The sequence below is a fragment of the Zingiber officinale genome, chromosome 5B (assembly GCF_018446385.1).
Source record: "Zingiber officinale cultivar Zhangliang chromosome 5B, Zo_v1.1, whole genome shotgun sequence".
NCBI lineage: Eukaryota > Viridiplantae > Streptophyta > Magnoliopsida > Zingiberales > Zingiberaceae > Zingiber > Zingiber officinale.
The window spans coordinates 27344501-27479536 of NC_055995.1; the positions used below are offsets into that span (position 1 = coordinate 27344501).

A 135036-nucleotide genomic window follows, 5' to 3' on the forward strand; every position below is an offset into this window, starting at 1 on the left:
TTTCCACAGGCTTATCAGATGGCTCGCCGGCAGGATTTCCTGAGTCTGCGACAGAACAACCGGTCGGTGACAGAGTATAATGCAGAGTTTGACAAATTAGCCCGATTTTGTCCAGAGCTAGTTGCTGAGGACACTTCATACAGGGATTGGATGGTTATCTGTATGTACAGCTTGCGGATTAGGGATTACATCTTACTCGATGCATTGAATCGAGCTTTGATGATAGAGTTAGCTCTCAGACAAAGATATCCGACAGAAAAAAAGCATCTGGTCGAACGATGTGACACAAAGCATAAGACAAAGATCGTAGTAGTCGCAGCGATCGTCGAGTTTTTCCGGGTTTCGTAGGCCTCGAAGTCGGGACGATCTTCCTCGTGACGTTTCCGGTCTCCTCGGCAGATCGAAACAGTCCACCAGCGATATCTGATGTTTGATGTGGTTCCAGAGACCACATCACCACTGACTGACTGCTTGTTTTATTGCAACCGCCCGCACCAGAGCCGAGTGTCGGTGAAGGCTCGGACACGACTTCCGGAGGGTCGAGCGGGACGATCTTGTCGATTGTCTCGCGAGGAGGGCGGAGATTCACACCCTCACAGCGTCAGTGCAGAAGCTGCATTTGGCATGCTGGGCAGAGTACTCTAGTGCTTCAGCACCCCAGTTTTCTCCAGACCTTATTATCCGACTCGATGTCGGACTCACCGGTACCAATACGCCACCATCCTCTCGCCTTATTCGCACATAGTCCGAGAATACCATGGCGATGTTACCACCTCCTCCTCCGCCAGACCGGTCGTGTTCATGCGATTACGAGAGGATGCTCGTGGGTCGAGCTGATCCCACGTATTATTTCTATTTATGCATTTATCGATATTTTGATTGATCATCGTAGTTCGCATTCTTTTATATCTCGTACTTTTATGCGGGAGATTGGTAGATTACCCACTTAGGGTGCGGCGATTGACTGTCTCCCTACCGTCTGGTGATACTTTAGTCACCCAGGAGATCGAGGTTGCCGTTAGACTTTGGCAACATGATACTTACGGTAGATCTTCTAGTATTGGAGATGATCGAGTTTGATATCATTCTTGGCATGGATTGGCTATCAATATCATGCTACCGTTGATTGCGACGAGGTGGTCACCTTCCGCCTCCGAATCAACCTCGTGGAGTTTCACGCATCGAGACGGCGACATCTCGATTATTTCGATTCATCATTGCTCACGGTTGTCATGGTTTTCTATCGTTGATCGATCGAGGACATGAGTAGTTCGCAGCCTCTCGATGTTCCCGTAGTCAGGAGTACCCGGATGTATTTCGAGGAGCGGGTTTGCCTCCCGAAGGCCGTGGAGTTCGCTATTGAGGCGATTCCGGAACCGCCGACATCGAAAGCTCCGTATCGTATAGCACCAAAAGAGTTGAACGAGCTGAAGGTTCAACTCCAGGAGCTTTTAGACAGAGGATTCATTCGCCCTAGTGTTTCACCATGGGGTTCTCCAGTTCTATTTGTCAAGAAGAAAGACGGCACCATGAGGTTATGTATTGACTACATAGAAATAAATATCCACTGCCACGGATTGAGGATTTGTTTGATCAGCTCAGAGGTACATCAGTGTATTCTAAGATTGATCTGCGATCCGGATATCATCAGTTGAGAGTCAGAGATTCTGATATTCAGAAGACAGCTTTCCGTACAAGATACGGTCATTATGAGTTTTTGGTAATGCTATTTGGGCTTACCAATGCTCCAACGGTGTTTATGGATTTGATGAACCGCATCTTTCTGGAGTATCTGGATCAGTTTGTTATCGTTTTCATTGATGACAAATTGGTCTACTCTCGTTCCGAGGAAGAGCATGCACAGCATCTTCGCACAGTCTTGGAGATTCTTCGACGACATCAGCTGTACGCGAAGTTCAGCAAGTGTGCATTTTGGTTATCCTCAGTCGGTTTTCTGGGACACGTGGTTTCTAGCAGAGGTATTTCAGTGAATCCTCAGAAGATCGAGGCTGTCACCGGTTGGGAGCACCAAGTCGATTCAGAGATCCGCAGTTCGATTGGCGGATACCGACGCGTTTTGTCGAGGGCTTCGCAGATTGCTATGCCAGCGACACGCCTTACCCGAAAGGCGAAGTTCATATGGTCCGAGGATTGCGAGACCCGACTTGAGGCAAGCGAGATTAGTGTCGGCTCCAGTTTTGGTTTTACCTTCGGAGATGATGGATTTGTACTTTACACCGACGCGTCTCTCTGGGTTTGGGCTGTTCGATGCAGCATGGCAGAGTAGTCTCTTTTCTCGTCGGCTGAAGGAGCATGAGAAGAACTACCCAGTTCATGACTGGAGTTAGCTGCCATCATCTTTGCTCTGAAGCTATGGCGACATCATTTATACGGTATCACATTTGAGATTCTCACCGATCATAAGAGTCTCAAATATATTTTCACCAAGAAGAGCTTAATCTCCGACAGGAGATGGATGGAGTTCTGAAGGACTATGATTGTACCATTAGCTACCACCCGGGAAAGCTAATGTGGTTGCAGATGCACTCTGCAGAAGTCCGGAGGGACTTTGGCTTGCCACCGGTTTGATCACGGACTTGATTGAGTTTCTGAGTTAGATCTTGAGGAGGGACCCGAGCAGGTATTCTTGTTACCATGGTTGCTCAGTCGATCGGGACGAGGATCCGAGAGGCACAGGCCGGTGATCAGCATTTGCGTTTATTAGCAGACCGAGTTTACACGAGACGAGGAGGTGTTATATTCTTCCGAGGCAATTCTCACCCGGTCATCGGAGGAGTTATTCAGGAGGCACACCGTTCTCGATTTGCGATCCATCCAGGCGGAACCCGTATGTATCGAGACTTGAGGCGTTCCTATTGGTGGAACGGCATGAAGAAAGACATCGCGGATTTCGTAGCTAGGTGTCTTGTTTGTCAGCAGGTGAAGGCTGAGCACCAGAGACCTGCAGGGTTACTTCAGCGGATTCCTATTCCTGAGTGGAAGTGGGATCACATTACTATGGACTTTGTGGTAGGGTTGCCGAGGACACGACGAGGCCATGACGCGATTTGGGTAATCGTTGATCGATTAACCAAATCCGCGCACTTTTTAGCGATTCGGAGGACTGATCCCTTGGATCGATTAGCAGATTTGTATTGCCGAGAGATTATCAGACTACATGGTGTTCCATTGAGTATCATTTCGGATAGAGATCCACGGTTCACGTCTAGTTTCTGGCAGAGTCTGCAGCAGGCCTTGGGCACACAACTCCGTTTCAGTACAGCCTTCCATTCACAGACAGATGGACAGTCAGAGCGGACCATTTAGACGTTAGAGGACCTGCTGAGGTCATGTGTTATGGATTTTGGAGGCAGTTGGGAGGACCATCTGCCGTTGGTAGAGTTTGCCTACAACAACAGCTTTCATTCGGCTATCCAGATGGCACCGTTTGAGGCGTTGTATGGTAGACCTTGGCCCATCCTTTGGGATGAGGTTGGAGAGGCTCAGTTGTTGGGACCTCATAGGGTTCAGCAGGATGCAGAGTTGGTCCGTACTATCAGACGGAGGATGTCAGAGGCGCAGGACCGCCAGAAGAGTTATGCTGATCGGAGACGCAGACCACTAGAGTTCTCTGTGGGCGACCATGTATTTCTGCGAGTTTCACCCACGAAAGGGGTGAAGAGATTTGGCCTCAGAGGTAAGCTAGCTCCGCGGTACATTGGTCCTTTCGAGATCTTGGAGAGGATCGGAGCGGTAGCTTACCGATTGGCACTACCACCGTCCCTGTCAGGCGTTCACGATGTATTTCACGTATCGATGTTGAGGAGATACGTGCCTGATCCGACACATGTGCTGGCAGATATTCCAGTTCCAGTTCAGCCTGACATTACATATGAGGAGGTTCCGGTACGGATTCTCGACCGGAAAGAGCGTCAGTTGCGGAACAAGACTATCCGACTGGTTAGAGTCGGATGGCAGCATCATTCGGACGAGGAGGCTACTTGGGAGCTCGAGGACACTATCCGAGCTCGATATCCCCATCTTTTCACTTAAGGTATGTGATTTAGTTTACCGTTCAGCATTTATACTTTATATCTGTTGTTAGTACTTGCTGATGGTAGATAACGAAATTTGGGGACCAAAATTTTATTAGTGGGGGAGAATGTAAAATACCGGAAACAGACGAATATTAATAAGGGAATTTTCCGGAATTTTTGGACATTTTTCGAGAATTTTTCGGAGCTCGTACGGACGAGTTGACGGGGATAAAAACGGGGCCCAGAAAAGCCTGTTTGGGTTACCCCATTTAAGCGAGGAATTGTTTCTTTTATAAATTCCTTATTTCCTTTTCTTTTTCATTTTTTTTTCCCGTGCCTATATTTCCTTCTCTCCCGAGCCTCACTCGGCCCCGACGCCGATTCTTCTCGCGCCGAAGCCCTAACCGCCGGCGTGCACTAACCGCCGGCTACTCGGTGGTTCTTCTCCTTCCTCTTCTCCTCTTCCTTTGACGGCACAAACCACTCGCGGAGCATCTCAACGCTGCCGACTTCTGCCGAGCCCTCTTCTCTCTCGGGTCTTTGCCGAGCCGCCTTCTCTACTCGACAGCGACGTCGCCGCACGGGACAACGCCGGCGACTCTCGAGCCAACGCAGCCGAGGACCCGACTCTAGCCTCTGCCCCGACTCCAGCGACACCCATCTCCGGCCTGTGCCCTAGACTCAGCCCCCGACGCCACTGCCGGCATCGGTTTCTCAGCGTCGGCCGCCGTCGCCGTGCCCTAGCACTATCGCCGGCACAGTGGGTGCATCCCAGCCGCCGCCGCACCTCTGCATTCCGGCCACCAGGTTCTGCCGAGCCCTAGTCCTGGTCTTCTTCTTCATATGTTTGATTTCAGCAGTGAGGGTTTATTCAACAGGATTGTGTGTTGTGGGTTGATACTGTGGTGTTGGAATTTTGATCGTGAGATGAAGTAGGACTTGTTGTGGGATTGCTTTTGGTCTCTAGCAGCGACTAATCCTTTCCGACAACAAACTTCCTTGGTTGTGGACTAATAGGAGCGATTGAAAGGTAAGGTTCTTGTTTAATGTTTATGGATTTAGGTTTTGATGTGGACAAGTTAATTGATAATTAATTAAGGTTAAAGAATTTATTTAGCTATTTATAGGAATTTAGCTAAATAATTCGTATATATTTGGTATTACAGGACTTTGACGCGAGACGAGTATCTCGGAGTCAGATTTGACCTTTCTATTTTTTGGAGGCGGGTACTTTTGACTTATTGTCTTTGATATGCTTAGTAATTAAATTAACAAGATGCATTAATTGTGTTTCTTACTTGTTTCGGTTAATCACTGCCCAATACATGTTACCTGTTTAATTGATTATTTGATTGCATCTCTTATTGATCTTATACCTGATTTATCATGCTTATGGGTAGTGATATAACCATGTTTCACATGTTCAGGACCTAGGTTTGATACCTTTTTGATCAGTATGTCTTGATTTGATCTATCCACTATGGTGCCATTGTTATATGCCTAGAGGTTGGTTTAGTATATTACCATGCTTAGTGACATGCACCATTTGCATGATCGCATGCTGTGCGATAGATTGCTCCATTATTGTCGAGCACTTTGCCAGTTTTCATCACTGTTCGGTGCTCCGTTGTGACGCTCATGGGTAGCGTGACACAGCGTGGTAGCACGTCAGTTTGACTCTTCCGGTGCTCCGTTGATCCGCTCAGGGGTAGTATGACGCAGCGTGTAGCACGTTAGAGATTCCTCCCCGTCATAGTGTACCAGGAGATGAGAGCATTGCGCTCCCCCATTTATGATTTGGGGTAGGAGTACGTATGTACTCCGACAGCATCCCGTCCACTCGATCACTCATCAGGAGTAGTGTTGCTGAGTGCACGGTTGTCACAGCCCTACCCACTCGGTCCCACTGTTGTTGTGAGTCGGCTGACTGGCGTCAGGGGTGACCATGACATATGCATCATATGCATGATGCATTTACTGTTTGTGTTTGTGTTAGTTTTGTTTTGGACTTACATATGGATATTGTATGGAATCTTTCCGTTGGATGAACTTTTAGTATGATTTGGATTTACTCAACTACATGCCTGCCTGGACGGCAGAAGAGGTAAGAAAAATCGGATTTGGGCTTTACGAGTGTAGTTGAGTAGGGTTGATTTCGAGTCAGAGTATTACTATGTTGTTTATTTTTATTAACTGCGTGGTTGTGACAGCCAGAGGCTGAATACATATATAAACTGCGTGGTGATTGATTTTATTTACTGTTATTATTCCAGCCGCTTGTGGCTGAGGTATTTGTGAGATGTAGAAAAGTTTCAGATTGTCCACCGTACAGGGGAGATGCTGCCGAAATTTTCTCGGACAGGGACTCCTATGGGGCGTGACATAAAGTGGATAATTTTTTTATATCTTTTGGACATTAATCGACTGATTAATTTTTTTTGGCCAGCTTTTGGGATTTTAGAGACAAATGCTGCAAGAGGCTTTATAAAGTAATCATAATTAAAGTGCTTACAGCAATGTTCCTTTCGTATAAATAGTTTTATTACACTGTTTATATTTTTTACGTTTGTTTTATTTTTATATTGTTTGTATAACAAGATGGGTTTATCCTCCCAAAGGTAGGAGGTAAGGAAGGAGCTAGTGGTGATTTTGTTAAGATGATAAATCATGGAATAGAAATTGAGAATTATGAACCACGTTAAATCGATTTACGTTGTAATTATTTTTATTGTTGTATTTATTTTGTATTTTCGCTGTGTTAACCTATTTAGAGAAGCACTATGTCAACTGTCTTAAACCATATCTAACCAATGTAATTTTTAATTAAAATGAGAAATTGTATTTTTAAATAAAAACACATGAGAAGGTTGGTAAACGAATTTGCAAATTAACTGGTAGGGTTAAACTTTAAATTTATGTAAAACTAATACGTAAAAGCCTTCAAATTGATTGTATTTTTCATGATAACTAGGTCATTTGGAAACATGACATTCCTTGAATGGTGGTATAAAAGTGATAACACTTATCTCATACAATGGTGGATTCAAGAATTTAAGCATAGAGGGACGATTTTTACTCTAAACAAGAGGTTGTATTCTCTATCTTCATCGATGGAATCCCAAAATACTAGAGGTTCCACCGTCGGTAATGGGCCCCGCCCCGCCCCGCCCCGCCCCGTAAATTCGCTCCTGATCTCATATGACTTTTATAACTCATTTTATGTGGTAAAAGGTAATTCGCTCACCTTCAACGTCCCCGCCAATCTATCCTTAGGTCAACACGGAGGAAGTAAATCATGGATAATTACTAATCATTAATACAAGTGATCAAGACATGGAAAAAAGTATGCTCGGATTTTTTTTATAATCTTATAGCTCATCTCATATTACATGAAAAGAGGTAAATTAGGAAGAGACTAAATAATGACCAGGAGAAGAGTACAAGAACCTGATTATTAGACCCAGACTTCATGAGGATAATACCTCGTACACTAACATGTCCGTCCGAGGAATTCCATTGATAATTTCCTTCAAGTTATTATAGATATATATGCTCGGGCACAACTATTTGATTGTTAGTGGTAAAAAGTTTATCATCATATGCACATAACTTAGAAGCTTCCCCATGCACATCGTGTTTATGCGACAGATAGACAGCCCTTCAATGTGGCAAAAGACGATTCACTCGTCCCCAACGCCCCCGCCAACCCGTCTCTAGGCCAACACGGAGGAGGTAAATCACGGGTGACTACTAGCCATTAGTGCAAATAGCCAAGACATGGGGGATAGACAACCCTTCAATGAACATAAAGGATGAGGAATATAATCAAAATATCATATTAAAAATATATGAAAAAATTATGATTTAAAATATAAAAGATATTTTTAAGTTCATGGAGTTATGTTAAAAATAGATAATATCATATTATTATCGAGATATATGAATTCTTTTGATCCTAATAAATATTATCAGAGCAATGGTCTAAATCAAGCCATGTGGATAAAATAATGCCCTTGAATGAAGAAGGCGAGACTATCAGAGGAGTAAAATCTAAGTGAAAAGTCTATGCAGATCAAGGGTGACCAAATACTTGATAAAAATTCTGGATAAGTAAACCTTAGGTGGTGAAAAGTCTATGGAAGTTAAGGGTAACTGGATGCTTGGTGAAAATCCTATGAAGGTGAACCCTAGGCGGTGAAAAAGTCTTAGAGGTTAAGAGTAGATCAATGATGATTAGATGCTTAATGGGAGGTCTAAAATAGATCAAGAGTGATTAGATACTTGAGAGAAAGCTCAGACTATAAGAATAATGGTGGTCCTTCGTTTCAGGGAAAGATTGTTAGAAATACAATCAAAGTCCCACATTGAAAATATATGAAAAATATCATAGATTTAAAAAATTGAAGATATCTTTATTGGTATGAGATCTTTTGTGTAAAATCCAAAAATAAATTCATAAGGGTTTAGACTCAAAATGGACAATATCATATTATTTATGGAGATATATAAATTTTTTTTTTATCCAAACATAAATAGAAGAGAGAAACTTTATTAGATTTATCATTGATCTCTCATATCAACTAAAAGAACTCTATAAGGCAATGATACAGTGACAAAACACCTTCTTAATTTTTTGAGTATTTAAGGATTGAGTCCTAAATTTAATGTATTAATAGATAAATTTTCTTTAATGATGGTTGACCTAAGAACGCTGACCTAATAGACTGTTCATTATGAGCACTTCTTAATTTATTTTAGTAGCAGATAGAAAACTTCTATGGAAAGATTACCTTAAAATTAATCGGCATAAGCGGAATTTATGCCAATTAAAAAAAAACTGGATAGTCTCTACGTTGCTTCTTTATTTTAGTTGTTATAAATGGTCACATGCCTTCTAGGACTGAAGTGCTTCATTTAAGAGCCTCTTAAGATGGATGAATATATGCATGCCCTTGAAATTAAAGAGCCTCTTAAGATTGTTCAATGAACTAGCTATTAACCTTCTTGGCATCGCAAGCACCCTTGTATATGATTATTACTGACATTGGGATAGAATCGTTCTATATTGGTGGTAGTTGAACACCTAATTTAAGTCTGATATGTGTGTGCACCTATGACCTATCTCTCATCTACGCATGCATGTTTCCATGTCTATCTATAAGCCATGCAACTCTCCCGCTCCACAAACGCTCAAGCCAAGTAAGCTCTTGAGTGACGGCTTGCAAATCCACATGGTAAATATTCTTGCAATCAAGGATGACTTTGTTGGTGGCAATACCTAACTTATCACACACTCTATTATTAGTTAGAGCCCTAGAGTCAATCATTTGATGATTGTATTATGGACTTGTTGTATCATATTCTTATATATAAATAAAGGCATTTATTGTTTTGGTTATTATACTTACTTGTATTGGTGTAAAATAAACTAAGTATAATAGTGTCCTTGAGTAGAAGGTTCTCACCTATATCAATCGGTTAGTTGAACCGATAGTGAGATGATATAGGGAACACTACTTTTAATCATTTCTAGTCGAGTATTAACATTCAGGGACAATGTTAATGCAATAAGACTAGCATGTAGGTCAACTCGATGACTTGATCTCACAAGTCATGGATATAGAGATATCAAGTTGACACATGAGTATGCATTGGAGAATGTATACTGAATGACCCGCCATGAGAAAGTATCATGGATCGTTATATGAATGTCATATACTTTCTCATGTGGCTATTAGTATGACTACTAGTCCTTAGACCTGAAGTCACCATGGTTCCCTACATAAGGAGTTATGTACTTTGGTTTCGTCAAACGTCACCCGTAACTGGGTGGACTATAAAGACGATTACTGGGTATGTAACGAATTATGCAGAGGGATGTGAGTGATGTAGATGGGATATATCCCTCCTATATGACGGGAGAAACATTGATATTCTTCATAGAGTGAGACCACGAAGTGCATGACCATGCTCAAATGAGTCAATATGAGATATTGAGCTCATTTGATTTAATGAGTCTACTTGGAGTTCAAAATTTAGTTTGATCAGATGATGACACGGTCTATGCCTCACATTGATCAATCTAGATGTCTAAGATAAAAGGACATTTGTCATATATTGTGAGGAGTCACAATTAGTAGTCACAAGTGATGTTGGATCTCAACATTCTTGTAACTTGGGTAGTAATGATGTGTTGCTAGATACCGCTCATTACTTATGCTCCTAAATGGGTTTAGGGGCATTGCCAACATTACAAGAACCTATAGGGTCACACACTAAGGACAATTAGATGGAGATTAGGTTCATATGATGAACCAAGAGGATTAGATTCATTTGATGAATCAAATTGGATTAAGAGTAATCCTAATTGGGCTAATTGAGTTGGACTCAAGTTAATTCATGTGTTCAATGAGTCTAATTTAGATTATGACTCATTGAATCAATTTAATTAAATGAATTAGATTCATTATATTAAATTGGCTTGAATTAAATGGTTGGATTAGATCAACCATGAGAGAGATTAAGTCAAGTTTGACTTGACTTGAGAGGAAGATAAAGAGTCAAGTTTGACTTGACTTTATGCCACCTCATTGGTGAGTTGGCAAGATGTGGACCAATGATGATGCTCCATATCATCATGGTTACTTAAGTGTGTGCCACATCATGGAGGTTACAAGCCTCCTTTCCTTTTAATGTGGCCGACCACATTAATTGTAAAGGAGTTACAATTGTGGCCGGCCACACATAGTGAAGGAATTTCATTTTTCCTCATTCAAGGCTATTCACTTCTTCTTCCTCCTTGAGCTCTCTCTTCTTGCTCTCCCTCTCCTATCTTGGCTGAACACCCTAGGTGTTAGCACACATTGTTTGGTCCTTCTCCATCTAGTGTGTTCATGTGGGTACGTATAGAGGATTGTCTACGTTGACAATCTTGAGATCCGGCAAGTCGTTGGACTAGCGGGATAGCGAAGGGCATCGCATCGAGGGTAATACTTTTATCTACTGTAGATCTAGAGTTTGTAAACTCGTACTCGTATTTTATTTTATTTTTCTTTGCACGGATCCGGGGGCTGGGGCTTTCGGGGTTTTCACGGCCCGAAAAATCCAATAGTGGTATCAGAGCCACGTGCAAAGACTTGTACGAGTTTATTTTTGATTTTTATGAAAAATATAGCTTCTGTGATTTTCTGTAAATTTAGGTTTTTTATAGTTTTTATGGGTAATTTTCTCATAGAAGCGAAGCACAAGTGTTTCGGCACTTGTAGGCTTCTGCTACCGGGAAGATTTTTCCAAAACGGCTTGGTTTCACCCCAAATCCTTTTGGGACAGCGGGCTAAGGCGCTGTAGGATCGCTAAGGAACCCTCGCGATGGTTAGATCGTGGGTAGGGGCGCTGCCCCTAGCCCCGCAAGGGGATTCGTTCCGCGATTGCGCCGGAAAACCGCTAAACAGGACCGCCGGGAATTTTTACTCGTAAAAATTGGTATTAAAATTACAGAAAATTATAGAAAATATATAATTTAGAATTATGTATAATTTGTGATAGTCATGACCCAAAATACCCAATTGGATTGGAATAAATGTGTTGTAATTCATAATACAGCCTGCGTGCAGTGATGTGATGTGCGTGCTGTATTTTTATTTGCGACCTGCGCGTCGTGCCTTTATCTATTTTATATTCTTGTTGTAAATTAGTTTAGACTCGAATGTAACTCGAGTTTCAAAATTGTAATGTACAAAATTGAAGCCGTGGAAGGTCCACTCTGTTGGGATCTTAGATGGCTAGAGGGGGGGTGAATAGCCCCTTCAAAAACTTAAACAAAACTTCTACACAGATAATTGTTAGCACAGTGGAATTAGACAACTAAAGGAAAGAAAAACACAAGCACACTAACACTAGGATTTACGATGTTCGGGGATAACTTGCCCCTACTCCTCGGCGTGTCCGTAAGGTGGACGACTCCTTGATCTTCGGTAGATCGCACCCCGGACAACTTCCGGCTACAAATCCTCCTCGGTGGAGTAACCTCCCCACAACGTCTCAAGAAATATCTAAGTTAAAGCACGAGACTTACAGAAGCTCGGTGGCAAAGGAGAATAAAAATGCTTACAACCACGCGAGGATCAGTAGCAGAACAGAGATCGCAGTTCACCCGAGAGCTCAAGAACTTCGCACAACAGCACAGACTTTTCTTTCAAGGTTTCTTGTTCTTGTTCTATTCTCTCCTCTCGCTGTTTTTACTGCTTCTCAAACCTGATCTCTGCTGTCACCGATCTGGTCCAAAACTGCGCAAATCAGCGCTGCAGCCAATCCCTCTTCCTCCTTACCTGGTTCTCTGAACTCACACCAATGATATCACAGTCATCACTGGCGTCTTCTGAGCTCGAACCAATCCCCAGGAGTCAAGCAGATCGCAGCCCAATCGCAATCAGAAACCCAGTGAACGTTGATGCCTCAAATGCATCTGTTGCAGCAAATCATAGTGTAAAGAGCACTTGTCTTCTTCTCTTAATGAAGCTTAATTTGAATTCAACCATGAGAGTGTGACCTGCAACCTGCAAGCTAAAAGACTCACGGCGGATGGTTAAAAGCGGATGGGTGAAAACAAATCGGCAATCGAGAAAAGTGCATGCAAAACAAACAATACGTGGGTCGGTCGCGAGCCGATCAATGCTTCGAATCATCGCTGATCGGTCTCGGCATCGGATGTCGCCAAGATACGATCGGTCTGCGGACGATCGGACTAATCTGATCGGTCCCGAGACCGATCAGATGTCGCTCTTCCCAAACGCTTACGACTACGGTTGGTCTCGGGCCATCGGTAAACTCCTGATGGCTCGATCGATTTGATCGGTGCGGCCCGTCGATGCGCTTCGAGCCATCGATCGATTCCCGATCGGTCGGACCGATCAGTGTCCAAGTTTCGCTGGATCGGTGCCGCCGACCGATCGACTTCTTGATCGGGTCGAGCCCTCTCTGACCTAGTCCGGAGAAACGAGCTCCCTAGCACTCTCCGACTTCATCTGGTCCTAGAGACCGAGCTACCGAGCCCTCTCTGACTTCGCATGCCAAGCTTCATTCTTGGACTTTTCAACACCAGATGTCCGATCACCCTTGATCCATCTGGATTTTCCCTTGCCTGGCTTCACTCACCAGGACTTCCAATCTGCCTGGCTTCACTCACCAGGACTTTCCAACTGCCTAACATCCCAGTTAGGACTTTCTCAATCAGGTCAACCAAGTCAACCTAGATTAGTAATCAATCTGAGTTAAATATTTGATACAAACTTAAATCAGTGTCAACAGCAAAACAACATCCAGGTCAGACTGTATCAACACACTCGAGACGGGGTTACGAGGAGGGCGCGAGCAACACAAGGTGGTCAAAGGCGGAGCTTGAGAAGCTGTTGACCCTAGGTTGACCATCCGATCTTCTCATTGGCTTGAGAAGATCGTAGTAGGGCCATGACTAATCACGAATTAATTTAATTAATTACTTGTGTATATGTGATGCATGATTAAGTAATTAATTAGTGCCTAACGATTAGATTAGATCTAAGTCGTGTACATGATGCACCCTTCGATTAGATTAGATCTATCGAGTATATGATACACATCATCGTTTAGATTAGATCTAAATCACGTCAACTCTAATGCCTACCGTGCCGTGATACCTATCACTACCTCGATCACATGTGTTGTTGAATCTGCCAAAGCAGAGCAACACATATTATCTTGGTAGGGTACGGAGGGACAATCTTGGTCCCGCTTATCAACGCATGGGCGAATACAAACTCAATTAGATTGAGTATTCCTAGTTAACTTGGTTGGATCGAGTACAACTATAGGCATTCTTCCAATGGTTGGAAAGATAGGACATAAATCACATTTATATTAATTCTTGGACGTATTAGCCAAAGCTAGCTCAAGTTTTAATATAATTGCGGATAATGATCCTATAAACAAGAGTTGCATAGAGATGTAATTGGTAAATCGTTACCTACCGATCATACTAAGTCTTGGGCGTATTAGCCAAAGCTAACTCAAGGGTTAGTATGATATGGATCTTGTCACACATGAATTATAGAATTCAGTGGGAGCATCATTTAGTCAAAGGCCTAATTAAATGATTTAAAGAATATGATATTTATTTTCTGTATTTTTCTATTGTAGATAAACCATGACGTCGAATACGAACACCTTCTCTCTGCGTTATGTCCTTGAAAAGGACAAGCTCAACGGAGCAAATTTCCTGGATTGGTACAGGAACTTGAGAATAGTTCTCACCCAGGAACGTAAACTGTACGTTCTGGAGCAGCCCATTCCGGAGGCTCCTCCTGCCAATGCCACGCGAGCAGACAAAGATGCTTACAAGAAGCATCAAGATGACGCATTAGATGTGTCGTGTCTAATGCTCGCGACCATGAACTCTGAGCTTCAGAAGCAACACGAGTTAATGGGCGCTTACTATATGGTTGAACATCTTCGTCAACTGTATCAAGGACAAGCGAGGCATGAGAGATTTGAGATCTCAAGGGCACTGTTTCAGTGCAAGATGTCAGATGGGGCTCCCGTAAGCCCATATGTACTCAAAATGATTGGGTACATAGAAAACCTACAGAGATTGAGATTCCCGCTTGGCCAAGAGCTAGCCACTGACCTGATCTTGCAATCCTTGCTGAATAGCTATAGTCAGTTCGTTCTAAACTATAATATGAACGAAATTGACAAGCCACTGCCCGAGCTGCTTAGCATGTTAAGAACTGCTGAGCTGAACCTTAAGAAGGCAAAGCCTAACTCTGTTCTGATGGTTCAGAAACACAAGGGCAAGGGCAAGCCCAAAGGCAAAGGAAAGTCCCAAGCCAAGGGCAAAGGCAAGGCACTGAAGCCTAAAGGAGGGGTCGCCAAGGATGCTACATGCTTCCACTGCGGTCAGACCGGGCACTGGAAGAGGAGCTGCAAGGTGTACCTGGAAGATCTTAAGAAGAAGCGAAGTGAGACTTCAACTTCAGGTATATATGTTATAGAAGTCAATCTATCTATTTCTTCATCATGGGTATTAGATACCGGATGTGCATCTCACATTTGTACTAATGTGCAGACGCTGAGAAATAGCAGGGCATTGGCGAAAGGTGAGGTGGACCTACGCGTAGGCAATAGAGCACGGGTTGCTGCTGTTGCTGTAGGGACTTATCATCTATTTCTGCCCTCTAGGCTTGTATTAGAATTAGATGAATGTTGTTATGTGCCTGCATTAACTAAGAACATAATTTCAGTTTCTTGTTTGGACAAGAAAGGTTTCTCTTTTATTATAAAGGACAAATGTTGTTCTGTTTATTTAAAAGATATGTTCTATTGTAGTGCACCTCTGATGAACGGACTCTACATTCTAGATCTTGAAAGCCCTATCTATAACATAAATACCAAGAGGTTCAAGTCAAATGACCTGAACCAAACCTATCTCTTGCACTATCGCTTAGGTCATATAAATGACAAGCGCTTATCCTAGCTCCATAAGGATGGTTTGCTGGACTCATTTGATTTTGAATCTTATGAGACGTGCGAATCATGCCTACTAGGCAAGATAACCAAGACTCCCTTTAGTGGGCACAGCGAAAGAGCGGTTGATTTGTTATGACTCATACATAGTGATGTATGTGGCCCTTTCAATGTCGCTGCTAGAGGCGGTTATAGATACTTCATCACATTTACTGATGACTTCAGTAGATATGGTTATGTGTACTTGATGACACATAAGTCAGAATCCTTTGAAAAGTTCAAAGAATTCAAGAATGAAGTACAGAACCAGCTTGACAAGAGTATTAAGATACTTCGATCAGATCGAGGTGGATAATACCTTAGCCATGAGTTTCATGACTACCTAGCTGAGTGTGGGATTCTATCCCAACTCACTCCTCCTGAAACACCACAGTGGAATAGTGTATCCGAAAGGAGGAATCGTACCCTATTAGATATGGTACGATCTATGATGAGTCACACAGATCTTCCAACATACCTTTGGGGCTATGCTCTAGACACGGCAGCTTTTATACTCAACCGAGTTCCATCCAAGGCCGTGATAAAGACACCATATATGATATGGACTGGGAGAGATTCCCAGGTGTCTTTCATGAGGATTTGGGGTTGTGAGGCTTACGTTCGACATCAAGTCTCAAACAAGTTAGGACCCAAATCCGACAAGTGCTACTTTATTGGATATCCCAAGGAAACTAAGGGATATTACTTCTACATTCCCAGTCAGCACAAGGTAGTTGTGGCAAAGACTGGGGTCTTTCTAGAAAGGGACTTTGTTTCTAGAAAGACTAGTGGGAGCACGTTCGATCTTGAAGAAGTTCAAGATGCGAACAATAGCACTGAAGCCTCGATGGAAGTTGAACTGGAACCACAAAGTGTTGTGGATGATGTTGTTCCACAAAGAGTTGAGGAACAACAACCAGTTCAAGTAGACATACCTCTTCGCAGGTCTGATAGGGTACGTCGTCAGCCTGAGAGATACTCATTTCTCTTGTCTGACCATGATGACATTGTGCTCATAGAGGATGAGCCTACCACCTATCAGGAAGTTGCGATGAGACCAGATTCCAAGAAATGGCTAGAGGCCATGAGATCCGAGATGGAATCCATGTACACCAACCAAGTATGAACTTTGGTTGATCCACCTGAAGGGGTAAAACCCATTGGGTGTAAGTGGGTCTTTAAGAGAAAGACTGACATGGATGGACTTATTTATAAGGGTCGCTTGGTAGCTAAAGATTTCAAGCAGATTCATGGTATTGACTATGATGAAACCTTTTCTCCAGTAGCGATGTTTAAGTCCATTCAGATCATGCTTGCTATTGCAGCTTACCATGACTATGAGATATGGCAGATTGATGTCAAAACCACGTTTCTGAATGGAAACCTACTCGAGGATGTGTACATGACACAACCTGAGGGTTTTGTAGATCCACAGCATACTAGCAGAGTATGCAAGCTGCATAGGTCCATTTATGGACTAAAGCAAGCTTCTCGGAGCTGGAATCTTCGATTCGATGATGCAATCAAACAGTTTTGTTTCATCAAGAATGAAGATGAGCCTTGTGTCTACAAGAAGGTTGTAGGGTAAATAGTTGTCTTCCTCATATTGTATGTGGATGACATACTGCTCATTGGGAAGGGCATCCCTATGCTTCAGTCTGTCAAGACCTGGCTAGGGAGTTGCTTCTCAATGAAGGACTTAGGTGAGACATCCCGCATTCTAGGGATACAGATCTATAGAGATAGATCTAAGAGATTGTTTGGCCTAAGTCAGAGTACATATATTGACAAGGTACTCCTTCGGTTTGCCATGCAGAACTCTAAGAAGGGATTTCTGCCGATGTCACATGGCGTGAGTCTTTCGAAGACTCAAGGTCCCTCTTCTAGAGAGGAGAGAGACCGCATGGATAAGATCCCTTATGCCTCAGCTATAGGATCTATCATGTACGCCATGCTATGTACTCGACCTGATGTCTCGTATGCTTTGAGCATGACGAGCAGATACCAGTCAGATCCAGGTGAAAGTCACTGGATAGCGGTCAAGAATATTTTTAAGTACTTAAGAAGGACTAAAGAATATTTTTTGATATATGGAGGCGATGACGAGCTAGCTGTAAAGGGTTACAGTGATGCCAGCTTCCAGACCGATCAGGATAATTATCGATCGTAGTCAGGGTTCGTATTTTGCATTAATGGTGGTGTTGTGAGCTGGAAGAGTTCGAAGTAGGACACAGTAGCTGATTCTACGACAGAGGCCGAGTACATTAAGATCGAGGCAGAAAGGAGGCGGTTTGATCCGCAAGTTCATCATCGAACTTGGGTGGTTCCCGATCGCTGACCCTATTGAGCTCTATTGTGACAACAATGGAGCTATAACACAGGCGAAGGAACCTCGCTCACACCAGCGGACCAAACACATACTACGGCGCTTCCATCTCATTCGAGAGATTATCGAGAGAAGAGATGTGAAGATATGCAGAGTACCTACAGAGGCTAACATCGCAGATCCCTTGACCAAGGCTTTGGCACAGAGGAAGCATGATGGTCACACTAGGTCATTGGGGCTTAGAGCCTACACTGATTAGCACTAGTGCTAGTGGAGATTGTTAGTTAGAGCCCTAGAGCCAATCATTTGATGATTGTATTATGGACTTGTTGTATCATATTCTATATAAATAAAGGTATTTTGATTTTGGTTATTATACTTACTTGTATTGGTGCCAAATAAACTAAGTATAATAGCGTCCTTGAGTAGAAGGTTCTCACCTATATCAATCGGTTAGTTGAACCGATAATGAGATGATATAGGGAACACTACTCTTAATCATTCCTAATCGAGTATTAATATTCAGGGACAATGTTAATGCAATAAGACTAGCATGTAGGTCAACTCGATGACTTGATCTCACAAGTCATGGATATAGAGATATCAAGTTGACACATGGGTATGCATTGGAGAATGTATACTAAATGACCCGCCATGAGAAAATATCATGGATCGTTATATGAGTGTCATATACTTTCTCATGTGGCTATTAGTATGACTACTAGTCCTTAGACCTGAAGTCACCATGGTTCCCTACATAAGGAGTTATGTACTTTGGTTTCGTCAAACGTCACCCGTAACTGGGTGGACTATAAAGACGATTACTGGGTATGTAACAAATTATGCAGAGGGATGTGAGTAATGTAGATGAGATATATCCCTCCTATATGACAGGAGAGACATCGATATTCTTGATAGAGTGAGACTACGAAGTGCATGGCCATGCCCAAATGAGTCAATATGAGATATTGAGCTCATTTGATTTAGTGAGTCTACTTGGAGTTCAAGATTTAGTTTGATCAGAGGATGACACGGTCTATGCCTCACATTGATCAATCTAAATGTCTAGGATAGAAGGACATTTGTCATATATTGTGAGGGGTCACAATTAGTAGTCACAAGTGATGTTGGATCTCAACATTCTTGTAACTTGGGTAGTAATGATGTGTTGCTAGATACCGCTCATTACTTATGCTCCTAAATGAGTTTAGGTGTATTGCCAATGTTACAAGAACCTATACGGTCACACACTAAGGACAATTAGATGGAGATTAGGTTTATATGACGAACCAAGAGGATTAGATTCATTTGATGAATCAAATTGGATTAAGAGTAATCCTAATTGGGCTAATTGAGTTGGACTCAAGTTAATTCATGTGTTCAATGAGTCTAATTTAGATTATGACTCATTGAATCAATTTAATTAAATGAATTAGATTCATTATATTAAATTGGCTTGAATTAAATGGTTGGATTAGATCAACCATGAGAGAGATTAAGTCAAGTTTGACTTAACTTGAGAGAAAGATAAAGAGTCAAGTTTGACTTGACTTTATGTCACCTCATTGGTGAGTTGGCAAGATGTGGACCAATGATGATGTTCCATATCATCATGGTTACTTAAGTGTGTGCCACATTATGGAGGTTACAAGCCTCCTTTCCTTTTAATGTGGCCGGCCACATTAATTGTAAAGGAGTTAGAATTGTGGCCGGCCACACATAGTGAAGGAATTTCATTTTTCCTCATTCAAGGCTATTCACTTCTTCTTCCTCCTTGAGCTCTCTCTTCTTGCTCTCCCTCTCCTATCTTGGCCGAACACCCTAGGTGCTAGCACACCTTATTTGGTCCTTCTCCATCTAGTGTGTTCGTGTGGATACATATAGAGGATTGTCTACGTTGACAATCTTGAGATCCGGCAAGCCGTTGGACTAGCGGGATAGCGAAGGGCATCGCATCGAGGGTAATACTCTTATCTACTGTAGATCAAGAGTTTGTAAACTCGTACTCGTATTTTATTTTATTTTTCTTTGCACGGATCTGATGGCTTGGGCTTTCGGAGTTTCCGCGACGCGAAAACGCGATTTTCGCGGTCCTAAAACCCAACATCTATGTCATCTAGAAGGTTAGTGAATTCTAATAAATGAACTTCACCTTGGAAATGTCTTCCTTTAAGTTATGGGCACTAATCTCCTCTACGATGGATCACACCTTGGAGATAGCTTGTTCTAAGTAGCAACCCGAGCTTAAATAGCATTCACCTTTGTTGCCTTAGCCTTATCATACTTGCCTTATGTGTGCTACTCACCTCTAGTGCACGAGGTTGATTTCGTAAGGCCTCAAACATAATTGCTTTCAAGCACACTACTTATACATCATTTATTTCAATAATGTACATTATGTATCTAGAAAGCTTCTACAAAATATCTAGATATTTTTTTAATAATTTGAAGATTCTAGAACAATATCTAAAATGATCCTAAGAGTTGAGCAAAATGCATTATGAGCCAAGACCATGGGCTAAAACCTCTCTTAGCTTGAAAATTAGGGAGAAGAGATTAGTTTATGATCCTGCCCCGAAGCTGAGTGAATGGCTACCGGGAAGTACTGCTGATGTGGATCTCCGTGTGTGGTGGAAACGCCCCGCTCCTGCAATCACAAGTCGTTAGTGCCAAGCCGGGAAGGGGTTTTCGGCGACGGCCCTCCGACGCTCAAGTCACACAATCGGCCCGAAGAGAAATGAAATGAATGAAGAAGCGAAATAGTGGTGCTCGGAGACGTCTCTGCGCGTACCTCCGTGGATAACCACTCCTCTTCTTATATAGAGCTTCGATGGGTTGACTGCACGCTTCTCGGGCGGACGTGACTTCCTAAGCTTTCCTCAATAGCTAATATCGGGAAAGGATCCCTGACACCTTACCTTAAAGGGGCAGACGCATTTACGCTAGGGCGGCGCAATCTTCGTCCGTACGATTTCCTGTCCATTCGCGCCGTCAGCCGGCAGCATTGACTCCCAAAAGGATGTTAAGACATATTTCCCTTCCCTTCTTAAATGTCAGCCGCTAATCTGATGGTACTTTCTTTGATCTATCCGTCCAGCCCGCTCTTTGATGTTCTACGTACATATATATTCCGATCGGATTGGGCTTCATTCTCTCGACTCGTCCTAGATTCAGATCGACTTCTTTGAACTCTTTAGCCTGGTCAGGTTGTGGGCTCGGCCTTGCCATTGGGAGCTTATTCTGCCGATCGGCCACATGGGCCTGCCGCCTGACCCCAGGATCTGCCGTTCGGCTCGTCTCTTAGCTGACTCTCCTTTGACCTTGATGACCATCCGATCGTTGAACCTTCTCAGCGAAGGGCCCCCCTATGTCATCGCCGGATCAGTTTATATTCATTAAAAGAAAAATTGTAGCAAAAACTAGATTAGAGCTTAACAATAGAGGAATTGAATAGGTTTCAAAAGTCACACTACAATTGCCTTTAGATCTTCAACCTTCACATCATCTTTGATGATGTTGCCTTAAGACTTGCCTCCAAGTGTTCAAGCTTCAAATCATCATTCGTTGATGTTGCTCGAAATGTTTGCCTCCAAGTCTTCAACAACTCCATGTTCTTCGTCATAGAGTCTAGAAATTTTCAATCTCTCAAATTAAACGTCTCATATTCGAACCATTTTAGTTAATTTAGTTGTGCTAAATATTCCAAAATCATATATCTCACCCTATTGAGTCATGAACTAAATGAATTCTAGATACATCCGACTAAGACCCTACAAACTCGATGCATACATTAAGAACACAAATAAATAAAACTTAAATTCTTTATAAAACACATCAAAATAACATGATTAAATCTAACCATGTAAGAGCATCAATGCACCAAAAATTTGCCTAATAAAAAAATTAATACAAAATTTCTTAATATTTTCTTCTAAATGCTCTTCTACCCAATCTCACACTCTATCCTTCATCTAAAAAACTCGCATTCTTTCATTTGTATTTCTTTATCCATCATTCTTTCAATGTATAATCTCTCTATCGTCGAATGTCATACGCATATCACCACTTCGACAATGCAACCCTTCACATTGAAGTATTTTTGAATTTTTTTTCTAATGTAGCAATTTGATTCTCTTGAATTCAAGAGTACAAATCTCAACTTATTTTGTATTTATGCTCTTGAAAAATCCAACAAACTCTATTAACTACATGGGTTGGTGTTCTCACTGAAGTTACTATTCAAGTTAGCATTTGACAAAACTAGAATGATACTATGTTAGAAAAAAAAATTCACATCTTCTTAATTCTTCATAATTATATGGTATTATCTACCTTAATTCTAAGTTCTCATAAATTTATTTTTAAATTCTATCTAAAATACCTCATATCAATAGAGATATCTTCTATTTTTTTAATTCATGATCTTTTCTATGTATTTCGAATGTGAGATTTAAATATTATATTTCCAATAATTTTTTTTTTTAAATAAATGACTACCATTATTCTCACTATTGATCTACTCTAGTCTCCTCTCAATCATCCTATCACTATTGACTTGCTTCGAGCCTCATTATTCTCATAGTCTGAGAGTCTCACCTCAGGTATCTGGTCACTCTTGACCTGCTCTGAGCCTTCTCTTAAGTATCCAATCACTATTGACTTGCTACGAGCCTCTAAGACTTTTTGACTATCTAAGATTCACACCCCCAGGATTTTCATCAAGCATCCGGTCACCCTTGACCTGTATGGACTTTTCACCACCTAGGGTTCACTCCCCCAAGATCTCCGTCAAACATTCAGTCACCTTGACCTGCTTGGATTTTTCACTTAGAGCTCTTTTCTCTGGGAGCCCCACCTCCTTTGTTCAAAATTAGTATTCCACCCGCATGGATTTTTGCTCATTGATTTGCTTGGACTTTTCACTTAGAGTTCACTTCTCTAGGAGCCCTCATATCTTTCGTTCAAGATCACTATTCCACCCATATGGATTTTCGTCCATTGACTTGTTTGAACTTTTTCGCTTAGAGTTCACACATTTGAGAGATACCACTTGTTAGAATCAAAATAATTCATGTATCTCTACAATAATATGATATTGTTCACTTTGGGTTTAAACCCTCATGGATTTATTTTTAGGCTTTATCCAAAATATCTCCTACCAACGAAGATATTTTTAATCTTTTAAACTCATGATTTTTTTTTCATATTTTATAAATGTGAAACTTTAATTTTATTCCTATCTAGATAAATCCAAAAACCATAAGTGTTGTCCTAATGTGACACTCTAACATTATGAGTGGTTCAAACCCCTAAATTTTATAGACATTCAAAAATATCCGATATGAGATTCAAATTCTCGTTACATGTTGAATCATCGTTATCTTTTATCACCACACTATGCCCCGGTGGGCAACCTTAGTACCTTACCTCATTATTGTATCAAAGAAGAGATGGCAAATATTGAACTAATTATATGGATTTGCTTCATGTAAACCTTCCTACCAATTTATAGATCCATTAGCAAATTAATTTTATTTCTTTTACCAAATTAAAGAATGATGATTAATAATTGCAGAAAATTAACAATTTTTGTTCCTTGCAGAAATACCCTCTTTTTATTACATTTTCCGAGGTCGTACCCTTATCCGCGATATTTCGCAGTCGGTTTCGTCTCAGAAAAGCAAGAAGTAGCGGCGGTGGGTCGGTCGAGCGGCCATGGATGGGAAACAGAGCGCGGCGACGATGGCTCCGCTGTCTACTCCAACGAACCCTGTCGCCCAGCTGCAGGTGCAATTCAAGGAACTAGAGACTGGATTCCGCGCCTGGCTAGCGAAGCAGCCGACGGCCGTAGAGGCTGCCGTCGTCACCGCCACCAGCGCCGCCCAGGGCGCCTTCATCGGCGCCCTCATGGGATCTCTCACCTCAGACGCCGCCATCCCCACCCCTCCTCCTAATGCCCCTGGCTTCAACCCCCAAGCCATGGCCTCCCTCAAGCAAGCGCAGGTTCCTCTTTGTTCTATATTTTCCTCCCTGTCTCTCACTTTCCTTTTCCACTCATTTCCGCTTGGATTGGTGTAATCTTTATGAATACGCGCTTTTCTTGATTAAGTGAGAAGATGTATTTCTTGTCTTCCGATTTCTTTGATGTTGATGATGCACAAAATGTATAATTGATGATGTAAATGCGTTCCACACTGCCCACTATACAGTTCGTGCCGCTTCTTTTGATTTGTTATTAGCTCGTCTGTTTCTGGGTTTTAATCAAATGGGTCCTTTTTCCTCTGTTAGACCACCATAATATTGTTTGATATTAAGAGTTTCTTTTGCAATGTCTATATAACAGTTACTTGGATATCCAAGCTTCAAACAACCGAGTTATATACTTTTTTTTTGGCTAAACGGTTATATACTTATTTGCATATGCTGATTCTTAAAATACAATTTCTCTTTGTCTTCTTCTTCTACCAATGCCGCATGTTTTATCCTAAAGTAACATAAACAGAGAGCCTTTATATTCTACACGGAACTTTTAGATATGTATGCACTCAAGAATGCTCTTCTTGCATTTATATTGCAGGCTTTTACAGGTGGTCCCTTGGTTCAAGCTCGCAATTTTGCTGTTATGACAGGTACTAATGCAGGCATATCATGCGTGATGAGAAGAATAAGAGGAGTTGAGGACATGCAAAGTAGGTGAGATTCTTGAGTTCATACTTGTGTTATGTTGTGACTTGTGATTACTGAATCATGTTAAGTTTTGATGGAATCAAATAAGTCTTGTCTAACACTTTGATTTCTGAGCAATTTCTAATTTTAGGTTTCCAGGGCACATAGATAGAAGACTTCTGTGGACCATAGAGATCCATGCTGATTTCCTTACTATAAAGGGCACCATACATGAGAAATTCCCATGCCACTTACATATGAAATGAGCAGTCAACTAAATTGTTTGAATGACAATGTCACTGCATTATTTTTTCCAATTTTTTTCTTAAAAAAATGGTGATTGTTTTTGTTTATATTTTCATCCTTTAGATACATTTTTCTCCAACAAAATATTTATTGAAAGATAGCATCGTTGGTAAAATAAAAATTTCTTGATATTTGAGAGTGTACTACTCTTATCAGTAGCATCACTTGTGAGATAGATATTGTTTTTATGTAGAAGGTTGTTTATCTCCTTAGTCTCACATGGCCCAGTGTGGCATGCTAAGTGTGTTATATTAAGGGCTAGTTTACCTTGAAAGAGGGAAGTTGGTTCTGCGAAAGGGGGCCCATCTGATAGTATCGATGTCCCATTTTGATTGATCACTTCCAAGAACATGAATAGAAAGGAATTCAAAGATGAATCCACAGATCCAATTCTGGAACTTTTTGCTTTGGATGGAATGTGCTTTTTCCTCACTTGAATATGGTGCCAGAAGCTTAATCCAACCCATACCTCTGGTGATTAAGCGAGACCTTCACTGTTCACTTGCAACATAAACATGTACCTTTAAGCCTAATGGCAAAGTTCAGACACCCTGTGTGTGCTTAGAGCCTCAACCTGTACCTTTGTGCTTGATGCCCAAGTGTGGGCATTCTACCAGTGCTTAGAGTCTCAACTTGTATCTTTGTGCATGATGCCTAATGTGCTTAGTGTGTCAACCTGTATGTTTGAGTTGAATGGGACATGAGAGAGCATGTTGAGGATGCAATGGCCATCAACGTAAAGGTTGGTCCATCGCCTCATAATCATACATAGACTAATATGAGCATTTTGAATGTGCATATATTTGGAGGAAGTCTCCTTCCCAAATGATTAATCATTTTTGGATAGAATGCTCGATTGTTTGAAGCAATCCTTGTTGGTTAGTCCTTTGCTTTAATATTTTGGACTCTAATACTTTAATATCAAGCAATCCTTGTTGGTTGAGTGATGCCAGATATACACACTACAAATGATGAAGCATTTGATTTCATTTGTGATGCAAAAAGCTAGTAATAGTCTCCATAGATTTCATTCGACCATTTTTTGACCTTTAAAATAAGTATGAAATACATTTGTAGCATCATTTCAAAATCAGATACCACATTAATTTATCTTCATCCTTATAATTGGATTTGCAGATGAATTCTTAAGCCTAAATTTTGTTCTGGATCTCAGGACTAATGTACAACCTATGCCTAAGTTGGTGTTTTTCCTATTTTAATTAATGGTCATAGCTTCCTTGTCAATAGGTAAAGCTCCCATGTTTATTACCTTTTAAAGTTGTCTATTTGTTTAAGTTTGAGGATAAATTACATGCTTGCCCCTACATATTGTGGTATCCTTGAACCGTCCTTCAATTTCTACTTTCCTTGCTTTGTCCCTTTGTCAACCATGTACCAAATTTAAATAAAAGGCAGTCCGGTTACAAAGCTCCCGTTAATGCTGGTACACAGCCTTACCTGCTTTGCAAGAGGTTGTTTTCAAGACTCGAACCTGTGACTTCCGGGTCACATGGTAGCAACTTTGCCGTTGCACCAAGACTCCCCTTCATGTAGCAAATTTAAATGTGTAATATGATGTTCTTTAAGTTTCATGTATGAAAACAAGGCATTAATCATTTTAACTTTTTTTAAAAATGTGTAATGAAAAAAACCAAGTCAACATGATTAATACCTTGTTTTCATACATGGAATTTAAAAAATATCATATAGCATTTTATGGTTTATTGTTTACTCGATTTTGTCCGACATTGTATTCCTTCTTATGAGAACCATTGCCACATTCCTCAAGTTAGGGACTGAACTTAGGAGTTTACAACTGAGCATATCAAATAACCCAAACTCCAAGGTAATAACCATGACTAAAAGGTTATAAGATGTTATAAATTATGATGTCCCTGTTTGGACTCAATTAAAAGGTTTCTAAGGAATATGGTATTCACTGATTAAAATTGCAATTCTTATGATGGTATTGAAATATCTGATTTTGTTTCAGGCTAACATTGTAGTTTTAGTTTACAAAGAGTGGTTTAATATTGAAAACTTGGAATCATCTCTGATCCATATCAATCTTAAGGAACAACAACCAGTTTGGTCTTTTATTGTGGTGAATACTCCCTTGTTTCATCATTTTAAGTCATTAATTCCAAATGTATGGGTGATATTTACTTTATCAGTTGGGAAGATCATACAAGACTCACCACTCCTTAACTACTTTATTCATGATCAAGAGAACTAGTGCTTGACTTCCATTTTATCATTTAAGTCATTAATTCCAAGCATATGTGTTATATATACTGAATCAGTCCATAAGATCATGCAAAGCCAATCAATATTTGTCTACATTATGAACAAGAGAAGAAGAACGTGACTTCCAGTTTGCTTGATCTTGAAACATGCTTTGCTTTACTTCAATCTTGAGATTTTGAGCTTCTAAGTATTTTTCCTAATTGCTTTTGAAGTTTGAATAAAACCTTTGATTGCAATAGGTGTTTGCTTATATTCTGAAATCTATATCCAAATTATTAAAATGTAAAGGAGTTTATATATATATATATATATTGTGTTTTGTCATTCAGAAACTTTGTTTGGGCTTGATACATTTTTATGTACTGAATGTGACAAAATCAAATGTTTGTTAGAGTTGTACACAGATTAACTGTGAATCATATTGAACATCTTGTACATTTGTGTTTAGTATTAGATATGGAAGAATAAATTTAAGGCATGCTAACCTGACATGATTCAAGAGCATCCATATGCAGAATGCCCTAAATTTTATGTCAACCAAAGTGTTCCATTCATATCACATATCTATTCAGAAGTTGTCAACATGAAGGTTTACTGGAGAAGGTTGAATCTGCAAATATTAGTATCCCAATTAGTTAGCACTTCCAACTTTAATAATCTTCGAACTATTTGAGTGCTTATGAATTGACAATCATTTGTTTTCAGTCAGGAAGGAGATTTTTGACCATGAAGAGAGGTATGTGTTTGTATATCAAAAGCTTAAAAAAAACTTAAGATTTGCCAAGAAAATGAGTGTGCCAATCTTTTGACTAGATGGTAGCTGCCTTTAGTCACAAAGTAGATTTGACTTGTCCTTGCTGGAGGCATAGAGAATTGAATGACAGGAAACATGAAATAAACCTAGGAATGGAATAGTATGAAATTCCTTTTTTTTTGTTTGGTATCAAATATCCAAAAGATGAATGATGCACCGTCTATTACCTAACTCGTAACTACATGCCTTTTAATTGCACTGTGACATAATCATATCTCTCCCATCCATTTTGCTCTCATGAAATAAAACATCAGGATAAAAAATTGTTACCTTTCCAACTCATTGTTCACAGTTCCATATTAATCCCTTAATCCAAACATCCTAAATCATGGGATGCCAATTAATTCCTATATTATTTTATTCATTCACACCTAAACCCTTGGGTATTGTCTTTTAGGTGGATTATCTGTACCTTATAATTTCACACTTTTATGTGATATATAAGACAGACTGAAAATTGTGTGAAGTATCAAAACCATAACGCCTACCGCTATAAAAACTAACATGTAAATTGGTGTTACGAATATCTTGATTCTAAGTGGTACAGCTAGCTTGTTATCCAACTTCATATTTATTCTAATCATTTTAGGTTTTACAAAGCTAGAGTGACCTAAAATAATTTGACTCATTCTGTTGTTCTCATCAATAAGCTAGTATTCTTTCTATCAACATTTTGTCAAAGCTTCTTGCAGTTAAAATCCTTATTCTTCATATTGTTTCCACTAAGATAGAGAATCTTGCTAGAGCTGAGAAAGGTTTACAAATATCAGTTTTCTTTAACTTTCAAAATTGGCTTGCTACTCATCTACTCTGATTGTTCTTGTAGTATGGTTGCGGCATTTGGTTCTGGTGCAATGTTTTCGTTGGTCAGTGGCATGGGAGGTCCAAACCAGGCTCTTAATGCAGTTACCTCAGGACTGTTTTTTTCACTAGTTCAAGGTGGTATTTTCAAGGTACATAAAGAGGATTTAAGATTATGTCAGCCACTTGTGATGTCTTATTTTGGATAGATTATCAGTACCTTCTGTACCAAGCTACATTTCATGTGGAAATTTTGATCTTCTACTTGCTATGATAATTTAGCTTTGTTATTATCTTCACATATGTTTTTCCCCCGAATAAAATATAAATAAGGTGAGTATATTTCTCATAACTAGTGGATTTGTTGTGACAATCTTGAAGTTGAGCTTCTCATATGATGGCCATTGTAATGCAACAAACAACATCAAGCTAAGCCATCATAATTTTCTTCTCGGTTAATACTCAAGAGGTAGCTGAATAGCTTTCACAAATGTTCTATAATTTGGTAAATTGTTAGATTCTTCCAATGCAACAGGTTAAGACATGGAATTTGCACTAATTGAAGTGCTGATGAAAAACAGTTTGGATACTATTTCCTATAACCTTCAAAGGAGCAATATAAAATAACAAATATAAAGCAATGAGTCATGGTTTTCGGTTACAGATCTGTAGAAAATATTTTTGATTACAGTTAATTAGGTATAAATGAGATGAGCAATCATCTGGTGATTGTCTCATCTAATGTCGAAAAGAAAATTCTTCATTGGAATAGGATTATAGGAATTAACATAGATTGAACCTCTTTCAAGCTTTGTAGATGACCAAATTGTTCACTGCCTATGCTGGGATCACATTGGTGTAGCATTCATTTATCCTGGTGCCTTGGCAGGCGTTTTAGTAACGGATATTGCCATATTGGTATATTTAAAGGTTTCAAAATCCAAAATCTGGTCAGGATGTTGTTGGAATGCCAAACTCAAATTCTGTCCAAACTCAAATTGTCCTACAATTTTTGTATTCAAGTAGCAAGCACCTGCTCATACTTGTCTATTGTCAGTCCAATATACTGCTTGATTTTTGTGTTCTCTTACAATTTCAGGTAAGTGAGAAATTCTCACAGCCACCAGCTGAGGACATGTTCTACTCCCGCACAAAAGGAATGTTAACAAGTCTTGGCCTTCAGAACTATGAGAAGAACTTCAAGAAAGGCCTACTCAATGATGCTACTCTTCCCCTTCTCACTGATAGGTAAGGATTTTGTAGCCCCTCTATGCACTAGTCAATTGGGCAAGTCCCTGCTTTGCATGAAACCACCTTTCTCACAAATAGTTTTTATATAGATTTTTTATTAGCGCATGAAAGCAATGATACTTTTTCTAGATCCTTTTTTATTCATTTTTACGTGTTCCAGTGCTCTTCGAGACGTCAAAATTCCTCCTGGGCCTAGACTTCTTATTCTTGATCACATTCAAAGGTAAACGAAAGTGCCTACTCTATCAAATTGCTTCCGAAGCTTTCCTTTCATCATACATATTGACAGCTCCAATTGTATCTAACAGGAACCCTGATTTGGTAAAACGATGAAGACGACTGTGAACAATGTTATATTCCAAGCAATGAGAGCAAATTTGGTTGACGGTGCCAGTTTAGATGAACTTTGTGCTTTTGTGATACTTGCTGCGTTTTCATCTTAGAGACAATTATAATAGGGATGATCTGAGTATCCAAATTTTGCTCCAAAATACTGCTCATTGCGATGACTGCAAAATTTCTTTTGTTTGTCACCAGTTACATTGGATAGTTCTAATGTTTGCATCCTGCAAGTATTTTAAATGTCTTTCGGCAGTAGGTCAAACATCTCGTTCTACAGGTTACTATCGTCCAGATCAAAGAGTTCGACATAAATTTTGGAAGTGATAATTGTTTCATCCATTCCTATCAGAATTTGCACCAAGCCACTCCAATTGAAGCCGCATTGTCCCATAAGAGAAGAAAAGACGAAAAACTTAGGCATGGACTGGCTTTGAAAACTATAATTCGTTCCCCCAACTCTGATGGCTGCTCCGGATTATTATGATGCCTGCCAAATTATCACCTGTAATAAGAGAGATTCAGATGCATAGCATACCTTAGGCGTATGACAATCGCCAAGAAAACCAATACATATGATGAAACGCATTAAACATACAAGAACAAAATGATAGTAGTATCTTAGCTGGAATATAACCATATTTTGTGCAGATGAAGAATCAATTGGACAAGCCAATTTTGCAAGAATCATGGCCTGAGAAGATTAGGTCCAGCAAGAATTACACATGGTTCATGTATTAATATATGAAGATTGCATGAACAAATCCAATAAAGAATGCTACTTGATCATTTTTCCTGTAATAAACTTCCACCAATATTGAATTTTATCAACATTGTGATCTACATACTCCTTGCACTCTATCACCAATGTTATGGTCTTCTTAACATCCACCTTGAGCGCCTTTATTCTTCAAGACGCCTTCTGTGTTTGTTTTTGATTTTCCTCTATAACATTTCTCAGTGAAACATTCCTTTTGATTGTGTCATTAAGATTGCTTGACAATCCAATGTATTATCTAGTATCGGCAAAATCGCCTTCGAGGCAAGGTTGAGTTGGCTAGTGTGAGGCAGAGTTGCCACCATAGGGTAAGCGTTCGAATCTCGACAAAGCTAAGAAAAAAAGTTCTCCCTGTACTGGTCAACTACAACTTTCCGTTTTACCTTCTCACATATGGTCATGGAACTAACCGTGTGAGGCCGCTAAAGTGACGGATTCCACCTTTTTAGCTACCATAGTATCGGTAAAATCACTATTTCTATCCTCTGTCGTTGTGTTAGGGGAAATGCCCCATGATTTATCCTTTTCTAGCAAGTGTGGGATCACCCTAGAGGGGTCGCTAAGGTGACGGTTTCACCTTTTGCTCCAATAGTATCGGCAAAATCATGATCCCTCTCACGACATATAGTCAAGTTAGTACTTGAGTGGTAGATTATCATATGGGAGCAAGGATTGAGTTTGAGTCTCTGGAGGAACAATCCCTTGGAAAATAAAAACCCTCTCACCTAAAGAGATCATTCGATCACCATGATTTACTCTCTTCATCTCACTCTCGGGTCAATGGTGAGGGGTGCTTGGGGTGAGCGAGTCATCTTTTGCCATATAGTATTGGCAAAATCAAGTTTTTCTTTATCCTCAAGATTAGATGTATTCATTAAGAGGTTGTTCAGAATGTTTGTAGAATAAGAAATATTTGATCCACTCGTGCTCCCATTTATATCTAGATACAGAGCAACAGAAATTTCCTAATTTGTTCCATAATTCAGAATTTCAGAAAGGAACATTAAAAAAACATGTAATACTTGAAATATTAGTTTACATGCCCATATGCTAATTTCTCTATCAATATATAGCATACTTAATGCAGTGTTTCATGTTTACATATGTATAAAAATGAAAATGAAAAAAGTTCACCAACAAAAGAGCTCACAACAATCAGCACAATTATAATATGGCTAATTGGCCAACATCCTCAGGAAATAGAAATAAAAACAAAAGTGATTGCACTAGCGTTGTGATCACATAGAAGATATTGAATTTTTAGCAGAAGCCTCCTTGACAATTAAATCATCATGGACATCTGGATGTGAAAGATCCACTGGATCTGGATCCAAGCCAACATACCAGTTTTTTTGAACCTTTCTACAAGGTACTTCTAGTTTATCCATCATCAGATAGCCAGAGACCCTAATATAACCACCAGATTTATATCAACCTGCAGCAATCCACCAAACAATTGTTGAAGCTACTTACCTGAAAAAATTTACAACTCCATTGTTGGTAGCTAGCGCTATTTCTCTTGTACCATTCTTGTCTGTATCATATAACAGAGGGCAAGAATGGACTGTCAATTGATGGAAAGCATGCAATTTTGACATCAATGAGAACTGTACGCTATTATGTGTTGAATAACCAAAAAAAACATGCATAGGAATTACCTACAAGATATTGAAATTTATAATAACAGAAATAACGTTAAAGAGATGCGTTCTCTGACACTAGAAAGATTGAGTTTCTAGAAGATAAATTGGTCATTTAATTATAAACTTAATTGCAATTAACACTAACTAAGGATATTTATATTTGTTTGTGTTGAAGAGTTAGAATGGATTGTCGATTGGTAGAAAGCAGACCATCTTGACGAATTTGCAATTTTGACATCAAAGGAAACTGTATGATATTATGTGCTTAATAACTATAAAAAATTATAGAGATAAGAGCTTTGTTGACGAACATGGTTCACAAGTTTTGTTTGTGGACATTGTTTATTCAGTTAAACATATATATATTTAAGCTTATTCATTTAGTTAAATGAGATGTTAAGCTTGGTCATTTAATTGACCTTGTTCATGAACATCGACAAGCAGTGTTAAGCTGAATTTTTATTAGCTCAGGCAATAAATGTGAAGGATGTGTGATTGGTCCTCCCACTATTCAAAAGCCTTATTTCAGTTTCAATTGGAATTGAAAGATTACAAATAATATGGTTGGTTGGATGGATGGATGAAGCCTTATTTTTGTAACCTAATTCTTATTTATGGATTTTTATATAGAGAAAAGATGAATAATTAGTTTAAACTTTTAATTGGTATGAATTGGCATGGTTGAAATATTCAAAGCTATCTCAGCATAAACATTGACATTTATAAAGATTAAAAAAAGGATTGAATGTTACCTTCCCAGTAACATCGCAGCACAACTTTAGAAGTCCCACCACATTTGGTTCACAACTAAAAGATCCATTTATAGCACCAATAAGCTGTCAAATTCCTTGTGTTGATTCAAAGATGCAAAGTTAATGTTTAACAATTAAGAGTAGCATCTCTTCAGCATAGCTTTTGCACTTTTGCTCTATAAATGCACGCTTGAGAAATGTGCTTTTTCAGATATAAGAAGTGGCTGGTTCTTAGCTTTCTGCCTGAAGCTTGCAGGTTCATAGCTGCTGTACAATCATGCCTATGTTGCCTTCTAAAGAAATGAGTACGCTATAGCTAGGAATTCTCCTTGTGATTGACTGCCATGCTGATTATACCCTGTACGGATCTCAGATGCTCCATTTGTATGTTGTAGCAAGTGTGAAAATTCTATCAAGCAAACGTTAGTTACCATGTGAATCCTCCCTTTTGAGGACCAATCCATGTGGCTTCAGAAGATATGTCATGCGAGTACGCAACTCCTAGCTACATTTTGTTGTGTTCCATAGAACCACCTCACCAGTTTGTTGTGTTCCATAGAACCACCTCACCAGTAGTCTTTGCATGAGCATACACCATTGTCAAAATGATGGAAACGACTAGAATCTCTAACTATTATTGTACGGTTAGTTATCTTTGATGCCAATTTAATCACAGTATGGCAATCTCCACAAGCACGGAGATTTTTTACAATTTGGATGGTCACACCATCTTCTGTGTTTAATATAGCAAAGCATAGAGCTAATCTCTCGCTATGACTAGATAAGAAGGATTCTTTCTCTTCTTCTTCAACATTATGCATAACGTGACTTGTGTCAGGAATATAACCCATCATCTCCAACTTTTTATGCAAATGGTTCCAAACATCACGTATGCCCTCATATTGTGGATGAGATTGATCACCAACACTAAATGCATGAATAGTGTTCCTAATATAAACCCAACTGCATCCAGGAGTTTTGTTCACTCTTACGTTATTAATGGCCACTCTCATTCTTCTTACATCTGTCCATCTTCCAACCTGGGCATATATATTTGAGAGAACAACATAATGAGCAACATTTTCAGGTTCTATTTTGACTAAATTGTCCAGTGCAATTTCCCCCATTGCTACATTAGAGTGCATTCTGGATGCACCCAATAACGCACCCCATACACCAGCATCTGGAGTCATTGGCATGCTTTGAATCAAGGACCAAGCTTGACCTAGCTGACCAGAGCGACCCAGCAAATCTACCATGCAAGCATAATGTTCAATGTTTGGCTCCAGTTGGTATTCACTCATTATAGATTCAAAAAGATGTTTTCCGTCTGCAACTAAACCTGCATGTCTGCAAGCGGACAACACACTGAGAAAAGATACAGAATCTGGTTTGACACAGTTAACTTTCATCTGTGAAAAAAGTGATATGGCCCTTTCACCATGTCCATGTATGGCATATCCTGCAAGCATTACATTCCATGATACTACATCTCTGGAATCCATTTGGTTGAAGAAGTCTCTGGCATAATCAAGCCTTCCACACTTTGTGTACATGTCAATTAGACAGTTTCCAACAAGCATTTGAGAAACAAAGCCAGTCTTGATTACGTATGAATGAAGCACAGAGCCTTCTCTTATAGCTGCTAAGAATGATGCCGCTGGTATTATGCTGATAAGAGATATTAAATTAGGCTTCACATTCTCAGTTCTCATTAAGCGGAAAGCAGATAATGCTTCATTAGCACACCCATTGTGCATGTATCCTGAAAACATGGTATTCCATGATATAACGTCATTACAGGACTTGGTCTCTGAGAACAAAAATTCAGCAGTTGAAAGATCCCCACACTTGGCATACATATCAATCGTGGCATTTTTGACATAAAGATCTGAATTAAAACCATTCTTGATGACCAAGCCATGAAGACAGGCACCAAGCTCAATGGCATTTAAGATAGCGCAGGCTGGAAGAGCACCTACCATGGTGCCAGAATCTGGGTGTTTTCCTGTCAATCGCAGCTGATTAAACAACTCCAAAGCTTTAGCAGCATCACCTACTTGTGTGTAACCATTTATCAATGCATTCCAGGTCACAATATCTTTGACTTCCATTTTGTTAAATAAAGTGTGTGCAGAAGAAAAGGATCCACACTGGGCATACATAGCAATCAAAGCCGTTTCCACAGAAACATTCAGATGAATGTGATACTTCAATACATAAGAATGAATGCTCTTTCCCATCTTCAGTTCCAACAAATCTGCACAAGCTGGAAGTAAGCTCACAAAGGTAACTTGATTAGGCATCACACCTGCCATTTGCATTTTTCGGTAGAGAACCAATGCATCTTCAGGATGACCAGTCTGGACACAGGATGAAATCATGGCAGACCAAGCTATGACATCTTTCTCTTTTATCCCATCAAACACTGACTTTGCCTTCTCTAAGTCTCCACACTTAGCATACATAGTGACAAGCATTGTTTTGATTGAGATATCTGAATCCTCCCCTTTCTCAGTCGCACACTTATGAATACTCACTCCCTTGTCTAAATCTCCAGTCTCAGTTGCAGCAGAAAGTGCACTCACCACAGACACTTGATTCAACTTTAAACCTTCACTTTTCAATTTGTCAAAAAGCAACAAAGCATCTGTATAACAGCCATTATACACATAGCCACTTATCATAGTTCCCCATGTAACATCATCTTTTCCATTCAACATCGTGTCAAAAATTTTACGAGCAATGCCAGGGCTCCGACATTTGCAGTAGGTATCAATCAGCCCATTAGAAATCGAAGGCAAGAGGCTCCACCTAAGGATGAAACCATGAATTTCCCTGCACAGAATAAGAGCAGAGAGATCACACACAGCCGGAAACAAGTTAAGAAATGTGACCGAATTGGGGACTTCACCAGCCATTTGCATCCTCCCAAAAACTTCCAGAGCTTCAAGAGGATGGTCATTAGTGGAGAAACCCGCGATCATGGCATTCCAAGAGACAGCGTCTAGCTCAGCCATTGACTCGAAAAGCTCGCGAGCAGTATTGACCCTACCCAATTTTGAGTACATGTCAACAAGACCCGTGGAAATGAAGACATCACATAAGAGCCCTCTTCTCACAACCTCCCTCCTTATCATATCACCTGTCTCCGAGTCGAGAGCGCCAGCGCAGGCCTTGGAAGCAAAAGTGAAGGTGTATTTATCAGGCTCGAGGCCTCCTCGGAGCATGAGGTGGTAAAACTGGACAGCTTTCTTATATTCCCCCGTCCTGTTGTAGCATCGGATCATGGAGTTCCACAAGGCCACGGTAGGGAGGGGAGAGGAGTTGAAGAGGGCGAGGGCAGCATCGCACCGGCCGAAGGAGGAATAGCAACTGAGAAGCAGGGAGCGACTGGAGTCGTCGGAGAGGGATCCGAGGACCACGAGGCGGGAGTGGATCAGGAGAAGAAAGCGGAAGTCTTTGCAGGAACGGAGGAGGTGAGTGAGGTGTTTGGTCGAACAGGTTGGGCGCACTGCGGGAATCGCCGGAGCGCCAGCTGCCAAGGGACGGAAACACCGGAGACTCCAAGCCAATCCTCCGACGAACGCAGAGTTGGCGCGCTCGGCGACCGGCATGGGCGTCGCCGTCGATAGCCTAAGCATAGAAGAAGTGTCGCAGAGCGGCAGAACAGCGAAAAGTATTCGAACTTCTTCGTTCGGCGGTTGGGAAATTTACTGGCTGCAGTATTTGGTATTTTACCAATGGCACCGCATTTTTTTTTTGTAATTTTTCACTTTCCACCGTTGGCTTCTAACAAATACTTTACGCTCGTCTAAACATTATCTATTTTTTAAATGGTCAAACTGAAAAAAGTAAATATATCAATAGCTTTTATAAGAAAATACTTCTTCTTTTTTATTTTTGAAAATCAAAATAAAAAAAACAAAAGGTATAAATTAATGAAAAGATCAAATCCAAAGGAGCTACCAATATTAGAGTCTCTACAAAAAATATTAAGATTAAAGTGTATGGTAGAGTATTCCGATTGTTAAATGGGGTTATAGTATCTCAAGATTATCATAAATTTGTAAAAAAAAATTTCTAAATGAGATAAGCAACTAAAGGATGTTGAATGTTAGACTTTTCATCACGAGCACTTCATATCATCCCAAGATTAACTGGGTCTCTCAATAATTTTATTTGATATTCAAGATGAGGATCTCTAAATATTATTATATTAAAATATTATTTATTAAATTGGTTAAAATTATTTAAACAATATTGATACATTAAGGGGTATTTTTAAAATAAAATCATTGATGAGATACCCATTTGATAATTCTCTTAACTTGAGATGACATTCTCATTTTTGCCCAAGATCAAGTACCCCTATAAACTATTTTAAAAATTCTTAAAATAACATTTTTTTTCATAATTTAATACTCAGAATAAGTTTAATTAAAGCTATAGTACATTAGAGCAATTTTGATGGAGACAGAATTGCTAAGATAAATTATAAAAGAATATTTTAAATATTAAATTATTTTAATAATTTTTAAAAGAAAAAACGAAGGGATATTTAAAGTTACCCTTTTTATTTTCTGGCTAAATTAATTTCTTAGGGCTGCATATTCATTATCGGAATCGATATAAAAAGTAAAATGAAAATATAATTTTTTTTCGTTGCTATTTGGTTTCTGGTTAAATACAAGCAGGCCTAGGTGTCGCCTTTTATTCAAATTAAAGTAGGTTGAGTAATTAAAAAATCATCCAAAAAGAATATAACTAAAATCATCCAAAAAGAATCCGATCATATTAAATCCATTGTACTCTGCTTTATTTTGCATTACAAAAAGTTATTTCTGATATTCAAACTCGTGAGCATAAACAACATTAACTTGAAGAAAGGCTCGAATATAACTAAAAATTGATTATCATAATTAAGAGCGAGCTTTTCTCAAATACAGAATCTTCATGGCAATTATGTAGAAGAAGGCTCAAATGTAGATGGGCCTAATTTGGTCAGAGCATGGCTCAAACAGGCCGGAGCTCATGCGAGGCAATCGACCTTAAAGTTTGAGTCATGCCTGGCCTAACCCGTGACAAATTGAGTCAAGTTTAATACACACACAAAAAAAAAAAAAAAGGGCCGAATATGCCTCAGTCATGCCCAACATGGTCAACCCATTTTACAACATTAGCTCTCATTTATTGTCCCACCACCATCATCTTGACTAGGGGTGAGAAAAAATTCGGTTAAACCGAATAAACCGATCAAACCGACCGATATTTTAATTTCGGTTCGGTTAATTCGGAATTTCGGTTAATTCAATATAAAAAATCGGTTATTTCGGTTTAATCGGTTCGGGTTCGGTTTTAAAGTTTGTTATTCGGTCAAACCGAAAAAACCGAACCCGAAGGTCTCAAATCATAACATAAGTAAACCGGCGGTAAACCCTAAAATCCCTAATCCCTATTCTCATCTCCCATCTCCCGATCTCTGCGACTCGCTCCATCGCCGCCGCTCACGCTCCCGTTCTCGATGTGCCGCCCATCACCAACTCCAGTCTCCAGCGATCTCTTCGTGATCAGCGACTCATCGTTCTCTCCTCCCATCGCCTTCTCACTTCTCAGTTCTCACTGAATCCAGTACTCCACATCTCCTCTGCCTCTGGTTCGCCCTGCTCAGTCCTCCTTCCTCTTGTTGCCGAGCGACTCCACATCTCCGTCAGTGCTCTAGCCATCCCTCCTCCCTTCTCCGAGCATCTCCTCGGTCCTTCTTGCTCACTGATCAGCCCTTCCTCCTTTCACCGTTCTCTCCACCGGTACTTCCTGCTCACTGCTCAGCAGCTCTCCATCCTCCCATCACTCTCTATTTGTTCCTCCTTGCTCACTACTCAGCCTCCCCTTTCCCGTCACTCTCACCACTTGCTCATTCCTCTAGAGCCCCCTCATCCTCACACCAGTGACACCACAGTAGCCAGTAACTGCCCTACGGTGTGGGTAAGTAATATCTTCTTATAATTTACTCAATATTTTGAAATTAGTAATCATTGATTTTATATGGCATATGAATTCTTTGTTGAACTCAAGTATTTAACAGTAGCTAGATATTCTAAATCCTGATAATAATTATCATCATGTTTAATCATAAGTTGAGTTTCATATTTATCTTTCAATTTTAGTGATCATTTATATTTTAAATAGTGTTATCACACCTTGTAATATTTTTTAAACAGTGTTTGTGAATCATCTGTGAACTGTGATCAGTATTTGTATATCAATGTAAGGAGATTTATCAAATATGGATGTTAATGATAGTTGTTTAATACCACAATCTGAAAGTGATCCTACTGTGGGAACAAAAACTACTGTAGATTTCAAAAGAAAGATAATCAAAAGAAAAGCAATGAAACCGAGAAGTGAAGTATGGGATCATTTCATAAAGTTTACTAATGATGCATCGGAGATAAAAGCCAAATGCAAATATTGTGATAAAAAAAAATTTTGTGATCCATATAGGAATGGAACAACAAGTTTGAGATCTCATATTACCTCATGTAAAAAACACCCTGATGTTGTTGAAACAATTCAAGCACAGTTAAGTTTACAAAGTTCAAGAGAGGGTGAGGTGTCTCTAACTTCTTGGAAATTTGATCAAGATGCATCTAGAAAAGCATTAGCTAGAATGATCATAATGGATGAACTTCCTTTCAAATTTGTAGAAAGAGAAGGATTTAAAACATTTATGGCTATGGTATGTCCAAAGTTTCGAATTCCTTCAAGATGGACGATTGCACATGATTGTGTTGAATTATATTCAGTTGAAAGGGAAAAATTGAAAAAATTGTTGCATGATTCAACACAAAGAATTTGTTTGACCACTGATACATGGACATCGATTCAAAAAATCAACTATATGTGTCTAACAGCTCATTTTATTGATACAAACTGGAATTTACAGAAAAGAATTCTCAATTTTTGTCCAATTACAAGTCATAAAGGAGAGGCTATTAGTTTAGCCATTGAAAATTGCTTGAGAGGTTGGGGAATTGACAGAATTTTCACAATTACAGTTGATAATGCAAGTTCAAATGATGTTGCTATCAATAGTTTCAGAAAAAAGATGACTAATTGGGGTTCCACTATTTTGAAGGGTGAATATGTTCATATAAGATGTGTAGCTCATATAATCAATTTGATTGTTGCTGATGGTTTAAAAGATATAAATCAATCTGTGATGAATGTTAGGAATGCAATTAAATATGTTAAGCAATCCTCCTCTAGATTAAGCAAGTTTAAAGAATGTGTTGAGATTGAAAAAATTGAAAGCAAGAACTCATTATGTTTAGATGTACCAACTAGATGGAACTCAACTTTCTTGATGTTGAATACTGCTCAAAAATTTGAAAGAGCTTTTGATAGGTTTGATGAACAAGATCCATGTTTTAAATTAGATCTTCAATATGTAGAATGGCATACCATTTTGAATGAGAATGGAGAGATGATATTTGACTCAGATGGTAAACCTAAAAGAGAATTGAAGACTTTTGATGGGAAGCCAACAAGTATAGATTGGACTAATGTTAGACATTTTGCATCTCTATTGCAAGTTTTTTATGAGCTAACATTAAAAGTTTCAGGATCTTTATATGTCACATCCAATACTTTTGCACATGAGATTAGTTATATTTTTACCATCTTGAAGGAGTGGCAAGAAAGTGATGATCTTGATGTGTATTCAATGGGAATTAAAATGAAAAATAAATTTGACAAGTATTGGGGAGATCCTGAGAAAATGAATAAGTTGCTTTATATTGCGGTGGTGCTTGATCCAAGACATAAATTGGATTTCGTAGAATTTATGTTGATTGAATTATATGGAGATGAGAAGGGTGAAAGAGTAGGAAAGATTATAAAGGACACTTTATTTGCTTTGTACAAGAATTATAAGGAAAAAATGGAGCCTCAATGTAATACTTCAAGAGTTCCATCTATTTCAGAATCAGTTGACAAGGGCAATACTTCAAATAGCATGAGTGATTTGAAAAGACAAACAATTATAGCCAAGTATAAGAAACAAAAGTCACAAGTTTTTGGTGATGGCAACATGTCAGAATTAGACAAGTATCTTAATGAAATAGTTGAAGAGTATTGTGATAATTTTGATATTTTGGGATGGTGGAGGCAAAATTGTCACAGATTTCCTATACTTGCTCAAATTGCTCGTGATGTATTAGCCATTCCGATATCAACAGTTGCTTCAGAATCTGCTTTTAGTACTAGTGGTCGGATACTTGATTGTTTTAGGAGTTCATTGACTCCAAAGGTGGTAGAAAGTCTTATTTGTACTCAAGATTGGCTTCGGTTAAATTTGAAACCACTCAACATCGAAGAAATTTTAGAGGATGTGGAAAAACTTGAAAGCGGTAAGTTTTTCTTTTTAAGAAAAAGACAATTAGATCTTTATTTATAATTATAAACTTATAAAGAGTATTGTGATAACTTGCATTTTTTTATCAGAATTCTCAAAAATTATAATGGACTCATCTTCTTCGACAACACCGGCGATAAACAATGGTATGTTTAAATATTATATTTTATTTAAATTGACCTTGAAGCTATCTAATGATGTAAGTGATCATTTTCAATTGTTGTTACCTTGTTCAATAAACATGTGGCAGTACATGTTGATTTTATGCAATTTGATTTATATAATGTAGGTTGATTTGGAAAGGATTGCAGACACATGGCTATGTTGGGGCTGACCTTGTTGCTTTATGCATTGAAATTGCTTTCCAAATGATGAATTTTATCTTGATGTAATCAAAAGATTGTATGAAGTTTTTTGTATATCTCAAACAAGTAGATGATCTATTAGCCTAGAACCTTTTGTGCTCATTGTAATTTTGCCTAGATTGTCTTGTGCAATCAAAAACACCCACTTGTTAATAATAATTCTAACTCCTACTCAACCTTTCTCATAGCATTTTTATATTTGATGACTCAAGTTTTTAAAAGTTTACTGCTAAGGCAGCATGCTACACAAAGTTAGGTGCTTTGCTTGAAGGTTTTAAAGATGCGAGAAGTGCACTGAAAGGTTTTAAAGATTCGACAAGGAAAGGTGCAATCCAATTCCTTATGAAAGAGTATGCTATTACAAAGTTCTTACTTCGGCTATGCTATTTTTATTCTTGATACTAGCAAAATTCTTACTTCAATAATGTTTTTTTTTATGTTCTGTTTGAGACTAGCAATAAGTAATATAGCTTTGTATAGCTGCGTTTGGTAGCTATTTGATCTCTAAAAGGATTCTTCAATCGGTGTACTATCTTAATAATGTACAAAATTAGTGTTGTTTATGAAACAAATATCCTCAAGAGACTGATATATAGATAGAAGGCTAGTGTGGGTCAAATGAGGCCTGTTGGAATAGACATTTGACATTGCCAAGGAATATACCATAAAACCTGACTTTGAATATATCATGATACAAGTACAAACAAGCTAATTTTCCATGAACATAGAGCTACTGAAATAAATAGAATATGTGTTGTCCTTATCTTGTGTTTTTTTATTGCATATATTTGTTAATGTTGTTTAATGTGCTTCAGTTGATATGCATTCAAGATATTATTTATCAAAAGATTTTATTTTTTATCACATAAATTAATATAATTTCAGCTCATGATCAAGTGCATTAAATAGATCAATAAGATTAACAGTGGAAAATTAGTCCAGAGGAATTGAAAGAGAGACGGGTTAGTACATCACTAATTGTCGTGAATGTTTCACTTTTGTACATGTTATTTACTCAAATTTGTTTCCAGGCAAAGACTATGCAGGACATGATCCAAACCAGAAATACAAAGCATTTTAACATAAAATGTTATGCAATAAGTACCTTTTAGTTCCCGTATTTAATTTATACCATTTGTATTTTTAGTTCCATGTAAAATTATTAATTTTTGTCTGCCTTTTAGGTTTTGGTTGACTTCCAGTTCCAGGAAAATCGAAAGCTATGTCTTCCAGTCACTAGATGATTAAGCTGTGGCAGTATGCTTATAAGGAGGCTTATTCCTCAACCAGGCCAAGGTAAACCAGGCTTTAATGGCATATTGGTTTTAAATACTGTCTTTGTTTCATATTCCGGGCAATCTTCTAACTTCTAAGGACATTTTCATTGCAAGGTTGTGCCTGACGGAGATCGACATGGAAGCCCAGTAATTGGTGATAGTGGATGAAGAAATGTTTCTGTTAATGGTATTTGCTTTTGAAGTCGATAGTTTGTTGTGGATAATGCTCCTGAGCTTGGCTTAATTAATTTTCGGAAGCACTTGGATTTTAGTCAAATGCTTGTATAGAACTTAGTTAATATTGCCATCTGTTGTATTTGCAGGTCTCGTAGTGTATAATTTGAATATTACTAACAATGCAATGTTGAATAGCTTGATAAAGTTAGATATATTGAATGTATGAGATGAATGAATTGTTTCAATCACTCTGTAATTTACTCATTAGTATTTTGTCAAATTCAAATCTTTTAAAATGGCCCCTTAAACTGTTGCAATGGTTTCGAAATACACCATAAAAATTTAAATATTTGCTAGTCAGGCTATTGTCAGAGATATGTCTCCCCTCACGTCAGAAATGTTACTTGTTGCACACTTGCACTTGGCAAACGCAGCATCACCTCAAGATTTAGGAAGACTCGCCATTTCAGTGTTGTCTTCATTTCCTAATTGGAATCAATTGAACTGCAATTTGCAACCTTTCTATCGATCAAATCTTGCAGCCTATATGCATTTGATCTGGTCCATAAGATTAGGAATAAAAGCTATCAATAACGAATAAAAGCTTATAAAATATAGACAAGGTAAACAAACACAGTTCGGTGGCAAAGCAAACTCTTTTTATCAATTCGGTGGTTGTACACAAACATAATACATAAAATCAATTATTCGGCTTATTCGGTTGAAAACTGAATTAACCGATTTTTAATCGGTTCGGTTTGCTCCGGTTTTAAAGAGGAATTCGGTCGGTTCGGTTTTTTTTATAAAAATCGGTTTATTCGGGTTCAGTTTATTCGGTTCGGTTCGGTTCGGTTTTAACCGAATACTCACCCCTAATCTTGACCACGTTAGCTCGTTATTGTCCCGAGCTTCACTACCTTCTTCACCGTGTTAGCTCCTTATTGTCGCATTGCACCACATCACTACATCTATGAGAATATCGAAGTATACATTATCATCTCCAAAGGTAAAAAATTTGAGAGTAAAGTGTGTTTTTTGAATTGTTCTTTTGGTCCTGATTATAGCTTGATTTACGAAAATATATTTTTTATATTTAAGTTTGTTAATAGTATCAAGATGAATTGCCCAACACATACTTTATCTAAATAGGTTAATACTATCAAGATGAATTGCTAATACTATTTAACTTTGGTAAAAAATGCAGTTTGATTTAATATTTATCATACTTCGTACCTAAAATATGTTAAGGATTTCTTAATTTAAATTGGTTATATCATATCTAAATCGAGCACTATAGAACTCAACAAATTCAAAAAATTTAATATTTTAAAGATTATAGCGTATATAAAACTCTGAGTTCATTTACTTAATTTAAGTTGTCAACAAATTTAATAATTTTTTTAGATTATATGATATTTATGTTTGTATTCATTCTAATTCCATAATTATTAATTATGTTTCATTCATTGTATAGAGTTTAGTGACTAAATTTAGTTTCACTCTGTTGTACTATTGATATTTTATTGAATTTTATAAATCTTAATTATTATTTTGTTATACGGCAGGAAAGTAAAAGAAATGCATCAAGTTCAGGAAGTGCAATTCAATTATCAAGTTTGCAGGACAAGTTATATTGGATGAGAAAATTGAGATATTTTATAGATTTTTGTTCTGAAACTTCTACAAGAAGAAAGACAAGGGGTCATTCAGGAGTTATACTCCACGAAAAACACATAAATGTTATAAGAAGTAGCCCCTTTTCATTATTCTTGAGCATACTATAAATTCGATATCTTAGGGGATTACTGATGAACATATTGTTAGATTTTGAGAGATGTCATAAGACAATCGTCTTATGGTTTTTACTAAATATAGATTTACTAGTGTATATTATATGTTTGATTATCTTAAACTTATTTACTGAATGTTCGTAATACAATTCATAGCATCAGAGAAATTGTAATTGGATCACAACTAGTGATTATCTCTATATGTGCAATTATGAACATATTAGAATTTTTCTAGTCGTCAAATTGATACATTCAGACATTATCAATTCTGTAAGACTAGCATGAGTTATACTCATTGGTTTGCCAAGCAACTACTTTCTCACTAGCTGGAGACATTGGGATATCAAGAGTTAAACGTGGATGCTAGTTATGGTAACTAGTTCATTGGAGTGACTCACTGTAAGACTTCATGTGGTTATCTATATATATAGATATGTCTATGAAGCTCTTACTGTAACTCGAGTGCAAGTTTTCTTCGACTTGAGGTATACAAGTCATCTTGGTCATGTAGACTTGTACTTTAATATCTTAAGCAAGAACCTTATTAAGGTGTGAACCCGGGATGATTGGGTATAAGTCGAAATGCACAAAAATATTTGGATAGCTCACAAAGGATTCATCGCTCCTTGCAAGGAGATGTATACCCTATGACCGCTCGTTAGGATTATTACTCAAAGTCTTTGGCCAAAGCATCACAAGTTAAGAGTACGAGACTCTTGTACACATGTACGAGTAATTTGAATCCGTAGAATGAGAAAGTATTACTTGGACTAGGTGTGACGTAGTCAGTCTAGTGGGGGCAGACACATAGACCATGTACTGAACCAAGTGGGTATAAGACGAGTGAAAGGAACAAGGCACGACTCACTGTAGCTGCTGAAGGGTTTAGAATTAGTTCTAAGATCAACTATGATTTTCTGACTAATTGGGGATCATGATATACTACTAGGTGTCACTCATGATCGTTCTATAATTAAGTATTTAATTATGGATGACCAAGATAAATCAGGAACCTATTGGGTCACACGCACTAACGAGTCTATAAAAGGTGTAAAACAAGTTAAAGAATAGGATTCTTAGATCAACAGATAAATGTTTGATTGGACCATATATAAGATAAATATAGAAATATATGTCATGATGGAAGCGCGGATGCGCTACATCTCTTATGATAGAGTTGAACCATATTTGGTTTAATCATGAATTAGTCATGAATCAGCTTGGTTTAGTTGTGAACTAAACCAAGGGGTTAATGGACTAATTTTTGGTTAAGGGATAATGAGTTGAATTTGGGCTTTCTAATCCAACTCATTAAAGAGGATTATATATAAATGTAATTAAGAGAGAATTAGATACAAATTTCATTATTTGGTCGATTGGCTTTTGGAAACTCAATCCTCTCTCCCTCCCCTCTCTCCCGCTGCCAATAAGAGGGTGCTCCCTCTTGTTGTCGTGACCATCCCAAGAGAGAAAAACTCTCCCTTGTGTGCTTATCTTCTTCTTCCTCTTGATCCCTCTTCTTCGCTCATGGCTAGTAATTTTTGAATGAGAGGCTTGTACTCAAGGAGTTATCTTGAGGAGCTCAATGTGGATATGAATAGAGGTAAAGTTTGACAACGTCGCTACGGTTGATGCTCTTCTCATTACAGGTCATCCGTAAGGTATAATTAGCATAAATTTACTTTCTATAAAATTTTAATTATCCGATCATATTTGGCATGTTGTATCCTAGTATGCATGTTGTGCATGTGATGTAATAATTAGGAATTATTATTATTTTATTTTTCGCTGTGCATGTTTACGAAATATGTTCTAGCACACACCCGCATCGGGCATATCCCAACACATATTTGAGAGTTAGGATTGTGAAAAAGAGACATTCAAATTCGCCAACGTGGTTATGCCCTTCACAACCAATGATGTAGCATTATTACTCGGAATCCCAAATAGAGGCAGACATGTCGAGATTAATTCCAATGTTGCCTCTAGTGCATTATTCAAAACATCTTTTCCAAGTAAAGACTTAAATTGATCTAGATTGGAAAATCTAATGAAGACTTATTATCTCCGAGTCAATTTCGATTTGAATGTTTTGCTATTTTATAAATTTTATATTTTGTATCTTTTTTCTTTTGTTTTATTTGCTTAGTACATATAAGCTATTGGTGCAATTTACACTAATGATTTAACTTAAATTTTGATGAATGACAAGTGGATTAAAGTTAGAGTGTTGTGTGATCTAATTACTTTACCAAGTGTGTAGGAGTTGACGGGTCTGAAGGACTTGACACAAGTTGAGATCCAGCTAGGTCCGCAAGACCCGATAGTTGGTGGAAAATTCAGATAAGTTCGCGGGGCCCGATATCTGGTGGGAAGTCCGGTTAGATCCACGGGACCTGACAATCGATCAAAATCTAGTTGGGTCTGCAAGACCTGATAACTGACGGGAAGATCTGGTGGGTCAAAGGCAAGTCAAGCAACTGTAAGTGGTAAGTGAAGGTAAGCAACTAAAGGAGAGATCCAGTGAGGATGTGTTCCCGGTTGAGAGAACTATAGGCGTCGGTATAACTTATGTCCATTTGGGAAACCTAAGTTGAGACCTTTACTAGATCATGGTCTCGGAGAGACAGGATCTAATTACTACTCCTATTTTTTTGTGCTAACTTTATTTTACAAGATAAATATATTTTTATTTTTCTGCACTAACTCCTTTTTGCAGAATTCAAAGGTTGAAAAAAAGGAATCCGGGTGCCTAGAAGGGATCCGGGCTCTCGGACTAGTGTCGCCTGGGTGGGTACCACAGGCACTCAGGCGGTCGGGCGGCCAGAGTTGATCCAGGCGCCTAGACTAGAAAAGTTATCCCGAAGTCGAGTTGGAGTGTGACGACTAGCCAAACCCATATCAACGGTCTTTGCACCCGAAAGGGGTCCAGGCGCCCATAAGTGGATAAACTTTGTGGATGAAGTTTCGATGAGAGATCGCCACGTCAGCAATGGTCAGGTGCCCGGAGGGGTTCCAGGCACCTGTAATGGGCCTATATAAGGGCCTTCGACCAGCAGCTTCAGAACATCAACTGCTACGACTTATATTCCTGTGCGCTGCTTCAAAAAGGCTCCGACAACACTGCAATGCTCCACCGACAACCGGACATCAACTTTACTTAGTTTTCTTTGTTGTCAATAATTTTTCATATATAGTTCTTATACTTCATTATTGTATCTTTTCGAACTATTAGTGGATTTCTTAATGAAAACACTCGACGAGTGCGTGCCTTGGAGTAGGAATCGTCAAAGGCTCCGAACCAAGTAAAAAATTACTTATTGTAGCGTGTGCTTTTGCTTTCTTTATTTCACTGGTAACTTGTTTCACGATTTTCAACAAACTCTATTCACCCCTCTAGCGACTTTACGATCCAACATAAGCTACCTTTTAGAATTGTAGATATTATCGATGATTTTGACAATCTAGGAAGTTATAATTGGGTTGAGGCTATATATAATTATATGGCTCCTCAACTCCCAATATTTGGGAATGCTTTTGCATTGAAGACTCCTAGGCGTACCCTCTCATTGCCTTATACGAAGGGATTTGTTGATTTACTTGCTGTAAGTTTTTATTGATTACTTAATATATTTCATAAATATTTTAATAGTATCTAATTATTGAACTATGACACAGGTTTGGTTTCTTAAGCATGCCCCTATTCAAGTGGCAGACAACATTGTAACACTAAGGATAAGTAAGTGGAGGTCTACTTATTCTCATAGAAATAAAATAAAGGCTAAGTTAGCAAAAGTCTTACCTAGCCAGGTAAGCATTATATATATTTCAACTCATGCTAAATTCATCTTATATAGTTAATGGTTTTTAATTAATTTATCGTTATTGATTTTGTAGATTATTGTTGATATTCTCCCTACCTCCAAGGAAGTAAATTTACTTGGCACTCCCCTCCTTATTAAATTTGAGTCTACACGGTGAGACATCGACTTCACAATTTCACATAGATTCTAAGGAAGAAATTGGATGTACTCGTTGTATTGAAAAGGAAAAAACTAATCCAAAAGCTTACCCTTGATAATGAAAGCTTAGTGAAAGTTACTCGAGAATTAGTTATCCTTCTAGAAAGGGAAGGTTTTTCTTATCCAACTAGCTATCCGGCTAAAGATCCTCATCTTGACCTTGTTTCAACCAATTTGAAGAGGAGAGGATGTGAAAGAAGTCACTATAACCTCAGGTCGACCCCTAAAGATACACCTAATTGGCTAGTATTGGTCCTAGGTAGAAAGAGGACCAGGAGAAAAATAAAGAAGGGTGAAGGGAGTCGACCCCTAAAGATACACCTAATTGGCTAGCATTACTCCAAGGACATGAGGGAAGTTGATTTTGAAATGAAAGAAGAAGGTAATGTTAGGACCTTCGGATGGCTAGAGAGGGGGGGGGGGTGTGAATAGCCTCCTCTAAAACTTAATCAATTTTCTCACAAAACTTTGTTAGCACAGCGGAAATAAACAAAAAGAAAACTGATGCAAGGAAGGAAAACAACCACCACTAACAAAACGATGTACGAGGTTCGGGGATAACTTGCCCCTACTCCTCGGCGTGCCCGTAAGGTGGACGATCCCTTGATCTTTCGGTAGATCACACCCTGGACAAATTCTGGCTAAGTATTTCTCCTTCTCGGTGGAGTAACCTCTCCACAAAAGTTACAGAATAGATTTGAAAATGAAACACAATGACTTACAGAGTTCAGTGGCTAAAGGATTGAACAAATGAACTTACAGCCACGAAGCAAAATGCAAAGACAGAAGGAAGCCAAGAGCTCAACGATACAGCCTCTTGATTGATCGACAGAGAGTTTTTCCAGACCCTTAGTAAACCTCTCTTCTTCCTTCTTCTTATTCTGCTTTCTTACTGTCCCGAATCACTGTCACCTGTGTCGAATCACTGCAACCAACTCAGGCGTCGCCAATCACTCTTCCTTCTCATCTAGTTCTCTGAACTCACACCAATACCATCCATGGTCTTAACTGGTGTCTCTAAGCTCGAACCAATGAGCAAGAGTCCAACTGATCGCGGCCAGTGAACGTTGAAGCTCGAATTGCACCACTTGCAGTGAAACACAGCATAAAGGGCACTTGTTCTTATTCTTCTGATGGAGCTTAATTTGAAATTAAGCACTGGCACAACACCTGCAACCTGTAACTCAAAAATCTCACAGCAGAAGATTTGATCAGTGAATCAGAAATCGCAGAGAAATAGCAGAAGATAAACGACATCGTTGTGGATCGGTCATCTGACCGATCCATAGCTCTCTGGACCGATCAAGACTCATCCTGATCGGTCTGGGAAGACTCTGATCGGTCTGTGGACCGATCAGCCTGTGCGTGGATCGGTCCATAGACCGATTCCCCTACGGTTGTTCTAGGAATGTGTCGAGTGAGCACCGAATTAGGTGTTGTACCCCATGAGACCGAACAGGCATCCTCCCGATCGGTCCACGACCGATCGAACTATAGCGAGACCCATACATGTCTTTTTGTACTCCATTGAAAGTTATGTCACTAACAACAAAGCATGTCCAGCCTACAAATCATATTTTAGAGTCTCCTAGCCTTCTCGTCCAAAGCGAGCTACCAAGCCCTCTCGACTTAGGTCCGAAGACACCGAGCCCTCTCCGACTTCGTCCGGTCCAGAGAACGAGCTACCGAACCCTCTCTGACCTAGTCCAGAGAATGAGCTGCCGAGCCCTCTCCGACTTCGTCCGGTCCAGAGAACGAGCTACCGAGCCCTCTCTGACCTAGTCTGGAGAACGAGCTGCCGAGCCCTCTCCGACTTCGTCCGGTCCAGAGAACGAGCTACCGAGCCCTCTCTGACCTAGTCCAGAGAACGAGCTGCCGAGCCCTCTCCGACTTCGTCCGGTCCAGAGAACGAGCTACCGAGCCCTCTCTGACCTAGTCCGGAGAACGAGCTACCGAGCCCTCTCTGACTTCGCGTGCCAAGTATCCGTACTTGGACTTTTCTTCTCCACATGATCAACCTTGATCATTAATCAGTCTAAGTTTAGTTAATATCTGATACAAACTTAAATCAGTGTCAACATCAAAACAACAGCCAGGTCAGACTGTATCAACAATCTCCCCTTTTTGTTGTTTGACAACACGATTTAAGTTTAGATCAGAAATGTTCATATTTCCCTAATTGTAGGGGAATCAAGATCCTCCCCCTAAGACCGATACAACACCATGTAAGGATAGGGGAATCAAGATCCTCCCCCTAAGACAAACTTTCATTTATCTCTAAACTTAGTTACCTTCTCCCCCTTTGTCAAACACTGAAAAGGCGCGAATTAGGTAAGAAAACGTTAAAGGACTCCCCCTTAACCCATACTGTCTTTTTCTTAATTCACCTAGAATACCCTCTAAGTGTATTATAAGACAGTGATAAAGAAATAAGAGACATACAAGACATGGCATATGAACAGCATATTAAAAGCCAATAAGAAGTGAATCATAAAGAAAGACAAGAAAATGAACAGCACAAATAGATGAAATCAGCAAGTATCCAGGTCAGACATAAAAATTCAACAAACAACATCCAAAACATAGATAATCAAAATGATAGCATAGAACAATGTGTATCAATCAGCCTCCTCATCACGAGGAGCATCAGCATCATCAACAGGAGGAGTGAGTCCCTGAGGTGGCATGCCGCTGCTCGAGGATGGATAGCCCGTGAAATCCTGCGGAGGTGGGTATCTGGCCATCCATCCCATAATCGGCTGATGTGTCGCCAACTGCTGACTGCGTAGATCATCGTAGCGCTGGTCAATCCGAACGCGCAGCCCGTGGAGCTCAGCAACCAGCAGCTCATCGTGCCGATCAATGCGACTCTCCAGCTCGGCGATCTGCCAGCGCAGATCAGGATCTGCCTCTCCATCGTCAACAGCAACAGCAGGAGGAGCAGCAACAGGCGCAGCAGCAACCTGTCGTGGAGGTCCCCGTGGTAACTCGCCCAGAGCTCTCCCATCCTTCCACCGAACGTCCCCATCCTGTCCTATGATGCCAGACTTGGAAAATGCTCGTTTCCCAAGTCTGTAGTCCTGCCTGACCATCTTGATTATTCTACCCTTGGAGACATCAACTTGAAGGGTCTCGAGCCAATCTGTAATGATATGCCCATAAGGCATATAAACAGTGAAGCTGTTTGGCTCACTATAGGAAATAATCGAAGAGTAGATGCTGGACATGATGTCAAAGTCGAGACACCGACGCAATCCATAAAGCATCAGACAATGATATGGTCGGATTTCAGATAAGGGTTTAGATGTGATTGACAGAAGGCAGTTTGTGACAATCTTAAAGAGGATGTAATCGTGGGCAGATAATCTCAAGGCTGCAAAAGTAGGAAAATCAACATCTAATTCATCTAGCCCACCTGGTCTAGGATGTCTGAAGAAATACTCATAAATAGAGTCAGATGTGACCTCAAAAGGTGAAGGTAAGGGGTCTGGTAAGTCAGGATATATTGAAAAGACATTTCCGGAACACCTCCGGCAACCTAGATAGTCAAAGAAGGCTGAGAAACTGAAATCAAGAGTCCGCTTAGCAACTTTTGTTTTATAACTTACATCATTAGTTTGATGAAGATTGTTATAAAACTCCGATACTAAGTCATAATTGATATCTCGTTCTAAATAGACAAGTGTATCAAGTTTGTAGTAGGCAATGATTTCTGACACAGTTGGACAAAATTTGTCCATGAATTTTCGATCCACAGACCTACAAGGGAGTAATTTAAAGGTTCTTTGTCTAAAAGCTTCCTCAAACTGGTGGTTTGGAAATCTCTCGAAGACCGATGGTTGAGGTCGAGAGGGAGCCTTAGACTTAGACTTCTCAGGTGACTTAGAGGTCCCCTCACCCACTTGTTTCTTCCTAAGGTGTAACAATGTTATCCAATAGGGCAAGTAAGTGAGCACCGGAGCCACCAACACCCGAAACAAAAAGCACAGATATGGTGAGAAATGAAACCGAAATGCCAAGTTCTAGAGAAGTATGGAGTTACCTTGGTGCCATTGAAGTATCTTTTGGCTTGGGCTTTGGCTAGGGTTCCGGCGTGCAAAGAGAAGAGAAGAAGTGAGGTGTAGGGAAGAGTCGGCTAGGGCTTCCGCGTGAAAAGGGAAAAGAAAGGATCGGGAAGTTTTAAGGGAGATGGGTGTACAGATGATGAAATGATCGGACGGCTGTCCGATCAGGAGGTATCAGGAACCTCCTGATCGGTCCCTGGACCGATTCGGGAACATCCTGATCGGTACGCAGACCGAACAGGAGACGATCAGTAGTCGCTGATCGGTCCCTGGACCGATCAGCGAACTTCCTGATCGGTCTGTAGACCGATCAGAAGATGATAAGTAGCGGGCTCTGCGTGCCAGGCTGACCTGATCGGTCCCCGGACCGATCAGGTAACTCTTCCTGGCGTACTAAAATGAACCTGACCGGTCCCTGGACCGATCAGATTACACACAGAAGGGTGGAGAGATCGGTCCGTAGACCGATCAGTGCCTGATACTTAAATCTCTCCAGTAATTTCAGTAACTGAAATTCGTAGAGATGTTCGATAATTCGTGGAAGTTTCTTTAGGAAAACTTCCAAGTTCAGAACCTAGAACCTGGAGGATCTACAAGCATAACTATTACCTAAAAATTATGGTCTGAACTTGTTTATAGCCCTAAAGTTGCAAACATTTAGAAAACAGACAACTTAAGGCCTGAAAACCGAAATTTCGACCTTTGTTATGTTCAGTTTCAAGTTTGTCAAAATATAACCAACTTGCTATCATTATTCTTTCAAGGACTTGTCCTAGTATCAATCAAAATCATGAAAAGCATCGTTCAAATGTATCAAACAGTCCATCAACCAAAGTTACATAATTTCTAGGTAAAGGTCCAACCAAGTTTCCTTGGTTGGAATATATGAGTAAGATCTAGGAACCAAATACACATGAATTATGTAATGGTCTTCCCCATACTCAATTTATGTCTCTTCAACCTAATTATTCAAGGGATGCATGATACATTTTGAATAATTCGGCTGATCCTAGCATCTCACCCCATTTCTAGCAAACAAAAACAATTTGTTAAACCTTATAGTTTGTGTGAGATGTCCCCAAGTTGCCCAAATTAATTTCCCTATTTCTCTTGTTATTTTAATTGTCCTTATTGATCATGATGGGGTCCTAATGGCCTATTGAGCCAAACACATTCCCAATTCTCTTCTCAAATGACTAAATTCATTTTCCGGAAGAGGTTTGGTGAAAATATCGACTAGGTTTGACTTTGACTCAACATATGTGAGTGCAATGTCTCCCCTAGCTACGTGATCTCTAATGAAGTGATGACGCACTTCAATGTGTTTGGTCCTTGAATGATGGACTGGATTTTTCGTTAGGTTTATTGTGCTGATGTTATCACACAACACTTGCACTCCCTTATACGAAAGCCCATAATCTTCTAGGGTGTGTATCATCCACAACAATTGTGATACACTCTCTCCCATGGCAATGTATTCAGCTTCGGTCGTGGAGAGAGCAACGCAATGTTGCTTCCGACTTGACCAACTAACCAATGATGAACCTAAAAATTGGCAACCTGCACTAGTGCTTTTCCGATCCAATTTGCACCCAGCATTATCGGAGTCGGTATAACCTATCAAGTCAAAAGACTCCGTACGAGGGTACCATAGACCTACTCGAATTGTGCCCTTAAGGTATCTCAGAATTCTCTTAACTGTAATTAAATGAGATTCCTTGGCACAGACTTGATATCTAGCGCACATGCCCACAGCAAAAAGTATATCAGGTCGACTAGCCGTGAGATATAGAAGACTACCGATCATGCTTCTATATTGCGTTAGATCAACTGGTTTTCCATTCTCATCATTGTTAAGGCGAGTGTTTGTCGCCATTGGAGTTGATACTTCCTTAGAGTCACTCATTTTGAATTTCTTGAGCATCTCTTGAGTGTATTTCGTTTGATGGACATAAATGTCATCTCGAGTTTGTTTGATTTCAAGTCCAAGGAAGAATGTCAATTCTCCCACCAGACTCATCTCAAACTCACTTTCCATGTGAGTGATAAATTCATTCAAATAGCCCTTGTTATTTGAGCCACAAATTATGTCATCGACATACACCTGGGCTACAAATATGTTTTCACCATCTCTACGCAGAAATAGTGTTGGGTCTATTTAACCTCTTACAAAACCCTTTTCTAGTAAGTAAGTTGACAACCTTTCGTACCAAACTCGAGGTGCTTGTTTAAGCCCATAAAGAGCTTTCTTGAGCTTGTACACGTGGTTTGGAGCTTCGGTATTCACAAACCTCGGTGGTTGTTCAACATAGACCTCTTCTTTAATGAAACCATTTAAGAAGGCTGATTTAACATCCATTTGATAGAGCTTGAAACCTCTATGTGTAGCAAAAGCTAGCATTAAACGAATGGACTCTAATCGGGCCACGGGAGCATAAGTCTCATCATAATCGAGGCCTTCGACTTGACTATAGCCCTTGGCTACAAGTCTTGTCTTATTTCTCACGACTTCTCCCTTTTGGTTTAACTTATTTTTGAAGACCCATTTGGTTCCAATAATGGTGGTCTTCTTAGGTCTAGGAACTAAGTCCCACACTTGGCTCCTTTCAAATTGACCTAACTCATCTTGCATAGCTATGATCTAATCAGGATCATGCAATGCCTTATCAACTAATTTTGGTTCGATTTCTGAGATCAAGGCGACCTCATTAGACTCATTTCTAAAGAATGACCTAGTCCTAATCCCTTGTTGAATGTCTCCCACAATCTGGTCTTGGGGATGACTAGAGACTATCCTAGATTGCCTTTGTGTTGGCGGTGCCTCATGAGTGATCTCACTAGACACAGGCAAGGGCTCAGTATTAGGTAAAGGATCAGACTGAGCCCTCTCTTGCCTTTGCTCATCGTCATCGGAGTCAACTTCGACTCTTTCTATGTTTTGATAATTTAAACTTAGATTTCTAAGTTCAAATTGAATTTCTCCTACATCCCTTGATTGATCATTTGATTTAGGGATTTCTTCAAATGCTACATCCGAGGACTCTTCAATCAATTTAGTCCTATTGTTGTAGACTCGATAGGCTTTTATGGTGAGAGAGTACCCGACTAGTATCCCTTCGTCAGCCTTAGCCGTGAACTTTCCAAGATGATCCTTGGTGTTCAAGATAAACACCTTACAACCAAACACCCTAAGATGTTTAATTGTAGGGGGTTTCCCAAACCAGAGTTCATGGGGAGTCTTTCCTAAAAACCTATGTATCAAGACTCGGTTTTGCACATAGCAAGTGGTATTTACCGCTTCAGCCCATAAGTAGCTCGGTAGTGAGTACTCATTGAGCATGCTTCGTGCAGCCTCTTGCAAGACTCGGTTCTTTCTCTCCACAATCCCATTTTGTTGTGGGGTCCTTGGAGTAGAGAACTCATGCCTATGATTTTGAAATTCTCCACCATGATCACTTCTAATTGTTTTAATTGTTGTTGATTTTTCATTTTAAGTTCTTCTACAAAAAGAAACAAAAACATCTATGGTTTGATCCTTATTTTTCAAAAAGAAAGTCCATGTATATCTAGTAAAATCATCAATGATCACTAAACAGTATCTACTCCCATTCAATGAAATAACATTACTGCAATCAAACAAATCCATATGCAATAAATCTAAAGCAGTAGATGTACTTACAGCGCTTTTACCTTTATGAGCCGCTTTTGTTTGCTTACCCTTTTGACATGCATCACATAATTTTGTCTTTTGATACTTGATGCTTGGTAAGTCTCGCACTAAACCTTTGTTGGCCAGCTTTCGAATATTCTTCATGTTTACGTGAGCCAGCCTCCTATGCCACAGCCATGATTCTTCTTCTTTTGACATGAAACACTTAGCAGAGGCATTAGTAGCACTTTTAAATGATACTTGATAAATGTTATCTACCCTTGTGCCTACTAGTACCGTGTCAAGTGTGTCAATGTGTTTGACCAGACATTGACTTGAATGAAACTCAATTGTGTAACCCGTATCACACAATTGGCTGACACTTAGGAGATTAAAGGTCATCCCTTTGACTAGAAGGACATTTCTGATTTGGAGACATTCGGATATATGAATATCTCCAACTCCTATAACATTAAGGCTACCATTATTACCAAAGGACACATTACCTCTATTTTTGTTTTGAAGGGTAGTAAAGAGTGACTTGTCCCCGGTCATGTGCTTGGAGCATCCACTATCAACAAACCAAGTTGATAGATGCTCCCCCTTGACAAATGTCTACAAGACACGAAAGATAGATGTTTTAGGTACCCAAGTCTTGGGACCTAATGCATCTACAATGAAGGACCTAGGAACCCATGCCTTGGTCACACCCTTCCTAATCTCATGAACCCTAGAAGCATGTGATCTATGAAATTGGATTCTAGACACTAAAGAAATAAAACTAGACTCCTTAGGTTGATATCCTAACCCAGCCTTGTTGTAGACCGCCCTTTGGGCATTTAGAATCATATCTAAGGTCTTAGAGCTAGATGAGAATTTCTCAAGCATATTCTTGAGTTTCTCAACTTCACTCTTTAAGGCCTTGTTTTCATCCTCAAGAAGCTCTTGATGTAGGTCATCAACCTCATCTTCCCTAAGAGTCTTCAAGTGTTCTACTTCATCTTTTAATAATTTGATTTCAGTTTTTGACTTCTTAAGCAAAGTGGATAAATGTGCAATAGTTTTATAGCATTTTTCTAAGTGAGGAGAAGTTACCTCTTCATCATCCGAAGATGATGAAGCCGTGGTTGATGTATCACTTCCGGAGTCCGATTCCTCCCTTGCCATGAGCGCTAATTGACGAGTGCTTTTCTCCTTCTCTTCCTCCGATGAGCTTGAGGAGGATTCATCCGAAGAAGCTTTGAGAGCTTTCTTCTTCTTGGCCCTTTCTTCCTTCTTCTTGAGTTTTGGACACTCGCTCCGATAGTGTCCTTTCTTGCTACACTCATAACACGTAACATTAGTCTTATCAATATTTTGATCAATCGACTTACCTTTCCCTTTGTATCTCCGGCTCCTTCTCATGATTCTTCTTACGAAATTGGCCATCTCGCTTGATGATGATCCTCCTTCATCATCGGACTCGGAGGAGGATGAGGATGTAGGAATTTCTTTCTCCTTCTTCTTTTCTTTCTTCCTTCTTCCATCCTTGCTCTTTTCTCCTGCAACTAAGGCAATACCTTTCTCTTTTTGACCCTTGTTAGCGAGTTCATGAAGTTCCATTTCACAAAAGAATTCATCTAACTTAACAATTGAAAGGTCCTTGGAGACCTTGTAGGCATCTACCATAGATGACCACAAGGCATTCCTCGGAAAGGCTTTGAGAGCGTACCTTACGAGATCGCAATTCTCTACGCGTTCATCTACAGAATGAAGACCATTGATGATCTCTTTGAACCTTCCGTGTAGTTCACTTACCGTTTCGTTCTCCTTCATGGTGAGATTTTGTAGTTCGTTTAGGAACAAGTCTCTCTTGGCGATCCGAGAGTCTCGAGTTCCTTCTTGGAGCTCGATGAGCTTGTTCCACAAGTCCTTTGCACTCACAAATGGACCTACCTTGACAAGTTGATCTTTGGCTATTCCATATTGTAGTGTGACCACCGCCTTGGCATCGGCTTGTCCTTTGCGAGTTTGCTCGGCGGACCACCTCGACGATTCTAGTTCCTTACCTTCTTCATCCTTCGGAGGTGTGAAACCTTCCTTGACCGAGAACCACATGGAGATGTCGGTCTTGAGATAATACTCCATACGGCTCTTCCAATATTGGAAGTCCGCTCCATCGAAGTAGGGTGGACGATTGGTACTAAAACCTTCCTTCATAGCCATCTTCTTGCTCTTTAGGGTGTTAATCCGGATGAAGAGCGCCTTGCTCTGATACCACTTGTTAGGACCTTCGGATGGCTAGAGAGGGGGGTGTGAATAGCCTCCTCTAAAACTCAATCAATTTTCTCACAAAACTTTGTTAGCACAACGGAAATAAACAAAAAGAAAACTGATGCAAGGAAGGAAAACAACCACCACTAACAAAACGATGTACGAGGTTCGGGGATAACTTGCCCCTACTCCTCGGCGTGTCCGTAAGGTGGACGATCCCTTGATCTTTCGGTAGATCACACCCCGGACAAATTTCGGCTAAGTATTTCTCCTTCTCGGTGGAGTAACCTCTCCACTAAAGTCACAGAATAGATTTGAAAATGAAACACAATGACTTACAGAGTTCAGTGGCTAAAGGATTGAACAAATGAACTTACAGCCACGAAGCAAAATGCAAAGACAGAAGGAAGCCAAGAGCTCAACGACACAGCCTCTTGATTGATCGACAGAGAGTTTTTCCAAACCCTTAGCAAACCTCTCTTCTTCCTTCTTCTTATTCTGCTTTCTTACTGTCCCGAATCACTGTCACCTGTGTCGAATCACTGCAACCAACTCAGGCGTCGCCAATCACTCTTCCTTCTCATCTAGTTCTCTAAACTCACACCAATACCATCCATGGTCTTCACTGGTGTCTCTAAGCTCGAACCAATGAGCAAGAGTCCAACTGATCGCGGCCAGTGAACGTTGAAGCTCGAATTGCACCACTTGCAGTGAAACACAGCATAAAGGGCACTTGTTCTTATTCTTCTGATGGAGCTTAATTTGAAATTAAGCACTGGCACAACACCTGCAACCTGTAACTCAAAAATCTCACAGCAGAAGATTTGATCAGTGAATCAGAAATCGCAGAGAAATAGCAGAAGATAAACGACATCGTTGTGGATCGGTCATCTGACCGATCCATAGCTCTCTGGACCGATCAAGACTCATCCCGACGGTCGAAGACTCGATCGATGCGTGGACCGATCAGCCTATCGTGGATCGGTCCACGACCGATCCCCTGATTACGAAGTTTTCGTAAACATTGCTGATCGGTCACCGACCGATCGAGATAGCCACAGAATCTTACGTGGTAACCGATCGGTCCACGCACCGATCGGATAACACGAAAGGTTATGTGGTTTCGATCGGTCCACGCACCGTCGAGATACTAAGTCATCCGATCGTGCCGTCGACCGATCCGCCAAAATCAGATACCGGATCGGTCAGCGACCGATCCAATGTCCCTCATGTTAGTTTTAGAGCCTCCCACCCTAAACCTTACTGCTTGGTCCGAGAACGAGCTACCAAGCCCTCTCGACTTAGAGAACGAGGTGCCGAGCCCTCTCCGACTTCGTCCGGTCCGGAGAACGAACCCTCTCTGACCTAGTCCGGAGAACGAGCTGCCGAGCCCTCTCCGACTTCGTCCGGTCCAGAGAACGAGCTATCGAGCCCTCTCTGACCTAGTCCGGAGAACGAGCTGTCGAGCCCTCTCCGACTTCGTCCGATCCAGAGAACGAGCTACCGAGCCCTCTCTGACCTAGTCCGGAGAACGAGCTGTCGAGCCCTCTCCGACTTCGTCCGGTCCAGAGAACGAGCTACCGAGCCCTCTCTGACCTAGTCCGGAGAACAAGCTGCCGAGCCCTCTCTGACCTAGTCCGGAGAACGAGCTACCGAGCCCTCTCCGACTTCGCGTGCCAAGTATCCGTACTTGGACTTTTCTTCTCCACATGATCAACCTTGATCATTAATCAGTCTGAGTTTAGTTAATATCTGATACAAACTTAAATCAGTGTCAACATCAAAACAACAGCCAGATCAGACTGTATCAACAGGTAAAACTATTTTAGTTGGTGACGAAATTGATGATGAAGAAGAGGCTGATAAAATAAAGGCAAGGGAGAAGGAAATGAAGACTATGAGATTGAGTGCAATTAAAGTAAGTTGACATTTATGTAGATATATTTAAGTTTGTTTGAAGTAATTACATTATCTTTAATTTGTCTTTTGCTTATGTTAAATACATTGAGTTTGATTTATTTACAGTATTTGAAAGGAAAATTCAAAAAATAAAAAAAATGAGAAGAACATGTGACTTACCTGATAGAATTCCTTCAAAATCTGAGATGTCCTACTTCTAATTTCCTATGGGAGGAAGACTACTACTTATTGACTATAAGTGACTTCTTCACATGTGTCTGGGCAATATATTTACAGACGGGGAAGTAATTGATGCATATATTTTATTACTTTTCTGGGAAGCTTCCTCGTTTGAAGCTTCCTTGTCTAATAGGTTGTATAATAAATCCATATCTTGCTCAACTGGATTCATGGTAAATATGTTGCTTCATATTATAATTTTTATTATGTTTGTGATATAATTAAACTAATTTATAATTATTTATTGAATCTTGCATTCATCATATGAACATTTATAGGAAACAATTTTATGTCTAATTATCAAAATAAATTCGATTGGTCGAGAATTTGGTATATTTTTATACCTATAAATATTGATCATGCACTTTATCATTTAATGGTAATGGACACCGAGGTAAAAGCATTCTACCATTATAATTCGTTGTCCTACAACTATAAATATGGTCAACATTTTGCAGAGATGGTTAGTATTAACATATGAAATATATATTCTAACATTATGATACTTGTTATATATTTTTATGAATATTTTTTTATTTGTCCAATGCTCACAGGTCTCTAGAATCAAAATATTTTCGACTAATAAACTGAGGAAGCTATATAATGGATTACAAGAGTATCACCGTTTTGAAGAATGAGCTTCTACTAAAGTAGATTGTCCTCAACAGATATTGTCGTAAGTAAATTATTACATTATTAGTAAATTTCAATGATACATTGTCATTATAATTTTGTTACTAATTTAATTTTGTGATACTGTAGGAATGATTCTAGCTTCTTCATTATACAATATATAAGACATCTATTGTACAATATTGATATGAAATTCACTCAAAAAGACATTCATAAATTTAGAGTGAAGGTTGCATTATCAATCATTAGGGACAAATTTTGTAAATTCAAAGTAGAATGAATTATCAACCTTGTCATTGACGAGTTGTAGTATGTTTGTAAATGACGTGTTGTTGTATGTTTGTAATTAACATGCTGTATAGTATGTTTGTAATTTGTGTATCAAAGTTTGAAGTATGTTTGTTTGTTGCAAATTTATACTTCATCTAATTATTTGTTATGAAATTTTTTTAGTCAAGATTCTTATTTATTCATTGTTATTTTTGTATTGGATTGTTTAAAAATGTTCTGTTGTGTTGTTCTAAATTGATCTTGTACTGGATTGTGTGTAAAATCCATATATTGTTCTTGTATTGGATTGATATTGGATTGATTTTTGATTCTTTAAAAAAGTTGTGTTGTGTATAAAAACTCTAAATTGAGCTTGTACTGGATTGTGTTTAAAAATGATGTGTAGTTCTTGTATTGGGTTGATATTGAATTGTTTAAAATTATTGTGTTGTGTTGTGTTGTTTCTCTAAATTGATATTGTATCAGATTGTGTGGAAATTTTTTGTGTTGTGTATGTGTTGTTGTTCTAAATTGATCTTATATTGGAGTGTGTGGAAAATTGTTATGTTGTTCTTGTATTGGACTGATATTGAATTGTGTAAAATTATAGTGTTGTGTTGTTTTAAATTAGCTTGTATTGGATTGTGTAAAATTGTTGTGTTGTGTTGTGTTATGTTGTGTTTGGTTAAATTGATCATGTAAAATTGTATGTTGTGTAAAATTTTTGTTTTGTGTTTTGTTATTCATTATGATGTATCTAATATATCATAATGTTGTTAGAGGGCATGAATACATTCAATAGACTAGCCCTAACTCATAAGATAATTGTGTCAGTCGAATCTAATGTCACTTATTGGGGTTGAATTGTGTTCAAAATTTCATAACTATCAATACATTATATTGTAATGATGTTTGAGTGCATTTACACATTCTGGATACTAGCCCGAACACATAGGATCCTATGATATGTCGATCCGATGTAATTTGGTCCATCAACCGATTTTGGTCAAAATCGGTTGATGGACTTCGGCTATACGAAAAATGAAAACTTTAACACCAACATATAGAGGGAAGCTCAAGGATCTCAAATATGGTATGAGTCAATGATTATCATCAGCATTTTATTTATATTGAGTCAAAAAACCTCATTTTCCATGCCCAAATCGTGTTTAAAAAATCATTGCACTCAATACAATGTATCATAATGATATTAATGGGCATTTCATGTTCGGGAGACCAGCATGAACACATAAGATCCGACCACATGTCGATCTAATGTAGTTTGGTCAATCAGTCGATTTTAGTCAAAACCGACTGATGAACTTCGTCCATCCAAAAAATGAAAATTTTAACACCATCACAAAGAGGGAAGTCCAAGGATCTCAAATATGGTGTGGGTCAGTGATTATCATATAATTTTCATTTACATTGAGCTTACGACATCGTTTGTTATACCCGAATCATGTTCAAAATTTTGTAACTCCTAATACGGTGTATCGTAATGAGGTTCGAGGGCATTTACACATTCTAGAGACCAACCCGAACACATAGGATCCTACGACATGTCGATCTGATATAGTTTGGTCCATTAGTCGATTTTGGTCAAAACCGGCTGATTAACTTCGGCTATCCAAAAAATGAAAATTTTAACACCATCACATAGAGGGAAGCTCAAGGATCTCAAATATGGTGTGGGTCAGTGATTATTATATAATTTTCATTTACATTGATCTTATGACATCATTTGTTGTGCCCGAATCGTGTTTAAAAATTCATAACTCCTAATACGGTGTATTCTAATGAGGTTCGAGGGCATTTACACATTCTGGAGACCAGCCTGAATATATAGGATCATGCGACATGTCAGTCCAATGTAGATTGGCCCATCAATCGATTTTGGTCAAAATCGACTGATAAACTTTGGCTATCCAAAAAATGAAAACTTTAACACCATCACATAAAGGGAAGCCCAAAGATCTCAAATATGGTTTGGGTCAGTGAATATCATCTGTATTTCATTTATATTGAGTCAAAAACCTTATTTTTATGCCTGAATCGTGTTTAAAAAAATTGATGCACTCAATATGATGTATCATAATGATATTAATGGCCATTTTTCACATTCGGGAGACTATCCCAAGCACATAGGATCTAACCACGTGATGATCCAATGTAGTTTGGTCCATTAGCCAATTTTGATCAAAATCGACTGATGGACTTCGGCTATCCAAAAAATAAAAATTTTAATACCATCACATAGAGAGAAGCTCAAGGATCTCAAATATGGTGTGGTTAAGGGATTATCATATAATTTTCATTTACATTGAGCTTATGACATCATTTATTGTGCCCGAATCGTGTTCAAAAATTAATCAGTCGACTGATACATAATATCAGTCGAATTGATTACTCTATGTTCACTTTAGAAAATGAATCAATCAACTGATAGATAGTATGAGTCAAATCGATTAGTCTCTGTTCACTTTAGAAAATGAATCAATCGACTGATACTATGTATTAGTCGAATTGATTAGTCTCTATGCACTAAAGAAACTGAAACAGTTGAATTAATCCTCGAAATTTGTCGAATTGATTCATCTTTGTGAAAGTCATAAATTGAATCAGTCAAATTGATCCATGATATCAGTCGAATCGAATCATCTCTGTGCATGTCATATAGTCAATCAATTGAATCGATCCCTGAACTTAGTCGAATCAAATCGTCTCTATACACAGCATAAACTCAAACAGTTGAATTGATCCCTAAAATCAATTGAATCGAATCGTCTCTGTACACAGCATAAAATGAATCAGTCGAATCGATCCCTGAACTTAGTCGAATCGAATCGTCTCTGTACACAACATAAACTCAATCAGTCGAATCAAATCGTCTTTGTACACTGCATAAACTAAATCAATTGAATTGATATTTGATATCAGTCGAATCGATTCATCTCTATACACCGCAAAACTGAATCAGTATAATTGATCCTTGAAATCAGTCGAATTAATTTTTCTCTGTTAAAAACATAATCGAAAGCAGTCAACTAACTAGAAATGATAGTCGAATCGATTCATGTCTCACGCATTTTTAAAGCTAACTTGTGTATTTAAACATCCATTTGACTGCTTGACCTAACTCCTAATTTTTTCTCCCTCCACACTCTAAATGCTTCCGACCTTCTTCGACGACTTGTGTCTCTTCCCTTTGACGCCTAGTGCTCCGGTGACCTAAGGTAGGACTATCTATTGGTTTTTCTCCTTATAAACACCAAACCCTACCCCTGCTATTTCTCACTGCTCTCTCTATCACATCCCTTAGGGTTTAAGCATCATCTCAGAAGCTCTTAGACCATGCCCACTTCATCGTCTTAATCCATCAACATATATGGGCCCAAAGTAATTATCTTAGCCATGGTTAAATTATGTTACCTTATGATTTATATCATTGTGACTAATCCTATTATTGTGCATACATGTAGACCCAAACATAGGCGGATTGAGGCTGAGAAGGTCCATCTAGGACTTCTTCTAAGGGAAAGAGTTGTATTGACCGATCTCACTCATTCAAAATCATTCCTGCCCGATATCTACATATAGATTTCTTTCGTGCTAAGAGTCTTGAAATCTTAGAAATTGTTAGCCATTATCAATTAAAAAAAATTATTTTTTGCGACACTCCTATCCATCTATACCTAGTGGCCGAATTTTATGATAACATGCATCTTGTTAGGGATGGTTTGGTGTACCGAACTAGCGTAGGCAAACACAATCTTGACTTTACACCAAACATTTGGAGGTCATTCTTAGGTTGTCGTCGGGCTGAGAATAAATTTGTGTTCTATCCTACCTATAGAGAGCCTCTTCCACAGCCTTTTGCCCACTTGTCCATAAATGTCATGTTCAAACACCATCGGTCTAGACCTTTGAACAAGAGAATTTTTTCTGCTCAGGGCCTATCAGCTCCCAACAATATCCTCTATAAAGTCATTGTCGAGTGCATATTGTCAATAGTTATTCATGCTCTAGTCTCTGTTAGATTGAGTCATCTATTTTTGTTGTATGCATTTCGACATAGGTTAGATGTAGATATGGGTCTGAACATGTTTCATTGCATTGTGCATTACACAAAACCCATCTAGAAAAAGATCCACATGCCTTTCCCACACCTCATTATTGCATGGCTTGCATAGGTATTGATGTTACTAGGGATAATAGCAATATCAAACCTTTGACTGAGTACGATGGGATTAGCCTACATGACTTTGCCTTGGTTGGTATGAAGGAGGTCCACAAAGGGGCAATGGTGTGGGAATCTGACCATGACTATCACGTCGATCAACTTGGTTGTGTGGCTGAGGAGCATGCTACTCCAACGACCTTAGATGATCATGACTCCTTGGAGGATCCAAAAGATCACTTGCAGACAACTTTTGAGTCCATCGATACACAATTTGAGGAATTGTAAATGGATCATGAACGTAATATGACTGCGGTACGTAAGGAGCTTGTGGATATTAGATATAGACAAATTAATATGTAGACAAGCATAGATTCATTGCATGACCTAGTGTGCTCATGGATGGCGGGTCATCCTCCTCCATCACTTCCTCCTAGCAATGATGCAACCGATGCTTTTGAGCAACCACCTATAGACTTAGAATAAGTGTTTCATGTTATGATTGATGTATTGATATGGGTTCTCCTAGTACTTTGTTTGTTTAAAAATGTTCTTATTATGCCTTGCGAGGCACGTTATGTACATCTATTATACTTGATGTTGATTTTTTGGGAGTGTATGTGCCACATCTTTTTCTTGCAGGACATCAAAAATGAGTGTATGTGCCTCATTAATATCATTACGATACATCGTAAAGAGCGCAACAATTTTTTAAACATGATTCAGGCATGAAAAATGAGGTTTTTTGACTCAATATAAATGAAATGTAGATGATAATCACTGAAACACACTATATTTGAGATGCTTCATCCATTCTCTTTATTAAGATTTAAAATTTTTAATTTTTAAAGTCTCTAAAGTTAATCAGTCGATTTTAACCAAAACCAGCTGATGGACCAAACGACATTAGATAGACATAGGATAAGTTCTTATGTGCTCGGGCTGGTGTCCTAAACGTGAAAATGTCCATTAATATCATTATGATACAACGCATTGAGAGTTATGAATTTTTAAACACAATCCGGGCACAATAAATGATGTCATAAGCTCAAAGTAAATAAAAATTATATGAAAATCACTGACCCACCCCATATTTGAGATCCTTGAGCTTCCATCTATGTGATGGTGTTAAAATTTTTAGTTTTGGGATAGCCGAAGTCCATCAGCCGATTTTGACCAAAATTGGCTAATGGACCAAACTATATCGAATCATCATGTGGCTGAATCCTAAGTGTTTGGGTTGGTCTTCTGAACATGAAAATGACTATTAATATCATTACGATACACAATATTGAGTGCAGTAATTTTTTAAACATGATTCATGCATGAAAAATGAGGTTTTTTTTACTCAATATAAATGAAATGCAAATGATAATCATTGGAAAAAAAATACTATATTTGAGATGCTTCATCCATTCTCTTTCTTAAGATTTAAAATTTTTAATTTTTAGGGTCTCTAAAGTCCATCAGCTGATTTTGACCAAAATCGGCTAATGGACCAAACAACATCGGATCGACTTGGGACAAGTTCCTATGTGCTCGAGCTAGTGTCCTGAACATGAAAATGTCCATTAATATCATTACGATACAACGTATTGAGAGTTACAAATTTTTAAACATAATTCGGGCACAATAAATGATGTTGTAAGCTCAAAGTAAATAAAATTTTTATAAAAATCACTGACTCACACCATATTTGAGATCCTTGAGCTTCCCTCTATGTGATGGTATTAAATTTTTAGTTTTGGGATAGCCGAAGTCTATCAGCCGTTTTAACCAAAACTGGCTGATGGACCAAACTATATCAAATCGTCATGTGGCCGGATCCTAGGTGTTCGGGCTGGTCTCCCGAATATGAAAATGTCCATTAATATCATTACAATACATTGTATTGAGTGCAGTGATTTTTTAAACATGACCCGGGCATGAAAAATAAGGGTTTTTGACTCAATACAAATGAAATGCAAATGGTAATCCCTTAAACACACTATATTTGAGATGCTTCATCCATTCTCTTTCTTAAGATTTAAAATTTTTAACTTTTAGGGTCTTTAAAGTCCATCAGTCGATTTTGAGTAAAACTGGCTGATGGACCAAACGACATCGGATCAACTTGGGACAAGTTCTTATGTGCTCAGGCTTGTGTCCTAGATGTGAAAATGCCCATTAATATCATTAATATACAACGTATTAAGAGTTATGAATTTTTGAATATGATCCAGGCACAATAAATGATGTTCTAAGCTCAAAGTAAATAAAAATTATATGATAATCACTAACCCACACCATATTTGATATCCTTGAGCTTCCTGCTATATGATGGTGTTGAAATTTTTAGTTTTCAGATAGTCGAACCCATCAATCAGTTTTGATCAAAATCGACTGATGGACCAAACTATATCGAATCGTCATGTAGCTGGATCCTATGTGTTCGAGCTAATCTCCCGAACGTGAAAATGCTCATTAACATCATTATGATACATCGTATTGAGTGCAGTAATTTTTTAAACATGATTCGGGCACGAAAAATGAGATTTTTGACTCAGTATAAATGAAATGCAGATGATAATCAATGAAACACGCTATATTTGAGATGCTTCATCTATTCTCTTTCTTAATATTTAAAATTTTTTATTTTTAGGGTCTCTAATGTCCATCAGTCGATTTTGACCAAAACTGGCTGATGGACCAAACGACATTGAATCGACTTGGGACAAGTTCTTATGTGCTCGGGCTGGTGTCTTGAACATGAAAATGACCATTAATTTCATTGTGATACAACGTATTAAGAGTTATGAATTTTTAAACACGATCCGGGCACAATAAATGATGTCGTAAGCTTTAAGTAAATGAAAATTATATGATAATCACTTACCCACACCATATTTTAGATCCTTGAGCTTCCCTTTATGTGATGGTGTTAAAATTTTTATTTTTTGGATAGTCGAAGCCCATCAATCGATTTTGACCAAAATCAGCTGATGGACCAAACTACATCGGATCGACATGTGACCAGATCCTATATGTTCAAACTAGTCTCTTGAACGTGAAAATGCCCATTAATATCATTACGATACATCATATAAGTGCAGCGATTTTTTAAACATGATTTGGGCATGAAAATGAGATTTTTTGACTCAATATAAATGAAATGCAGATGATAATCACTGAAACACACCATATTTGAGATGTTTCATCCATTATCTTTCTTAAGATTTAAATTTTTTTATTTTTAGGGTCTCAAAAGTCCATCAGCCAATTTTGACCAAAATTGGCTGATGGACCAATTGAAATCGGATCAACATATGGTCGGATCCTATATGTTCATGCTAGTGTCCTGAATGTGAAAATGCCCATTAATTTCATTATGATACAACGTATTGAGAGTTGAGATTTTTTAATACACCATATCGGGACCAATGGCTTTTTAACAAATTTCTATCACAATAAATGACACAACAACACAACACAATTTATGACACAACTTTTTTCACAATACTTTACACAATCCAATAAAAAAATAATTTAGAACACAACACAACAATTTATATCTCTACATGATTGAACATATGAATATAGAAACATAATATAGACAACATTACATTGAGATATTTAAATATATTTAGCAAAACACACATCTGAATATATTTAGCAAAATACACTTATATGTTCATTCATCACAATGATAGACTTGTGTGCCAAATACATACAAAAGTTGAACACTATCACAAAAGAACACCAATACAAGAATACCATTACATGTATCATTGCTGGAGGCATTCTACAGGATTTTTTATTGTGACCCAATTGTTTGCACCTACTACACTTGTTTTCAACCTTTCCCGTGTCCTTGGAAGGGATCCTCGCCTTCTTCCTTCTTCCAGGTTGCACAAGGCTACTAAGTGGTAAAATAATACATTCTTGTCCACCTATTGGCCAATATTGTTTACTTATATATGGATAAATAAGATTCATGTAAGTACTTTTTCAAGTATCAAATAAGAAATAATGCTCATAATACTTACACGGGTCTATGCTCTTGTATAAACACACTGCCATAGTGTGTGGGCAAGGAAGTCCTGAAATTTGAAACTCGTCGCAATCACATTTACAACACTCCATGTCAACAATATAGGATGGTGATGAAGTTTGTACCTCCATTTCTATTCTGGTATGTGGATGAGCAGTATAGTACCCAATTTTTTATCTCCTTGTCTCAATCTCCTTCATAACAAATGGCATCAATACTCCTGAGGAATTAGCCACTTGCTCCCTACGGTATAAAATCATTGAGCAGCCTTCCTCCTTGTGTTGTTTATCAGTGTTGTAATTGGGAGTTCTCGAATCTTCTTGAACAATGTACTCATGCTTTCAAAATAATTCATTGTCAACATTGAGTACCTTTTGTTGGTGCAATATCCCCTGGGTCAGGTTCACCAGGTTGACTACGCTTGAGTTGGCTCAAGCTCGAGTCTTGATATTTGAGTTTCGATGTTTGACAATACACAGAGACTGGCAATACGTGGAAATTACAGGTGCAATCGCCCGATTAGGGAGATTGCTGGAGTAATTTTCCTCTAGTTCGGGTTTGACCAGATTGGTGTGAAGAAGAGTCAAGTAGATCAAGATTGACTGGATACTTGACTAGGAAGTCCTGGTGAGTGAAGCAAGGTAGTTGGGAAATCCTGGTGAGTGAAGTCAGGTGAAAGACCTAGTAAGTGAAGTTAGGCAGAAGGGAAGTCCTGGTGAGTGAAGCCAAGCAGTTGGGAAATCCTGGTGAGTGAAGTCAGGTGAAAGACCTAGTGAGTGAAGCTAGGCAGAAGGAAAATCCTGGTGAGTGAAGCCAAGTGAAAGACCTAGTGAGTGAAGCAAGGCAGAAGGTAAATCTTGGTGAGTGAAGCCAGGTGAAAGACCTAGTGAGTGAAGCTAGGTAGAAGTTAAAGCCCTGGTGAGTGAAAGCAGGCACGGGAAAATCCAAGTGGGTCAAGACTGATCGGACACTTGGTGAGGAAGTCCTAGCAGATTGAGGGTGATAGGATGCTAAGCATGATGTTCCAACAGGTCATGATTGACCGGATGTTAGTTTTAGGGACTTTGGACTTGATTTGGTAAGTCATAAATGGGCCAAATCAATCAATCGATCGATTGACTCATGTCCAATCGATCGATTGATCGATTGGATGAGGTCCCACGACAAAAGGACCTCCCAATCCATCGGTGAATCGATTGGGAAGGGTCACCGTCGCACAGAAGTCCTCCCAATTGATCATCCGATCGATTGGGAGCCTCCAATCGATCGGGCGATCGATTGGGAGGCTGGAGAATCGCGGGACAACTTTGAATCGTTTGGGCAATCGATTCAGATGATTTCTAGAGAGCACAGAGGTGCTCTGAATCAATCAATCGATCGATTCAAAGTCTCCCCAATCGATTAAGAGTCATTCAATCGATTGGGATCCGACCGTTGCGCAGGTTATAGCCGTTGGTGAGTGATTTTCTACGCACTTCTTCGGCTTTCTTCTCCGCGCAAATCACAGCGAGCTCAATAGCAATTTCTCCACTCTCACAGCCAGATCTTGATGGCTCTTGGAGACAAGTGTAGGTACACTGCCAAGGTTCAAGAGGTAACAACAAGTAACAAGTAAGCAAGAAGGAGTTTTTATTTACATCTTTTGTATTTTCTTCTTGCGTGAGTTGTATTTGTTGTGTGGGTTTGTACAAGGCTTCTCTGCCTTCGGTAGTTACCGTAAAGGAGTGTTTTTATTAGTGGAGAGTGCTCGTGTGTGTGAATCCTTGGATTAGTCACCTCGTCTTGAGGTGGATACCAAGTAAATCCTTTGTGTTAGCATTGTAACTTTGTTTTTTGTATTTTCCGCTGCATATCATCACCAAGAAGCAAGCTACGAAGAGTGTGACGAGCTATTCACCCCCCTCTAGCACATTTCGACCCTAACAAGCAGTATCAGAGCGAGGTCATTCTTCACCGGAATCATCACCGGAAGGGGCAACAAGGCTAGAGGGTAAAGAAGTTGAAGCAAATTTCATCAAGCCAAAGATTTTATCAAGAGCTCAACTTCAAATGGAATTCGGAGATGGATTCGGATTTGACACAAGGGTGCCTCCACCATTCACTTCAACAAGCTTCGATCTTTGGAAATCAAGGATCAAAAATTTCTTGATGGTGGAGATAGAGCAATGACTTGCTCTAATGGAAGGCTTCGAAGCTCCAAGAAATTCAAAAGGCAAGATCCTTAAGAAGAGCAAATGGAGCTAAGAGCAAATTCAAAGGAGCGAGGCAAATGATAAAGTGACCAAGCTATTGGTCAATTTATTGCCAAGCAATATTTTGGCTCAAATTGAATTCTGGAGAATTCAAGGATGCCAAGGAGCTTTGGAGCAAACTGAAAAAGGTTCATGAGATTCCCTCCACTGTACAAAATCAAGAAGAATCCAAAGAGGGAAACTCATTGGATCAAGATCAAGGAGGAGAGGAGTCCGAGGTTGAGACATGTTCAACATCGAAAAAAGAAGAACAAGAAGTGTCATCTTCAAAGGAATGCAATGAGAAGGGAAAAGAAGGAGCATACTCTTTGTTCTATGTACAAGATGAAGATGAAGAAGTCTCCACCTCTAGGATTAAGGGGGAGAGACATTCGTTGACACCGGACCAAGAAGAAAGAGAAGCTTCTACTTCCGAGTCAAGCAAAGAAGAAGAAGAAAGTGTTATCCCTACACATGAAGGTATAACTAGTTCAATTAAAAATAAAAATCATATTATATATTTTGAGTGTAGGGAACATGGGCACTACAAAAGTAAGTGTCCTAAATTGGCCAAGAAAAAGGGTCAACTGGTACAAAGAGGCAAGGAGAAGCCCAAGGAGATCACCCCCATAATAAGGAAGAGCAAGGAGCACATTGTATGCTTCTTATGTTATCAAAAATGACATTATCGGAGTCAATGTCCTAAGGGGAGGAAAGTGGTCAAAATCAAGGGTGGAAGCACAAGTCAAGGGGGAGCTTCCAAGGTAAACCCCAAGGTATCATTGAGTCTATCCCTTTAAATCATGGTAAAAAGCATGTTAGTTCAAATTTATATCACTTTAATGCTATTTACCATAAAAATGGAAAGCATGATAGCATTAAGGAAAAATATGTAGCTTTCCATGCTAAGACTACCACACCTAGGGTTAGGAAGGTAGATAGAAATTTGGGCAAGAATACTAAGGATAGTAGATACAAGCCCAAAAATAGAAATGCTCAAGGATTTAAAGAAAAATCCAAAACTAAGGATTTAATGATGGAAAATCAAGTCTGATGTCAAGGCTTGATAACATGGAAAAGACCTTAAAGAGAATCGAAGATTTTCTTAAGGGCCAAAATGGGCATCACCTAGGGCTAGGAACACAAAAGCCATCAAATGATCATAGAGGTTTGGGATACAAACCTAAGACTAAGAATGATGTAACTTCTTACCATAGGGTTCCATATAGCTATGGAACAAATCCTAAGTCTAGGAGTCAAGTCAAGGATACAAGGAAAGTTATCCCTAGGAGTATCTTTGCAACAACAAATGTGACTAAGACTTCTAATAAGTCTAAGAAAGTCACCAAGAAGGTCACAAGGGAAGTTATCCTTAGAGTTGACCTAGAGAAAGTGATCAAGGCTTCTAGGAAGCCTAACAAAGTCACTAGGAAGGTATCTAGGGAAGTTATCCCTAGTGAGTACCTAGAACATCCAAGGAGCACCAATAGGTGTTGGGTTCCTAGGAGCATATTATCTACCCCCTACATGGGTTAAAGAGTGTCAACTCTATTTAGAAGGGTGGTTAACCCAACTTTAATAAAGTTGACACTTGGAGGTATTTTCAAGGTTTTTGTTAACCTTTGAAAATGCAAAGGATTAATTATCTACTCTTTGAAAGAGTAAAATGTTTTATAATTTGAGAAATTTGATGTAATTTTAATTGGCACAACAAATCAAGAGTAAAAGAAATGCCAAGTTAGGATTTTGGTATTTTCTTAAGGAGTTAAGGGCAAGATTTATGCCTTAATTTAAGATGTTTACTCTTGTAAGAGTCAAATATGTCAAACCCTGAGGAATTATGCTTAATTTAAATTAGTACAAATTAAGAAAGGGAAAAAGAAATGTCAAAATTGGGAGTTTGACATTTTCTTGAGAAAAAGTGGACAATATAGGATTTAATTTCAAGTTAGCTAAGGTTTAAGGATAATTAGATCGGTAATCTAGGTATTTTATTTATGCTAACTTGCCATGATTGTTTGCTGTTCATATGTCATGACATCATATTTTGCATTCATATTTTATTATTAAAAAATATAAAAATATCATATCATGTCATTCATATATCTTGTAGTAATAGCGAATTTTCTTTTGAAAATTATTTATTTTGATGTATGTCATAACACATCATGCATTATTTTTAATTCCTTGCAATTAAGGATAATAGCATTTACTAACAAGTAACATCCTAGGTGGATGTTCATAATCTCAAAGTGTCTAGGTAGATATGCATGATCTCTAGTTTAGGGCAAAATCAAATTTTACATCTCACAAAGACCTATAAGGTGACTTGTATGTGTTTTAGTACACATTAGATACAAGTGAGATGCTAGGATGATGAACAAAACTCAAAATGTTGATTTAGTGCATTCTTTTGAGTTTTAGGTTCATCAAAACATAAAACTATGTGTCTTCCAATCATTGGGAAAGCTAATATACAAGTCATGTGCATTGAGCCCAAAGAACATGGTTGGATATTGATTTTGAAAATGATTTTAAATATACTTTGGAAAATCTTGATGAAGACTATCTTTTGAAAGTAATCATCATTGAAAAGTTAGACACAAACTAGAAGAAAATATTGAAGTTTTTACAAGTTTTCAAGTTTATGTCAATCTTTGAAAATAAGAAGTATTTTCATAGAAAACTATTTTTTCATGATAGTATATACCCTAAATAATGTCTACAACAACTTTCATAATTTTTAGAATTTTATAGAATTTTTTGGGGAGTTTCTGAAATTCACTGAAATACAATTTCAGAGATATCAGACCTTCAATCGATCACCCGATCGATTGGAGTGCCTCAATCGATCGGGCGATTGATTGAGAGGCATGATGTCGCAAGAAGAAGCTCACTGGATCAATCCTCCGATCGATCTACACTTATTGAATTGATCCATGGATCGATTGGATCAGGTTCAATCGATTCATACCCCAACTTCAATCGATTGAAGCGCTGATTTTGACTGGAAAAGCTTGCTTTCAGTGATTTAACCCATTTTCCGTCCATGTAACCATTTCTAACCCCTCAACACACATTTGTATACATTTACGGAGAGTTTTCATGATGAAAACATGGATGGATTGGTTAAGGGAGACTAAGTAGAGGTTTAGGCTTAGGTTTGGTTTCAATATAAAATTTTTGAACCTCAAAACTTCTAAATTTGGGTTTCCTAAAGGTTTAGAGATTTCAAGTCATTATTGGTGCAATGACAGAAGTTACGAGCATATCTTTAGGGGGAGTTACTCTTTAAAAATATGAAAATTTATTTGTTTTCATATACCTTGGAAGGTGGTCAACCTTCCTTAGCGTAAATGCTCAAGGTTGAGCATTTTGAATATAATAGGGAGTGGATATGTTCATTGTTTAGTTGTTCATGCTCAAGGGTGAGCATTGAAAGAAAATGAAATGTATGGTACCTTCATTATTGAATTGGTTAAAGCTCAAGAGTGAGCAGTAAAGGTAAATGAAGGGTATGAGACCTTCATTATTGTATTGTACACAACATGTGAAGTTGTGAACAATGTTTGGTAACTCTTCAGGGGGAGAGTTTTTGATGTGTGCCAATAGGGGGAGAATGTGTGATTTAAGTTAGACCTTCATTACCTAAAGAGGGAGTTTGCCCTCTAGAAAAGGGGGAGAATGAAGGGCATGTATGGTTTAAGTTAGACCTTCATTACCTAAAGAGAGAGTCTGCCCTCTAGAAAAGGGGGAGAATGAAGGGTACCCTCATTCATACATTGACATGAAGAAAGTTGAGGCTATGGGATTAGCCTAACTTAAAGGTATTGTCAAACATCAAAAATGAGAAAATTATTGGTGCAATATCCCCTGGGTCAGGTTGACCAGATTGACTGCGCTTGAGTTGGCTCAAGCTTGAGTCTTGATGTTTGAGTTTCGATGTTTGACAATACATGGAGACTGATAATACGTGGAGATTGCAGGTACAATCGCCCGATTGGAGAGATTGCTGGAACATTTTCCTCTAGTTCGAGTTTGACCAGATTGGTGTGAAGAAGAGTCAAGTAGGTCAAGATTGACCGAATACTTGACTAGAAAGTCCTGGTGAGTGAAGCCAGACAGTTGGGAAATCCTGGTGAGTAAAGCCAAGTGAAAGACCTAGTAAGTGAAGCTAGAAAGAAGGGAAGTCCTGGTGAGTGAAGCCAGGCAGTTGGGAAATCCTGGTGAGTGAAGTTAGGTGAAAGACCTAGTAAGTGAAGCTAGGCAGAAGGAAAATCCTGGTGAGTGAAGCCAGGTGAAAGACCTAGTGAGTAAAGCTAGGAAGAAGGTAAATCCTGATGAATGAAGCTAGGTGAAAGACCTAATGAGTGAAGCTAGGCAGAAGTTAAAGCCCTGGTGAGTAAAGGTAGGCACGGGAAAATCCAAGTGGGTCAAGGTTGACCGGACACTTGGTGAGGAAGTCCTAACAGATTGAGGGTGACAGGATGCTGGGCATGATGTTTCAACAGGTCATGGTTGACCAGATGTTGGTTTTAGGGACTTTGGACTTGATTTGGCAAGTCATAAATGGGCCAAATCGATCAACCGATCAATTAACTCATGTCCAATCGATCGGTTGATCGATTGGATGAGGTGTCGCGATAAAAGGACCTCCCAATTGATCGGTGAATCGATTGGGAAGGTGTCGTTGTCGCACAGAAGTCCTCCCAATCGATCAGTTGATTGATTGTGAGCCTCCAATTGATCGGGCGATCGATTGGGAGGCTGGAGAATTGCGGGATAACTTTGAATTGATCAACCGATCAAGGCAATTTCCAGAGGGCACAGAGGCGCTCTGAATTGATCAACCGATTGATTTAAAGTCTCCCCAATCGATTGAGAGTCATTCAATCGATTGGGGTCCGATCGTTGCGCAGGTTATAGCCGTTGGCGAGCGATTTTCTGCGCACTTCTTCGGCTTTCTTCTCCGCGCGATCACAGCAAGCTCCACAACAATTTCTCCACTCTGACAGCCAGATCTTGAAGGCTCTTGGAGACAAGTGTAGGTACACTGCCAAGGTTCAAGAGGCAACAACAAGCAACAAGTAAGCAAGAACAAGGAGTTTTTATTTGCATCTTTTGTATTTTCTTCTTGCGTGAGTTGTATTTGTTGTGTAGGTTTGTACAAGGCTTCTCCGCCTTCGGTAGTTACCGTAAAAGAGTATTTTTTATTAGTAGAGAGTGTTCGTGTGTATGGATCCTTGGATTAGTCACCTCGTCTTGATGTGGATACCAAGTAAATCCTTTGTGTTAGCATTGTAACTTTATTTCTTGTATTTTCCGCTGCATATCATCACCAAGAAGCAAGCTACAAGGAGTGCGATGAGTTATTCACCCCCCCCCCCCTCTAGCACATTTCGACCCTAACACCTTTTACCATGGAAATGTGCATTTACCCTTTTTGTACATTCTATATTTTGAAGTCATTTATAAGCATCTACATGTGTCTCTGACATAGTCTGCATGATTAGATCAAATTGTGGAATTGTATGTGCTCTAGCTGCAGTCCAAAGCATTCCTAATGTAGCTCTATCATGAGTATCAATAATCATATTACATGACAAGTGACGACAACATAATCCATGGTAAGCAAAAGGGTAAACTTTACTAATTACAAATAATATTTCACGATGTCTATCAGATATAATTGTTATATTTGATGGATCAACTACAAGAAATATCTTTAAATGATTTAAAAATCACTCTCATATAGAGCCACACTCAACCTCAGCAATTACAAAGCCAACTGAAAGAAGATTTCCATTACCATCTACTATTGTATCCATCAATAATACACCAGGGTACTTGCCCCTCAAGTGTGTTTCATTAATTCCAATTAATTTTTAAAAAGAGGTTCGAAAAACTCTTCCACATGCACCAAAAGTCCAAAAATGATGATGGAACTTATCACTATTTCTTTTCAATACAACGTATGTATCTGGGTCTCTATATTTTAGCTCATGAAATAGTCTAGGGGCATCACCATAATCCATATCAAAATCACCTACCACCTTATTTATAGCTTTCATACGTGCATAGTATGCCTTTTTGATATTATATATTCATTCTAAATCGTGATTTTATCTCATTTTGAATGTTTATAGGTCTATAATCTTCTGATGCCACAAAATGACTTTCAATCTAAGAAACTATAAATAAAGATGTGCATGCAGGATGATCAACTATTGTCATATAAAGATGACACTAATAATGCTCTAAATATTTTGTAACTATGAACTCAATATCTCCCCTTGTAATTATTATCCATGTGCAATTTTCTTCATCACAAATTATTTTAACTCTATTCTTCCTTATGTCCTTTATTTTGTATGTGAAGTGTTTGTTCATAGCATATTTAGCAAGTGCATCTTTAAAATATTTTTGTATTGTATATACCTACAATATTAATTTATATATGTTTATATAAGTACTATTGAAATTTAGTTGAGTTAACATAATAAAAGTTTTAAAAAATACACAACTACCTTACCAACAAAAAATTTCTCAACAAAGTCATCTACTTGTTCGATTAGCAATAAAAAAAAGTCTTATGTTCATTTAATATGCATCTTCAGCTAATGGAAACTGCTTTTCAAGGTCACTATATTCATTAGTGTTGATTGGCTCATCTAATGAATAGTGGATATCATTTGCTAAGAATTAATTCTCAGAAACATTCATTTGAATTTCTGCTTCCATTCTATTCTCATTATATTCTTGTTCAATTCACATATCTTCAAAAAGATCTTCCAATCATGTACTTTTATGTATTGGATCATACTCAAAACTAGGAGTTTGTTCATTCAAATTGAACATGTAATTAATAGTCTCTCTAGTATTGACCATAACACTAGATGAAGTTGAATGTATCATATTACCGATACCCAAATTTATATTTGGAGTAATAGATTTGTTTCGGTTCTCTATTTGTGAATCTATAGATTGCATCATAACTGTGAGCATCTCATCAAAAATTTGATCTTCCCTACATTGATAAAATCATAAATTAACCATATTGTAAACAAAAATTCTATTAATATTTAAAAAATCACATTAACCGAGTAGAGGAAGTCAATATATCATTAAAAGTGTATCTTACTAAAATTGTACAATAAATCTTTTAGAATCTATCCCTTAAGAAATAATTATATGTAATATAGACCCAAAATTAGTATTTTAATTTAAAGAGTTAAATAAAGACATCTAAAAATTATAAATGTTATTCTTCCTACAAATTCATAATACTAATATATAAAAAGGGAAAAACATAACTAAAATATAGTAGAAGACAACATACATCTCTAGATTGATCATAGTGAAAAGTTGCATACTCGGTAGGATTTTAATTATTGTCGGTGCTTTAGAATTTTTCTTGAATGCTTGCAATTTCCGCAATAGTGTCAAAAGTTTTGGAACTACTAGAACATTAGTTTACACCAAACTAAAGCGCAAACTTCATTTATAAGGGTGGTTCGCACTTTAGGAAGTTTTGAGCGCTAACCCAAATAAATAACATACCTCGCTCGACCGTTGCAATAGGAGATGGAGAGGAGGAAAGTTGCATTTCACTAGTTAGGACTTCAGAGGAGAGGGTCATTTGTCTTCATTGAGTTCTTGCACCGTACTACAATGAATGAAACACATTGACTTGCTGAATCATGTTGTACCGTGGTATTTAGATTTAGGTTTGACGAAGAAGATGCACTGGTCGTCAGTGTTGGTTCGGACACACGTCAAGAAGAGAAATCAACCGTCGCATAGTGCTGCAACATCAAAAACAAGTTAAGTTGCTGCATCGTGCGTTTGAAGAAGAAGATAAACCGTGTTGTGTTTAGATTTAGGTTTGACGAAGACAATGAAATTGGAATCCCAACCAAGAGGAACATTTTACTTCTATGTATGCTATGAATTTATAAACAATTGACAACATGTCAACTGAAATCTTGTTTTAATAATTTTACCTATATACTTATCTAAGTCAAATAAAACATAGTTACACTCATCTAGACATTCCTTACCGTCCATCCTTATATTATATAAAAGAACCACTTAAATAACTAAGAAGTGGAAAACAATTTTTTTTCTATACGTCCGTAGAAAATTAATATTTTACTTTATAATAATAAATATGTCACCCTCACTCTTTAACTGGACACTCAAATACCTATATACTTATCTAAACATCCTATCTGTATCGTTTTGTCGATGTAAGATTAATTATTGTTATTATAGTGGATATATATATATATATATATATATATATATATATATATATATATATATATATATATATATATATATATATATATTATTATTGTCATTATTGTATTAATCTTTTAATATCCTGCTTACCTAATATATCACTAAAGCTACCATCATAGGACTAGGATTACAATCTTTTATTATAATATTCTATTTACTCACAAAATAATATAAAATTATAAATAAAAGAATTATTTGATTATTAAACAAATATATAAATTTACGGTAATTTTTTATATTATCATTATTTTTATAGCAATAGTACTTCCTTACTATTGATCTCCCATTGCCAAAGGGAAACTAAGCCATTGCTCATCTTAGCATCCATGATAATTATTTTTCCCACCTCTTCTTTGTTTCTTTTTAACTTGGGTGTCTACTCTTTCTGTTTGTGAGCTCCCTTGATTGTATTTTCATAGATCTTTCAAATTCTTCATCAATCCCAAAATGGTGGTGGTTATAAATTTAACCTTCTGCATGGATGAGGAGATAATAAAGCTCATCATCATACTCAGCTGAGGGAGATCGATAGGCTTGACATCATGCTCTGATGAGGGAACCTGTAGTCCAATCACGTAGCACTTGATGATCCAATACAATATAACACCCGAGCTTTCCTAATTTGATGGTTCAACTGAGTTGGCAATTAGTGAAAATTGATATAATCTCTATTTCATTCAAAGTTTAGACTCGAACTGTTGGAATGAAAAGTTCAAAGAATCATTCCTATGCCGATGTGCTGATCCCGATCCCAACTCTCAGATGTTAATCTCTGTTCCTTGAAAAGGATGGCAAAGGAGCACTCTCTTGTGGCCGGAGAATAACAAGGATGCTGAACATCCCAAGCATCGGCAAGACTGTAAGCCACTTTAAAAGTTTATAGTAATGCATATGGAAGGTGAGTGAAAACTCATCAGAGAAGTAAAGCCCATTTCTGTCCACCATCTCAACCACGACTGTTCCTGTTGTTCGGACAGGTACTGTTGGAAGCTTGATCCGCTGCTTCCCAGGACGATCGTAGACCTGATTTACCACAATACGCCTCTCTCCTTGATAATTTCCCGGCACTAGCAAAGTTGTCTAGTGTTCAACGAAGAGAGTGGAAATAGAATCAATGATGGGAAGTGAGCGTGCAAGATTCAAAGAAACAGGTCGAAATTGTCTTACTGTAACAGTATAGGGTCCTTGAAACCCAGAAGGCACCCTGTATTTGTCGATAATCTCCATCTCCACCCAGAAATGTTTTCCTTCATCACGGAAAGCTCTGGATGCATGCGAAATGAATATACCTTCACGGTAATTGCGAGCTGCAACATTGTTTCTACCTTGGTTGGGCGATCTCCATTCCTGCAATCAAGGGGAGCAAATCTATGTAACATTACAAGTTGGATAAGATTAAAAATAACTGCTACGCCAAATTTTGTGTGAAATTTCCGAATGAAACAAAAACAAATAAAAACTCTTAAGTCACGAGAACTATTAAGATTCTGCCATAACAAAATACAAAAACCAGAGCACCTTAAGAGGATGGTGCGATGAGGCAGTGGAGAAGCAATACACATTGCCATTCATAGTAGTCACAATAAGATCAAGGTCATGTCCACCATCAACATTATCAGCCAAGACCATACTGTGTCTGCAGATAATAAAACATTTATAAAGAAAAGGTAAAGAAAATTGTATTAGATATAAACAAGGTACCATGGTTAATAACATACGAAGTCTCGCCAATGTCAACAACATCTGGACAACCTGTGGTTCCATCAATCAAGTACAAATAGCCATCAAATGAAGTGGTAACTAGAGTTAGCCCTTTAGATTGCTCATTTTGTTTATTTAGATCAACTAAAAGAATCCGACTCATAACTCTTCCATTGGTTCGGTAAGGGAAAGGTCGAACATGTGAACCGTCTCTGCCACTGAGAACGTAGATGTTCCCTGATGTGGTTGGGATCACTATATCAGTATGCCCATCTCCATCAACATCACCAACAGTTGGGCTCTGGCATCAAATCTCAAAATCATTTAGGCAACTGATAAATAAATGTTAATACCTAATAACACCCTAATCAGGTTGTCACATGCTGGTTAATGCAACTGTTTGTCACAAGAAAAACATTAATACAGATGCAATTCAAAAAAAACAGAAGTAAAACTGAGCATGTCTCAGAACAGTTAAACAAGAATCAAACTTTTAAAAATTCAGAACAGAACAGATTAGATATGCAATGTCTCAAGGAGATAGCTTGTTAGCATTGTAGTATATGCCAGACGGTTGTTTTCTAGAATTAACAAGGCAAATCAAGGTTTCACATCTGCCTCAGAACATGCTTGCTTAGTGAAAGGTAATTCATTTGGTAAAACATGCTTGCTATAAATCTCTATGATCAATAAATATTTTAATATTATCATAAAGAACACTGTGAAATGCATATCTCAGTATTAGTGGAGAGAAAAAAATGGCAATCCAAGTCATATTCATGCCACATGAACAAAATGGCATTTAGTATTATAACACTATGATTCTCTATATAAGTTCCATCGGATTTGAAATTCTTTGTTCAAATCAAAATATTAAAAAAATACTATTTATCCTACATGTAGTATACACAATCAAATCTAGCATAAATATGCACAAGTACAGGTAAGATCACCTTAAGAAGAAATGAATCAAGTTTAAATGGCATCCAGATAAAAATGAAATAAACTTGCCTGTGGTATTAGACTCTTAAGATGCACTTCCCAAATTTCTTCTCCTTGTGCAGTCCATGCTGCAACATTTCCATGAGTGTCAACTGTCACTATTTCAATTTTGCCATCATCATTAATATCAGCTGCCACAGCTGGTGCTTGAATCTCAGCCATCTCAAGAGGAAATTTGTTTCTCACTTGGCCTACACGAAATTGCTTTCAAAAATAAAATCAAGAGATCGAAGCTTTGTGCTTGGTTCTGATAATTTAAGATTACATAATTGCATATTTGAGATAGAGAGAGAGCAAGAGACATGTTAATAATATCCTTTAAATTTAGATTGTCTTCTCTTTTTGAAAATGAATACAAGAGATATTAATGTTACATAAGTGTCACATCTAGGAAAGTCTTAAGTAAATAAAGGCACGGGTTTGCCATTAGACCTAGTCCATTTCAGTTCAAGATTAGTGAAACTTGGTGAGGACCCTAATTCCCAAACATATACCACAAACTCTAATGTCAGCAACTAAACTAAATCCACCCTTAGGATACACAACCACAAAATTTGATCTCATGTCAAATTCCTATTTCTACTGAATATTCACTGGCTTCTATTCAGAGAGGTTTCAGTTTGTATTCTAAATTTCTACAAGTTCTAACAGAAAATCCTACTCAAACTACAAAATTTACCACAATAGTAAAGCTGCAATTCCTCCAATATATATTGGGTAAATTGCAGTATATAAACATGAAGATGTTGCAGTTAATAACATTACAAAGAACACATTGACTTAACAAAGATAATAATTACAACTATAAAATGAAACCAAAAGAGATTACCATGATGATCCAAAATATAAAACAAGCCATAGGAAGTGCCAACAAGAATGTCCAATTTTCCATCACCGTCCAAGTCAACCACAGTAGGAGAAGAATAAACATATGCACGGAAATTCCCCGAATCAACACTTAAATCAAGATCTTGAATCCATTTGACTTGCTTTGTATCAAGGTTGAAAACTACAATCCCACTTGCTACATATTTTTCAATGTTGATTCCCCCTAACTCAGCTGAATGCTCTGGATTATCATAATACCTGCCAACTTATCAACTGTAATAAGAAAGAATTGAAAGCACAAAAAACCTTAGATATATATGACATTCACCAAAAAAACCAATACCTGATGAAATGCATTAAATATACAAGAACAAAATGATAGTAGTATCTCAGTTGAATACAACCATAGTTTGGGCAGATGATCAAGAATCAATTAGACAAGCCAACATTGTGAGAATCATGACCTAAGACTATGACCAGTAAGAATAATTACACACGGTTCGCATACAACCATTAAATTTATGAAAATTGCATGAAAAGCAGTGTAAAAAGTATGCTGATTGTTCCTGTAATAAACTTCCATCAATATTGAGTTATTATTGTAACATTGTAACCTACATAAGATTAATATATCATATGTCAGATGTAGAAAGTATCAAATTAGTCTATGACTTTAGCACCAATTTTCATTTCAAGAAACAGAAATGGCTAGGAAGATGATATCAAGGTACAAGAAAACTTTTTAAACAAAAAGCAGAGAAGTTGCTTACCACAAACTTTTCCACAGGATAATTAAATCCGAAAGAAATACCAGAAACAGTTTTCGTATCATTATGGGCAATTTTTCATGTAAAAATACCACAGATGCATAAAGTAGAAATTCTTACTCGCGGTCAAAGAAGTATGAAACAGCCACAACCATTTCTTGAGTACCATCATTATCTATGTCAGCAATTACCTTCATAGAATATTAAAAATGTGGGTCAAGCCTTTAGGAATTAAATTCCTTGATTTTTTCCTTTTTCTGTATGATCAACTCCAATGGAAAATAATTGAAAAATAGCAGTTGATGGAACTTACTGGAGTGCAAAGTATGTGTGAATCTATGCTAACATAATCTTCGGCTGTCTCATGGCTCTCTTCTGTCCAATTTTCATCCCCCCACATTGATTCATCAATATAATCATCATAGTCATAATTATACTCATCAGCTAACTCATCTGTATCTCTAAACAAATCAAAAGATGAATCAGCTTCTTCTTCCAGTTCTTGGTCATTTTCCACAGTTGCTCCTTGCACTCTGTCACTAGTGTTATGGTCTTCCAAATGTCCATCGTGGGCCCCTTGATTATCAATTTCTTCAAGAAGCCTTCTTTGTGTCTGTGTTTGATTTTCCTCTGTACCATTTCCCAATGAAGTGTCCCTTTTGATTGTGTCATTAAGATTGCTTGACACTCCATTGTATTGACTAGTTTGGGCAACATCAAGTTTTCCTTTGTCCTCAAGCTTAGATGTATTCATTGAGAGGTTGTTCACAATGTTTGTAGAATCATAATTATTTGACCCATTCATGCTCCCATTTATATCTGGATAAAAAGCAACAGAAATTTCCTAATTTGATTCACAATCAAAATTTCAAAAAGGAATATGTGATACTTGGAATATTAGTTTATAAACCCATATGCTAATTTCTCAATCATCGTATAACATACTTACAAAATTTGACATGTGAATCCTAATATATTTACCATAGCAAAGTTATTTAAGAAATCTTAAATATGTTACAGGATTTGCAAAACACAGTGTTTCACGTTTAAATATGTATAAAAATGCAATCGCAAAAAGTTTACGAACAACAACAATCAGCACAATTATAATATGGCTAATTGGCCAACATCCTCAGGAAACAGAAATAAAAGCAAAGGTGATTGCAGTTGGGTTGTGATCACATACGAGATATTGAGTTCTTAGCAGAAGCCTCCTTGGAAATTGAATCATCATGGACATCTGGATGTGAACGATCCACTGGATCTGGATCCAAGCCAACATACCAGTTTTTACGAACCTTTCTACGAGGTACTTCTAGTTTATCCATCATCAGATAGCCAGAGACCCTATTATAGCCACCAGATTTATGTCAACATGCAGCAATCCACCAAACAATTGTTGAAGCTACTTACCTGAAAAAATTTACAACTCCATCATAGGTAGCTAATGCTATTTCTCTTGTACCATCCTTGTCTATGTCATATAAGAGAGGGCTGGAATGGACTGTCGATTGGTGGAAAGCAGGCCATCCTGATGAATTTGGAATTTTGACATCAATGGAAATTATATGCTATTATGTGTTGAGTAACTACAAAAAGCATGCAAAGGAGCTACCAACAAGATATTGAAATTTATAGATAAATGACTAGATAACAGAAATAACATTAAAGAGATACCTGGCATTTTATCACCATCAGAACCCTCCAATACTTCGAGGTAATGGACAAATGATGGTACCACTATCTCTAGCTTGCCATCACTGGAGTTGCAAGAATACAACAATAAGTCAACCTCTCAGTTAGCACAGATACGACTGTGCCCACTATTCTTAAAAAAAAACAAAGGCAGATATCTAGCGATCAGGTACTGTTATTCTTAAAAGTTAAGCAGTAAGCACCAAAGAAATGTTTAGTCTAAACACATGTTATACATCAATAAACAAGAAACAGCTTATTCATTGGAATTACTTCATGGCTACACCACTGTTAATACAGAGTTTAGTTGAACTTTGGTTAGTTTAGACAACAAATGTGCAGGAATTGTGATTGGTCCTAGCTGTTCAAAAGACTTATTTCAGAACCTATCTCAGCATAAATATTGACATTTATGAAGATAGAAAAAAAAACTCAAATGATAATATGGTGTGGCCTTTAATGTCTATCACTTTGCTTGGTGAAATTCAAAATTTAGTAGTCTTCCCCAAACAAATTTTATCTCAACATCTATCAGTGGCATAGTATGAAAATTAAGAAAGGTTAAATAGGCCAATTTTACCTTGAATTCTTCATCAGCATATTCAAAATTCAGAAACTTAAGGAAGATTTGCTAATATTAATTTTTAAGGCAAGTAGTTTTGCTCAGTTCGTACTAAACAATGCACTAGTTCCCATGAAATCCTTCACAAACAAAGTTAACTATGTCTAGTCAGGCAGATAAGTGATGGATATGCCTTACCTGTTGATATCAGCAATCAATGGAGTTGCATATATACTGGAGCTAACCTCGGTTTGCCATCTCAATTCTATATGCTTAGGACACTTGGTATTCAACAAAGCATCTTCATCTCTACGATTAAACAACAAGAAATTGGACGTGCGTCAGTACCAATGAGCTCAAAGCATAAATCTAGGGTTACTTAAGAGGTCAATTTTCTACATTGACTAAACATTGTGGAATTAAGAAAGTACTGATGCAGGCACAGTAACGGAGCTAGAAAAAGAGTGAATATCGTGAAAAACCAAGTTTTAGATCAAAACTACCATTTGGATACATTTCTAGTTGATTCTTTTATAAATTAAAAGAAAAACATCGGGAAGATGAAAATAATTAGAAGAAATAAATGGCGCGGAGCTTACAACTGGGGATATCCGAGCATATCATCACTTGCTTGCCGGTCGCGGAATTTGTTGGTGTGGTTGGACGGGGAGGCACCATCCACCGCAAGCAATTGCGGTGCAGCACATAGGAGTGCAAGGATGAAAAGACCCACGAAGAACCCCATCGGATCCGTGGCTTTTCTTCCAAATGCTCGATAGAAACCCTAACTCCGGAGATTAACGGCAGTAAACGGAAATAAGAAAACGAGTTGAATATGGAAGATAGTCAAGCCGGAGGATCGCCTGGCATCGCCCCCACCGCCGTCGATCAGCGTGGCAAGACCTAACCGTGACTGTAGAAGAAAGGGAAGATCCAGAGCCAAGAAGAAGAAAAAAACCGAAACTCAACCGGTTCGTTGTTCGACCGGACCCTGCCACTAAGAGAAAATGAATCAAATGTTTAGGAATAAAAAAATTAAATTAATTTAAATAATTATTTTAACAGTTTAATTTATTTTTAAATTTTAATTGACTTGATTCCGTTATCTTATCAAATAATAAACTTGAACATAATAAAATTTAATTTAACTTGATTTACTACAATTTATTTACAGCTCCGGAGAAAAAAAGCGACCTTTTAGATGGGTTGGATGGGCTGGGCTAAGCTTAATTGAAAATTTTGGTCTCACTTCGCTAATCTCAAAGAAGTAACATTAGGGCGGGACGGGTTGACGGAGTGTTGAGGACGAACATATTCGTTTTATCATCAAGAAGGAACATTGGGTTGGAAACTTCTATCTAATAGTTATTGTTAAAACTTTCGACAATAAAAAATCAAGAGCTAGTAATCATTTTTAATTCGTATTGATTGTGAGAATGCTAAATGTAATATCTTGCTATTTCTCGCTTTCCATCCACCTCTTTCATAAAATAACAAGTAATACATTTGTCAAACTTTGAAGTTTCTTGCTTACAAGCGTATGACCATTATGCAAGCTCCCTTCATATGTTGTCAATGATAGCTGTGAAATATATTTTTACGTTTTTTTTAATCTAGGTATTTAATTTTTGAACCGATTAATTCAGATGACTAACTCGGTTCTATAAAAATTTTTGATCAATCATCAAGATAAATCTAAAGATGAGAACGATGCATTGCCCACTGCCAACGTCCCAAAATTATCTTTAAGGGCAAAACTAGGATCTTATAATATAATTAATAAAAAAAATAAAATAATTATATTACAATGGTTCTTTTCTACTCTTTATATTTTAAAACATTACTACAATAGCTTTATTATCAATGGTTAGAATTTTCTCTACATAAATAATAAAACTATCATTCATTCAATCATTACTCATTCAATTGTGCAACCTATCTTTCACAATTCCAATGACAGAAAATACTCTTTCTACAATTACAGTCTCAACCAGTATAATTAATGTTAATGCCAAAAGCTTGAAAATCGACAGATACGCCAAGACCTTTCAAAGATCATTAAGATCATTCAATCCTTGAATTGCTTTGTTTGAACGCATATCACATATATAAGTTTCAAGTGTAAGTACCCCCCATGTTGATTTTGATATGATCAGCATAGTTAAGTTAAGTTTTGTGTCTTTTGATATCTTGTGTCTAAGTATACAGGAACTTAGGAATATAGAAAGTCGAGTGAAAGACGAGGCAAGCAAGAAGGATGTCAAGGGAAATGAGTCGATGGATTCGGTGCATTCGAGAGACAAAAAGCTATGGAATAGTACATCGATGGACAAGAATGACACACACAGAGTGTTTGAGGGATGAGAAGCCAGGGAGGAAGTCTGCTCATTGAGAAGATCGAAGTTAGGTTTGGGTGAACTCAACTCCAGATGATCGGAGTATCACCCAAGCAATTAGAGTTGTTCATTTTTGGATGAACAATACTCAAAGCACCTCCAAAATGCTTGGAGGCCCCCCTCGTACCTCTCTTGGAAGTGCCTTGGAACTCTCTTAGAAGCGCCCTCGCACCTCCCTTGGAAGCGCCCTCCCTCTCCATAGACGCACCTCCAATGAATAGTAACTGTTGGTTGACCGTTAAAACTTTATCCACTTGGAGGCACCCTGGATAGCTTTAGAGGTGCCTCCAAGCAATGGTAACTTATTCCAAGAGGTTATAAAAAGATTTCTAGAGCTAAGACTTAGATAACAATCATTGTAATCATTTTCCTAGCTTTTCTGAGCGTCCAAAAGAGCTACTCCGCCTGCATGAAGGAGATTTTTCTTAGTGGAGCTTTTAATTTATTTGGATTAACAAGTACCTAGATTGTAACCCAATAAAAACTTTTTATCCTCTTACTTATTTTATATAATTGTTTCTTTTTTATGTTATTAATTTTAATTATCTAATATTGTATCCTTGACAAGATAAAAGCAAGATAAATTTTTAACTTGCTTGTTAGGGCATTCACCCCCTCTAGCCAACTTAATATGGACCTACAATTAATATCAGAGCTCAATCATTTTAGAAGGACTAACCGCCACCTAAGCAAAGAAGATATGGCTGAAATAAGCATCCATCCACCAAAGTTCGAGGGAGAGTTCACTGTCTAGAAACACAAAATAGAGGTATTTTTTAAAATACATTTTGAAATTTTGCTAACTATTAAATATGATTTTGAAGCACCAAAAGACGAGAACGGAAGAGAACTAGAAGAATTCCAATGGAGCAAGAAGCAGCAAAATGAGTTCACGATGAATGGGAAGGTCGAGTTCCATCTCCTAAGTATATTACCACCTCAGGAGGTCATCCGAGTAGGCGCCTACGACTCTGTAAAGAGTTCTAAGAAAAATTACTAGAGGTTCATGAAGGGACCTCCAAAGTCAAGTTCGCAAGACGGGACTTGCTCTGGAATCAAATAACGAATCTCCAACTGAAAGAAGGAGAGTTGGTCGCTCAACTGCATGCCAACCCTAAAGGAGCTGATCATTATACTCAAATTTTGAAGAAATTGTAACAAACAAAGACTCCCTAAGGTATGCTCTTAGTGCTTTCCCGAGGACACCGGATTGGACATCGATAATTGACTCATACTATATCTCTAAGGATCTAGAGGTAAGTACGTTAGAAAACTTATTTTCTACATTAGAACTTCACGAATCTATATGTGCAAGACTAGGAAAAGAGCTGAGTCAAAACATCGCCCTAAAAGCAAAAAGGTACGAACTAGACTCCAAAGCTTCTCTCGATGAAGACGAAGAAGCTTTTATAGTAAGAAAGTTTTCAAAATTTATAAAATCTAACAATTTTGATAAGAGACAGACAACAAAATCTTTTCGGGGTAAAAGGCTCAGTGCTACAACTACCAAGAAGAAGGGCATATAAGGAACTATCCGAAGCTGAAAAGCAAAGGAAAGGGCAAAGGGCCAAGTAGATCCAAGCACAATAACCTAAAAGCGTGGAACGAGTCGTCATCTGAGTCCGAACTAGAAGACTGATGGTGGATCGCCATGAAAATAATGAAAGTTCATCCGAAATGAGCATTGATGAAGAGGGAGATATGTCGAAAGAAAGTAAGGATGAAGGGGAAGCACCAGTCCATGAGAACAATACGTAAGTGAACTATGTTCCTTACCTCCCAAAAAATTGTATGAGTTTATAAAAATGCTTTCTAGAAATTCATACAAATTAAAAACAAAGTATGCACTATTAAAAAGAGAAAATACCGATTAAAGATTACCTTAGCAAAAGCATATTTATTAGAAAATTATGATAAACTAAAAATGAAAAAATAAAAAATTACAGAATCAAATAAAAACACAAAAACCTTAATTGGTATTTTAGATTTTACAAACGCTAAATTAAAAAAGTGACATAAAAATATATTCTAAGAAAAATATTTAATTAATCCAGTAGTAAAAATATATATTGGGTTTCTAAATATGTTATAAACTGTTAAGTTTTTTTTATATGCATGCTTAAACTGAATTTGCATTAATTTTTTAACATGTTTGGTATAATTAATTATTTTATATATCAACTATTTATGTTTTCTATTGAATTTTTTTTTTGTGATGCACAAATGGATTATCTGTTGGCATAAAAATTTTAAGAATTTTTCGAACAGTAATTATTTTTTTTGTGATTCTTTGTTCAAAAATGTAATTTTTAAATTAAAAATATTTCATAAATTAATTTTTGAATAACTTAATTTTTTTATAATAAAACATTATGTTTTCTGTTGCTAAAAATTTTTTCAACTTTTTTCTACTGTTATTTGAATTATTATGATTTATTTTTATGACAAATAATATTTTTGTAATTAAAAATTTTCAAAAAATTATTTTTGAAAATTTTATTTTTTCTGTTTATAAATATTATATTTTATATGCTCAAAAAAATTAGCAAAAATTTTAGATAACATTCTATTTTTTAGCCTTTAATTTAGAAAATGATTCTTTCTATTCAAAAATATTTATTCTGATCGAAATAAAAATATATTTTTTGTAAAAAATTTCATTCTGACCTAAATGACTCTGTTTAACATTAACAAATATTTTCAGGATTTTTCATGACTTAAAAATATTTTTTAAATTATTTGTGGCATAAATAAAAAAAATATTTTTTTAAAAATTATTTCCTTAAAACAATTATTTCAATAAAAATATAGAAATTTATATATTATATAAAAAAGACTCCCAAAATTTTCTTTATTTTTCTACTATTATTTTTGTTTTCCATTAATTTTTTATTTGATCAAAGGGGGAGAATAACTACATGTTAAGTTTAGGGGAAGATTTTCTATTTAATTGTCATACTTACTTAGTTGCAATTTATCTGCTATATTTAAGTTAAATTTTTTTACTTGTTTGTTTAACCCTAATCTTAATTCGGATTTATGGACATAAAAAGGGGAGAGATTGTAAGTACCTCATGTTGATTTTGATGTGATTAATTGAGTTAAGTTAGGCCCTGTATCTTTTGATGTCTTGTGTCTAAGTATGTAGGAACTTTGGAGCATAGGAAGTCGAGCAAAAAACGTGACGAGCGAGAAGGATGTCAAGGGAAACGAATCGACGGGCTTGGTGCACCTGAGAGATGAAAAGCTATGGAAGAATATACTGGTGGATGAGAAGGACACGCGCGGAGCATTCGAGGGACGAGAAGCCGGGAAGGAAGTTTGCTCAAGAAGAAGATCGAAGTTGAGTTCAGGTGAACTCAACTCGAAACGATTAGAACATCACCCAAAAGATTGGAGTTGTTCATTCTTTGATGAACAATGCTTGAGGCGCCTTCAAGATAATTGGAGGCGCCCTCACGCCTCCAAGATACTTGAGGCACCCTCGCGCTTCCCTTAGAGGCGCCTTAGAGCTTCCATAGAGCTGCCTCCAATGAACAGTAGTCGTTGGTTATAGCTTGCATGAATCCTAATAGTAAGAAGTAACAAATCAAGATCTAAGATACCTAAATGGAACTAAATTTGTTCACTATGTTTAGAAAAAATAAGCCCATTGAACTTAGTAATAGACAAAGCTTGTAAGTGAAGAGCAACATATGTTGATACTACAAAATATGTAGAATGCTCATACTTTAATGCTTTTGATTCATAAATCATAATACATAATTAAGATAACATTCATATGAATTTTAAATGCATATTGAAGTTCTCTTTTGAGTGATACTATAATACACATGTAATTCGATGATTTTTAATTATTTTATAATCAATGAATTTTAAATTATTCATGATAAAAGTTAAGTAATTTCATCATATCATCCTATAACATCACATACCCATTAATAATTAAATATTATTTAATTAATATCTAAAACTTTTAAATTCAACCGCTTTGGTTATAAAAAATTATGCATAATATAGATTTTAAATTAAATAATAATAAAAATAATCATTTAAAGATTCATATGAGCATAATTTTAACTTTATAATCATCAAACATAAAGTATGAATAAACATAATAATCATGCTTACAGGGATCTAAATATAATCAAATAAAAAGAAAGAAAATATTCATAACTTGCATAATAAGCAAATATATGATGATTATAATTATTTATTTCTAATAAATGAATATATTAAAAAGCATAAAAGATCTAATCAAACACAAATAAATATAACATGCTTAATACATATGCCCATTTGTTTGATATGCCAATAAAATATAAAAGCACATACAACTTTTAGTCTCAAAAAGGATTTGTATAATACGTATGTAACTATAAAGGTTTTCTCAATTAAGTTATCATATGTCAAGAATATTTATAGTTATATGTTGATATTTTTATACGTAAATAATAGCGGAAGAAAACATAAAACTTTTTGAATGCAAAATTGATCAAGAGAGAAAAATTCTTTAATGAAAAATCACAAGTTATTAAGAAGAGCTCTAATACCACAAGTTAGAATAATACATTCACAAATATGCAAATTGAGTTTCTCATTTGCATAATCTTTAATGCCCAAATTTTGAACTAAATATTTTTCACAATATATAGCTTATGATGACCTTCAAGTATAAAGAAAAGAGAGTCCCTTAAAATAAAATATGTTTCTCCCTCTAAACCTCTCTTCTTACTTAACCTATGTGATGGAGCAAAGGCCTTGGGGAGATCATTTTGTAATATTTTATTTACACATTCCATCCATGTGTATATTCAATTATTTTTTAATTCAATCCGCCCATTCTGCCTCGTCATTTTTATTTTTATTTTTATTTTTTTATAATCTAAGTGTTTGGATCTTCAGTTCGTTCAACTAGTCTTGAAGATAGACAGTTCAATCTCATAGATTATCGATTAAGTAAATCCAGAAACACAAGTGACTACTGACTCCTGGTCCAACACTCAGCTTCCTAAATTTTTTAACACATTAGAGAAAAATATCTTATAGTATATTGTTGCTAGAGGATTCAAACCCACCTTAGTAAACTATATGACCGTCTTACAATTGCACCCTGGCTAAAGTTAAGTATAATTATGGCTATTTAATTCTACTATTTAATTACAATAAAGTCAATATGAGCCATTTAATAGAAAAATAAATGACCACTACTAAGAAATAAAAAATTATTTCTAACCATTCTTCAAGTTACTACTGCACGCTCGTGCGAATCAACGAAGCAGGAAACAGTTTGTTACCTTCTACCCTACTTAATATCTAAATTTATTTCCCCCTTTATCTCCATCAGTTACCCAAAAAAAAAAAAAAAAAACATTATATTTAAACACCTGGATTATAATTAATAAATAGATAGATAAAAATAACATCCACTTCCTAACAAAGCAACGCATCTAACTTTACCTCTTCCCTAAGACATAAAAGAATTAAAAGAAAAAAAAAAGAAAAAAAAATTCCATTAAAGAATCGTTGTGGTCATTTCCTCGAACAGGGAACGGGCAACAAAACGGGCACGTTGAATTTAGTGTCCGTGAAGCTTAATGCTGCAAAGGTTGGAACCGCCAACCCAGCGGCCCGTGAAGCTTAATGAGTCGCGTGGTGCTCGTCGAAGCAAATCCCGTAAAGGAAACGGAGTCGCTCAAGTCATTCCACAGATAAAACTTTAGCTTGTTTTTTTGCTATATAAAGCAGCCGGCCGGCGCCATCGCCTCGATCGATATCGATTGTGCCGTTCATGGCTTCTTCTAAGATGACCCTGGCCTTCACTCTTCTCTCTGGATTACTCCCCCTCTTTCCCTCCGCTTTTGGGGCCGTCACCTGCGAGGAGCTGCCCAAGGACCTGTGCGCCTTCGCGGTCTCGTCGGAGTCGAAGCGGTGCCTGCTGGAGAGCGTTCACCGGGGCGGCGGCCGGACGGAATACCAGTGCCGTACGTCGGAGGTGGAGGTGGAGTGGAGGATGAGGGACTGGGTCGAGACCGACGAGTGCGTGCGGGCGTGCGGCGTCAGCCGCGACGCCACCGGCATCTCCTCCGACGCCCTCCTCGAGCCCGAGTTCGTCGGAAAGCTCTGCTCCGCCGCGTGCTACCGGAACTGCCCCAACATCGTCGACCTCTACTTCAACCTCGCCGCCGGCGAAGGTGATCTATATTTTTTTATGCGCGGAAAGAATGCTTCCTCATTAAGTTGCAATCGAGAAATTAATCTGACACTAATCTTGATTGCGATCGGAAACGGTGCAGGTGTTTTTCTACCGGATCTGTGCGCGGTGCATAAAGTGAATCCCCGGCGAGCGATGGCGGAGCTTCTCAGCTCCGGCGCAGCGTTTGGCGGCGCCGCTGCTGCTGCACCGACATCCTACTGATTGTTCCTTCATGCGTTTTTAATAATTTTGAAAATTTTCTACGCATTTGTGTATTATAAAAGAAAGAGATCTTAGTAATTAAACTTCAACCTTTTACCTTTTATTCATTTATTTAATATTAGATATTGGCGCAATATCTTGTAGATTTTATCAATCTAAGTTAATTATCATATAATTAATTAATGGTACTTAATTAGTTTTAATATAGTTAATTTTTTCAATTTAATTTAGATAGTAATGGCCTTGTTTGGTTAGTGTAACTTTCCATATAAAAATTCTATGATGGAATAAACGCTAGCAAATTTATCCAAGAGATGACAAAAACTAGAACGTAACGTTTTTATAATTCAAGAAAAAGTCTCTGACGCCGTTTGAATTTGTATATGTGGTTGCTATAATATACCACGGGATTGATTTTCAACGTGGGTATAATATATCATTGGTTTCTTGATTCCTTCCTGCAAAGGGATTGTGCTTAATAAAGTTCTCGATCATTTATCTATGAAACAATCCTAAAAAAGCCACCGAGGTGAGATTTATGCCTTTTGTTACAAGCAAGCAATAGGAATCAAGTAACATCACATCTAAGACCGATTTAGTTTCATAAAATTTTTTCCTCAACTATTCGGATAAATCGAGAAGTGCTTAGATTGATAGCCAACAAGCCTAGCATCTCATGATTGTACGTCTCATTTGGAAGTAAAATTTCTATAAATACATCGTAGTTAGGGGATCGAACTGTGAGTACCTAAGTGATAACCTGATGTCTTTCTACTGCAATGTAGACCTGAGGGTAAAAAAGTCCCATGGACTGACACAGCTGATATTTATATATGATGTTACTATAATAGGTCATGGGATCAATTCCCAACATATGTGAAATACATCGTGGATCACCTGATCTCCCATGAAAAGGGACATTGTATTTAACGAAACCTCCCATGATTTATCTCTCTTCCAGATCGCATGAGGTAGTCCTAAAGAAGCCTTTAAGGTGAGATTTATCAATGCTACCAAAAAGTAATGGGAACAATGATTTCTAAAAATTATTGAACCATGTAACACTGAACTTAGGGCTACCGATTGGACCCCACGAAAGTTTTCCACCGGTCGCTAGGATAAATCAGAAAACGTTCATGACGGACATCTCATGATTGTACGTCTCATTTGGAAGAAAAATTCATATAAATACATTCTAGTTGGGAATTGAACATGAATACAAGATTTTTTTATTTTATATATATATAGTTTACGATTTTATAATAATATAATAAATAAAACTTTTTGATATTTTAATTTATAAATTTTTAAAAATTTAATGATATCATTAATATTTCAAATAAAAATTGTAGTTAAAACTTGATGAATAATATATTTGATACTTTTATTTTTTAAATCCTAAGAAAAAGATAGAAAAAATTAGAATAAAAAAACGCACTGCCATCCAATAAAATATGACTCTAAATAAATGACAGAATAGTAAAAAAATATTAAAAAAAATTATCATTAAAATTATGGTCAACTTCTTCTAATTTCCATAACAATTGAATCATAAACGGTTATCCAATATATATTGCCAGGATTATCTTCTTTCTTTGTCCACCATAGAGTTTGCTTTAAATATATTACATTTAGTAGATAGTTGATAACTTTCATGCTTAGCTATTCGGACTATCTCATCTAAAACTTTTTTCTTTCTTATATAATTGTGAATGATCATTATTGTCTGCACAAATAATAAACACAAATAAATATGAGAGCTAACAACCTCGCCAACTCTTTTTAAGAGATGAATTTAAGCACAAGAGAGGTGTTATGTGTAGGACTATAAATATGTTAGAGGAGAGTGAATAGCGTTAATAGGAAATCACAATTTAAAATAAGTCATGCAGCGGAAAAGAAAGAATAAAAGCACACACTAACACAAGTAGTTTTACTTGGTTCGAAGCCTTCGACGACTCCTACTCCAAGACCCATATGTGAGAGTGCTTTCGATAGGAAATCACTATCAATTCGTAATGGATTTATAAAGTCAAGTATAATAACTGTAATGTAAATGTTACTGATAAACAAAAAGGAAATTTGAAGAAGTCTTTGTTCTTCAAACTTCAGAGCAACCTTTTGGTGTCATTGGAGACTTTTCAGAGCAATGTGTGAATATGAAAGTTGTAGCAAATGTTGTTGTGAAGCTGCTAGTCGAAGGTTACTTTTATAGGCTCGTCCGGGCACCTAGATCCCCTCTCGGGTGCCTGGATCCCGTCCTGGGTGGTTGAACTATGCTTGTAAGTACCCCGTGGTAGTTTTGATGTGATCAACCAAGTCAGGTTAGGTTATGTTAGTTTTTAACTCCTGTGTCTAAGTGTGCAAGAACTTAGGAGCACAGGAAGTTGAGCGACAAACACAGCTAGAGAGAAGGATGATACGGGAGAGAGCTGACAGGCTTGGTGCATCTAAGGGACGAGGTGCTGTGGAAGAGTATGCGGGAGGACGAGAAGGAGGCGCGCGACATTTCCGAGGGACGAGAAGTCATAGCGGAAGACTGCACGTAGGCCAGAAGTTGGATTTGGGTGAGCCCTATTCCGGATGGCGAGATCACCCAAGCGAGCAGAACCGGAGTGGAAGACTCAAACCAAGGCGAGTGGAATCAGAGCAGAAGACCGGGACTGAAAGTCAATAAGATGTTGACTTTCTTGGTATAGGCGCTCGGACCCAGTCCTGGCGCTCGAACTCGTCGGGCTCTGGGTGCCCGGAACCCTTCCGGGCGCTCAGACCAGGATCCTTATCTGGATCATGTCAAACGTGATCCGTTGTGATGGGGATAAAATTTTATCCCCCTCCAGGTACCTGGAACCTTCCAGGTGCCCCAACTAGGGCTATAAATACAACCCTAGTCCCAGACGTTCAGAACAACACTTGTGATTCATTCTAGTTTTGTTTTGTTTTGTAAGTGAGTGCTTCAACTGTTGTAAGAGGCTTCTCCGCATGAAAGAGATTTCTTATTGAGCTCTAACTTCTTTGGATTAACAACCTCCCTGGTTGTAACCAAGTAAACCGTTTGCGCCTCTTCTTTCTTTTAGTCTTTTATTTGATTTATGCAAGTGTGATTTTAATTTATCTTGTAAAGTTCAAGAAAGGTTTGGTTTAATTTTGTAGGACTATTAACCCCCCCTCTCGCCGGCTGCCAGCGATCCAATAATACTGATGTGGTGAGCTCTCGTTAAAACTTTATCCGCGAAGTTTATCCACCTCCAGGCGCTGGCCCCTCCGGGCGCCTAGACCCTTGACGTGGGCTCAACCAGTCGACGCGCTCCAACTTAGCTTCTGGATAAATTTTCTAGTTCGAATGCTTGGACTACCTCCGGGCGACCGAACTGCCCGGGTGCCTGGCCAGGCACCCCGCCCGGTGAAGCTGGTTCGAGCACTTAGACCAACTTCGAGCGCCTGGATCCCTTCCGAGCACCTAGAAAACCTTTTTCAACCTTCTCTTTCTTGCAAAAAAATTAGTCCAAGCATAAAAATTATCCTACAAAAAAGAGTTAGCACAATAAGGTAGTAGCATTAATTGGATCCTATCTCCCCGAGATTAGGATCTAGTCAAGGTCTTAGGCTAGGTTTCCCAAATGGATATAAGCTGGACCGACACCTATTGTTCCCTCTACCGAGAACGCTTCCTCACTGGATCTCTTCTTCAGTTGCTTACCTTTTACTTACCAATTACTGTCGCTTGACTTGCCTTTGACTTATCAGGTCCTTCCCGCCAGTTGTTAGGTCCACAAACCCAACTAAACTTCAGCCGATTGTCAGGTCTCGTGGACCTAACCGGACTTCCCACCAGATGTCGGGTCCTGCAGACCTATCTGGACTTCATACCAACTATCGGGTCCCATGGACCTAGCTGGATTTTAGCCTGGTATCAGGTCCTCAAGACCTGTCAATTCCTGCACACTTGGTAAAGTAATTAGATCACAAACACTCTAACTTTAATCTACTTGTTATCTATCAAAACCTGAGTTAGATCATTAGTACAAATTATACCAACAATATTTTCCTTTTTGATGCAATGATAATCTGGGTTAAAGTTAGAAAAATATAATATTAAAAGATAATATGCATAATGCAAGTAAATAATCTAAGTTAGTTTTGAACTTGATTTATTTGATCAAATTTGTCCCCCCCCCCCCAAAAAAAATTTGGCATTCATAAAAAAGAACTAAGGTAAAAAAAACATAAGATATGATAAGTAATGCCAGACATTAATGCAGAAAATAAACAATGCATAAGAGCATAATGGAAGAGAAGTAGAAAAATAGTATTACATCAAGTATGAATCCAAAAGCTATGAACATAAAGGAGTAGCAAAAATACAACTCAAAGTGTCTAGTCAGCAGAGGATGACGGACGGTGGGTTGGACTCCATGATCGAAGTATCTCTAGAATCTTCTGTTGTCCAGCCCGCATCTCTCGATGGATAGCCCCCGTCTCCTCCCGAAGATCATATACCTCCTGTCGTAAGCTAGTCATAGATGTTTCTAGATGGGTAAATCAGTTCGGAAGAGTAGGATCGACTGGAGGTGGTGGTATTGGTAGATACTCAAGCATGAAATCTGCCTCTGGATCTTCCTAAGGCTACTCCTCAGGGACAGGGGGATGTTAGGTAGGCTGATGCTAGTTTGGCTGATGCTGGGCTGCCCTCCAAGACACTATACCCTAATTGTCTATATGTATGGAGGCTAAGGATAAATTCTTAGCACCTATCATGAAGAATTCATTTAGGGGTGTGACATCACATGTGGTGACATCAATACCTGATGAGTCTAAGTACATAGTTAGAATATGGTGGTAAGGCATGCAAACTCGTCTACTCGTGTGGATACTAGATGAGTAGATAACGATATGGAACATGTGAAGGCTAATATATATATCTAACTTCTAATAGAATGCATATAGGAAGAAAGAGTGAAAAGGTCGCATCATAGTGACGTCTCTAGTGGTGAGTGGCAAGATACACTTCACCAAGAACCTATAGAGAATGTAATGTTGAACACTAAGTGCTACTGATCGAAACTAGGTGACAGTCAGTACCCTCTCACCTCTAAAAAAAATATGGATAGATCGTATCCAAAGTGATGTGGGAGTAGGAATCACCGAATGGTAAATCCCTAGGAGGATAACAGACAAAGGGAACAACTAAAGGTCACAGGCCTAGGAAGTATCTAAGGGCGGTAGGAGATAATGTGACCTCGGTAGTGGTGACCCTAGAAGTGTATGTAAAATTGTCTACTTTGACTAAGTTATTGCACAATTTGGCACATAAACTTGAGTTAACCAAACTGGAACAATAAACTAGTCTCTGTAGCTTATAAAACTCAATAACCTCTATACCAGGAATGCATGAATGTTGAAAGAAGGTCCTACATAAATAATGACTAGGCAAGGGCACATAAGAAATGGATGAAAATCTAGCCCTATGTTCTTTAGAGGGAAACCTATGGTCAGTGGTAGGAGTCCTAGAGGGGTCAGCACCAACATCTATTGTTTTCTTCCTACTCAACCATATAATAAACAATGAAAAGATAAATTATTATTAAAATATTAAAATAAAAAAGTTTATGTTTCGAGTATTACCGAGGTTTTTAAAATATTTATAAAAGAAATGACGACTTTGATTGATTTTCAACAACGCGGCTCAAGAACCGGCGGGAAAAAGTTTAAAGTTTGGTGAAAAAAACTTTTAATTTTTTGAGATTTTTTTTTTCTTGAAAGGTTCAGTAAGAACCTTTTGAGAAAAAAATAGATGTGAGGCAAGTTGAATAGATGCCCACTGGGGCGCTTTTATAGGAAGTATCCAGGCACCCGAAGCCAACTCTGGATGCCCGGACTATTATTTAGGCCGCCTCCACAAAACTGTGGACTGGTTTTGCGGAGGCGAGGCGAGGTGCCTAGACTGTGTCCAGGTGCCCACAGTAGCACATTTTTTTTAATGTTTACGTAAAAAAATTAATTAAGTTAAAAAATTGATTAAATTTTAATTAATTTAATTAAGTTGTTTAAAAAATTAAGTTAAAATTTAATTAAGTTGTTGAAAACATTTAATTTAAGTTAAAATTTAATTAAGTTGTTAAAAATTAATTAAGATTTTGAAAAAAAATAATTTAAGTTGTTAAAAATTCAATTAAGTTAATTAAAAAATTTTATATTTTAATTAATTAACTTAATTTAATTAAGTTTTATAAAAAAATTAATTATGTTCTATGTTTTGAAAAATAATTTATGTTAAAAAAAATTAATTAAGTTGTTGAAAAAATTTAATTCAAGTTAAAACTTTAATTAAGTTGTTAAAAATTAATTTAAGTTAAAAATTAATGTTTTGAAAAAAATTTAATTTAAGTTATTAAAAATTTAATTAAGTTGGAAAATAAAATTTATTAAGTTGTTAAAAATTTAATTAAGTTAATTAAAAAAATAAATTTTAATTAATTAACCTAATTTTATTAAGTTGTTTAAAAAAATTAATTTATTTATTGAAAATTAATTTACGTTTTGAAAAAGAATTTATGTTAAAAAAAATTAATTAAGTTGGTGAAAATTTTTAATTTAAGTTAAAAATTTAATTTAAGTTGTTAAAAATTCAATTAAGTTGAATTTTTTTATTAATTTGTTAAAAAATTTAATTAAGTTAATTAAAAAAATTAAAATTTTATTAATTAACTTAATTTAATTAAGTTGTGTAATATTTAGTTAAGTTAAAAAAAAATTAGTTTAAAAATGCTCATCTAAAATTGATTCTCAAATGTCTAACCTTTAGTTACTAGCTAGCTATACAGAAAACATCAGTTTTCACTTGGTTAGTCAAGTTAAGTAATATTGTCCAATTAGATATTTGTTGAAAAATGACTACTTAACTTGATCAATAAACTATTGTATTTTTCGCCCAGACTTATGTTGATGCACTAATATAAGCATCTGAAGTCCAAGCAAAAGACCTACGTATCTCACGTCATTCTATGTTTTTGAATATAGAATCAAGGTAGACCTAGTATATTTGTGAGATGTTCATTTCCTAGATCTATAAGATCATGCTTTCTATGGGTTCGATCTAGACTAAGGCCAAAATAATTTTTCAACACTATAGAAATGGAATTTTTTTTGAAAAATGTAAGTAAATAATTTTTCTAACATTTGAAAATTATCAGAATTAATATCCTCCCCCATAACCTAATGTCTTAGTTTTCAAGTAAAAATAATATACTTATAATTATTTGTAAATATGATAGATTAATAAGTTTAAAGGAATTAATTATTAAATTTCATATTGATTTAATTAGAATTAATTATAATTTAATTTAGTTTTATTTAATTTATTTTGATTTAATTTAATTTAATTTATCCTTATTCATCTCACCTAGTCTAAGTTTTCAGACAAAGAGAATCCTATGATTTTGTGAGATAAGTTAAGTTGAATTTCAGGGTTTGGTTTAACTTGTGTTAGATTCAAGTTTAACTTTAGATTCAACAAGTAGATATTCTTTGGATAAACGTCTAAGCTGTGGTGAGTCACTTGGACATCATTAGAGTAACCATGTATTTAAAATTTTTCGAATAGTCCTGCCCACTGAATTTAGTACAAAACTTTGGTCTAACCAACTAGGATTAGTAAGATGTTGCTTCAGTTAGTTTCATTGAGCCAAATATATCAGGTTGAAGTCATATCTTCCTAGGCATGTATAGACAGAACTTCCCTAACCTACTATCATCCAAAACTTTTCCAGTACTGTTTGTCAAGTTAAACTTTTGTCCCTAATTAAACTAGTCCTAATTACCCAGCCGAATAAATTATTCTTTTGGAGGCGCCAACTAATTTAGAATCTCCCCTTGAATTATTGAATTTGGAGTTAACTTTTAGGTTTATGTTGATTGATTTTATAGTTATAATAAACTTGATTGTAACTTGTGTTTAAATTGAATTTGTAGTTACTTGATTTAAATTTAGTTTTTCTATTTGATTTGTTGATTTCATTTTACATTTTAGATTTAGGTTTGAATTAGTTAGTTTATTTTGATTTGATTTTAGATAGTGAATTTTCTTTTTAGGTACATAAAATTGATTGAGTCTTACTTTCTTGGTTAGACAAGCTTTCGGAACTCAAGCTTTAATTTGTTTTGAATTTTGACTTTCTAATGAGATGAAAGTTTTATTTGTAGAGTTGGACTTATATCAGAGCCTGGACTTATTGTATGCAACTTTTTGTGATTTAAGGATTAAGTCTAAATTATTTGATCTTGTGGTGAAGATTTCTAATAATCCTTTAAGTTTATCAATTTCTCCTTTTAAAATTGTGTTTTTCTCCTCAGGTTTTATAGCATGATTTGGATTTTCATTTTCAATTTGAGTATTAATTTTTTCTTTGAGATCTTGATTTTTCTCAAGAAGTGTTTTAGTTTATTTTTCAAATCCAATTAATTTTTATTAAGACATGCAATTATTTTAAAAAATTTAGCAGTTAAGATAGACGATACCTCGTTTGAACCTTTGGAAATGAGTGCAAACTTATGACTTGATTTTTCTTCGGACTCATCATCTTAATCTGCCTAGATTTCTGATTCTGGTTCGGATGCTATTAGCACAAGGTAGTTGTGATGCTTCGATTCGTTGTTGTCCGATTCTTCATAAGACGACTTGTTTCAAGTTGCTTTGAGTGCCTTCTTTCTTCTGGTTGTCTTGGGTTTGTCCTCTTTCATTTTTGAACATTGATGCTTGTTGTATCATTTCTTGTTACACCTGTAACATGTGATTTTCGCCTTCGTGTCGTTTGATTTGATCACCTTTTGCAAGTCCTTCTTTGTGAGTTGTACTTCTTCTTATGAACATTTTTTTGACCAATGTTCATGAGTTGTTCTTCTTCGTCGGCTTCTGAATTAGATTAATCTTCTAACTTAGGCTTGACTCAAGTTCTAGTCTTCGTTTCTTTTGATGAACCTGCAAGAAAAGCCACATCTTTTTCAACCTGCTTTGAGTTAGTCTGTTCATGGAGTTCAAGTTCACAAAATAGCTCATCTAATTTTAATTTATTTAAGTTCCTTGAAACTTTATAGGAATCTATACTATAGATGCCAACAGTGCATTTCGAGAAAAAAAATTCAAGTTATACCTGATTACATCCCTGTTCTTTGTTGGTGCAGGAAGAACTAGACGATCAAACTTGAGTTTCGATAATGACAAATGGTTCAAAAGTTAAGATATTTTGTGATCTAACAAGTGTGACTAAGCTTGCAGGAAAGTCCTAAGTGTTCTTCGACAAAAGTCCTAGTGGATTCTATGTAGGTAGAAAACCCTAGGGAGAGGTAACCCTAGGTCCTAGGGGAGGTAATCCTAGGTTATGGAAAGTCCTAACTGCAATTAGGCAACGAAGTCTTGGTCCAGGGGACTAGATGAAGTCTTGATAGGTATAAGATGTTGGGCGAAATTCTAGAGTCGAGGACTCTAGGTGAAAATCTTGGGGGTCGCAGACACCGGGTGGAAGATTGGATAGGTCAGGATTGGACATTCAGCATGAAGTCCTAACATCTCGGACGCTAAGCAAAAGTCTAGATGGTCTGGAGGACTGGTCTGACAAAAGGTAAACTCTCCAGAGAAGAGTAGGTGAGGACGCACTCCCCAAAGAGGGAATTGTAGGCGTCGGTCCGACCTAGAGTTTCAGCTAAACTCAAAGTCAGGATGTTATGCTCCGGAGGAGTCCCTGCCAGAAGAAATTTCAACAGCATCTCCCCTGTACAGGTAACAATCTGAAACTTTCTACAATGCCCTCAGGGCCACATATACATCGGCCAACACGACCGAAACAATAACAATAAATAATAATGCAAACACCCACGCAGTTTAATAGCAAAACTCAACTAATGTGACGATAAGGAAAACCAAGTCAAAAATCCTACTCAACTACACCCATAAAGCACAAAAGTTATATCCTACTCCACTACACCCATAAAATACAAATCACAACGATAAAATCAACTCACCTCTTCTGTCGTTTAGGCAAGCATGTAGTAGAACAAATCCAATAAAACTCATCGATAAATAAAACAATACCATACCATATCCATAGAAATAAAACTAGTACAAGTCTAAATAGTACAATAAAAATAAAACCACACGAATATCCTCGCGAACTGTAGGGGGACTAGCGACTGGAACTCCTCCGGACAACCTCAACCTGAAAATAATAAATATCCACGGGGTGAGTCAACTCCTCAACGGGTAACTACTGATATGCATAATAAAGAAAATAACAAATAGCACTAATCATGCGTGCAGTCTCCTGATATAAGAAGGATAAATGCAAATTGAAATAAATAGGAGAACAACTGTACTAACCAGGACCTGGTGTATGGATAATAACCTGAGAGGTATAAAAATCCTGTATGCATGTCAAATAAATGCATCTATCCAATATCCAATATATAAGTGTAGCAAACACAAGCAATAAATGCATCAATGTGTATGATGCCAATGACATGCCCTGGTCACCCCTACTGCCAGTCAGCAATCTCACACACGATGGTGATACCGAGTGGGAAGGGCTGTGACAATCGTGCACTCTGCCATCACTGCTCCTGATGAGTGACGGAGTGGACGGGATGTTGTCGGAGTACACCTATCGTCCTTACCCCAAATCATAAGTGGGAGAGCTCAATGCTCTCATCTCCCTGAGCAAGTACAGAGGAGGGATCCCTGTCCTGCTACAACGTTGCGTCACACTTACCATGAGTGGACCAACGGAGCCCTTGACAGAGCACCTACTGCAACACACCCTGCCTAATAAAAACCACTAACCCATGAGTGGTTGTGTGTGCAGATCCATGTAACTGGCGATGTGCTCAACAATAATGGAGTCGGCTATCGCACAACATGAAATCATGTGAGATGGTGCATGATACTAAGCATGGGAATATCCTGAACCTATCCATCTCTACATAATGTGTACCATAGGACAATGAATCAAATCAAAGGTCTAGGTGTTGGTCCCCGTGGGTGTTTTGATGTGATCAACCAAGTTGGTTAGGTTCTGCTTATGTTTGATCCATGTGTCTAAGTGTGCAGGAACTTAGGAGCGCAGGAAGTCGAGCGGAAGACGCAGCTAGCGAGAAGGACGACATGGGAAGGGAGACGACGGGCTCGGTGCATCCGAAGGACGAGAGAGCTGCGGAAGAGTACACCGGTAGGCGAGAAGAACGTGCGCGGCGTTCGAGGGACGTTAAGCCGGGGAGGAAGACTGTTCGAGGAGAAGGCCGGAAATTAAGTTCGGGTGAGCCCTATTTCGGTTGGCCGAAATCACCCAAAAGAACGGAGCATCGGAAGCTGAAGCAAGTAAGCTGGAAAAACAGAAAGCCAGCTTGAAGGCGCCTCCAGTCTTGTTGGAGGCGCCTCCAACTGGTCAAAATGACCGTTTCAAGCTGCGGATAAAGTTTATCCGCTCACCCTTTGGAGGCGCCTTGGACCTCTATTGGAGGTGTCCTGGACCCTCGAGATCATATTTCTAGAGGCTATTTAAAGGCCCCTGGAGCTACGAATTCATCATCAATTGAGTATTCAACTCTATAAGCAATTCCTAGCAATAGTTCTGAACTGTTAGAGTGTAAAAGGCTTCTCTGCCTTCAGTAAAGGAGATCTTTTCTAGTGCGCTTTTCACCGTCCTGGATTAACAACCTCCTTGGTTGTAATCAGGTTAAATTCTGTCTCTAATTTATTTCTACCTTTGCTTTTACTTTTATTATTATTGCTATCTGTTTGAGTTGAAAGACGAGGAGGGTATACTTCATTTTTTCAGGAGCAATTCACCCCCTCTTGTCAGCCTTCGCTGCAGCTACAATTGGTATCAGAGCCAGACCGCCTCAGAAGGACTAACCGCCGACTGAAGCACCACGATCAAGACGATGGCCGGAGCGAATATTCATCCCCCAAAGTTCGACGGAGATTTCGCTACATGGAAGCGAAAAATGGAGGTATTTTTTAAAACTGAATTTGATATACTTTTAATAATGAAATATGGATATGCAGCGCCGAAAGATAAAGAAGAAAACATGTGGAGCAAGAAGGAGCAAGCCGATTTTGTCGCCAACGGAAAGACAGAATTCCACCTGCTCAACGTGCTACCACCACAAGAGGTAAATCGAATCGGAAGCTACGACTCCGCGAAAGATCTCTGGGAAAAATTCCTGGAGCTTCACAAAGGTACTTCCGAAGCGAAGCTAGCGAAGCGCGACATCCTCCGGACCCAATTAACGAACCTTCGAATGAACCAAGGTGAGAAGGTAGCGCCACTCCAAGCAAGGATCAAAGAACTGATCACACAACTCAACAACCTTGGAGAAGAAGTAACGAACCGGGACTCAATCCGGTACGCGCTCAACGCCTTCTCGAGAACTCCCGAGTGGGCCTCCTTAGTAGATGCGTACTACATCTCTAAGGATTTTGAGGTAAGTACTTTAGAACAATTGTTTTCCACCTTTGAACTTCATGAATCTCGAGTTGCAGAGCCCAATGGAGTAGAGAAGACTAGTCAGAACATTACATTAAAGGCAAAAATAAACGGTTATGACTCCGAAGCCTCAGTCGACGAATCCCAAGCGACACTACTGGTAAGACGCTTCAATAAATTTTTTAAATCTAATAAATTTAGATCACAGACAAAGAGGCATCAGCAAAGAAAAAGGACGGTTCGTTGCTACAACTGCAACGAAGAATGACACATCAAGGATGACTGCCCGAAACTGAAGAGCAAACAGAAAGAGAAGAAAAAGACAAAGCACAAGAACCTGAAGGCTACTTGGTCAGATTCGTCATCCTCCGAATCAGACATCGAAGAATTCTCCGGGTTAGCTATGATGGCTAACCATCTTCTCGAAGATGACTCAAGCTCCGAGATGATCATAGATGAAGGGGGAGGAACATCATCAGAAGAAAGCGACGATGAAGGGGGAGCATCACCGAGTCAGGTAAGTCAGGTACGCAATCTAACTCCGACTCAGTCTTTTCGCTTTATTAAGTCTCTTTCTAAAGACTTATTCAAATTAGAAAAAGAAAATGCTGAATTAAAATTGAAATTAGCAAAAGCATGTCCACTTGAGATGTACGATAATTTAAAATCAGAAAATAATAATCTAAAATTAGAAATTAAGAATTTAAAAACTGATGCATGCTTAAATAGATTTCCAAAATCAAAAGTTAGAATTTATGAAAAATTGAATTGGTACATTAGAAATCATTAGGATCAACTTAGAAGAGTGCCCAAAAACTATGTACCCCCTAAATTTTTGAATAACCCTGTAGGAAGGAACCTCTATTGGGTTCTGAAATCTGTGCTAAATTAATTTATTTAATTAAAAGCTTACAGCGAGAAAATTAAACTTTGAGTTTCTTTATGGAAGCTTTGTCTAAAGAAGTGGTTGTTGCTCCAATAGCCAAGAAGGTCTAGTGCCTCGCCACGACCTGGAAGCTGAAATATTGAAATAAAATGTTTAATTAACTTTCTGAAAAAGTATTAAACTAGAATTAAATAATGTTTTGAAAGTTTTTTTTTAACATTTTTTTTGGAAAATTCTAAAAATTAATTTTTTTACTTAGAAATTCATTAGAATTTTTTTTTCTTTTCTCTGGAAAATTCTGAAAATTCATTTTGACTCAGAATTTTTTTTCTAAAAATTCATTTTACTAAGAATTTTTTTTAACTTAAGTATTTGCTAAATACCTAAGAATTTTTTCATTTTTGCTGTGATCAAAGGGGAAGAGAAAAGTACAAGTTCAGGGGGAGAGGTTTTTTTTAATTTTTATAAAAAACTCCTAATTAATTAGTTGCAATTATGTTCATTGCAAATTTGTGCTTAACATGTTAGTTTAGTAATTTTCTTTTAAAAATTACTTTTCTGTCTATTTTTTACCCTAACCTGAACTTGGGTTGATGCACATCAAAAAGGGGGAGATTGTTGGTCCCCGTGGGTGTTTTGATGTGATCAACCAAGTTGGTTAGGTCCTGCTTGTGTTTGATCCCTGTGTCTAAGTGTGCAGGAACTTAGGAGCGCAGGAAGTCGAGCGGAAGACGCAGCTAACGAGAATGACGGCACGGGAAGGGAGCCGACGGGCTCGGTGCGTCTGAAGGACGAGAGAGCTGCGGAAGAGTACACCGGTGGGCGAGAAGAACATGTGCAGCGTTTGAGGGACGTTAAGCCGGGGAGGAAGACTGCTCGAGGAAAAGGCCGGAAATTGGGTTCGGGTGAGCCCTATTTTGGTTGGCCGAAATTACCCAAAAGAACGGAGCGTCGGAAGCTGAAGCAAGTAAGCTGGAAAAAAAGCAAGCCAGCTTGGAGGCGACTCCATCAGGCTTGGAGGCGCCTCCAACTTGAAGGCGCCTCCAGTCTTATTGGAGGCGCCTCCAACTGGTCAAAATGACCGTTTCAAGCTGCGGATAAAGTCTTATCCGCTCACCCCTTGGAGGCGTCTTGGACCTCTATTGGAGGCGCCCTAGACCCTCGAGATCATATTTCCAGAGGCTATTTAAAGGCCCCTGGAGCTAGGAATTCATCATCAATTGAGTATTCAACTCTGTAAGCAATTCCTAGCAATAGTTCTGAACTGTTAGAGTGTAAAAGGCTTCTCTGCCTTCAGTAAAGGAGATCTTTTCTAGTGCGCTTTTCACCGCCCTGGATTAACAACCTCCTTGGTTGTAACCAGGTTAAATTCTGTCTCTAATTTATTTCTGCCTTTGCTTTTACTTTTATTATTATTGCTATCTGTTTGAGTTGAAAGATGAGGAGGGTATACTTCATTTTTTCAGGAGCAATTCACCCCCCTCTTGTCGGCCTCCGCTGCAGCTACACTAGGTACACAGATCAGATAAGGTATAAAAAACCTAGGTCCTGAACATAATAAAGCATGGTTATGTCACTACCCCTATAAGCATGTATAATCAGGTAGGTACTAACATGAAGTTCATAACAAGTAAATAAAACAAGCATGTAACAGGTATCGGGTAGTGACCAACCGATGCAGATAAGAAACATAATCATTACTATTTGTTAAAAACACTACTATGCATATCAAATGACATATCTAAAAAGATAAGTCAAAGTACCCGCCTCCAATAGAAAAGTCCAATCCAGTCCAAATCCGACGTCGAGATACTCATCTCGCGTCAAAGTCCCGTGTCACTAATATATATACATTTTTATTTAGCTACAACTTAAATGAATAGCTAAACAAAATCCTTAAGGCTAAATTAGGGTAAAACCCTACAATCCAATCACCTAGTAATTCAATTTATCCCTAATTCAATACATATACCTAGGTTAACATTAGTTACTAACCTAACTATCAATCATCAATAACAAGATCCAAACCCTATACCTTACCTCAATTCACAGCTGATAAGGTTGCTGGTTGGAGTGCTGCCGGCAAGGAAACACTACTAGAATCTACCTCTCTGCCCTGATCAACTTGTTGTCCACCAACCGGGTACCCTAGTACACAGAACCTCACCTCCTGGAATTCTTCCCTTCTGTTCGGTTCAAGGTGGAACTAAGAAATAGAGATCACTAATCCAAAACAACACGTAGCAATCATACCCTAGTAGCTTACTGATGGAAACAACCAGGGATGCTTACCGTGTGTGAAATGGAAGCTTGAGCACAAGACAATAGATCCATGCCAGTGATGACCAAAACTAGGGCACGGATAGGCAGTGGCTCGTAGAGGCAGATCTGGTGATCGACGACAGTGCTAGGGCACTGGTGAGGTCGGTTTGTAGCGGCATCAGCGCTGCTCCGTGCGGGAAGAGGGTGGCACCTAGGCACCGGCGGTAGCCTTCGGCGTTCAGCGGAGAGGCGTCGACGCGAGGAAAGGGTTCGGTCGGCAGGGGCTCGCAGCGAGAAGGAAGGATCGACACCGGCGCTCAGCCTCATCTCGTAGCCGCAATCACGGCTCGAGCAGGGAGAAGGGCGACGATGGAGATAGGGAAGAAGAAGAAATGGGGGAAGAGGAATCGGGAAGGCTGCTTGTGGTAGTGAGTGAAGGAGAGAAATAAAAGGAGAGGAAACCATCGTCGTGCGGTTAGGGCAGAGATCGGCGTGAGAAGAGAAGGAAATCGGCGTCGCAGAGGCGTCGGGTGAGGGCACGGGGGAGGAGAAAAGAAAAATAAAGAAAAGAAAAGGAAATATTTAAAAAATCAAACATTTCCTTGCTTAAATGGGGTAGCCTAAACAAGCTTTTCCGAGGCCCAATATTTATCCCCGTAATCGAAGCCACACGGTCTCTGAAAAATTCTGAAAAAAATTCCTAAAAATTATGGAAAATTTCCTTAAGGTGATTCGCCCATTTTCGGTATTTTACACAGGGTCGGACAATTCAGATACTGTCAAAGTTACATTTTATACTATTTGCCTATTATTCTAACTCTATTTTGTAGGAAACTAATAATTTTACAGATTCAGATTTTGCCTTGTTCGGTCGACCGAACGTCCAGATCGGTCAACCGAACCACCAAGCTAGAAGATCAGGTTTTAGCTCACGATGAAGTGTAGACCGAGGGGTCGATCGATCGAACATGGAGGTTCAGTCGACCGAACGGTGGATAAATTGAGACCGGGTTGATCAAACCAGATAAGCTGAGGAGTGTCGAGGGTTCAGTCGATCGAACGACGGTATCGGTCGATCGAACGAAAACTTATCTAGAGTGGCAACATCTGGAGGGGAAGCCAGGCAGATTTAGGCAGGTTCAGTCGACGGATCAACATTGAGTCAAACTTAATCCTAAGATCAGTGGATCTAGATCAGGCTCAACTTAGCTATAAAAGATGGCCTCGACAAGCACTTCGTGACAACAGAACAACTTCTACTCTCGCGCGCTGCTCCTGAACAATTCAACAAACACCCAACTGCTGCTCTGATCATCGACAAACATCTTCTTATTCTTTATTGTCGGTAACTAAATTTTTATAGCAATTATACTTCAAATTGTAATATTATTTGAGATATTAGTGATTACCCAATAAAAGTGATCAATGATCGCGGGCCTTAAAGTAGGAGTCGTCAAAGCCTCCGAATCAAGTAAAACTACTTGTGTTTGCGATTGTGTTTCTTTATTTCCGCTGTACATTCTGTGTTTTACGAAAAATGTGAAAAATCCATGAGTGTTATTCACCCCTCCTCTAGCACGTCTCGATCCTACATTCTCTAGTTGGTGACCGATTAGGTGGAGCCCATTCAGAATATCTTTAATTCTTGTGTGTAGCTAAGTAGTCGTTTCTCCATCCTGTATTTTAATATTAAATAAACTATTCAAAAGTAAATCTCTCTTGGTTACCTTTGATCAGTTGTGCCCTCATGTAATTCAACCAGCTTGTCCCACAACTCCTTCGTATTCTCGTGCGGGCAGATACGGTTTAGTTTTTCCTTTGTAAGTCGGCACTGGATTGTGTTCATTGCCTTCGAGTCGATCTGGGCCTTTTTCTTTGTTGGGTGCTACTTGGAATTCCATTCTGTTTCCCCTGTACAAAAATTTATACAAGTACAGAACTTTTCCTAGCAACCCATGTGTTCTTCAAAAGTTAAACTTGGATTGCAAACAAAACTTAACATTATTAATCCAAGTTCAACTCATGTGTTCTTCAAAAGGTTAAACTTGGATTGGAAACGAAACTTAACATTTTTAATCCAAGTTCAATCCATGAGTTCTTCAGAAGTTAAACTATATTACAGAAGTTGATTAAATATCTATTACAAGGATTGGCTTCCAAGTCGTTGACGATGCACTCGACCTTCTTGGTTATGGGATCATCCACCACTTCCTAGACAAAGCCTTTCAAAGAAATTGAATATTTAAAATCCTCACAGTAAACACTAGGTTTAACTAAAGATACCTCAATCGAAGCACAAGATCAAAACACAAAGTCGAAGCACAAAATCAAAACACAAAATCGCTAGCCTCTTGTGTTGATATTTTAGGATCCATACAAAGAAAAACTAAACTAGTTCGCAGCGGAATAAAGAACTAGTTGTACCTTTCCTTGTAGCTAAAGACCTCCTGATCTTCTGTTGTATTCCTCTCCTCCTCTTGGATGTCGTGTGGGCGACGATGTACCAAGATGAAATCCACCCGAACCTTCTTTGCCTACAAGTTTCGGCCACCCAAGGAATGCCAAAATAGGAAACTTTCTTCTCTTCTTCTTCCCCTCCAAGCAAACCGACCACAAGAAGATGGAGCTTGATGTGTCGCTGGCCTTAAGAGAAGAAAACAAAGGGAGAAGAGAAAGAGAGAAGGGCCGGCCACCAAGGAAAAGAGAAGAGGGAAAGCTTAGGTTTCGGCCCTAAGGGAACAAGAGAAATATGGAGATGTGTTCTTCCCATAAGGCACCCTCTACCTCTCTTGTATAATCCTTGGTCATGGCATAAAAGGAATTTTAATAATAATTAAAATCTCTCTCTTTTAAATTTTCTATTGTGATGGCTACAAAAGGAAAGTTTAAAAAAAAATAAAATCTCTTTCTTTTAAACATTGTAGATGTCTACAAAAAGGAAAGATTTTAAAATTAAACTTCTCTTCTAAATCATGGTTACAAAAAAGGAAAGTTTTATCAAAATTAAAATCTCTCTTTTTTAAACCATTATAGATGGTAACAAAAAAGGAAAGATTTTAAAATTTAAAATTCTCTTTTAAAACCATGTGGATGACTTCAAAAAGGGAAAGATTTTAATAAAATTTCCTTTTATTTGCTATTGTAGATGGTTACAAAAAAGGAAAGATTTTAACAAAATTAAAATCTCTCTTTTAAACCATTGTAAATAGCTATAAAAGGAAAGATTATAACAAAATTTTATTTTAAACAAAATCTTCCTTTTATTCCTATAATGGTTGGTTACAAAAAAGGAAAGATTTTAATAAAATTAAAATCTCTCTTTTAACCATTGTAGATAACTATAAAAAAGGAAAGATTTTAACAAAATTAAAATCTCTCTTTTAATCCATTGTAGAAAGCTATAAAAGGAAAGATTTTAACAAAATTTTATTTTCAACAAAACTTCCTTTTCTCTTCTTGTATGGACGACCCCATGCTTGGGCACCAAGCATGACTTGGTCGGCCCACATCTTGGGCACCAAGAGGGCTTGGTCGGCCCCTTGCTTGGGTAAGAAGTTGGGCTTTGGGTGGATAAAAAGGCTTTTAATAAGAGGCTACAACAAGGACCTAGAGGAGGAATTGGTTTTGGCCTCCTGATGAACTTGAGCTTCTTGTGTTCGACCCGAACACCCAACTCAAGTTCATCAATAATAACTCATATCACTAAAGAGTCATTATTGAACTACAGCATCAATCCCATATTACATTATATGCTCCTTCTTATCATGAGTGCATTAATCTCCCTGTGTTTAAGATATCGAATGTCCATTAATTAAATGAGTTACTGACAACTCTCTTAATTAATATCTAGCTCCAAGAGTAGTACTACTCAACTTCATTGTCATGTCAGACTAAGTCCACCTGCAGGGTTTACATGACAATCCTTATGAGCTCCTCAAGGGGACATCATCAACCTAGATAACTAGGACACATTTTCCTTCTATAATCAACAACACACCATATAAATAATATTATTTCTCAACTTATTGGGCCTATTGATTTAACGAATAAATCTCACCCATTGGTAAATTAAAGAAATAAATACTAAGTATATGTGCTTGTTATTATATCGGGATTAAGAGTACACACATCTATAATAATAGAGGTTATGTTCTTTTATGCAGTCAGTATAAAAGGAACAACCTCAAATGGTCCTGCTTAATACATACATAGTGTACTAGTGTAATTTTATAGTCAAGACAAACTAATACCAAATTACACTACAACCATTCCAATGGTTTGTCCCAATCCATCTTGGTTGTTAGCAACTATTTATAATTTATAAGGAACTAATAACATGATCTTCTGTGTGACACCATACACCATGTTATCTATAATATAAATTAAATAGACAACTACATTTAACTAAATGTAGATATTTGACCAATGTGATTCTTATTATAAAATAAATATTCATACAAAAAGCTAGGCTTTTAGTATACATCCTTACATTCTTATCTTCCGGATTCCATCTTTCTAGATCGATCAGTACTTTTGTTACTTCGTCTACCGACATTCTGTATCCTCATCGGATGGTGAACCATTAATCGATGTTAGTCTTTAGGTACATTTCCATTTGCTTCTTCCAATATGGAAAGTCGTCCCCGTTGAAGAGAGAGGACGAACAATGTTGTATCCCTCATTTTGGGGCATTAATTTTTGAAAGAGAAACTTAAAAATATTGCCAAGACTTGGTCTTGGGTTAAGTAGTGTGGGAGATAATAAATATATTAAAACTCGATTGGTGTTGCACCAATTCAGAGTATTTTACAATAAAAAAAATTGTATTTGAACTAGGTCGAAAATCATAAAATCAAACGAAAAAAATTTGAAAACAAGAGAACTTTCCCTTTACTTGATTGGTGGTCGCATCAATTTAGAGTGGTACCTTACTCTGATACCACTTGTAGGACCGTAAATATGCCAGAGGGGGTGAATATCGTTAATAGAACATCACAATTTAAAATAAGTCATGTAGCAAAAAAGAGAGAGAACAAAAGCACATGCTAACACAAGTAGTTTTACTTGGTTCGGAGCCTTCGACAACTCCTACTCGAAGACCCGTATGTGAGAGTGCTTTTAATGGACTCACTATCAATTCGTAATGGATTTACAAAGTTAAGTACAATAACTGTAATGTAAATGTTACTAACAAACATAAAGGAAATTTGAAGAAGTGTTCGTTCTTAGAACTTCGGAGCGGCCTTTCGGTGTCGTTGGAGTCTTTTCAGAGCAATGCGCTAATATGAAAAATGTACGAAATTTTATTGTGAATCTACTGGTCAAAGGCTACTTTTATAGGCCCGTTCGAGCGCTTGGATTCCTTCCCAGGTGCCTGGATTATGCTGACATGGTGAGCTCTCGTTGAAACTTCATTCATGAAGTTTATCCACCTTCGGGCGCCCAAACCCCCTCTGGCGCTTGGACCATTGACGTGGGCTCGGCCAGTCAACATACGCTAACTCAACTTCTGGATAAATTTTCTAGTTCAAGCACTTGTACCAGCTTCGGGCGCTAGATCACCTAGGCACCCCGCCCGATGAAGCTGGTCGGGGCGCCCGGACAATCCTTTTTCAGCCTTCTCTTTCCTGCAAAAAAAAGTTAGTCCAGGCATAAAAATTACCTTACAAAAAAAATTAGCACAATAAGGTAGTAGCATTAATTAGATCCTGTCTCCCTCGATCTAATCAAGGTCTCAAGTTAGGTTTCCCAAATTGACCTGAGCTGAACTAATGCCTACTATTCCCTCTACCGGGACCACGTCCTCACTGGATCTCTCATCCAGTTGCTTACCTTTTACTTACCAACTGTAGTCGCTTGACTTGCCTTTGACCCACCAAGACTTCCCGCTAGTTGTCAGGTTCGCAGACTCAACTGGACTTCGGCTGGTTGTCAGGTCTTGCAGATCCAACTGGACTTCCCGCCAGATATCGGGTCCCCTGGGCCTATTTAGACTTCGCACCAGCTATCGAGTTCCGGGGACCTAGCTGGATTTCACCCTGGTGTCAGGTCCTCAAAACCTATCAATTCCTGCACACTTGGTAATGCAATTAGATTATAAACATTCTAACTTTAATCCACTTGTCATTCATCAAAACCTAAGTTAAATTATTAATGTAAATTATATCAACATTATGAATGTAACAGCGCATGAACTTATAAGTTGTTAGGTTTTATTTTAAAAATAAGTTGTTAAAGTGTTTGGATGAACTTATTTTAAACAACTTAAAGATATTGATATTTTCAGTAATATAAGATTTTTTTATTAATAAAATTATCAAAAAGGGTATAATACTATTAAGTAATGTGTCACGCGTGTGTATATATATACATATGAAACTAGTTTATAATTTTATAATAATATAATAAATAAAACTCTTTGATATTTTAATTTAGAAAATTTTAAAAATTTAATGATATCATTAATATTTCAAATAAAAATTATAGTTAAAACTTGATGAATAATATATTTGACACTTTTATTTTTTAAATCCTAAAAAAATAGAACTGAAAAAATGTACTGCCATTCAATAAAATTTGACTCCAAATAGATGACAAAATATTAAAAAACGTAAAAAGTCTATCACTAAAATTATCATCCACTTCTTTCAATTTCCATAGCAATTAAATCACGCACTGCCATCCAATATATATTACTAGAATTATCTTCTTTCTCCACCATAGAGTTTGCTTTAAATATATTATCTTCAATAGATGGTTGATAACTTTCATACTCATCCAATATATATTACTAGAATTATCTTCTTTCTCCACCATAGAGTTTGCTTTAAATATATTATCTTCAATAGATGGTTGATAACTTTCATACTCAGATATTCGGAATGTCTCATCTAAAATATTTTTCTTTCTTATATAGTTGTGAATGATCATTGTTGCCAGCAAAATTTCTCTTTGTGTATCAATATGATAATAAGATATATCAACCAAAATATTCCATCTTGCTTTCCAAACTTCAAATGTTCGTTCGACACATTTTCTACCAGAAGAGTGGTAGAAGTTGAATTTTTCTTTCAAATTTCTTGGTGCACGTTGTTGCAAGGTCTTAGCTCGGTGAAAGTCTTCAAGATGATACCTTATATTTTCACCTTTATAAAGACTCATATTATAGGATCGATGCATGGTAGAGGGGTGGGGGGTGAATATCACTCGTGGTTTTTTCACTTTTCGAAAAATAATCAGAGATAAATGTAGCAGAAATAAGTAAACAGATAAAGCAAGCACTAACACTTTTGGTTACTTGGTTCGGAGCCTGTGACGACTCCTACTCCAAGACTCGTGATCACTAATCGCTTTCATTAGACAATCCACTATCTGTTGGACCACGGTGATCGACTAGAAGAGGGGTTGAATAGCCCTGTAACAATCAAAAACAAAACCCTTCTTGGACTTTATAGTAAAACAAACACTTGCATAAATAATTAAATAAACAAGAACTAAAAGTCGAGGCTCACAGATTTACTTGGTTACAACCGAGAAGTTTGTTAATCCAAGGTAGATAAAAAGCGTACTAAAAATCTCCTCTGGGTAGAGAAGCCTCTTACAGAATTAAACAACACACAAAGATGAAGCTAAACTCTTACAAACTCAAGCACAAGTGTTGTATTGGATCTTTCTTGTTCGTTGTCTAGCTTCTGGACCAAGGCTGTATTTATAGCCTTGGTCGGGGCACCTGGAAGGGTTCCAGGTGCTTAAGAGTGGATAAAATTTTATCCCTTCACAACAGATTACGTTTGACGCGATCCTAGTCAAAATGTCAACTCCGGGTGTCTGGAATGGTTCCAGGCGCCTCAGACAGTTCCGGGTGCCCCGAGTAGGGAAAGTCAACCTCGTTGACTTTTTCAGCCCGGGTCTTCTGCTCCGGCTTCGTTCGCCTCGATCCAGGTCTTCTGCTCACTTAGGTGATATCAGCCATCCAGAATATGGCTCACCCGAACCCAACTTTCGGTCTTCTCGAGCACGCTTCCGCTCCGGCTTCTCATCCCTCAGAATCATTGCATGCTTCCTTCTCATCCGCCAACGTACTCATCCGCAGTTCTTCGTGTTGGGATGTATACTATAAGCCTATCTTTTTGTATGAACATATATTTTTGAGATATTTTGAAATGAAAATCACTTTCAACAAACATCTACATTTTATATTTATATATATGTCGATGCAGTTGTCTATTTAATTTATATTGTAGATAACATGGTGTGTGGTGCCACACAGAAGATCATGATTATCGGTTCCTTATAAATTATAAATAGTAGTTCACAACCAATATAGATAGAGACAAACCATTGGAACGGTTGTAGTGCAATTTGATATTAGTTTGTCTTGAATATATAATTACACTAGTACACTATGTGTCTATTGAGCATGACCATTTGAGGTTGTTCGATTTATACTAACTATATAAAAGAACAGAACATCTATTATTATGGATGTGTGTACTCTTAATCTCGATATAATAACAAACACATATACTTAGTATTTATTTCTTTAACTTATCAATGGGTGAGATTTATTCGTTAAATCAATAGGCACGATAAGTTGGGAGATAGTACCATTTATATGGTGTGTTGTTGATTATAAAAGGAAACTTTGTCCTATTTATTTAGGTTGATGATGTCCCCTTGAGGAGCTCATAAGGATTGTCATGTAAACCCTGCAGGTGGACTTAGTCCGATATGATAATAAAATTGAGTGGTACTACTCTTGGAGCCAGATGTTAATTAAGTGAGTTGTCAGTAACTCATTTAATTAACGGACATACGATATCTTAAACACAGGGAGATTAACACACTCATGATAAGTAGGAGTCCATATTATAATATGGGATTGGTGCGGTAGGTCAATAATGACCCTTTAGTGGTATGGGTTATTATTGATGAACTTGAGTTGGGTGTTCGGGTCGAACACAGGAAACTCAAGTCCATCAGGAGGCCAAAATCAATTCCTTCTCTCAGTCCCTGCTGTAGCCTCTATATATAAAGCCTCGCATCCACCCATCCATAACTGGGTTTGGTTTAACTTGATTTGGTTTAACTTAACTTGGTTTGGTTTAACTTAACTTAGTTTGGTTTAACTTAACTTGGTTTAGTTTAATTTAACTTGGTTTGTTTTAACATAATTTGTTTAGATTTTTTTTAAACAAAATTTTGTTAATTTTTCTTTCCTTGTAACCGACGGCAAGTCTATAAAAAGGAGTAGGATGTGACCCCTAAAACCTAACTTTCTTATTCTCCATAATCCCTTCTCTCCTTGTGGTTGTCGCCCCCTCTCCTCCTCCTAGGGCTGGCGGCACAAACCTATTCTCCTCCCCCCCCCCCTTTCCCTCTCCTTCTCCTTGCTTAGGGACGGCTCCCTTATCCCCTCCTCCTCTTTGGTGGCTGGCGCCCCCCCCTTCTCCCTTGGTGGTCGCTTCTCACTTGGTGGTCGGCACCCCTTCCCATCCACTTGTGGGTGGTGGCTTGAAGAAAGGGAAGAAGAGCAAGAATAGCAAGAAGAGGAAGAAGAGAAAGAAGAGAAAGAAGAGGAAGAAGAAGAGAAGGAAGAAGATTAGAAGGTGCCCCATCCTAGCGACTCTTTTGTGGTCGGCGATTTTGGAAGAGAAGAAAAGAGGGTGGTGTTGTCTTGGTAGATCGTCGCCCACACGACATCCAAGAAGAGGAGAGGAATACGGTAGAAGATCTTGAGGTCTTTAGCTACGAAGAAAGGTACAACTAGTTCTTTAATTCCGCTGCGTATCTAGTTTCGTTTTTCTTCGTATCAATTTTGGATATCAATTTTGAATACCAACACAAGAGGCCAACGATCTTGTGCTTCGATCAAGGTGCGCTTTGATCAATCAAGAACTTGCTTGATTGATCAAACACATGTCTGATCAAGCATGTGGGTTGCTAGGAAAGGTTTTGTGCTCGTACAAATTTTTGTACAGGGGATTTACACAGAATGGAATTCCCAACGCCAACACTTCATCCCTTAGTTGTACCCCGTGCCAACCTTCTCGTTAGCTATGTCTCTTGCTCCACGAGCAATCTTCCGCTCCGGCTTCTCGTCCCTCGGAAACACCGCACGCTTCCTTCTCGTCCACCGGTGTACTCTTCCGCAGCGCCTCGTCCCTCGGATGCACCGCATGCTATCCTTCACACTAGTTACGTCTTCTGCTTGACTTCCTGTGCTCCTAAGCTCCTGTACACTTAGACACAAGGTTAAAACACCACAGGACCTAACTTAACTTGTTGATCACACCAAAACAACCTGGGGTTCCAACAATCTTCTCCTTTTTGATATGAGCAACCCAAGTTAAGGTAGGGTAAATAAACATAAATTAAGAGTAAGAAAATTTTGCATTAAAGTGCAAAAAATATAGAAAATTTGGTCTACCTCCCCTAGACTTATACTTTTCCTTCTCCCCCTTTGATTACATAAAAAAATGGGGTTCTAAGAAAAAAACTAAGGGTTAAAACTTAGAAAATGTTGAAAATTATTTCAATGATTTTTAGACGACATTTCTATGTGAATGAAAATTTAAACAAAATTTCTAAGAAAAGAAATATTTAGCAAAAATTTTTCTAAGTTTTTGCAAGTAAAAAATTATTTTTGAGAATTTTCTAAAACAAATTGAGTAACTCTTTAAAGCATTATTTGTTGGGACCGAATATGTAGCTAGAGGGGGAGTGAATAGCTCGGCACGATCTCGTGCTCGTCGTTGCTTGTTTCTTCAAAGATATGCAGCGAAAAATACAAAGAAACAAAATACATAACGCTAACAAGAGGATTTACTTGGTATCCACCTCACAAGAGGTGGCTAATCTAAGGATCCACACACTCACGCACCCTCCACTAATCAAACACTCCTTTATGGTGACTGCCGAAGGTGGAGAAGCCCTACAAGTCTACACTACAAGAAGAAAGGGAAAGTGAACAAAATACAAGCAAAAGCTTACAAGTTTGCACAAGAAAACCCTAATCCTAGACTTCTTCTTTTAATGTAGATCCGCCTCTTGACTTGAAAATGCCTCCAAAAACCCTCAAGATCTGGCGGTGAGAACTTTGTGGAGTTACTGTGAAGATCACTGAAGAGAAGAATCGAAGCCGTGGGAGTTCTGCCGAGAGAACAACTCGCCAGCAGCTAAATACGACGCCAACGGTCGGATCCCAATCGATTGGATTGCTCCCAATCAATTGGGGAGGCTTTGGATCGATCCACCGATCGATCCAGAGCACCTCTGTGCTCTCAGGAATTACCTGAATCGATCGATCGATCGATCCACGGCTTATTGCGCGAAGTCGCAGCTCCCAATCGATCGCCCGATCGATTGGGGGCTCTGGATCGATCGGTTGATCGATCCAGAGCTGTTCTGTTCACGTGATGCTTCTCCCCAATCGATCCACTGATCGATTGGGAGGAGGCTTGTTGCGAGGACTCACCCAATCGATCGGCCGATTGATTGGGCATGCCCCAATCGATCGGCTGATCGACCCAGCTCCTTGTTTTTGCCCAAAAACAAGTCCAAAGTCCCCTAAACCAACATCCGGTCAACCATGACCTGTTGGTCCATCATGCCTAGCATCCGGTCACCCTTGACCTGCTAGGACTCGCTCACCAAGTGTCCAGTCAATCTCTTTGACCCACTTGAACTTTTCCTCCTCATGCCAAGTATCCAGTCAATCCCTTTGACCTACTTGGTCTTTCTAACTCGTGCCAAGTATCCGGTCAATTCCTTTGACCTACTTAGACTTTCCAACACCAGATGTCTGATCAGCCTTGATCCATCAGGATTTCCTCGTGCCTGGCTTCACTCACCAGGACTTTCCCAATTGCCTTGCTTCACTTACCAGGACTTCCAACTGCCTAGCTTCACTCACTAGGTCTTTCACCTGGCTTCACTCACCAGGATTTTCTTCTGCCTAGCTTCACTCACTAGGTCTTTCACCTGGCTTCACTCACCAGGATTTTCTTCTACCTAGCTTCACTCACTAGATCTTTCACCTGGCTTCACTCACCAGGATTTTCCAGTTAAGTATCCAGTCAACCTTGACCTACTTGACTTTCCTTCAGAATCTTCCCACATGAATAATTGCACCTGCAATCTTCATGTTTTGTCTATATGTATTATCAAACATCGAAATCCAAACATCAAGACTTGAGCTTGACTCAATTCAAGCTCAGTCAACCAGGTCAACCTTGACCTAGGGAATATTGCACCAACAATCTCCCCTTTTTTGATGTTTGACAATACCTTATTTAAGTTAGGCTAATCCCATAGCCTAAACTTCCTTCATGCCAATATATGAATGAGGATTCCCTTCATCCTTCCCTTTTCCCATAGGGTGATGCACATTCTCCCCCTATTAAGGAATGAAGGTCTAACTTAAACCCTATATTCTCTCCCTATTGGCACACATCACAAATATTCCTCATCTTTGGGCACACATCAAAAACAAACTCTCCTCCTGAAGAGTTACCTTTCGTTGTTTACAACTTCACTCGTTGCTCACAACACAATAATGAAGGTCTCATACCCTTCATTATTCTCAACGCTCATCCTTGAGCATATACCACTTGGTATATTCACACGATTCAAATGAAGGTCACATACCCTTGATTTTCATCAAATGCTCATCCTTGAGCATATATCACTGAAACAATGAAGATATCCACTCTCCATTGTAGTTAAATGCCCAACCTTGAGCATTCTCACGAAAGAAGGTTAACCACCTTCCAAGGTGTATGAAAAATAATTTTCATGTCCTTAAAGAGTAACTCCCCCTAAAGACATGGTCGTGACTTCTGTCATTGCACCAACAATGACTTGAAATCCCTAAACCTTTAGGAAACCCAAATTTAGAAGTTTTGAGGTTCATAAATTCAATAATGAAACCAAACCTCTACTTAGTCTTCCTTAACCAATCCATCCTAGTTTTCATCATGAAAACTCCCCCTAGATGTATAAAAATATGTTTTGAGGGGTAAGGAATGGTTACATAGACTAAAACATGGGTCAAAATGTTGAAATCAGGCTTTCCCAGCCAAAATCAGCATTCCCAATCGATTGGAGTTGGGTTCCAATCGATTGAACCCTGCTGAATCATCCATTAATCGATTCAGACTGCTTGGATCGATCGGCTGATTGATCAAGCGAGCTTCTACTCGCGGGAAAGTTCCTCTCAATCGATCGCCCGATCGATTGAGGCACTCCAATCTATCGGGTGATCGATTGGAGCTCTGAAAAACTGAAAGTTCATTTCAGTGAATTTCAGAAACTCCCCAAAAATTCTACAAAAATTCAAAAAATCGTAAAACTTCATGTAGACACTACTTAGGGGATATACTATCTAGGAAAAATAATTTTCTATGAAAATACTTTCTATTTTTCAAGATTGACACAAACTTGAAAACTTGTAAAAACTTTAGTGTTTTCTTCTAGTTTATGTCTAACTTTTCAATGATAATTACTATCAAAAGATAGTCTTCATCAATGTTTTCTAAAAGCATTTTAAAAATGAATTTCAAAACTAATATCCAACCATGTTCTTTGGGCTCAATGCACATGACTTGTACATTAGCTTTCCCAATGATTGGAAAACACATAACTATGTGTTTTGATGAACCTAAAACTCAAAAGAATGTACTAAATCAACATATTGAGTTTTGTTCATCATCCTAACATCTCACTTGTATCTAATGTGCACTAAAACACATACAAGTCACCTTATAGTTCTTTTGTGAGATGTACAGTTTGGTTTTGCCCTAAACTAGGGATCATGCATATCTGTCTAGGCATTTTAAGTTATGAACATCCACCAAGGATGTTACTTGTTGATAAATACCATTAGTCCTTAATTTACAAGGAAATAAAAATAATGCATGATGATGTTATGACATACATCAAAAAGAAATAATTTTTGAAAGAAAATTTCCTATAACTATATGATGTATGTATGACATGACATGGTATTTTTGTATTTTTCATAATAATACATGAATGCAAAAGTAAATATGATGTCATGGCATATGATGGGCAAACAAGACATGGCAAATTAGCATACATAAAATACCTAGATTACCTATCCAAGTATCCTTAACCTTAGCTAACTTAAAAATAAACATAGATTGCCCACTATTTCTCAAGAAAATGCCAAAACCCAATTTTGACATTTCTTTTGTTTTTCCTAATTTGTGCCAATTTAAATTAAACATATTCCTCAAATTTTGGCACTATTTACTCTTCCAAGAGTAACCATTTAAAATTTTAGGCCTGGATTTACTTTTAATTCCTTAAGAACATACCAAAATTCCAACTTGGAAGTTCTTATAATTTTTCCAAATGTGCCAAATTGATTGTAAAATTAAATTTCTCACATTATGGCACATCTCACTCATTTCAAGAGTAAAACTTTAATCCTTATCATTTTCAAGAGTTAATAATAACCTTGAAAATGCTCTTAGAGTGCCAACTTCATCATAATTGGGTTAACTACCCTTTCAATTTGAGTTGACACTCTCTAACCCATCTAAGGGGTAGAGAAAATACTCCTAGGAATCCAACACCTATTGGTGCTCCTTGGATGCTCTAGGTATTCACTAGGGATAACTTCCCAAGATACCCTCCTAGTGACCTTGTTAGGCTTCTCAGGGGCCTTTGTCACTTTCTCTAGGTCAACCCTAGGAATAACCTCCCTTGTGACATTCTTTGTGACTTTCTTGGACTTCTTAGTGTTGGTACAATATTCCTCAGGTCAAAGTTGATCAAGTTAACTGAGCTTGGATTAAGTCAAGCTCGAGTCTTGATGTTTGAATTTCGATGTTTGACAATACATATAGACAACACATGAAGATTGCAGGTGCAATTGTTCATGTGGGAAGATTCTGAAGGAAAGTCAAGTAGGTCAAGGTTGACTGGATACTTGACTAGGAAATCCTGGTGAGTTATGCCAGGTGAAAGTCCTAGTGAGTGAAGCTAGGCAGAAGGAGATCTTGGTGAGTGAAGTCAGGTGAAAGTCCTAGTGAGTGAAGCTAGGCAGAAGAAAATCCTGGTGAGTGAAGTTAGGTGAAAGACCTAGTGAGTGAAGCTAGGCAGTTGGAAGTCCTGGTGAGTGAAGTCAGGCAATTGGGAAAGTCCTGGTGAGTGAAGCCAGGCACGAGGAAATCCAGATGGATCAAGGCCGATCGGACATCTGGTGTTGGAAAGTCCAAGTAGGTCAAAGGGATTGACCGGATACTTGGCACGAGTTGGAAAGACCAGGTAGGTCAAAGGGATTGACTGGATACCTGGCATGAGGAGGAAAAGTTCAAGTGGGTCAAAGGGATTGACCGGACACTTGGTGAGTGAGTCCTAGAAGGTCAAGGGTGACCGGATGCTAGGTATGATGGACCAACAGGTCATGGTTGACCGGATGTTGGTTTAGGGGAGTTTGGACTTGTTTTTGGGCAAAAACAAGGGCTGGATCGATCAGCCGATCGATTGACTCATTCCCAATCGATCGGCCGATCGATTGGGAGAGTCCCCACGACAAGCCTCCTCCCAATCGATCAGTGGATCGATTGGGGAGAAGTATCGCGTGAACAGAAAGCCTCCCAATCGATCAGTCGATCGATTGGGAGCCTCCGATCGATCGGGCGATCGATTGGGAGGTGTGATTTCGCACGATAAGCCCTGGATCGATCAGCCAATCGATCCAGGCAATTACCGAGAGCACAGAGGCACTCTGGATCGATCGACCGATCGATCCAAAGCCTCCCCGATCGATTGGGAGTAATCCAATCGATCGGGATTTGACCGTTGGGGCAGGATTTAGCTGTTGGCGAGCGTTTCTCTCGACAGAACTCACGGCTTTCTTCTCCAACGAGCGACAGATCTTGACAGCGACTTCTCCACAACTCTCACGCCAGATCTTGAAGGTTCTTGGAGGCTTGTGCTGGTGCACGTCCAAGTCAAGAGGCGAGGAAGAAGCTAGGGTTAGGGTTTTCATTGTACATCGTGTAAGCTTTTGCTTGTATATTATTTCCCTTCCCTTTCTTCTTGTACTGTGAGCTTGTAAGGCTTCTCCGCCTTTTGTAGTTATCATAAAGGAGTATTTTCATAGTGGAGGGTGCGTGAGTGTGTGGATCCTTGGATTAGTCACCTCATCTTGAGGTGGATACCAAGTAAATCCTTTTGTTAGCGTTGTATGTTTTGTTTCTTGTATTTCCGCTGCATATCATTGAAGAAACAAGCAACGAAGAGCACGAGGATCGCGCCGAGCTATTCAGCCCCCCCCTCTAGCTCCACATTCGGTCCCAACACTTAGAAGTCTTAGTCACATTTGTTGTTGCAAAAATACTTCTAGGGATAACTTCCCTTGTATTTTTGACTTGACCACTAGGCCTAGGGTTAGTTCCATAACTATATGGAACTCTACGGTAAGAAGGCACATCCTTTTTGGTTTTAGGTTTGTATCCCAAACCTCTATGACCCTTGGATGACCCTTGTTGTCCTAAACCTAGGTTTTGCTCATTTTGCCCTTTTAGGATATTTTCCATCCTTTTTAGGGTCTTTTCCATTTTATCAAACCTTGACCTCAAGACTTGATTTTCTTCCCATAAGTCCCTAGATTTTGATTTTTCATTAAATCCTTGAGCCTTTTTATTTTTAGGCTTATGACTAAGATCCTTAGAATTCTTGCCTAAATTTTTATCTACGTTCCTAGACCTAGGTGTGGTATTTCTAGCATGAAGAGCTACATGTTTTTCCTTAATGCTATCATGCTCCCTATTTTCATGGTAAATAGCATTAAAATGATATAAATTAGAACTAGCATGCTTTTTACCATTATTTAAAGGGGTAGGCTCAAAAAATGATACCTTTCGTTTTACCTTGGAAGCTCTCCCTTTACTCATGCTTTCTCCTTGAGCCTTAACTTCTTTCTTCCCCTTGGGACATTGACTCTGATAGTGTCCATTTTGATTGCAAGAGAAGCACACAATGTGCTCCTTGCACTTCTTTGTTCCGGGAGCGGTCTCTTTGGGCTTCTCCTTGCCCTTTGGTGCCACTTGGCCCTTCTTCTTGGCCAATTTAGGGCATTTGCTCTTGTAGTGTCCATGTTCCTTACACTCAAAACATATAATGTGATTCTTATTTTTAATTGAACTAGTTATACCTTCACGTGTAGGGATGACATTTGATCCTCCTTTTGATCCGGAGGTAGATGCTTCCTCTTGATCTGACAATGATGCTCCTCCAATAGACTTGACACGACTTGTGGAGGTGGAAGCTTCTTCATCCTCTTCTTCTCTTGACCCGGATGTGGAGACTTCTCCTTCTTCTTGATCCGGTGTCACCGAAAGTTGCTCCCCCTCAATCCTAGAGGTGGAGGCTTCTTCATCTTCATCTTGTATATTGAGCAAAGAGTATGCTCCCTCTTTGTTCTTTTCATTGTATTCCCTTGAAGATGAAGATTCTTCTTTTGAAGTTGAGCATCTCTCAACCTCGGAGTCTTCCTCCTCTTGGTCTTGCTCCAATGAGTCGCCCTCTTTAGATTTATCTTGATTTGGTACGGTGGAGGGTTCTTCATGAAGCAATGTCAATTTGCTCCATAGCTCTTTGGCATCTTCAAATTCTCCAATTTTCTCCAAGATGTTGCTCGGCAATAGATTGACCAATAGCTTGGTCACTTTGTCATTGGCCTCACATCTTTGGATTTGTTCTTGGCTTCACTTGCTCCTCTTGAGGATCTTGCCCTTGAAATTTGTTAGAGCTTCAAATCCTTCCATTAGAGCAAACCATTGCTCTATCTCCATCATCAAGAAATTCTCGATCTTTGATTTCCAAAGATCGAAGCTTGTTGAAATAAATAATGGAGGCACCCTTGTATCGAATCCAAGTCCATCTTGGAATTCCATTGAAGTTGAGCTTGATAAAATCTTTGACTTGAAGAATTTTGCTCCAACTTCATCACCCTCTAGCTCTTTTCCCTTTTCGGCGATGATTCCGGTGAAGAGCAACCTTGCTCTGATACCACTTGTTGGGACCGAATATGTAGCTAGAGGGGGGGTGAATAGCTCAGCGCGATCTCGTGCTCGTCGTTGCTTGTTTCTTCAAAGATATGCAGCGGAAAATACAAAGAAACAAAATACACAACGCTAACAAGAGGATTTACTTGGTATCCACCTCACAAGAGGTGACTAATCTAAGGATCCACACACTCACGCACCCTCCACTAATCAAACACTCCTTTACGGTGACTACCGAAGGCGGAGAAGCCCTACAAGTCCACACTACAAGAAGAAAGGGAAAGGGAACAAAATACAAGCAAAAGTTTACAAGTTTGCACAAGAAAACCCTAATTCTAGATTTCTTCTTTTGCTGTAGATCCGCCTCTTGACTTGGAAATGCCTCCAAGAACCCTCAAGATCTGGCGGTGAGAACTTTGTGGAGTTGCTATGAAGATCGCTGAAGAGAAGAATCGAAGCCGTGGGAGTTCTGCCGAGAGAGCAGCTCGCCAGCAACTAAATACGACGTCAACGGTCAGATCCTAATCGATTGGATTGCTCCCAATAGATTGGGGAGGCTTTGGATCGATCCATCGATCGATCCAGAGCGCCTCTATGCTCTCAGGAATTTCCTGGATCGATCGGTCGATCGATCCAGGGCTTATCGCGCAAAGTCGCAGCTCCCAATCGATCGCCCGATCGATTGGGGGCTCTGGATCGATCGGTTGATCGATCCAGAGCTGTTCTGTTCGCGCGACACTTCTTCCCAATCGATCCACTGATCGATTGGGAGGAGGTTTGTCGCGAGGACTCACCCAATCTATCGGCCGATTGATTGGGCATGCCCCAATCGATCGGCTGATCGATCCAGCTCCTTGTTTTTGCCCAAAAAATAAGTCCAAAGTCTCCTAAACTAACATCCGGTCAACCATAACCTGTTGGTCCATCATGCCTAGCATCCGGTCACCCTTGACCTGCTAGGACTCGCTCACCAAGTGTCCGGTCAATCCCTTTGACCCACTTGAACTTTTCCTCCTCATGCCAAGTATCCAGTCAATCCCTTTAACCTACTTGGTCTTTCCAACTCGTGCCAAGTATCCGGTCAATTCCTTTGACCTACTTGGACTTTCCAACACCAGATGTCCGATCAGCCTTGATCCATCAGGATTTCCTCGTGCTTGGCTTCACTCACCAGGACTTTTCCAATTGCCTGGCTTCACTCACCAGAACTTCCAACTGCCTAGCTTCACTCACTAGGTCTTTCACCTGGCTTCACTCACCAGGATTTTCTTCTGCCTAGCTTCACTCACTAGGTCTTTCACCTGGCTTCACTCACCAGGATTTTCCAGTCAAGTATCCAGTCAACCTTGACCTACTTGACTTTCCTTCACAATCTTCCCACATGAACAATTGCACCTGCAATCTTCATGTGTTGTCTATATGTATTATCAAACATCGAAATCCAAACATCAAGACTCGAGCTTGACTCAATTCAAGCTCAGTCAACCAGGTCAACCTTAACTTAGGGAATATTGCATCAACATTATTCAATTTTAAATTAATACATTTTCAGTTAGTCAATTAAATTTGTTATTTCCATACTTGGCTTCTAGGCAGTGGCGAGGCACTAGACCTTCTTGTTTATTGGATCAACAACCACTTTCTTAGACAAATAAAGAAATTAAATGTTTAATTTTCTCGCTGAAATGCTAAGTCTAAGTTTTTAATTTAGATCAAATTCTCTAATATTGTGATATTTAAATGTTCATTTTAGTCTATCATAATTTCTCAAGTCACAATATTTCAACTTTGAAGCAGAAACTATTAAGTATGCAGAAAGTTGTATCATGTTATTTTCTATTGTTAGTTTGTCGAAATTCTTTAATCGACAAGTTGTTGCATGAGTTTCCTTTAACCCACTATTCTTTAATAATTTTTTGGGTTTTAATTTGTAAAATCCTTTTGACAAAATAATTTCTGATTTACAAAAATCTTTTGACAATATATTTTCTAATTCGAAAAATCTTTCGATAAGATTTTGATTGAATTAATCAATTGGTATGGAGGTGAAGACCATACCTGACTTACCTTATCAGCTTTTGATTCTCCCCCTGTTGAGCTGCTTTCTTCCGAAAACTCCCCCCTTCATCGATGCTTATCTGGGATGAGTTTTTTGTGTCCTCGGGATGGAATTCGGCTATTAGAATTGTCCCCATAATTTCCTCCGTCTCGAATTCTTCTGACGACGGCTCGGTGTTCATCGAGGAGTCAGCTTCAAATGGTTCTTCGTAGAGCTTCAAGAACTTTTCCCAAAGTTCTTTTGCGCTTTTGTATTTTCCGACTCTGTCGAGGTCCTTGGCAGGTAGTACACTCAAAAGACTGAACTCGGCCTTACCATTTTCCATAACCTCGTTACGTTGCTCGTCAGTCCACTAATGCTCCTCAAGTTCTTCTCCTTCTTTGCTTTTGGACATTTCAAAACCATAGGTCATTATTAATAACAAATTAAAATTGGTTTTTAAATAAACCTCTATTCGTCGCTTCCAAAAAGTAAACTCCCCCTCGAAACTTGGTGGGTATAGATGTTAGTTCCGGTCATCCCGTTGCTTCAGTCTGCGGTTAGTCTTTCTAAGGCGTCCTAGCTTTGATACCACTTGTTGGACCACGGCGGCCGGCTAAAAGGGGGGTTGAATAACCCTATAACAATCAAAATCAAAACCCTTCTCGGACTTTACAGTAAAATAAACACTTGCACAAATAATTAAATAAACAAGAACTAAAAGTCGAGGCTCACAGATTTACTTGGTTACAACCGGAGAGGTTGTTAATCCAAGGCAGATGAAAAGCGTACTAAAAATCTCCTCTGGGCGGAGAAGTCTCTTACAACATTAACAGCACACAAAGATGAAGCTAAACTCTTACAAACTCAAGCACAAGTGTTGTATTGGATCTTTCTTGTTCGTTGTCTAGCTTCTGGACCAAGGCTGTATTTATAGCCTTGGTCGGGGCGCCTGGAAGGGTTCCAGGCGCTTGGGAGGGGATAAAATTTTATCCCTTCACAATGGATCGCGTTTATGTGATCCTGGTCAAAATGTCAACTCCGGGCGCCCGGAATGGTTCCAGTGCCTTGGACTGTTCCGGGCGCCTCGGACTGTTCCGAGCGCCTTGGACTGTTCCGAGCGCCCCGGACTGTTCCGGGCGCCTCGGACTGTTCCGAGCGCCCCGGACTATTCCGGGCGCGCCGGACTGTTCCGGGCGCCCCGGGTGGGGAAAGTTAACCTTGTTGACTTTTTCAACCTGTGTCTTCTGCTCCGGCTCCGTTCGCCTCGGTCTGGGTCTTCCGCTCACTTGGGTGATCTCGGCCATCCGGAATAGGGCTCACTCGAACCCAACTTCCGGCCTTCTCGAGCAGGCTTTCGCTTCGGCTTCTCGTCCCTCGGAATCGTTGTGTGCTTCCTTCTCGTCCGCCAGCGTACTCATCTACAGCTCTTCGTCCCTCGGCTGCACCCCGTACCAACCTTCTTGCTAGTTGCGTCTCTTGCTCCTCGAGCAATCTTCCGCTCCGGCTTCTCGTCCCTCGGAAACACCGCACACTTCCTTCTCGTCCCCCGGTGTACTCTTCCACAGCATCTCGTCCCTCGGACATACCGCGTGCCGTCCTTCATGCTAGCTGCATCTTCTACTCGACTCCCTGTGCTCCTAAGCTCTTGCACACTTAGACACAAGGTTAAAACACCACAGGACCTTACTTAACTTGTTGATCACACCAAAACAACGTGGGGTTCCAACACTATCAGTTTGGAAAATCTTTACAAGAATATTGAATTACAACTTTGCATTTAGTAAAATATACCGACAACGTAAGAATCCGAAGAGTTGCTCTTTCAGTTGTCGGAGTCATGTCACGGAGTCACAGAAACATCTTTAGAGTTGCGTGTAAGAAAGTTCATCAGAAAATTGATTGTCAAAGTGCTAGTTGAGACTCCCTTTTATAGCTGAGCTAGACCTGATCCAGATCCATTGATCTCGGGATCAGGGTTTGACTCGACGTTGATCGGTCAACTAATCCAGGTGTTCAGTCGACTGAATCTTCTGTACCTGTCCAGCTTCCCGTCTAGATTCTGCCTCTTCGGATAAAGCCTTCATTCGGTCAACTGAACCCACCGTTCAGTCAATCGATCCCGCTTTCCTCGCTAGCTTATCTAGTCCAATCAACCCGGCCTGACCACGTCAATGCCTATCCACTGTTCGGTCAACTGAACCCACGGTTCGGTCGACCTATCCCTTGGTCGAACCTAATCAACTTGCTGGAAATCTGATCTATTTGCTTGGAGGTTCGGTTGACCGAATCGGACGTTCGATCGACTGAACAAGGTAAACTTTGACCCTGTAAAAATATTGGCCATCCTGCAAAATAGAGTTAGAATAATAGCAGATAATATGAAATTTAACTTTTGATAGTTTTCGAACTGTCCAGTTCTTACTTTTGGATTTCTCGAAAATCCTAGGTCGAACCGACACCTACTGTTCCCTCTTCGGGAATGCATCCTCACCTACTCCTCTTAGGAGCATTTACCTTTTGCCAGACCGGTCCTCCATACTGTCTGGACTTTTTCTCAACGTTTGAGACTTCAGGTCTTCATACTGAACGCCCACTCCATGGCTCGACCTGCCAAGACTTCGTCCAATCCCCCGAATCAGGCCTTCTTGCCTAACCACAGTTAG

At 38.4% G+C, this 135036-nt stretch overlaps 5 protein-coding genes across 10 annotated transcripts; 3 read left to right on the top strand and 2 right to left on the bottom strand.

Annotated features, from left to right (window-relative positions):
* The first annotated feature begins 23530 nt into the window (after window positions 1–23530).
* On the top strand, window positions 23531–30558 carry LOC121984269 (chloroplastic import inner membrane translocase subunit HP30-2-like). The gene is made up of 6 exons (XM_042537121.1): window positions 23531–23904; window positions 24479–24594; window positions 28761–28887; window positions 29835–29983; window positions 30147–30209; window positions 30295–30558. Exons 1-6 carry the CDS (start codon window positions 23617–23619, stop codon window positions 30317–30319), a joined length of 768 nt encoding a protein of 255 aa, XP_042393055.1. The 5' UTR covers window positions 23531–23616; the 3' UTR covers window positions 30320–30558.
* Window positions 30559–32246: 1688 nt separating this feature from the next.
* On the bottom strand, window positions 32247–37219 carry LOC121984271 (pentatricopeptide repeat-containing protein At2g39620-like). 6 transcript variants are annotated; one of them, XM_042537127.1, is made up of 3 exons: window positions 34064–37219; window positions 33499–34032; window positions 32247–32637 (listed from the first exon to the last, which is right to left on the bottom strand). In XM_042537127.1, the coding sequence occupies exon 1, from the start codon at window positions 37140–37142 to the stop codon at window positions 34065–34067; it is 3078 nt and encodes a 1025-aa protein (XP_042393061.1). In that variant the 5' UTR covers window positions 37143–37219; the 3' UTR covers window positions 32247–32637; window positions 33499–34032; window position 34064. The 6 variants fall into 6 exon arrangements, with proteins under 6 accessions (XP_042393061.1, XP_042393058.1, XP_042393062.1 ...); XM_042537124.1 differs by having other exon boundaries at window positions 32247–32510; window positions 32577–32637; window positions 33499–37219; XM_042537128.1 differs by having other exon boundaries at window positions 33499–36549; window positions 36644–36781.
* A 2565-nt stretch (window positions 37220–39784) lies between these two features.
* Window positions 39785–67021, top strand: LOC121986580 (zinc finger BED domain-containing protein RICESLEEPER 2-like). The gene is made up of 4 exons (XM_042540541.1): window positions 39785–40237; window positions 40445–41909; window positions 42004–42060; window positions 66747–67021. Exons 1-4 carry the CDS (start codon window positions 39785–39787, stop codon window positions 67019–67021), a joined length of 2250 nt encoding a protein of 749 aa, XP_042396475.1.
* A 14866-nt stretch (window positions 67022–81887) lies between these two features.
* On the bottom strand, window positions 81888–88791 carry LOC121984273 (protein DEFECTIVE IN EXINE FORMATION 1-like). Its single transcript, XM_042537129.1, has 13 exons — window positions 88453–88791; window positions 88052–88162; window positions 87274–87356; window positions 87010–87127; window positions 86783–86943; window positions 85910–86415; window positions 85717–85787; window positions 84831–85087; window positions 84011–84192; window positions 83017–83300; window positions 82817–82934; window positions 82466–82645; window positions 81888–82378 (listed from the first exon to the last, which is right to left on the bottom strand). The coding sequence occupies exons 1-13, from the start codon at window positions 88596–88598 to the stop codon at window positions 82064–82066; spliced, it is 2532 nt and encodes an 843-aa protein (XP_042393063.1). The 5' UTR covers window positions 88599–88791; the 3' UTR covers window positions 81888–82063.
* A 7116-nt stretch (window positions 88792–95907) lies between these two features.
* Window positions 95908–96801, top strand: LOC121987313. The gene is made up of 2 exons (XM_042541171.1): window positions 95908–96443; window positions 96546–96801. Exons 1-2 carry the CDS (start codon window positions 96041–96043, stop codon window positions 96665–96667), a joined length of 525 nt encoding a protein of 174 aa, XP_042397105.1. The 5' UTR covers window positions 95908–96040; the 3' UTR covers window positions 96668–96801.
* Window positions 96802–135036: the final 38235 nt, after the last annotated feature.

Excerpts from the sequence above, each read along its gene's own strand:
- LOC121984269 (XM_042537121.1), top strand. The coding sequence starts at position 23,617 with ATGGATGGGAAACAGAGCGCGGCGACGATGGCTCCGCTGTCTACTCCA. Across the intron at positions 23,905-24,478 it reads CCTCCCTCAAGCAAGCGCAG|GCTTTTACAGGTGGTCCCTT; the intron begins GTTCCTCTTTGT and ends TTTATATTGCAG. Across the intron at positions 29,984-30,146 it reads CTTCCCCTTCTCACTGATAG|TGCTCTTCGAGACGTCAAAA; the intron begins GTAAGGATTTTG and ends TACGTGTTCCAG.
- LOC121984271 (XM_042537127.1), bottom strand. The coding sequence starts at position 37,142 with ATGCTTAGGCTATCGACGGCGACGCCCATGCCGGTCGCCGAGCGCGCC.
- LOC121986580 (XM_042540541.1), top strand. The coding sequence starts at position 39,785 with ATGGATGTTAATGATAGTTGTTTAATACCACAATCTGAAAGTGATCCT. Across the intron at positions 40,238-40,444 it reads TTAAAACATTTATGGCTATG|AAAAGAATTCTCAATTTTTG; the intron begins GTATGTCCAAAG and ends TGGAATTTACAG. Across the intron at positions 41,910-42,003 it reads TGTGGAAAAACTTGAAAGCG|AATTCTCAAAAATTATAATG; the intron begins GTAAGTTTTTCT and ends TTTTTTTATCAG.
- LOC121984273 (XM_042537129.1), bottom strand. The coding sequence starts at position 88,598 with ATGGGGTTCTTCGTGGGTCTTTTCATCCTTGCACTCCTATGTGCTGCA. Across the intron at positions 86,944-87,009 it reads GGAGTTGTAAATTTTTTCAG|GGTCTCTGGCTATCTGATGA; the intron begins GTAAGTAGCTTC and ends TGGCTATAATAG. Across the intron at positions 82,935-83,016 it reads GTTGACATTGGCGAGACTTC|ACACAGTATGGTCTTGGCTG; the intron begins GTATGTTATTAA and ends TATTATCTGCAG.
- LOC121987313 (XM_042541171.1), top strand. The coding sequence starts at position 96,041 with ATGGCTTCTTCTAAGATGACCCTGGCCTTCACTCTTCTCTCTGGATTA. Across the intron at positions 96,444-96,545 it reads CAACCTCGCCGCCGGCGAAG|GTGTTTTTCTACCGGATCTG; the intron begins GTGATCTATATT and ends GAAACGGTGCAG.